The following is a 116,579-nucleotide window of genomic DNA, read 5'->3' on the forward strand; positions in this document are numbered from 1 at the left end:
AACCCTTTATTTGCGTGACGTTTCGGTTTTTTCGCCGTCTTCAGAGGCCTAAATAGAGGATGACAGGATGATGAACTCAACATCAGCGGCAGCATTCAAAATCCGACCAATAATAAGTTGTGTGGGAAGACCAGCGGATCGAATTTCGTGGTTCTTTAATAAAATTTTGAGTCAAATTTTGCCTAAAATACCATCTCATTTGTCGAACACGCACCATTTCCTTGAGCGATTACGCAACGCGAAAGTTGAGGGCAACTGCGTAATAGAGTCCTTTGATGTAACCTCGCTCTACACGAATGTAAAAAACAGTGAGACGCTGCAGGCTCTCTCTGAGATGATAGATTTACATGGTAACAACTTGGAAACATATGGCCTGAGTAAAACTCGCATAATAACACTTATCAAGGAATGCCTAAATTGTAATATCTTCAGGTGGTCAGGAAGTTATTTCGCACAACTGAGAGAACTAGCAATGGGTCAGCGATTAGCACCAGTACTGGCGATCTGTTTCATGAGCAGAATCGAAGAACCAGTGCTTTCGCGTAGACCAATAATGTATTGCAGATATATTGACGACTGTTGCATTATAACATCTACAGAGTTCGAAATGGAGAACTGTTTCCGAATACTCAACCAACAATCGCAAAACATAAGACTCACACGAGAAACCTCAAAAGGATGGCTTCATTACCTGAACACACAAATAAATGCTTCAAATGGCATTATCAGAGTTAAGTGGTATCGCAAAGAAAGATGCAAGAACATCTTATTGCACGCCAAATCTGCACATCCGACTGCAGTAAAACGTGCAGTGATTCGTAATATGTTCAAAACCGCCAGTGAAGTATGCACTGGCAACCAAGAACGACACGAATCACGAAGACTAGCTTTAAAAATCGCATGTGCTAATGGCCATACAGTGCGTCCGCATTGCCAAAGAATCCGCACTGTAAATAGCAATGTTCTACGCAAAAACAAAATTTCTCTTTCCCTTCCTTTTATCTCTGACAGTGTCAGTGCCGCTGTTCAGCGCAGCATTATCCAAGCACAATTACAAGATGACGTGATCTTGGTAAATATCCTAAATACAAACATCAAAAGCCAGCTTGTTAGAAATAGATTATATGATAGATACTGCACCTGTGAAAGATGTGTTATTTGTCCTTACGGAAAAACAGGCGAATGGGCAGAAATGGGGGTAATACATGAGAATGAGTGCTTGATGTGCAATGCAACTTACATTGGGGAGAGCGGTAGGATTGTTGGAGTGAGGATTAATGAACACATGACAGGAAAACGATGAAAAAATTTGATAACACCACTAGGAAAGCACAGACATGAGGCCCACAACGGAAACGATTATGATGTGAAATGCGTTATACTGGCTCTCGAAACAGAAATATCGGAAAGAAAGACGTTGGGGGCGCTTTGGATTCCTACAAGAAACCCTTCAATGAATAGTAGGAATGAAGGCTTGTCAATAACGAATGAGTTCTTGCCACTTGTACTGCTCTGTGACCTGTAACCGCCTGATATTCTGTGTGTCGATCAAATCATCTATATCGTCGCTGATGATCTACACGCAGCAATACTCATTCGCTGGAACACTGAGTGACAAGTGCATGCTACCAGTCGCGCCACATCCGATGGTACAACACGTAAGACTATTTTCAATGTAGATGGGTTTCTGTTTTCACTACTCTGAACGATTATCGAGCACTTGACGCGATAAACGTAGCATTGCTCCAGTCATCCTTTATTTAAGAGTCTGAAGACGGCAAAAAAGCCGAAACGTCAGGCAAATAAAGGGTTCCATCTAAAAACCTCGCAGGCACACTATCACAAAACATACAGAATATGCCGAGGTTCAAGACAAGAGAACATTCGAAACTATTTGTGTAGTATTTTTTGGAATAATATTACTAATAGCGGACGCGTATGGCAGAGCCGGTTGAAGGTCCGCTCTAGCCACACGGTCGATGGTTCAAAACCACTCTAGTGCCAACGAATCCTTTCATCCCTTCTGGATTGATAAATTCGTACCAGACATGGGAGGATAAAAACGTTGACTCGATCATCGGCTGGCCCCCACAAGTCATTATATAGGCCAACATGCGTTGCAAATCCTCAACGATTACGAATTCCAGTAAAACGGGTTGGCGCATCCCGTGTGGATTGATGCGCCAGTGACTTTTCACTAAGGTAAGTCAATGGTTATGTGTAGAGACTGTCGTCAAGGTTACTGTAATTGCTCAATTACGCACTAATTTCATAATCCACCGTTTGCGACGTTCGAGTTGTGCAAACGCGGGGAAAAAATTAGGAAATCCAGAATAATGGAAAGGAATGAAGACCAGGACGGTAGTTGCGCCCGCTTCACAATTCTAGTGTAAAAGCTCGATATCCATATCCACCGACTAACATCTTTCTTCATGAAAAGAGAATCGCCATGAAAGAGGACAACAACCCGGCATTTGTCGTTTTCGTTTCGGTTCCCTAATCCCAATCTTCCCATCCTGTTCTATTTTCTTCTTCTGTGACCTTTTTAGTTTTGCGTTGAAATCTCCAACAACGATTTTGCGTAAATACCTCGCGTTGCGAAACACTTTCTCCAGCTCTTCATAAAATGCGCAAAATTCGGACATATCAGCTGATGTTGGTGAGTAGCAGATCATGATGCTTACGGATTTTTGGCGCAGAGGCCGGAGGCGAGGAGCGGCCAAACGACTTTACAAGATCTCATTAAAATCAACGAGATGGACGACAGATGGGTGGACAACAAAACCAACACAACTTTACATTTCGCGATGAAGCGCAACTTTTTTCAGCGAATGACGAGTGTACTGTCATTAATTTGTGACACGCTGCTCATTCTGCCCTTGGTCCCTTGTGGAGGAGTCACGTGAAATTTCATACGCTCGGGAACTCTGAAAAGGGGATGTAGGTAAGCCTCTAAGGATAATGTTCTCACGATGTAAGAACGAAGTCAAAGGTACAGTCTCCATGGCGAGACGTGCACCTGCCGGGTTGCTGCAGCAATTCAGGATTTGATCGCCTCTCATCGATCGTCATACTTCCGACGTCTGAGACGGCAGGACGCAGTGAATTAAGAGAGTGGTATTGGAAAGCAGATTGGAGACCAACATCTCAGAGTTGATTCTGATTTTTTTTTTACTTTTGTCGTTTGTATTACAGTAATCTACCGAGTTTTCAGACCACAAGCAAATTTATACTTGTGAGGTACTTCTGCACAACACAATGTCACGTAGCACTGTCCTTGATGAGAAATGGTAGAACAAGAAAGTGTGGTCATAAGGCGTATCGTAATAGTAAGGTGACATAGTAAAACGTTTAAACATCGAAAGTAATGAAAATTAACAAAATAAACAACATTAATATAAGAAAAATACTTGGAAAAACAGCTACTTCTGCGGCGAACAACTGCGAAAACCTAATGGTGTGAGTGCGAAAACAGCGAATGCCGTGTACAGGTTGTTATTCGAAACTTAGTAAAGCAGCGTCATAACGAAACATCTATGGTGAAACATACGTCAAAATTTTATATGAAAAAGAAGTTCCTAGCGTAACTCCTCGAAAGAAACATACCGACGTAGACAAAAGGTTCGCTTCTTCTGAATTTCCTCTGTCTCTCGACATACTTTCCATTATTACTAACACCAATTATAGCCTACATTACAACTAAAAAGATGCTTATATAACGCTTTGTAGGCGAACGAAACGAAAACAAAATCGTTGGAGTAGAAATCTTCCGTGCTCATCCACCTACATATGCTCGGAGTATTGGTCGTAATGGGCGGCGAATTCACTGCGTCCTTAATTGAGTCAAAACGAAATGAACCTCGATCCAGTTGTGTGAGCGCCTGCGCTAGAAGCGGTGCGGTGGAGAGTAAGATTGAGAAGAGACGTCTACTAGGACCAATCATCGCTGCAGTTTGTGATGGTCCCACCTCGATCCCAACCGCTAGCCCTACCGCGCCGTTTCGAGTGCAGCCGCTTCGCACGTGACGTTTTGATCCGACTATATCCAAACATTGAAACTAATCTATAAATCTGCGAGTTCTACACAACCTGTTAACAACTAGAAAGGTCAGTCCATAGTAGATCACCTGATCTCTTTGATATCAACCAAAGTATAAAACAATAAGTCAATAGCGAAGTGGTGAATCAGGCATCCTGGGCTGCAAGTTTTTCTTCATCAAGCTTTCTCAGTCTCTGCGCCGCACTTCCTCGCCATTTATATCCCTCCGCTTTCATCAGTTCCGTTACTCGTTCGTCCCACTCGCGTGATAACCGCATATCCTAAGAATCACCCAATGCACAGATCATAACGATAGGCGTAAATGAAACTCACATTCTCGTATTCTCGTTTGAAGGTCCAGAAAGCATCATCTACCGACTTATCCATACTGAGAGCGTACAAATGGACAACAGCAGCCAAGGTCAATCTACAACTCTTTCTTTAATTTTCAAAAATGTGCATAAGTGTGCACAGCGTAAGGACCAATTTTAAATCTATACATTTGAAAGGACACTCATAGGAGTGGCCACAGTAAGGTCCTAAAATTTGTAGAGGATTAGAAAATGTTAGGAATGCATTGCATCGTGAAGTACATTCGCTTCTTAATCTTTATCTTCAGTGATGAAATAAAAGGTATTGCAACATGTCAATCATGATAGTTTTCGATAACAAACGACCAAAAAATTAAATGTGCAAATTTGGTAGATGAGTGGTTTGAGTGAATCATTCAAATCTGCTACATACTTCTGATGAGGTTAAGCCAAGTCGCAGTTACATTCCAATCACCGCGAGGCGGACATCAACACGTCGTCGCAGCTAAGCCCGTTCTAAGTCTTTTTGTCTTTACTCCCAATGAACAAATGCAGCACCGAATGAAGACATTGACTCAAACTTCGTTGTGACAGATTTTGTTCCAACAAGAAGTGAGGCAAAATTCTGTTTCTTCATCCTTCTAGCATCACCCACCCGTCAATTGGAAACGTCTTTTATTTTATTTTATCTCAAATTTTCACCTCCAAGCAACAGTCTCGTCTGTCGTTCTCCAGTAACTCAAATTCATGAAAATCGGCTTTTTCAATTTTGAAGTAGCTATTTGTTTGAAACAATAGTTCAAAATCAAAAAGCATAGAATGGTGGAAGACTATCACAATCGAGAATACAACAAAGGCTTACCCTGACGTGACTCCCAATCCAACTGCCTTCAGTGAACCAATGACACCAAGTGGAAACGTAAAAACACCACCAACTAATGCTGTAAAAATAAATCTTCTAGTCAAGAGATTTCGAATTCTAGTTCTACCTTCGTGTAGTGCGACGGCGAGCGCACCTGAAAAAGCTGGCAGATACCAGGACGAAAACTTTTGTCGATACGCAGCCATATGTGTTGAGAAAATCCTTAATATTGAGAAGATAAATGACAAACAAAACGAATAGTCTGAACTGCTGAATAAGAAACGTACACTATGGAACCTGCAATGAATGCTGCTTTAGCACCCATAGTGAATCCACTTTTTGCAAAGCGTATGATAGCATAGTCCATTCTGCGTTTCTGGAACAACATATTTAAAAAAAACAGAAAAAGACGAAGTTCGAAACGATTTTATATGTCTAAACAGAAACAATTCTTTAGATACCTACAAATGCATCGCTGGGACTAAGATACTTTCTCCCCACGTTACTTCTCTCATAAGTTTCGTGAGCTTGAGCATATGTAGATGCTCCGCCGAGGAAAAATCCTGTTAAAAATGCCATTCGAGCAATCTGCAACAACAACTTCATTCCACAAATCAATGAAACACACAGTAAATGAAAAATACTTACTCGCTGAGTGCAATCATGTTCCATGCTCGGCTGCTCATATAAAATTCGTATCCTGCCCCATCCAGACAACTCCTGAACTAATTCTGCCTGGTGAGCCCCTTGAAGCGCTGTCGAATTCGAGGAGCTCGTAGCAACCTGAACTGGTATGATCTACAAAGCAATTTGTCGATTAAAAAAGCATAGAAACCTGAGTGACCGCCGTGGCAGCATTATCGGGTGCTGCACTGGATTGTACTGAGTCCGTAGAAGACTGGCTATTCCCGTCGCTTTTCGGAGCCCAGTATGACCACTTCCACCATGAAAGACCAGCCGGTTGCACCACCGTACCTGTAGTCATTACACAGGAGCCCTAAACTAGTAGCTCCCACAGGCGGTACCTAGAACGAAAGAACAGGGAATCTTATGAGCAGAAAACCACCAAATATAAAAAAATAAAGAAATAAATGTCGGGTCAAGCAAAGGTCAACGGTTTGGACAAATAGCTCCAAACGTAAGAAAAAAGTTTATGGTTATGCATCATGTTCACCAATCTTTTAAAAAGGAAACAACATCAGCCTCAAAACAAGCACTCAAAATTGTCTGGGACAACCTCAACAAGTAACCAATTAGTTCGAAAAAATTTACGAAAATAATTAGAAAAAACAAATGAGATCTTTCAAAAGTGGTTTCAGTTTTCGCACCATTGGAGCTTAGCTGTAGCAACAGTGGTCCGAAAAAAAAGAAGCTAGAAAACCACAAAACGAAACAATTATTATTATTATACAAAATATAAAAGTTCGAAAAAAGGAGAAATCCTTTCAATGAGAAGATTGTTTGCTGGTGAACTTGTTAAACACTAGAAATTGTGGCTCTCATTTCTTTAGGTTCGTTATTATTTCTTGCAGCTTCTTTAGGTTCTTCCTCTTTGTCCGTTTCACTTCGTCCAGTCATTGCAGGTAGCAAAGAAATACCTGTAAAATACGAAATTTTACTTTGAAAAGTACCTTACAAATATCTTCATCGGAACTAACCACCGAAAATTCTTGCAAATGTTTCCAAGCAATCAGCGAGTGGTAAAAGGTAGGTGACAGGGCGTTGCGAATATTCTTCTGCAAATCAGAAGATATATATATATATAATAATCGAAAACAAATAGCATTTTATCTGTTATTTTACTTCTATTTATCTCAACGACTAAGGAAAATTTGAAAAAAAAAAACTAAAATTAGCCGGATATTGAACAAAATGTACTTCTCATTCACTATTTTAAAGAGCAAAAATGCACTAGTACACAAACCAAGCATATCTCTAACCTCGTTGAACAAAGCCAAACAGAAATAGTATGACCGGCAAAAGAGGTGAATAGAAAGAAAATCTGTACATCGCTTTGTTCGGTACACGATACCCTTAGACCAACGTTCGGATAATTCAAAACACTAGCAGCTGATATAAGTCAACCCAAATTTTTTTTTGCAGATCAGAAACCAAACTGGTCATAAATAACAATGTTACACGTCAAGAAGCGAGTTTATTCGAGTCTGGTTTTTTCAAGGAAAGTCGGATTCCGGAAGAAACCAAAAGAATAGTGTACACATCGAGCTCCTCTATTTTGATCAGCGGTGATTTTTCCATTTCTCCTCTTTGTTTTTCGTCCCCTACCTGTACGATCTAAGCAGCACTGATCTAAAACCTCGAAAAAGTCACTTCTGACCGTTTAATTTTTTCACTATCAAATGATGAGAACTGCGCATCCGAACTATCAAAAAATTCCTTGATGTCCCGTATACATGAACGCGAAATCCGGAATTGCCCAACATTGACGTCCAGAGTCAAGAATCAAGTTTTTCAGTTCTCCGGAAAAGGGAAATGGTGCAGGACCGGCGTACCGAGTAGACTCCATGCGGATGCTCTCATATTCTGACCACAAAGACCTTTATATTCTTTCTTTTTGCAACCATTTATTGTATCCCTAAACACCTTTGATCTGCACAAAAGTTACTTCTGACAATCTCAGATCACTGGCGCTTTTGGAAGAAGACCGAAGCTGTTTTCTCTGGACTGTCAATAAAAAAAGCTTTTGGTGTATGCAAAAAGAAGGAAATATGGGAATTATAACAGCTCTAGCCGTTAGAATGTGCTCATTTTTGTTTCACTTACTTTGGAATGGTGATGACAACTTCATGTCCTCAAAATCCTCCTCCACCTTTTTCACACATCCAGCACCTACCAAAACGTTGACCTAAAAAAGCATACGAAAATGTGTTGTTGAGTGAGAAAAACTTCAATCAATAGAACGCCAACGAATAAGAAGTACCAAATCATGAACGGCTACTGACTGCACGGCAAACTCAAGGCGGGTGCAGACTTCTTTCAATGTAATCGCCGGCGAAGATATAATAGTCATCAAAACGCTTTCGCTCATCCACCGTACGGTTGCTGGGCATAGTTCTCCTATAAAATTGAAACTGAAACCTTCTTTAATCGTTAAGTCTCACTATCGCTGAACCTCGGTATTACGAATGCTTCGATGAGTTCGCCTTCTGTTGCAAATGCAGTTTTATAAAATCTGAATGCAAAGAAAGCGAGCTTGCCAAAAAATCAGCCTAACAGAGCTTATATGAACATTCTGTTCGGGTATAAACAAAGAAGGAAAATATTATAAGCTTCTAGAAATAGACTGGACATTAACATGTTATTATACAACCTGTAGGCATTGTCCAAGGGCGTGGACAGACTAATTTTCCAGCAACTTTCACACACCAAGCAGACGCATACTCCGCAGCTATCCACCGATATGTATCTACTCCTACGGGAATTATCTGTAATTGCATCATCATTTGTATAAGAACAAGAAGAAAACAAAGTCGAAGAAAAAATACCTGGCAAGCATTACACAACCCGGTTAAAGCTTCTTTAATGGATTCAGACGTCAGATCAGTGGAACACTGTAAGAGTTTTAGTTGCTAAACGCGACTATGATCTCGCGACAAAAACGTTAGTTTGTTTTTTTTTAACCCTTTCTTAAAATGTGATTGTGGTGCAATACTAATGCGAATGTTTTTTATGCTTGTTTCTTTTTATGCTGTGAAAACGCAAATTGCCGTAGAACTATACCACAACGGGTTCAATCTGTGATTGTGTTTGTATATGTCATGTCTGTCTACGTATGGTAGAATAAAAACAACATGGAGCACGGTGTATTTGCGTAAGCGGCTGCGCTCAAAGCGGGGCGGTGGAGAGTAGCGGTTGGATTCGAGGTGGGAACATCGAAAACAGCAGTGAAGAATGGTGCTAGCAAGGGTTCTCCCTCAACTCCAACCGGTTTCTCTACCGCTTCGAGCGCAACCGCTAACATAACTGCATCGTGCTCTACGTCGTTTTGACCCTTTTACATCTCAGTATAGGGAATCCCTATAAAAAAATAATGTTAAACGCGTCGACGGGGAGATTGCAGAAAGCCAGAAAGACTAAGTACCTTGATATCCTCCAAAGTAGCACCAAAGGCTCCAGCTGAAGAGATGGGCTTATATACAGATCTCAGATTCATTCTTTCCGAGACTGCCGTATCCAACAACCACTCCTCGAAAGGCGCAGGAGGGTGCTTCTCAGCCGGTTGAGACCTATAAAGTTACACCTATATAGTTACCTATAAAGTAGAACCTTCTGCCAACACTTTTCATTTCTTGATGTATTTCTAAGTTTAAAAAAAAAAGACTACGAACTAGTCTCCAATTTCAAAAGATCTGTTGTACGTATCTAAAAATAATACATGGAACCCAAGTACGTGCCTGTTGGTCCCACATAGCTGCAGTGAGGGCATCTATGAGCCTAATTTGTTGGTGTGATAAACAAAAAAGGTTTACATACGGAAGGAAACAGAACACCAAACACAGAGCACAAACCCAGAGAGCTCTCGTTAAAAGAAAAACTCTAACCAGTCAATTGTCGCCAATAAGGACTGCCATGTAGGGAGAGTGGGTAGGTCAGGCCCGCATCCAGCATATACGTGAATTTGCTCCAGGTGCAGGTCTGCATTTTCCAGATATCGTATCTGCTTGATAGACTGTGCGCCTTGGTCAAGGACAGCTTGATCGAACATAGAGAAAACATCATCGTCCACTAACAATTCGAGATAGCTCTGCAAGGAAATTTCGCAAGTTAAAAAGAAATCTAATTTTGAATTTTATTTCGAATTTTTTATGTACTATATATAATTTTTTATTCTAAATTCAATACAAATACAAATGAAATATGGAGGGTCAAACGTTCCAAAGTAAAAACCGTGATTCTCGTTATATGAATAGACTGTGATCGATACGCTTCCCACCTATTACCAAAGCCAGCAAGATGTAGTTGATTATGTGAGTTTTGAAACAAAAAATCCCTCCCCCTTGTCGAAGGAAACAATGAATGAGCGGCAAAAATCCCGCCCTTTAGAGCTATCCTCTTCTATAAAATGGACATAAAACTCAAATGATAAGTAGCTACCTACCCTCAGTAATTGTCTACTATAAAAACTAAGAGATCACAAATCTCGCCTTGTTACAGAAAGATGAAGAAGCGGCGACAAGTGCACCGGCGAGGTCTCCTTGCAGCTCCTCGTTTCCTTCTACGCTGTCATCCAAAGCATTGAATACAGACATAGTTTGCTCAACAATATCCGGGTGGAATCGATGTGAAAAGAAATGACGGAAGCTGAAATTCAAGCGTAAGTCGTGGAAGCACATTCGGGTCCTACAATTTTGACCATCACTGCAATTTTATGTTAGGTGCCTCACTTTGATTCAGCTCAACATGTGAGTGAAATTGCAGGTTTTTCCTCAGTGAAGTGAAGTTTTACTGCTTCCCTTAGCAACATAACCTTCATACTTCAAATTGTCCGCACTTGCAAATGCAAACAAATCAGAGGTATAGTCGGGTCGAAACGACATGAAGTTCAGCGCAGTTGCGTACGCAGGTGCGCTCGAGGTGGTGCCGAGGAGCGTAGCAGTTTGGATCGAGGAGGGACCCTTGCTAATACTACCCATCGCTGCAGTTTGCGATGATCCCACCTCGATCATACCCGCTAGCTTCACTGCGAAAGATTATAAGAAGCCGTCGTGTGACGAACCAATGCATTAGGTGATTGCAGAAAATCGTCTCTGATTTAAAAATAGAAGTTAATAGGCCGGGTTTTATATAATACAACTTTAAGAATCAACTGTTAGCAACTGCAGAAAGGAACTGTGGTCACAGTTCCTTTTCCCGAATGCTCTCCAAAGATTATCAAGCTTTTGGCATCCATTTCTGAAGAATAGGTTAGTTTTCCTTGATCAACACCGTTAGGGTAAGAATTTCAATCCTAACAGCCTCGCTATTATAAATCTTGCATAGCCAAGCTACTACGCAAAAACTGAAAGAAGTAAAAATCTGAAGACACAATAATTGGAAAATATAATGAATGCTGCCGAAGTCCGCATTGCAACTCCAGCAGTTTTCCCAACGTGCCTTGACTTTGCTTTCTTTTCAGTTTATTGGTTCCTGTTTTCCTTAGGTAATCAAGCTGAGGTTGATGCTTTGTAACAAAGTCATTTTTTCCAATATTTTCCAGATGAGAGAAAAAAAGACTACTGCGCATTAAGCACTCTTCCTTTCTGTCTCTCCTGTCGTTCTCAATCTCTTCAACCTCTTCCTCACTGAACTTTTTGATACCTTGTTGTGAAAATGGAGACGCAACGGAAAATGCATTAATTAATTGAAAAAACCCATAAATTACTTCTCAAGTCAACATCATATTTTAAAAAAATTGCACTAACACATTTCTAGGAGGCGGTTTTGAGACAATGCTAAGCACAAGCGGCATATTAACTCGGACAAAGGAAAAAATATTTATCATCTCCACACGTGCCCCTGTGGTGCATGAAAAGCCAAAGAAAAAAATCATAATCGCATAGGCCACAAGCCCTCAAACACGCACGCTGTTTTAAGGAGTATTTCAGAACTACAATATGAGTTCAGAAATTAAGAAGAGGGGAACGGGACTCACTAATATGACAATATAGCTTGATTCTTTGTAATTACCATCAGCTGTGGATCCAAAGCTCTAGATCTCGAAACCAGTCCGTCAGATCGTAAGACCTAAAACATAGACTTTTAGACGACTTTCTTGAAGAATTTAAAAAAAAAAAAACTATTAAGATATCTTTGATATAAATATGAAAACGATGAGTATGGCGGAATCCATAAAAGTTTTGATGGACGGTACGAAACAGCCCTACACCCAACCAGGCTTTTCATCCCTCAGGGGTCAATGAATAATATGTTCACAGATGATTCGTTCAACGATGTCTTTCTGCTCTCTACTCTTGAATTTCAAGAGAAACGATGCAGAAGGATGGAAGAACCCTCTGAAAAACCCTAGGTAGCACTTCCAACCATACTACAATGCTGCATTTTTGACCGCTTCGAAATGAAGTGTAGAAGTTACAGAAAAACATCAAATAATAATTACCATATCAGGTTACCTGAAGGGCGTTTGAAATAACAGCAGCAGATATTTGGTCCAGTATTGACTCGGAGAATGCGCCGTCAGTGGAGTGGATGAGAATGGACTACAAGGATTCAGATTTGATAAAATTAACTGTGCGCATTAAGTGACCATTCCGTCCTGGAAATGAGCTCTAAATTCTTGCCGGCTATACAAAGAAGTGAGAGTCTTAGTGATTTGTTAATGACCTGTGATAGATGAAAAAATGTAGTTACTGCAACTAAGACCTACCTTTACATAATTCTATTCTTAGAAGAAATAAGGCAACCACATTCGCAATTTCATCGACTGAATGACAAAAGAATCATATAAACAGGTGATTTTGCATTACGAAAACGCCACTAATGATCTGATGGCAGATTAGATGAAAGCTGGGCGCTTTGAAACCTCAAACCTAAACCTCAAATCGGTCTTTTACTGAAGCCCAGCCTTACGGCTCACCGTTGTTCTATTGTTGAAGTAGCGCTGAAAGCTGCGATCAGCATTGCTGTTGCGGTACAAAATCACTCAAGCGTTAGAAGCGCCCAGCAAAAAAACATAACCATAGTACGGGGCAATGCACAGTACTATTAATTAAGTTAGAAAACTGCATGATACATTAAATCCAACTACTAGTTAAGTCAAAAATGCACTGCTAGTTAAATGAAATCGTGGAAATTTCATTCCAACTTCTATTTGGCTGATGTACAATATAAATCAGGTACAGAGACATTGCTACCATAGAGAAAATTTGCTTACCAACAAAATATTTACTGCGACGCAGTGATGAATATGATCAAGCGATGTAGGAGTTTGTGATCGTAACGGAATTGGACTTGCAATGGACTGTTCGGACGAAATCACCATCTGAACATAGAATTATTTATTTTTACTCATGCATGTGTTACGTTATGGAACTCATTTGATATTCTTTTGTCATGGGATTTTTTATTATCCCCTTTTTATCTCTACCAAACACACTAGTGATGAGTGAACAGCACTGTGTCTACGCTGTAGCTATGACCGCGTATTTGTTAGCGAACCTAGTAGTGTCTTCGCCTCAAATCGTTTTAGGTTCAGAGCTTTGCGCTAAGGGAAGATCTGGTCTTGGATCTCTGCTATTGGGTACTGTTTATTCACTAATTCTTGAATATATCACCCACTGGTTAGATAGACCGTCTTTCGTTTTTTTTTATTGAAGAAAAACGTACAGAGCTAGCAAGATGTAGTATTTACCCCTTTCCGATACGACGCCTAAGTAAGACGTGTTGAATCAACTATGACTGAAATTCGCAGAAATGGTAAGAGAGCCCTCACTGTCTCATATTTCGAATACGCATTCAACTGATACGGTCGGCGTAAAACGTGTTATAACGTGACGATGCGACGCGTAATAGGTGAAAATGTCCATTGAGTTCTAGAATGCTGAAAACTGGGACTTCATTTCCTTTTTTTACTTTTTACAGTTTCTCGTTATTTTTTGCATAATTCTTATGTCCTAGAGGCGTGTTAGGAGCAAAACAAACCATAAAACTAATGCAAAAATATTTTCTTAAGACTGTGCAAGCTTATTCATGTAATCGTATACGAAAAGAAGTGAAGAACTACGAAAAGCAGAAAGAAAAGATTTAAAGGGAAATTTTTGCATACTGTAGAGGGATCTCCATGCACGCTGTCATTGAGGATGCATTGCGTTGTCGTGTTACAACACATTTTGTGTCGAATTCAACTATGTCCGCTTCATAAAAAGCGAAAGCAGGGAGAAAATCATAAGTTGTAGGGAAATTAATATTTTACCACCATACTAGATGACAGTAAAAGCGTTGTTGCACTTAATGAAAAAAGCTCAAACTGTATAAATAACGGTCACGTATTAGCGCATACACCACTACCTATGAGCAGATATGGTTCTTATAGTTCTTGTCGAAAAGAGGTCATTAAATCAGACCACTCACCGCTTTCACGTGGACTCGTAAATTACAAAGATCACGAAACATAGGAATTTCCACAAAACGTTGACATATCAACGCTTTTATGCAGAAATACTTACACGACTAGATTTTAGGAATGCTTCAAATTGTTTGTTCGAGGTGGCTGCTACTGGCAAAGCTTGGTGTTCACTGAAATAACAACAAAAAAAATACAAGCTGTATAAAGACACACGATAATACGAATAAACCTACATAAACAGAAGACGATTAGCTACGTCAAAAGCATTTCTAAAGAAGGTAGTTTTTGATTCAGATGTTGACAAAGGTTCTGATGCCATTTGGAATCGTAAATCCCTCATCTCCTGGAAATAACAACGTTTGGAGCTATGAGAACAAAACATTATCTAGAATACTCTATGGAACGTATAAGCTTTTCCCAATTTTTGTGAACCAATCAAAACATGCTTATTCGTAATCATCCCAATCGGGTATGACTTCGTCATGATCTGCATCGATCTAACTTCACCAGAAGTAACTAGTTGTCACACGCACGAGATAATGCAATAGCAAGGCTCTGCTACGGTGTTGAAAAAAAAAACACTCGTTTGTTTTTGGTTAGGTGGAAGCAAACAAAACAAATGCTGGATTACGCCTACGTCATGTCCGGCCTATATACAGGAAGAAAATGATTACTGAAAGGAAAACGAAAAACCTGGAATGTGGAAAGATTCCTCACGATCCTCTGCAAATAAGCCAACTGCGAAGGGCGAACCATTTCACGAACGCCAGCTGCCATAAGAGACTGAAGCAATCAAGAAATGAAATATAACATAAAGAAACGTGAAGGCAGTAAACCAAATGAACACAGCCTTTTTCTCACTTACCTGGACAGTTTTACTACGAGATTCAGGTATGTATTCATGCATTATATCCCTAACCACAGCAGGATCAAGCCAGAATCGGTATACTGGGTTCAGGAAGAATCCGACTGCTCGAATCATAATAAGCTAAATTTTAGACATATATTAATATACATTAATCATGTTTGACATATATGAAAACAGTTACAGTTGAAGATTACATAGTACATGGTAAAGTATTACCATATCCCTCTCCCGAGAATTAAATCGACTCCGAAGATGAAGGCGATTCTGTTCACTGATGATGTCAACGCTGTCCAAAGGTCGCTTCTTTTTAGCCCCCTAGGTCGAATATATTGAAACAACGGGAAAGGATGTTTCACTGCAAAATTTTATGTTACCTGTTTCTTCACCGGTGGTCTCTTTTTTATCGGATCAATTGACAGTGTGCCGCGAGTAGCCGTGTATAGACTTTCTGGTACACCAGCCTTCAAAAATTGAAACTTATCGCCAACAAAAATAGAGTCAAGTTTCAATTAGGTATAATCATTATGTCGAGAAGGACCAACATTCTCAGGTTCTTTTTCTTGTGTGGTATTTGAAAGGGGTTGACAGAGTTTGCGAACAGATGACAGATACAGTTATAGAAATTGATTAGTGCAACGCTCAGATCAGCGAACTAGATCTGTCCTGATCACTCAAAAAAAAAATTCTTGCAGGTCTCGCATATTCTGTCATCACCGATGTAATCACCACATTTGAGAACTCTATGAACGAGTCCTCACCAGCCCAATATCGATTTTGTTCTTTCTAGGTAACTGTGCGCTGTTGGTATCCTTATGCAAGGAAAAAAAAAAGAGAAAAAGAGCAATTTACATTCTTGAGTTTCTTCGACTTCGTAAGTTCCATCTCACTGGGCATCAGGCTTTTCATGTAACTATTCCAGTCTTTTTTCAAATTTGCAACCCTGAAATGAAAGCAGTAAGTCACAAACATGTTTCCTTTACAGCAATGAAGTAAAAATTCGTGCCTCGACTCGACGACTTTTCGGATTTTATCTGACTGTCTCCGGAACCGCGCAATGAACCAGCACACATAAGAATTTTGCCTCGGATCTACATCCCAGTGGCGTTTCAAATGGCTAAAAGCAGAAATATGAGGAAAAAGAGAATAGAGTAATATGGTGGAAAATTCTTGCTTTCACAACTAGTAAATGAAAAATTAAAGTTTTTACAAAACGTACATGTAAAGAGCGGAGTCAAATCCTGCGCACCCTTCATGTGGTCTTAACGGAATCAGTTCATCAATCTCTTCTGCTGGATCTACAGTGACAAGAGCCTAAGACATAAACTGTTAATAAAAGGGTATCAAAATGCTCGTACTTGTCATTTTGCACAGGAGGAAATGTAGTGTATTCTGAAAAACGCACTTTCTCAAATTGTCCCACGCTGTACTTCTTGTGACGTGCTTGACTGATTTCTTCAGAATTCACGTCATTACGAAATGAAAGAGGGGTCGACTGAACGATCGCACGAAGGTGATGCCAGTAGAGGACTACGTCATCCTAAAAAACGGACTGCTAAACTCAACTCGAGCGTTATAACTTGTGATTTGTCCGATATTTATCTGATATATCCAAAGAGGGAAACACGGTGTCCATCAATCGATTTGGAAAATCAGACATAAGAAAATAGCCTCAACAATGCCCTTTCGGGTTCACTGTATGATTATTTTTCTGGGTGTTGCCATGAATTAAAAGAAATGAGAATCAATAATTAGAATCAAAAGAAATTTGAGAGACTTCAGTCCTAATTTCTTACATAACAAGAATGATGCGAAAATCTCAATCTGACGCTAACTCCTTGAGCACAATAATTAGTGTACGGTAGCGCGCAGGGAATCTGGACGGTTACATTTCTCTCAGTACCATGATAAAATAAAACACGTTTGTGCTTTCTTTTAGTTTTCTATCTCGTCGTCAGCAGATTTTCTAATAATGAAATCAGTTATCATCTCTTCCAAGATTTTTTTTACCCATAGAAAAACTAAAAAGTGATAATAAACTTACAACAGAGTCGAACTCGTAATTGTACTTGTCGTAGTTAGAGATAGGCAAGGTAACAGAAGCGTACCCTCTGCCGCTTGTACTCGTATCGTACAATACACCCCTAAAATTTCAACACTTGCTTTATAGGTATTTTGCAGTGATGTATATATACTACATTATCCAAGCCACATGTTTCATTTTTCTTATAGCTACACTAAACAGTTCATGTGGTATTTCTGTGAAGAAAAAAAAACTATCTGGAAAAATCGCCAGGCAAGAATGTAAAGAGTTCACCATTCCACATATACAGAAAATTAACCATTTGCTGTAATTTGACACTAAATATACCCTAACTAAGACTATTGAACGGTTACTTTTTGCTGACATAGAACACAGAAGCACGAGCAGTTGAGAAGCACTTTGGGTCCGGGTTAGGGGCTATGGCCATCAAGCCCAACGCACAAAGCGTGAGTAAAACGTGCTCAACTTGACGGACAAGTTTCTGGTCCTGAAATTCACACAGCATCACAGGTTCTCAAATTTAAAAAGTATTCTAAAAAGAAAAACACCTTCATGATAGGTATCCGTATAGCATTGGGAAGGCATCCAACAGGGATATGTCGTTTGATGGGATCGGTGAGATATGACAACATCAGGTCTTTCTGACAAGAAATACTCATGTTAACAAAGAAATACAGAGTGTGATGAAAATACGCCTAATTTGCAGAAAAATACATGAAGTAACTGTGCTAGTACATCACGAAATGTGAACTTCTACAACATATAGTAGTGATCTGTTTTTCGTGGGGGATTTAATTCTAGGAATAAGTCGTGTGGTTTAACGCTTAAATAGGTATTTTTCTGAGTGTATTTTATATAAAACACGACGGAACAAAATGCATAGAAAACAGATTTGAAAAACTCACATCAACTTTCCTACTGATATGGGCTATTAACACTAATGCTGACAGAGGAAGAGAAATGAGGAGATCCTGCAGCATGAACCATCCCCTGAATTAGAAATATTTGAAGGGGAAATGATCTCTACAGAACCTACCTTGCAGTATCGTTAAAACTTGGCAAAGGAGGCAGAAAACGCAGTGGTGATTCCTCGTCCACGAAAACAGTTAACTCATCCACAGAACGAACTGGTAATGAGTAGAAGTTCTCGCCTGGTGGAAATCTGAAACAATGTTACATTTTGCAGCAAATAGTAGAACAGTAAAGGCTGCACGGTGAGGAAAGTAAGTCGAGTTGGGACCATAGTGAAGAATGGTGCTAGCAGAGGTCCTCCTTCGATCCTAACCGTTACGCTCTACTGCACCGCGTCAAACGCAGCCGCTTACGCAATTGCACCAAACTTCATGTCGTTTTGGCACAACTATATTTTATGCAAACGTGGCTCATGCTCATTTCTTTGTGAAACCACTATTGTGCATCCTTGCTTTAAACTAAAATACTTGGATCTTGCATTTCCAGCTTGACTTTTCAGGAAAAAAGTAATGAGTTCCAAAAGTTGGAGTGACAAGGGCAATCACGTTAAAAACTGTCCCTACTAAAGGTAACGCTAGTAGAAAATTTCGAGACCTCTCCACTAGAAGGAACGTTTCACAGGTATCAAACTTAAAGTGAAACTTATAGCTCTCTTCGAAATCATCAGTAGCACCCACAGCTATTAGTCCGCACCTCTGTGGAAATGGTATCAACAGGTCCCACAAAATTGTCTAAGAGCTTTCACGAAATGAAGGTATGTGTCGAGCTATAGCAATAGCATCTTTTGCTAATCTGTTGGTAAGGATAAAGTTTCTGACGTTAACCAATCCGCTGGCACATCGGCTAGCCGCTTGGGATACGCCACCATGTTCACTTCAGTCCAGAATCGTTTGAGATTCTCGGACGTGTAAATGGCCTATACAGCGACTTGCGGTGGCTAGCCGATGTGTTAAGTCAGTTCTTTATCCTCCCAGACAAGTCTGGTACCAATTTATCGAGTCCGGAGAGATGAAAAACTTGGTGAGCCCTAGGGCGGATTTGAACCTCCGATCAATCGCGCAGGAAGCGGAACCTCTAACCGCTACACTACATCCGACTGTTGGTGGCCTCATTAAAGGCATCACGGAATTGACGATGTTGGGATTTCTCATGGACAATACAGAGTTAGAGTGTAGAGCGCATCTGTGAACCGTTTTTCCGGACGATACACTGAACATGACCACGGTCACATTTTAAATCTACCTTGAACTCCATATTGTCCATGAGAGACCCCAACACCGTCATGTTCGTGATATGTTGCTATTAGAGACAGCAATCGCGGAAACATAGAATCCTTCTTTTCGTGAAGGAATTCTCTCCAACACTTATTGTAGTAGTAAATCATCCTTTTGAGGATATTTTTGCGGATGTCGAGCGGTCGATGTCTAGTAGTGCGCTCCAATGTTGTCTTTAGTTCCATAAAACTTCTTCAAAGATATCTCGGGGAAGAAAAGACTTACAAATCGAAGGATGTCGGTTTCACACCATCTTTGTGACCGTGTACCATGGAAAAAGCAATTTCATGCAGAACGAAGCAACGAATAGCTTTTGTTTGATATCCATATTCAGCAGAAGACTCAGAGTTTGCCCGCCCCGTGGACGGCTCCTCTGAATAAAAAAAAACATCACAGGAAAACATGTACCAACCAAGCAAGAAAAAAAGGAAACGTATGAAGAAGATTCAACAAGCAACCTATCACATCAAGAATATCAGAAAATAACCCAAGTTTAATTTATTCATTCTTCGAGAGTTCGCGGGAGTGGAGTCTAATGGACAGAAGGAAGGGCAAGCTAGCGCTACAATCTAGCCCGCACCTTTCTGATTCTGACTGCTGAGGTGAGAAAAAAACATGTCTACAGTACTAATCGCATTAGAATAATCAGAATTCTAGCTCTGTTCAAACCACTTTCTCGATTCCGAAAGAGCTTTTTAAATGGTCTTTCTGCATATGCCAATCTTTCTGATGAGTTATGAGACTTCCTGCCCATATTTATTTCACGATTCCAAACAAAGAGCCTACAAAGCCCGTTTGAGCTAGGTTCTTTCCTTCCTATTGTTGGTACTGTATCAGAGGTGAAACAATGTAGTCTCCCGGCGGAGGTTAAAGTTTCGGAATGCCATCGTTTCTATGCTATCACCCAGCTAATAACACCTGATTTTCCAACACATAGCAATGCTCTAAACAACGACCATGCGCTTATTCGAGTATATTTGGTTGAAATCAGTTTAAAAAAAATAGCGCGAGACAGTTATGATTCCAACCATAACTAACCTGGCAGGGAAGCCCGTATAAGTTCAACAAGTTCCATCGAGCTCTGGAAAACACAACACGTCATTTCTTAAGCAATCATTCTCTAATTGACAAAAAAAACTTTTAAAATCAGTGGCGTTTCAAATCTAAAATCTTGGGAAACGTACTTCCAAGGTGAGTTCGTGTGTTTTCGGCAGTGATTCCCTATCCCCATCACCAATTAGATCTTCTCCATCAGAGAAAAAAGAGTCATCATTAATGTTGTTCTCCTTGGCTTCCGTCCTATCGGATACAACACGAACTTCAGCTCTTTTCGAGGATAGTACCGTCGAACGAGATGTCAAAAAGAGCAGGATTAGGAATGTGTTATATGGTACCCCTAACAATAACAAAATACCTGCAGACGAAGTAAATTATATCGCAAATGCAGGGTAAGGCCGTTGCCGTAATCACTGTTGATTTCCGTTAATGGGTCCACAGAGGATGAATTCTTCTCCAACTCCAGTTCAGCTCTTTTTTTAATGGAAAATCTCAAACAAAGTTATAATTTTGCATGTTTACTAACAGTTTAACAGTAATTTAAACAAATACTAATTTAAATTTAATCTTAACTAGTAATAATTTCCCAATTTATGTGAACAACATACAGAAAACCTTGGTTTTATAACCAAGAAATTACGCATAAGATCGTTGGAAGATTGGAATGCAAATACTGACCTTAACTGACCATGAGGGAACACACGTCCTTCTGCGTGGTACTCGTCAATGGTTGCTTGCACAGCTCGCAACACTTCCGGATCGTCTGCAGAGCAAATGCCACTATGACACACAATTTGTACCTGAATCGCCACTTATCCAGATAGGTGGGAAATTGTGTTAAATATTAATAAAACACTAAACATTTTTTAATGTTTTTAGTTTATGATTAAAACTCGTAGTCGACTGTGGACATCACTTAATCGTAGAGAATGACTGAAATTACATTATCGTTGAAGGGTAGCCCAGGATAATAAACCCTCTTATGATTTCCTTGGATTCCGATAACTTCAACTTGAACTGAGTTGGAACAAATCTGGCAATCATCAGATCTCAGATCCTATCTTCAAAAAAGGAGAAAGAACGGCTTCAAACCACTAAAATTTTTGCCGGAAAGCATAATAAATAATTTTAAAAAAGTATAATAGAAGTGTGACTGAAGGATCCCCACATGCTTCTTGAAGTAAGTTATAAGGTGTTCTCAATCTTATGAATGTTGCAACAATTGAGCGCTTCTGACCATAAATGACCACTGTCGAGCAATAAAATTCCGTGTAATTAGCAGAAACTTTTTTCCCCTCCCTAGAATGTTCCGCTGGCTGTTAAGCCCCATTATTCTTTGTTTTTGTTGTTTAAAAAGCGTGTAATTAGATTTGAACCTAAGTACATAATTTACCCCATTCTTTTGTAGCCCGCATCATATAGTAAGGCCTTCAACAAACAGTTGTTACCAGAAAGAAAAGAAAAACCTGTACCTTGTTTTCAACACTTTCGGCTACTACCAGTGTATCAAAAATGCGTATGAGATGAACTCCTTCGAGTGCCTTGAGACATTTCACAAGTGATTTCTTATCGATCTGTAACAGAGTGGCAAATCTTAATGTTCATTTAAACAACAACAACAAAGCCTACAAAGAATACTGAATCGCATTTCGACATTTATCGTCGCCCCTAGCCTTGCTACATTTTGATGATTTTGGTGGATTGTATGAGGATTGATACCTTGTGAATGATTCTGCAAAGTTGCAATCCTCAGAAATGCCCAGTCTAGCCTTACCGTAAAATCGTATCCGTTAGACGCCTCCTTCTCACTGATGTATCTCGAGATCTTATGAAAAGTAACTACAACTCGTTTGTTTGCAATGAGCTCCAAAATATCGTTGAGACGACGTAATGTTACGTCAGACATGCGTAGAGTGCCTAAATGTAGAATGTAAAGCTTAGGATGTTCAGAACGTTTTCAGAACTTTGATTTGAACATAGCATATCAGATAAAGATAGACTTACTAAGATTGCAATTAGGAAATTTCACAACCTGCCCAAGTTTGAATGGACAAGGAACTCCGGATAATCTTTCGAAATCTTCAAACAGCTTCCTGAACTGCTCCGGCTGACTTTCCGCCTTCCAGAAATACCTCGAAAAGTATGGTTAGAACATCTGTTATGAGACAAAAAATGCAATTAAAAGCATACACTCACTTGATGCACCTGACCTTTCCCTCCATTTTTTGAAACTGTCCGACATGATCCGGGTGTTCATTACAAACGGTTAAGATGTAAGAAGATACTCGACGGTTGCCAGCTTTTGTAGATGTGTCCATGCCCATTTTCTTCCCAATCTAAAAACTACTTTTTTGAGGAATCAACTAGTGTAAATTAAAGGCATCACCCCACGAATCTGAGTTGGCACGGATTTCGGGTGGAGCATTCGTATACGGGATAGTAGATTATGGGTGTGATTCCGTCCGTTTCTTCCTAATTGCCGTAAAAAACGACAATGAAGATGCGGCGCGTACACAAGGCTGGCGCGCTCCAATCGAACTCCTTGTAGAAAATAGTGCGCTGGAACGCTCGAAGCTGTATCTTCCGTGCCGTTTTCTATGGCAATTAGAAAGAAATAAAGGAATCACCCTTCTCTCAATAATCTACGATCCCGCATACGAATACTCCACCGGAAATCCGTGATAATCTCGCTCTTGCTTCACATTTACAACCGACAAGCGGTAGTAATTACACCAAGATTCAAGAAGGTCGAACTTTTACGTTTCTGAGTCTCAACCAAAAAGTCAAACGAGAGAGACAACCTCAGCAGCAAATTAATTGTCTGTTCACTACCAGACGCAACACATGCGCCCGCGCTAACTGAATGACATGTTGTTAGGTGCCTCGGAGAAGAATTCGATCGACGAGACCGTCTCCCGCGCCCTTTTCGAAGAGTTTAGGAGGAGATGACCTTGTTCGCATTCCTACCCGTAAGCTACACCTATAACATCATTCATTCGTGGAGACATCCAAACATTTCATGGTATACTGCCTTTAATTAAAGTGATAGGGGTGGGTGTACAGATTGTGAGAATTGCGATGTGCATGTAGAGGATCGATTTAGGCATGAAAAACTTTAGAAAAGGACAAAAACGTTGAAACAGACAAAAAAGGAACATGGAAAAAGCCAAAAAGTGGCATAGAAAAGCTTTTGAAAGGTGAAGGAAGTAATTTTTAACGATGGGAAGAACAACAGTGAAGGGTGCAAGGTTTTTAATACCCTACAGTTCTTTCTTCTGAAGAAAAACGGGAATGAATAAATTGTTCTCTCAACCCACGCTAATTGGTCGCCCGGTTGGTGATTCTTGATTTGAGGTAGGAACATCAATTATTGAGCGCGAAGAAAACCGGTGGTGGTATTTGCGAACATTTTTTTCCTTTTCCACACACAGCCGGAACCCCAGCTTCAGTGACCTTATCTCATCTAGATTAAATGAAAAACAAAAAACAAGAGGTGTTGAATATGCCCCGTAAAAAAACAACATCGAAAAAGCGCCGTCCATTTGAAACTCCATTTTAATGACTTGAAAAACAAAAAAATCAACCAAACCAAAAAAAAAATAAACACTATCTTATAGAATGGGAAATTCCTATCGAAAATATATAGTATTTTAAAAATACTTTCTATTTTTACGCACATTTACCATTAAAAAAAGTCCATGACTTCTTTAACTTAATATTTTTGCAGCATAACGTCCTTATACTATGACTTCAATATTTTTCATTAGTATTTCGAAGATTATGAAGTGTTTCAGTTTCCCGGATTTTTAAAAGAACTCCAACACAAAGTGGTCTTCTAACTATATGATTACTACAAAAAAAGCGATATGATCTCTCCATTGAAAAAATGAAAACAGGGCGGAGATTAACAAGAACATAAGAAGGAGCAATGAAAAATTTTTAACAACGGTTCAAAAAAATTGTGAAAATTGTAAAAAAAGAAATTTGAGTGTAAGAAAGTAGTTGTCAAATTTAAAAGAAACAAAGAGTGTTGCTTGATGAAGAACATACCTCTGCACGTCCCAAGCCTTCGGTACCACAATCACGCACTGCACCCAATGTTATATCAGCAGGGAGACGATATAAAAACAACGGATTCCATATCTCGGGATTGTACGACAGATATGGTGTGCCTTAACAATTTCTTTTCTGACATTTCTTCCCTACTTTGAGCCTGTTCTGCACTACAGTGAGAGTATTACAAAATACTTCTTTTTTTATAACCAGACGTCCCGAATTTTGCTTGAGAAGTTCATTTGACTCACACAAAAGAGGAATAAGGCAGAAAACAGATATGATATTTACGGTTTATTACTTACTTTAGTACAATTACCTGGTACTTTTTTCTACTTATTATCTTTGTTTATTTAAGACACCTCCTCTTCCTCCCGAATAAAAATTCCCTTGGATTTTCGATCTCATCATACTCCAGTTTTTGTATTATAAAATACCTTTGGAGCAAGTAGAAATGGCTCTAGCAGTAGTCACAACAAAATAATCAATAAAAGACGAAAGATTTACCTCCTGTAGAACAAAAATTTGTAGTTACCACAGGTGCAACATCAAGCAAGTCCAGCAATGGTGACAGCTTGTTGCGAGTCTTACTCTTCGATTTTGGCTTATCCATAATAGTTCTCTCCTGTAATAAAAAAGTGTAGGAAAAAAAACAATCGAAATTTCTAAAATAGTCACGTGAATCAAGCGCTATATTACCACAACAGATGGAAGATAGGTGGACTTTGAAGTCCCTAATCCTAGACCTTGAGGCTCCTTACAAGCTTCGACTTCATCAGAACTGTCACTCATGTCAGCATCAGAAGCAGTACCTTCACTGAGTCCCGGATCCACAAAGTCCTGTAAGAATTACGCCGTCCAACAATGCTCAGATTTTGAGAGAAATAAAAAATTAAGCAACATCATCTGAATCTAGCTTTTCTGGAGAAGCCTCGTCAGCCACTACGTCATCAGCATCTTCGCCTGCAAAGACACATAGTAATGAAACATTTTCACGAGGTTTCTACCATTTTTTATAGATCGGCAAATAAGGACTAACCCTGGTCAGCTTTTCTTTTCCTTGATTCCTGCGAATTTTGAGCGAGAGATGCACAAATACTATCTACAGATCTCCCTGTCATCCCTGTAATACAATCTAGAAAAAAGTAGTGACAGAAACACTAAAGAACTACGGACGCAACTGATGCAATTACATATGATTACCATAACATATATTATGTATTATGATTTCAAATATAACAGAAACTGTCGAATATCCACGAGACAAATCCCAAACGTTTTCCGGCGGCTGCGTAGTGGTACGAAACTTTAGGTGGATTTGGACAACTTATGCAGTCAAGAGTGCCGTTGGGCGCAAGGTCAAGGGTGGTGATGGGACACGAACCCTCACTCCCCCCTGACGAATGACGAGAAAGAAAAACGAGGCGAAAAAAATTAACATTATGTCCCGACAATTTCATAATGGGACCGTTCAGGTTCGACTCCATGCTGAGTCAAATTTTTGCAAAATAAGTAGAAATGTGAAACTTCACGCGGTGCACTAGAGTTCACGCCTAATGCTCACATAGTCAGCAGACTTCGGTAGTACTGTAGGGCCTTTGTACTGTACTGCATTCGTTGATTAACTAGTTACTCGCTGAAAAAGTTTTTGTACTAAGGATTGCGCGCAAGAAGGGAGAACCCCTTTCCTGCGTTCACGATTTCTCGCGTGCAAATGCATTTGGTTTGCTTTGAGGTGCGCTCCAGATGCCTACGTAAGTCGTCGTTAAGACTTTTTACGTTGTATGGTTCTAGCAGGCTTAATGTTCCTATGGGTTTAGTTTCGGTTTGCTAGACGAGGACTACAAAAGCGATGAAAATGCGTACATAGGCCACAAGGATCTATTTCTGAAACGATTTGCTTTTCCAACTATCAAACCATTGGATAAGGTGGTGTGAGTATAATGCACTATTCTGAATGTCTGCTAGAGTTTACGTCGTGGAAGGCACGATGAGAACCTCTATTATCTAAGAAAATCGAGTTTACCGTTATCGCAGTGGAGTATTCTTTTGGGTTCCTTTTTACCGAAAGTGGACTCACAATTTAGGGAATAACTTATTTCAGTTTAACGTTGGTCAGCAATAAAATATGTCCAGCCTTAGAGTGTTGGTTCATTTTATTCTGTTGACCCAAGCACAGAACGTCAAGAAAACCCGTAATCCTGGAGGTAAGAAATTATCATGAACAAGTTTGGATGCAGTAATCGGAATGGCTCAAATTGGCGTTGCGATCCAAAACATATGCCATATTTGTGATCAAGCATTTCAAAGGGACGTCAAAGCTCAAAGTTTGAGGAAATCACCTATTTTATTGCAATTATAGTCTGGTATTTCAATGCTGCTGTGGTCCTGCATGCTGAAACTCGTATCGTTTTAATTGCTTTTTCGATCATAACTGCCCAGATTGTGAGCTTCGAAGGGTGTTTTTAAAAAAAATCCTTTGGAGAGTTTGCCATTTACAAAGACAAGGTGCCATTTCGGTTTGTATTTCTTGTTCCTTTTGGTGGAATCCAGTCGAGTCTACTACTGTTTTTAAATACATCCAGCGGCTTCTTTTATCTCAGAGGTTGATAGTAAGTGTAGCCATCAAACTAATACGCACTTTGAAAACCCTCCTTTAAAGACCTAAATGCGGAGAAGGATGGAAAAAAAATCACCAACATTTGACGCTGACGGCGGGGCTTATTATCCCTATGTATATGTATACGATATATGTATGAGTACGAAGGTTATAGTTTTGATTATCCTTCACGTCTTTGGTTCCACTTTCTTCTTTTTATTTCGAATTTTTGCTCGAAGTGGAAGTCACAGTTTGGTTTCTTGGTTGCTTGATAGCACGTTTTAAAAATTTCCGGGTAATCGGAGTTTTTTTTTTTTATAAATCACTGTTTTCCCTAATTTTAAGGTCAACAGCCGTTCATTCGACATTGTCAAGACTGCTACGTGAAAAGCATTCACCTCTGGGAAGAAAGGAGCTAGGAGGTTCAGAAATTCATTCAACCGCCACTTATAATATATCAAATTCCTTTTCACCACTCAAGGCAAGCGTTGTTACATTATAACCAGTTGATTTCCCCGAATTTTATAGCAAGTTTAGACTCCGGAAATTAAATGCAAAGAAGAAGGCTGCTCAGCAGAAACGATTGCCGACTACTATATCCAGAAAGCAAAGGATCGCTTCGATAAAAAACCTGTGGAAAAGACTGTACTCTTGCCACCTACTGGGTTATTACGGTATGATCTATTTCTTCTTTTTTAATCTAAAACTTGTATTGCAAAAAGTAAGTGTTGATTAATCAGATCCATTAGGTCAAAACCAATAACATAATATTGACTCCTCGTGTTCATCTAAGATAGCGATTGGGAGGAAATTTTAAAGTTATACCGCTTTAATTCTTTATTCTAACAACTCGACAAGAAGTTGCTTTCATTTTTTTTTTCAAATTCGTGAACGTTTTCGAGTTGCTGGTTCTGTCGTCACCCTTAAATTTTTCTACCGCAAAGTAAGCGTTTAATTTTATTTATTGATTCCTCGGGCTTTCTACTTCTATGCGACCATCAGTGTTACGATTGCAGTTTATACAGTGATAATGGTTTCATTCTGTTGCTTGTGAGTGCTACCCATACATATTGGCGTGGATATTTAGAAGATTTTATCACCCTCAGTAAGGCCCATTAAATAGGGTTTATTATAATCCGAACAGCGAGCTACGTCCCCACTCTCATGCATTCATAGGGAGATCCTAACATCGTCAGTTCCATGTTATGCGCTGCCTTAAGTTCTAAGCAACCTTGAGTTCTGAAATTCTAACAGTTGTAAAATAACATCACGCAACCGTGACACTTCATAATGGGGTCAAAACGACATAAAGCTCGATGCAGTTACATAAGGGGCTGTGCTCGAAGCGGTGCGGAGCATAATGCATGTGGCGGAACCCTTGCTAGCACCACTCGTCGCTGCAGTTCGCGGTGGTGCGACGGATCGATTATAATCGTTGTCTCCACCGTGCCGCTTCGAGCGCAGCCGCTTACGCAACTGCACCGATCTTCATGTCGTTGTAACCCTACTATACAAATATCGCCGACCAAAGGAAAATCTGAAAGCTCGGGTTAGGCTGAGACTTTTGTTTATCCTCATCCAAAACTACCAACGATTCACTTTTCTGAAGTTTTTTTTTTAGAGGGAGAGGAACTTTTTCATACGTAGAGTGAAAAGTTTGTATTGGAACTCTATTCTAATTTTGATACTCCCGGAATCAATACCTGAGGTATCTCATCACAGTGTTTTATGTTATTTCATGGTTCATTGTTGAGTGAGACAGTCATTCCTTTGATGCGTTTTCTTCTCACTTTCTGAGATTGATGAGTGATGAGTGATTTGCTCCACACAGTTTGCTGCAATATAAATGACTCAAGTAGAGTTTCTGTTTGTGTTCTTTATGTACTGCCAAAAGTTAGCACAGTTGCATCCAAGGTTCACCAGAATCAGATTCTTTTGTACTGTGCGAGAGTACTGAATGAAAATCGTTTAAGGAAGTGCTCAAATGCTGCAACGAATGATCGCAACCAAATTGAAAATAACGGCAAAAGAATTTACGGTGATGCTGTGTTCAGTGGAAATGCGGATTCTTCGTGTGAAAGATACCTAAGTGTAAGTTCTATTTACTTGAGTATCTACTTCTTGCGAGTGATAAAATGATCCCAAGAATAAAAAAAAAGAGTTTGTGCGTGGCTAAAATAGTATTCATATGATGGCTGCCAGTTGGAGATGAAGAATGCAAGTGATGCATTCTTCTGCTTCTTATATTATCAGCATTTCCATTCTTCTGTGTATTCTATTTTATTGAAGCTTATGGGTATTCATTTTAATCAGAAGAGACGTGGGATTCCACATAAGACTATATTGCTTCAAATTAACTCATATGACTGGCACTCCATCGAAATTCTTTAATTTCGGCCGTTGAGAAAAGCTGTGCATGTAGACAGTCTCACCTTAGGCTCTCACCCGCTTAATTTTAGTTTAAATTGCTTCCTTTTTTTGTAATTGCTTCTGTGGATTTCATTTGTGAGAGGGTTCACATTGGTATACAGAACTTGCCAAAGGGATTAGAGTTCCCGTTCCCGTACTTGTTATTCAGATTTTTTATTACTTTCTCTGAATTCATTCACGAAGAATTCTGGAGCACAGGGCCATCTGTTCCATTCTTAGTTGATAATGTTTTTTTAATGCTCATCGGTCGTTTCCGAATTTTGAAGGATTAGGAATCTGGTCTGTACATGTAACGCATCATTTTGAATCTTGCATTTTGAACAGTTCGGTGTCAAATAATATCCCGACTAATCAGACTTTTTGGTCGCTCTAACGAGAAATAGGCGCGGGAAAGAAAACATAACCAGAATGTATATCCTAATTGCTTGTGTTGCTCCTTCAAACCCTAGTGGTGGTCCCTAGCTATCTGTACATAAGTCGGTACCACAAGAAGGATATTCACACTAATTTCTACACAGTTCCAAACATTTTGAACAGTTCAGCATCATATAAAAGTGTGACCATTACTGAGACTCGACGAGGAGTTTTGAGTTTTTTTTTACATTTGATCAACTCATTTTCTGCGTTCTAGGTGGATTCTTTGCTTCTAGTAAGGAATTGCAGTGTTGAGAGGGATATGGATATTATAGCTAAGGTGCTAGCTATGTTGTAAAGAGACGTTCGTGATAGTGTTCTTAAAGTTTTGGAAGGCTTATGAGCTGCACACTGCTTTTTGTACGATGGAAAATAGATGAGGTGCGGGCGATTCCTTGACGGATTGCCTCTGAAACTCTGGAGTTAAACTGAGGTCTTTTTGCTTTTCATTTGAAATTTTCAGTAAAATAGTCATCGCATATTCAAATCTACATACAACTAATTTTTCCTTTAAAAAAATAGGCCATAGGTTTTGCTCCTTCCAGTCCCTGTTCTGGATGCGATGTTTTAGATTATTATTGTTACATCAGGTGCAATTTCAGAGAGCGTTCTGAAGCGGATACAAATATATGTGAACAGCTATAAATTAGAAGATTTTTGTTCGCCTCATTCTCATTCTTTCAGTCTTATTGTTAGCCAAGCAAATGATTGCCTCTTGATTGGATTGTTCTTTACTTCATGAATATTTAGGCTCCTTCCTCTGCGACATATTCATCGCCTTCGAAATCACTAGAGAATTGCTATGTTGCTGAAATGAGGCTTGCTGAAGCTTGTGAGAAGGCCAAGAAGCATATGGAGGAGGATAAAGATCAGGTGATCTTTCTGTTTTTATCTATGTTGCAAGTCTTGAAGAAGACATATTTTCACTTCTAGTCGGCGTCGAATGTGTCCAACTTGTTAGATGCGATGCACTCTCTTTCTCTGCTCTCGGTCGTGGCAGCGCAGAGGTAAGGAGTGTGCGTAACAAATTCCTTTACTCTGCTCTGCCATGATCGTAAGTGTATCGCAGTCATCCGGTTGGACACATTTATTGTCACGTGTTGAAAGTTGAACAGAAAGTCTTGCACCAAAATACCAGTGTTTTTCATTCAATTACTAATTTTATTTATAATCATCATAATCTATAATATAATAATCATCACTACCTATGGTCTCCCATCTGGTGTTTGAGAATCTTTGTTTAAAATTGGAGGAGTGCGAGCATAGGTGGGATAGGAAGGAGCTAGACCCTCCTCAGATGAAGGGGATCTAGCTAATGGGGTGCAGGTCAAGTGGTGGGGTCCCTTCTCCAACCGCCCAAAAAGAAGGGATCCCTTCGCCAGCCGTCCAACGGTGAAGAGGCTCTCTTCGCCAACCATTCAGAAGTGAAGGGGGTCGGAGCACCGGCTCCGGTGACTGACGATGGTTTTCCCTCGCAGGTAGTGCTTCATGGACCGAAATAGGTGGTAGTCAGACGGTGCGAGACAGGCAAAATAGGGAGGAAGGGGAAACGCCTACCAGCCGAGTTCCACTAATGCATGCTTTCGGATTATCATAGGGTAAGGAGACTTTAACGTCTTCGGCATTCTTTTCTTAAAGGATTGGTAAATTCCGGAGTTGGGTGTGGATAAGACCTATGATTGTAGTGCCGAAAGGAAATACAATCAGAGCTCTATCTATATTGAACCTCAGAAATTCGTCTTAAGCGCGGTGCATTTTGAAGGCGCATATATCCAGCAACAAAGCGATTGAACCAGGGGTTGACACTGCTCAAGGGATAGGATGGGGTCCTGGAATGTGTCGTTGATTTTGGGGAGCCGTCAAGCTCGTGTTGCCGCCTTTGCCCACCGCTCGTAGAATGTTATAGCTTGCAGGTGTCCTTCGTCTATAGCTCTGCTTCTAAGAACTTCAAGTTTTCTTTCAAAGTTTCTGTTGCAAGAGTTTCTGCTCAACTTATTATGTAATTTTTTATATGTAACATTATATATATGCCATTTCATCTGTCATATATATGCTATTCCATATGCAGAAACCTCTACGAGTTCTCACAAAACGTACGATCATTGAAAAAGTCACTGTTGAATCAAAGAAGACTGCATCAGAATCAGGGATCATAGCAGTTGCTCAGTTCTTCTCTAGTTTATTCACTGGAGCGGAAGTACTCGGGTAAGTGCGTTTCTTAACCAAAAAGTGTTGAAAAGGCTACACAAAAAGGCCGGACGAAGCATTCGTGGAGTGTGCACTCGACCGCAAATTTCTTTTGCGTACGGTCAACTGCACAGAAATAATTAAGTCAGTAAGATCGACGTGACCGAACTACCAGTCAGTACATGCTCGCGAGGAGCAGCTGTAATATGTAATTACTTCCAAAACGTTCATGTGCTAAGTTTGACATAATTGTGGAATATCCTTACGCAGGTTCAAAGTAAAAATAGATAAGTGTTTTTATAGTTGTCAATGTAGGCGTTAAGTCCATTTCGATTAACAGGTATGGAGAAAAACCTCTGCAGTTACCAGCTGGAGATCCAGTTCGCTATGCTTATATGGTCGCGATTGAATCCTACATGGTGTGAATTTTCATTTGCAACATACTTTTCCATTCTTCACCATTAACACAAATTGTTCTATCTTGCAGAGTCTCGTAGAACGCGATCCTCCTCTTGTTCACGTCATAAGTCTCATACTTATTCGAATCTGTGAGGGTGTCTCGGATTTCGAATCGGTCCTATTGGGAAAGATCATGCGGTCATCACAATTATTAACTTTGAACGAAGAAAAATGGTACATTTCTTATCTTTTGTCTATTCGTTGGCGATTTCATAGAGAATCAATCTTTTTTCAAGTTTTCAACTGAGCTTTTCATTCTAGAGTTTAATTTTTCCTTCTAAAAGTCTGTTTTAGCACTGCATTCACTAAACAGGTAGCGGCTACAGAAGATATGAGGTTCTCTCTCATCCCTGAAACAAGTGCAATCAAGTTATTCATAAATCTTCACGTTGTAGGTAAGGTGGTTCAGATTGTGATGCTATTTTTGTTCCTTACCTCTTTCTTTCTTCCTTCCTTATTGACGGTAGTGTACGATCCTTTAAAGTTTCAAATGTTAATCCGGCTGATAATCATGCACCTGTTACTTGCTTAATGTCAAGTATATGAAGAAAAACGTATGTTAATATCCTTTCAAATTCAGTTACTAGAGAAATAAGAATTATTTTCAAACAAAGTCGAATATTCGGTCCAAATGGCACGTAATAGTGCTCAAATATAGCCGAAGATAAATCCCTGCGTTTTTCAACAGGATTAAAAAATTAGCGCTGGTTCGCGTGTGAGTCGATATGATATAACATATAATTATTATATAATATATAATTATTACCCAGATCTTTCTTTTCCCGGGTGTTTCTTGAACTATATGAAAATTCTGGTGATATCATTTCTAGTTTTTATTGAGAAACGAATGTTCACCCTTAAAAAATTGTATACTAACGTAATGAAATTCCAAGAGACGACTAACATGTTTTTGGATATTGGGTTATTCTATCATTTAATGTAGGGATCTTGACCGGAACCAATCACTACAGGCAATTTTAACGGGTGGTTAGTAAATAATTCAACCACATGATCTCATCTTCTTAACTTTTGACTAATATAAGAATGCTGAAAATATGTGAATTGATTATTCAGGATTGTCCTCTGAAGGTGTTGCTCACTTCACCGAGAAAGGTCTGTGGAACGTCATATCATTTTTAATTAGTGGGGAACTCCGGACATTTGCCACTTCTGCTATCTTACTGGAGCTCATAGAGGTGGATGAGTCGTTTATCAGTACAACCTTCTATTAGCGATTAAATTTGTTTTCAGATTGGAAACGCTCATCTGATGCGTCTGTATCCTCAAAGGTGGCGCGATGCTTTTAATAAAATCGCATCCACTTTGATCCCACGTTTACAGGACGATATTAATAAGAACGATATCAGAAGAAATGCAGGAGAAGACGTTATAGTGTCTAATTTACGGCATGCAGTGTTGGGGTATTCAGCAGCTGCTGTTTCCGCCAAATAATAACGTACTCACTCTATTCACTTTAAAGCATCTCGGATGTTCTCACTGTACTTTTTCAAATATCATGAAATATATGAATTATGTTAATACTTATCAAGCAGTGAAACAATAAACAACATTCTACTGCAAGAATTGGAGTTGAATGTGCTCAATGTACTGTGAAACACTCAACACGAACAGCAGTACGTTTCTTTGAAGCATATCTGAGGGTTATAGTTACATCGACTGGTTTCTCTGCTGCTGACCTATAATTCTGGAACTGTTTACGTATAAACTAACAGCTACAGGGTTGAAGACAACTACTAGTAGGTCTAACAAAAACAATGCCATCTGCGCTACGGTCAAAAACTTGCTTACTGTACTCGTACTGCGATCAAGAGTGCTCAATCGTCCATGTATATCACTTTTACCAACATCCGTGGGAAGTCTCGGAGGAAATGATTTCATATTCGAAGTGGCAGACCAATTTTTATCAGAATGCAATACTGTTCACGTACGCTGTAATAAAAAATAAATAAAAAAAGACAAAATAAAAAGATATGCCAAAAAATCAAACTTCTGTTTAGAGATTTAAAGAAAAATTGTAGATTGTAGACTTCGAGAGCAAGCACGTACGTTAATAAATCTGAAGTTTTCATTCCAATTTGAATTAAGATCAAATCACATTGCTGAACCACAAACATAACAATTTGCAGGCAGAGCACGGTAGCACAATTTAAGCACTTTTTTTTTAAATGAGAACCATGGCAGCTACGAATCCAGCAACACACTCGCAGTCGGTACTGGATGTACAGCCGTCGTAAGATGTGTTGTGCCCTGGTGACGTAACACGTCCTCAATGAAGACTCGCCTTTACGGCTTACTGTACTAAGGTTCCGCGGGCCGCTTTTCTTGCTTTTAATAGTATTTCATTTTTTTTTCGCATAATGGTGCATGAATAGAATTACATCTAGTCATAGCAAAATTATCCACAATTAATCTTTTTTCGTTTGTTCTGCTCCTAAGCTGTCTCCAAGATCTTTGTTTGTAGATTCAGTTAACGTGCCATTTTTTTTGTGAAATTGTGCGTGAATAGCGTTTGTTGTAATCATAGCAGTTGTTGAATCCCAAATTCATACCAAATAGTCTCTGAGGAGAGCAGAGAATTGTATTGTATTGTCTGCTATTACCATTGTGAAAAACGCCAAGTGTGCACAATTACACGAAAAAGAAAAACGACAAAAAATGAGTTCCTACGAAGTAAAAAATTTTATAGGCACTCGAAGAGCAAAACGAGCGACAAAGGTAATGGATTAGGACGTGACTAAGCCTATTGAGTCCATGTGCTATTGCAGAAAAAGAAAAATTAGTAAAGAAGCAAACGTGGTCCCAAGAGCTTTTAGCGTTCTATGGAGAGCGTTCAGTGCACGCATACACCGAAAACGCATTGCATCAAAGCGACACGTTTTACGCCGATTGCACCAGACCTGCTTCCAAGTGATGTTTGTTCCGAGCACTGCGGACACTTTTTTCTTAATGCTGTATGAGCTTGTGTATTGCAAAGTGAGATCAATTATTCATTTGACCAAACTGTGGAGAAATACCCGAATAAATAATATGCAATATGCACAAGTAACAAGATTCAGGTACTTACAGAAGATGTATGGGAATAACAGAAAAAGGAGAATGAGAGTAAGTTGATGGAAGGAAATGCAACACTGTAGTGCTGCCTATCGTTATCATCAACCAGTGATCAAAAGGATTGTTTTCAGTGTGAGGTAGTTCCACGATTGTTTGACAGCAAATCCACCAAATGCACTATCAGTTTCTAAAATACATAGCACTCTGCCGATAAAATTAAATGAAAATTACATGCTTGAAAAATGTAGACCTCAATTTGTGCACAATGAAATTTTGAAACAGTAGTGGTGGACAGTAGAAGTGTGATAACTCACTTGCGGATCTTTTTCTGCGATAATACGCACAGGAACAATTTCATCTTGCCTATCTTCGAAACCTTTAGGTAACGGTTCTTTATAAGTCACCAAAACAACAGGCTCAGTGTACTGAAAAGCTAGATTTAGACAAACATAAAAACCAAACACTAAAGTAACCTTTGTCGAGAACCCTTTGTACTCGTCAACGATGCAACCGTTATTGTATCCAAGTTCAGAATCAGGTGGAATTGGTCGCAGCTTTGGCTTTCGAGGACGCTGAAGAAAAAGAAAAATAGTCTAACAGTTGGCAAATATGATATAGAGCGCAGGCAAGTAGTAACTAGTTCCACCTCAAACAAATGAAGCCGATCACACTCATAAGCGCTATGTGAAGCTAAACGGGGAACAAACTCAAGATGTTACAAGCGACAATCACCGCAAGGCGTAGAGGGCGGCGGTGGCAAATCTTCCGCAACCTGCAATTACGCGGAGCGGCAAGTCAGCGGCTACCAGCCGATTTTCGCGGCACCCACTAACGTGTAATTGCAACTCTTACAAATGGGCTACATCTTCTTGTTTTCTTTAGCACTTCTCTTAGAAACTCAATTCCACTGTTTTTATGTGTAATAATTCATGAAAAGGTGGTCCCTTCAAGGTCAGTTTCTCATTTGCTTTGCTCCTATGGTGTCTCTGAGATTTTCGTTTGTAGAGATCCAATTTCTGGATCATTTTTTGTGATCGTGTGATTTTTGATTAACGTGTGTTATAAGTGAAATCATAGTACAATCCCAAAACTCGCCTTAGAAGAAGGCTAACTATGCACAATTACACAAAAAGATCGTAAGAAATCTATTCCCTCTAAACTGAAGTCTTCGAGGAAATACTGAAATTAAGAGAAACTAGGGAACTGGAAAAATGGTTTCTTGGGTACTACGACTACGAAAGTTGGAATTCGCTCGCAGTCACACAAAAAATGCACTGAAGTTCCCTTGCAAACTACGGTCTTAAAAGCGATTTAAGAGCATAACAAACGACAAATTAGCAGAAAAGGACTTGACTAAAACTATGCTATCCTATTCATGCACTATTAGAGGAAAAATTTTGGGGTATATATGGTTCCGGTTAACGACACGCAAAGTTCATAGACTTCTGCTCAATCCTCGAGGAATTAGAGCGTAAAAAATGCTAAAAAATGCTTTTTTTCTAGCTATTTTAACGAGACGGCAAAAGGCTAACCACTTCCTTTTGATTTTGATGCGATCATTAGTTGTCGCTTATAAAGATCGTCAGAAAAACTTAACGATTGCTTATTAAACACAAGGTAAGAGAGATTTTAAACTCAACCTCACTTTTGTAGGGAACACGAGTGAACCTTTCTCCGTCGTCTGTTCGGTTGAATTTCGTGAGCTCTTCTTTTTCGTTGTGTTACCGATGGATGAGATTGCCAGAGTGGAACCGTTTTCGACAGTATTCAGATTTCTTCCCAAGTTATTTGATATCTTGAATCAATGGATCAGAAAACTTTTTTTAAAGAAATCTTTCAGACACAGCAAGATCGTTGGAAGCACCGATACGAGGGAGAGCGTGAAGTATATAAGTTTAAATACACATATGCTAATGGATCCCACGTGTTTGAAGATGCGAATAGAACGTAGAGAAGAGAGAGAATGAAAAAAAAACGCTTACTCGAATCCGAAAATTGAAAACATGCGAAATAAAATCCATAGATATCATGGAAACTTGTAGAACAACCATATAGGAAAAAGAATGAATGATTTTCGCCAAAAGAAGACAGCTATTACTTCCACCGCTCTTAGCTCGCCTTTATTTCCACCTTCTAAGATATAATACAACATCTGCTTGAAAATTCAGATTTACTTCATGAACTGAAGAATACTGTAGCATATAGCTTTGCTCTCCGCACAAATATCCGATCATTTTGTACATTTGTTTAATTGAAACATCAAAAAGCATCATAAGTAGAAGAAGGAATCCAATACTGTTCCGATTGCGCCCTCTGGAGCAGAAGTACATATGCAGTCGGTTTCTATTCCGAAGATTGTCTTTGTTCTTTCTCCAGAAAAGCGAGAGAAAAAAGAATAACATCGAAAATGGGTCCTTTCAAGTATAGGGTGGAAACAAATTGCGAAACATGTTGTGATGATGGTGATACTGGGATTTGTTGCAGTGTCTGGAATGGGTCCAACTGGGAACACTTCAACACTAAATCTAAACATCTAATGAACCTACCATCCAGGCCTCATCAACATGACGAGGCTCTTCACAAGTTTTCTATGTAACGCGAGATTTCTATACAGTGGGAAACCGGTAAATTCGTGTTGCAGTTTAAGAGGGATTACTCGCGTGACTTTGGCTTAACTGCCGATTAATCAAGTTATAATCTACTAGATTCTTGCACTATTGATTTAATCAAGGCTGAAGGAACAACAAATGACGGTGTGATGTTCCTAATCAAATCCTCTGGATACTGTTCTCACGTGAACTCATTCTTCTAAGACTATGCACGCGGCTGCTCATCGTTGGTTTGTAGGTGGAAAAGTATTGGATCACAGAGATGTACCGCTCGTTGTTTAGGTTCGGAGTAACTGCCCCATTCACTGGTCATCTCGCCACGTAAATGGACATGCTGCAAAGCTCACTGATAGCTTCGGCAACGTCTTCACCGAATGACAAATTTGAAAAAAAAATCTTCCTTAAACGTCGTGCACATTCATTTGGCACAATTTGATTCGTCTCATAAAGTAAGTGGTGGATGAAGGAGATAATCGGAGTAACCACTGTAAGTGTAGATGCCGGAACTTGGGCGAAAAGAAACCGCCACAGTGCTAAAGTGGTAGATGCCGGAACTATAAGTGGTAGATGCCGGAACTTGGGCGAAAAGAAACCGTCACAGTGCTAAAGTCGCTAAAACAGATTTCGGATTTTTGGTCAGCTAATAGGTTATCGGGATCACGTGTCTACAAAATGATCACTCCACATGTTTTTTTTTAATGAACTACGGATAATCATAGCTGATACAATGTAATACATATCAAAGCGGAAAGATACCTTGACTCGTACGTCTTCCTGGACGCTCGTTTCCGTAGTACTAGGTGGATGTTTTCTTTCACTAGCATTTATGGTTTCGGAGAGGTGGTGCGGCTCAATAGACTTCTCAGGAAGGGAGTGGTCATCCTTATTCACTCTCTCCCAATATTTCTGCACGAGTTCACCGCAGTTCTGCAGAAATTTTCACATTTTGAAACAATAACTCATAGAAGCTCAGTCAAAGTTTACAATCGAACAAAAAGAACGTTAAAACAAATACTCTCCTTTTATAGGAGATAACCAACAGGGAAGTTAAAGAGAGAAGTAAGCTGGGAACAGTTACCTTCAAGTCGGCGTCTGTTAACTCCGTGACTTCACCAGGATATCCAACCCAAGTAACTGTGTACACTGTTTCACCATCCACAAATTCATGAGAGAGAATGTCTTCAACTTCATATTCTTCTGAAGTAAAGGCCATGAAAAGTGAGTGAAAGTTGTAATTTTTTGAAATAACTTTCATGAAAAAAGAACTTCTTGAAAGCGAAACTATTCGTTGTCGGTAGTGCAGCACAAAAGTGTTTTAGAAAAGATAGGTCGCGTACTATTCGTCTGACAAACGAACTGTGGGCACCGCGTTAGAAGAGTGTTTCTCAGTCATTCTGAGGAACTAAAAAAATTGCTAAGCAACATTCCTTTACAAGCTATTAAATCGTGTTACTTCTAGACAAGAATTCGCGGAACTCGGCTGGCAAATGGATCCTCTTCTTTTCTAACCGATCTGTGTCATTTAACATCATCTTTTTCGCTCATGACGCAATTTCTGCGAAAGAAAGTCTTCGCCAACTAAGACAATTTCCTGGATTTCTCTTGAAACGATGTATTTTCTAAAATTCTAGGCGAAAGAATCGAAGAGTCTAACAGAAGGTAGAAAATAATCGATAGTGGTGATGGTTACACTATAGACCGGCCACGACTATGAATAAAGTTACCAACTAACCGTTTTGGAGCAAAACGTTTTGCTCAACGTAATAAATATAGTTGTATTCTACATATGGGATGTTTTCACTATGGATGTCAATCTCATATAACTTACGTTCGCGGTTCTTCCTCTTTGGACAGGCACTTTTCATATTCTCTGTTGCTTTTACCAAGGATGCACGTTTCGATTTGCGTTTAGGAGCTGTTTTTTTAAACTCCATCTCAACTTCTAAATACACAACAATATATAAAGAATCATAGGTTCTTTGTATATGACATATCGCCGGATTAGAGCAGAGAAAGATGTAGCAGAGGGAGGCTGTCAAATTCTGCCAACATGTACATATTACCCAATCAATGTGGACATCGTAATATTGGTATAGTCGGGTCAAAACGACATGAAGCTCGGTGCAGTTGCGTAAGCGACTGCGCTCGAAGCGGTGTGATTGAGATCGAGGAAAGACCTTTGCCAGCACCACTCAACGATGCAGCTCGCGATAGTCCCATGTCGATGTGAGTCGCTGGATTCACCGCGTCGCTTAGAACGTAGCCGTTCACGCAACTGCACCGAATTTCATGTGGTTTTGACCCGAATATATCACGTACAGTCATAGTCACAGTAGTACACTTCAGTGTTCAACAATTTCAAGTTCACATGCACTCGACAGTGAATGTTCTTCGCAACTTTCACTAGGTTCATTGCCCTGAATAAATGAGAAGTACTCGAACACCCTCACATGAATACAGGTGACAGCCATATATAACAACAGTAGCGGTCAGAACCGAGAGGGACCCCTCGTAGCCGCACCAATCACTGAAGTTCGCGATGGTCCCGCCTCGATTCCAACCGTTGTCTCCAACGCGCCGCTTGAGCCGCCTAGAGCGCACCCGCTTACGAAATTGCAACGGCCTTCATGTCGTTCTCACCCCACTATGCACAGCATTCATGACATCACTCTAGTCTGGACGCACAACTTGACATAGTATTATATTATTATTACATATTACCGTACGTACGCGTTCTCGAAAAGTCTTTTGAGTCTTCTCGTTTCACAGACTTCATCCGTTACTGAATACACGACCTCTACCCTAAGACCTGGCAACGGACTGCACTCGACAGAAGCAGGCCTTAATGTATTCAAATTGAGCAGAAATTTTCATTTAGTCATCGGATCTGCCGTTATTATCTACGATGAAATAAAACGAAGAAGACCACAGAATCCCTTTATTGTTTCAGAGCAATGCTACAATTTGGAAAAAAAGAAATGGAGCATAGTTGGGATAAAACTCTGAGGTAGAAGTAATGGTTGGAAGCAAAGTTCCTAAAATTCCATTATTCGTCGCGAGGTCGCGATGAATTTCGCATGATGACGCATTTTGCTGAACATCTGCGCGATGAACGCACCTGCAAAAACGAAGTAGAACAAGTTCTAAAAGAGAAATATAATGAATGAAACAAACCTGCACCAGATTCACTTCCAGGCAAGGTCTCATTCACCACATTTCTTCTTATTCATCCACTTTTTTTTATTAATTTCATTTGTTATAATAGACTAGACTTTCGAAAAGGAAACTCTTCCGCACGATCCATACTGCCGAGTATCTGAGAAAGAATTCTTAACCGTTCAGTAACTCATGCCTCATATTAGACAATCCTATGGACCATCTCCTTAAAGTTCATTCGTACTCGAAAGAAGGAATAAAACGAGAGATGTGAGAAAGAGGAATCCGGAATTTTAATAATAATTCGGTGATATACGATAATAGCAATCTGGATAGTGGTAATTAAATGTAAATGATAAGTACCAAAAACAAACAAATAAATATGTATGATGCTCCGCTTTCGAAAGTGGCTCTGAAAAGGGATGTCGGGCATGAAACATCACAAAACAACTGGATGTACAGCAACATCATGATGTACAGCAAAGACGAAGTGGTAAAAGAATGAATAAAACAGCGCTAACCTGCAGGGCGCAGAAATCCAGAAGAAACTGAAACGAATATGAAAAACTGTAGAGTAATTTAAGGACCACCCCAATAGTCCCAAAAATCAAAAAAATCTTTTTCCCGCTTCAACGTAAAATGCAGTGTTGTTCCGTAATGTACACTAAGCAAATCAAGCTTTACGCCCAAGTGTGGATTACGGTAGGTGGTGGTCGCTGTGATGCTCATTGGGTGGGTGGCATCGGGTTGAGAGCTGTGCTTACGGCAACTTCCATGTTGCCGATATAGTACGCTCTCAGGTGATCAGTTAAAGGTGTAGACGCGACATTCGTGTGCCTTTTAAGGCCATAGCAATCCTTGTGTTGAAGGGTAAGAGGGAAGGGAAGGTGTAAACTATGAACTACGGAGGCTCGACTCCGTAAAGGCGTTCACCTTCATCTCAGAGCGCAACACTAATTTTAGACAAAAGGACAAGAGTACGGGAAAAATCTTATGATTGCTGCGGGGAAGTGGTGTTATAGTGAGCGGCATTTGTCGTATTTACAGCATTTGTACTAGCCAGTCATGAACAGATCCGACTGTGTGCGCATCATGACGTTTGCCAGTTTTATAAACTGCTGCTTAGATAGTAATAAATTGTTAGACTACTTAAGTAATCAGCCTCACTGAGTCCATGCGTCTAAAGAGACGCGGAGATAGGAAATTGTGGACGTGAAGTAGGATGGTTCGCTATAAATAAGTCTCGAACTCAGCGAAAACAATAAGTGGTCCAGTGAATAGAGTTTTGTCAAAACAGAGGTTAAGAGTATACAAATTCGCCGTTATCTCCGGTGCATACTAAAGAGCAACAAAGTCCCCAGGCGGACCGCCTTTTCGAAATATGATCCGTCAAGGAGGGTACAACATGATAGCAGAAACATTTTAGGTCATTATGTTTCGAGATCGAAACACACTTGAAGAGCAGGGACATCTGTCCCTGAGTTCCGGTTATAGATAACGAGTATGAGCATAGCCTCGCTCAATTCCCTCTAACGGTACTGAAAGATGGCGTGGATCTGCCTAAGTTCCTACGAAGTACATTAGAACGCGCTATTCTTGTGTCACGCCCCATAGACGCGATAGTCGGAGCCGGTGCTCCGATCAATCTACGACCCCGTTACAGGGATTACTCGCCTGAAACCCGTACCACCCCAGATTCGTGAGGTGATGCTTTTAAAGGTTGCATTAAAAGTACCTCAAAGTAGTGGAAGAAACGGATAATTGAATGGTGCCATTGAAATTTTAAAAAAAAAATAAAAATTGAAACTAGTCCTTAATTATTTTAACGTCTTACATTATCTATATTTCAGTAGAATTTGTTTTCATCTTCTACAAGTGTCATGTTTTATTTCAGAGTAGAACTACACAAATACTGTAAAATCGAACAAATATACAGCAAAGCAAAATGGTTACATAAACCCTAGCGACTAAAGAATGCGATTGTATTAATCCTTAATTATTTTAACGTCTTACATATTTCAGTTAGTAGATCGCCGATTCCATATACAATTCTTGAAACCCACTATAGTTTTATATTTGAAATATGAAGATTGGGACGGGCATAGATTTATTTGTGTTCAACTTAAATTTGATCTTTTAAGAGTATCTTAGAATAATGATGCAGAATTTACGGACTTGACAAAAAAAAATTCCCTAGGATCATTTAAATTTTCGACCAATTAAAATTCTTTGAGAGGATATGATTTGCTCTGATGAATTCACAGTGGCTATCGTCGTCTTCTTCCACCTCTAACTTCTAGATCTTGTTGTTTCCTTTTTCCTGATATTTCTGGATCTGGTCGTCGAGAGGTAGCAGCCTTAAAGAAGATTATAAATAAGCGTGTTGATTTATTTATATAAATTTACGTTAAGAACTGTGGTTTTTATTAGAGTGGAAGGATACAATGCTTACAATACTACTGTGGTATCAAAACGATGTGAAACCTGATATAACTCCGCAGGCATGAGGTGCTACCTGCGACGGTTACAATCAAACTGCAGAGATAAATAATAGTTCTACCGCTGCACTCCGTACGCAACCGCCTACGCAACTAACTAAGTCAACCTTCGGGTCATTTGGACTCGATTATAGTTGCATATGTGGGCGATTCTCTTACTTTTTGAATTTATAAAAAGTAGAAGGAATCATTCTTCAATTAGAAAAGAAACGATGAAATTAGTGAAAAAGTCTGCGATTAATCGCAAAGAAGGTTCGTTACTGCCAATGCAAACGGGTTAGCGCATCCCTTTTGTGCTCATATAATAACGAAAATAAAAGTGCTGGTAAAATTACAAAAATAGTGTCACCAGCGCAAGAGACCTTCGAAACTCCTCCGAAACTATAGCTATACTTACAAAACACTGAATTAGCGGCATAGCTGTGTTGTGTTTCATTTTAATTTTGTCATAAATTTGAATATTTGGTCACTTCACCTTTTTTGAGTCTGATCCTCTGCGAGATGATCCACCTACAGGTTTTAACGGAAGTGCCTGAAAATCAGGAACTACTTTCTGCTTCATCAATTCTCTTCAATTAACAGATAAACTTAAATGAAAAATTCATGGGAGGAACTTGAAGTTGAGGGAAGACATAAAGACACTAAGACATAGTACATTACACCTAACAACTCCTCGCTCTGGGTCTTTGCTGATGCAAGTAAAAACACCATAGCAGGATCCAAGTATAAAAAGGTGCGAGCAGTACAACCAGGTCACACAGCTGATTAGTGGCAAGACTCCACTTGTACACAAAGGGAATTCGAAATTGGAACTAGTGGGATTTGGCATTGCTCTAGCCTACCGCTTAGCAACCACAATAACAAAAGTTGTAAAATGTATGTTTACAGAAGAAAATGAATGGATGAAACCTCCACCCAAAATTCCCATCCTTGTCTGTAGTCATACGGATTGGATTATAAAATTGCGGCAGTTTTTGACAACTAATGCTCTGAAAGACAATTTTTGTCGTAACCTAAGGTATAATAGTTCTGCAGGCGTTGAAACAGGTGGTTTAATGGCAACCAATTTGTGGGGTCAGGAATCAATGGAATTTGGTTTTGAAATCTAGAAAGTCGGAGTTTTGATAGCCGAAGAACACCCGGAATTTGGAACCGCAGGTACGGGGGACTAATTCCGAAAAAAAAGTTGACAAGAATGAATCTTAGATGTATGACAGGGGTATCTCCATTTCCCAAACTTAAATAAAACACTGTGCAACAAAATATTCCTTAAAAGAGGCGAAAAAAATTAAATGGAACTTCCGTACTCTTATAGTGTAGGTATGCTAGAGCACTGAGCCAGCAACTATCGGTGGAGTTACATTTCTAGTTGGACTCACCTACTTGTGCGGCCTACAACTATAATACTAGGTTTCAAGACACTGTGGATTATAACCCGAACAACTCTCAAAATATTGTGGCACATTCTGACGACGATTTGTAAATTAGTCAGTGAAAGGAGGAGCACATGTCGAGCCAATCTTTATAGTGCCAAGCGTGGAAACGAAGAACTCCTCAAAAGAAGGAAATTCTAAAAATCTGTTTATCTAAGTGTTCAGTCAAACTTCTACCGTACCTCAGTAATGCTGTAAAACTTGCGTAGTGAAGAGGCAGCGCATCAGCTGCCCTCACTTGTACTGTTGCTGTGGTAGAACACCACCTGGCCGCAGTACAGTCAGTCAGGTTGTTGGATTTCACTCAGTTTACTGTGGTCAGTTAGTGTCTATTCTCCTCGCCATTCAGGGAAAATTTTGGATTTTTTTTAGAAAAAAATATACAGTGGTAGAGCTGCGTCAAAGCGACCTGAAGCTAGTGCCACTGCGGTTATCGAGTTCTGAGATTACCTCCGTAGTTCGTATGGAGCTAGCGATGATTTCACGTCGATCGCAGCCCCATGTTAACTACTGCACTAGGCTTCAGATCGTTTTGATCTGACTTTGTAATCTCCGGTATCTTCATTCTATGTGATATCAGCACCCGTATTGGAGCCATCGCGTCAGAATTTGCATTAACATCATGCAAGGAGTATTTCGTGATACGATGAGTACCAGCACTCACTGTCACTGTCACTGACATCCTGTGAGCCTCGGTTTTTCCTCAGAATCTTACGTTTTGGAGAGGATTTATCAGCATGTATTGGGAAGGACCTGTTATAAGTTTAAAAAAAGCATTGGCCATAAAAATGTATACTTACGGGTTTAGCTGCCACTTTTCTTTCTTTAGGTAAGATCTTGGTTGTCTTTGCAATCACTACAGGTTGTACATTAGCAACAGCAGGCGGCTGGGGTTCGACAGCATTAGGTTTTCTTGCTGGAGCTGCTGGTGACGGCTTTTTAATGATTTGATCGGGTGTACTGCAAAGCTTTAATATTCGAAGGCAATGACACCACTGGAAATATATAATGCCACTATCAAAACCAGCGTACAACAGAATTGTTGGGATCTTTTCACGGAAAAATAGTGTAAAAAGGGTGTGGATAACGAGTGCGAGTGCGATCGCGCTCATTTTCCTCTGTTGTTCTGAAAAACGGCTTGAGGAACGGCTTGGTCGATCGGATTTTCCTATGGAGTACCTAAAATCGTGTCATGTATGCGAACACAAGAATGCGTGATATGTTGTTGGGTTATACGAACGTAGGCATACGTGACACGTGACCGCTCACCAGGAGATGCGGCGCGAACGCTTGCGCCGGCATAGATGGCACGTTGTTGAGTGCCTCGTTGGAAAATTCGACCAAGACGGTTTTTCACGCCGTTTTTAAGGACATTTAGAGGCAATTATTAGGTTGGTCCGAAAGTGTTGCACCAACATTAACTTTACGATCAAGAATTTTAGAGCCCTTGAATTTAAATTTTTGCTAAGTGAATTTAGTGGAATGTTCTAGAAGCTTACACCAGAGGGGTATATAAGGACGCGCATTTCACTTTCATTCAACAATGATTTCAATTAACCTAAGTCAGATTCGAACCATCGTGTAATACGAAATCCTGCAAGGCCACAACGCAGTCGACGCCACTGCTCCTATCTGTGCTGCGCTCAGAAGAATAGTAGTATCCCGCCTGGCTGTCACTCGTTTGTTCCAACAGTTCAAATCAGGGGATGTTTGATTGCTCGAAGATCAAGCTCGTTCTGATCGCCCGACTGATTTGAATGGTGAAGCTTTGCCCCAACGAATTGTCTGCCCCGCATATGACGACAAGAGTGAGTGTGTATCAGTCTTTGCTTCTGCGCTCATACTGTATTTTCTCTGCGAAATCATCACAGAAGGTGAGAGTTGGGTGATGTGCGTTAATCATGCTCGGCAGAGAAATTGCCACCGGCGTACCAGACCACCTCAAAAAGAGTCGGAAGGAGAATTGCACAGAAAGAAGATTTTCCTGTGTTGTTCGTGGAACTCCAAGGGAATGTTGTGCTTTGAACAGCTCCCATCTAAGTACACCGTGACTGCTCAAACCCCATGTTCTCAACTATTGAAATTGGAAGACGCAGTTCGCCTGAAGTGTAAGAAAATAGGCCAAAGTTGTCCACACTCAATATTCCAGGATGCCGTTTTGTTTAGGCATGGATCGAACGTTTTCATTCTACCTTACGTGGGAGAAATTTGCCAGGAAATTGCCAAGCCTGATTGGGAATTCTACTGCACCCTGCCTATTCTCCCAACTCGGCTCCGTCTGACCGCTATTTGTTTCTGCAGCTGAAGATACATCTACGAGAGGAAAAAATTCGAAAAAATTTGATCAGATATAGCTGGAAAATGAGATTTTGCGCCTCTTCGCTTGCAGCTGCCTGAGACTTCTGGAATCGATAATCTAGCGGGGCGTTGGACACATGTAATGGATCATGATGGTCATTATTTTGTTGCTTGATACTCTATGACTAATAAAGTTACAATTATTTAGAGAAAGGTGTGGAATTTGGGGCAATACTTCCAGACCAATCTAACAATTGTGATTGCCGCTATACTACTGATCTACATTTCTAAAATTATCTTTCCGTGGAGAGGTTATTTTCCATGGTATACTGTCTTTGTAGGTAGTGCTGTCTAGCGGTAACAGTATAAGGCTAAGCTGAAGTTAACTAACCTGTGTTTTTGAAAACGCTTGAGGATCCAAGCGACATCCTTCATTCTAGGTCGATTGTTAGCCTGGGCAGCCCAGCATGCAGTGACAATAACACGGATTTCATCTGGGAGATCATCGGAAAGAGGTGGACGAAATTTAGGGTCAGATATCTGAAGTGGATTCTTTTGGTGGAAAACATAGGAAGCTAGTGACGGAAAAAAAATCGTAGATTGCAAATAAACTTCATCATCGGTAGATTCATATGTAAAGGGACACTAACACGAGCTCGAACAGTTTTGTTATCGTACTCTTCAAAAGGCATTTTAGCGTTGTTGAAAATCTCCCAAACAAGAATACCATATGAATATACGTCGCATTCACGAGTGTAGATATGCGTTGCAACCACCTCAGGAGCTTGCCTGAACAGACGGCGCCGACATTACATTCACGAATAACTCGTGAAGCAACCATGCACCAAAGGAAATCGTAAAAACCTGACATATTCATTCTAACCATTTTGTTGGGATTCGTTCGTTCGGTTGTATCTTATATGAGTCCGCCTGCTTTGAAAGCCCAAAATCCGATATTTTCACTATGTTTTTTTGAGTATCAATTAAACAGTTCCTGCATGCTAAATCCCTGAAAGATGCAGTTATAGTTAATTATCCTTATTCAAGAATGGAAAGGTTCAAAAACACCAAGCAGAACGAGCACCGTTGTACGCGTTCCGGTCCACTCATCAACCTTTTCATTTGTTTTACCTGAACAGGCCTGCGAGGAGACCTCATTAAAGGCATCATTCCACGAATCTGAGGTGGTACGGATATTAGGTGGTGGATTCGTATATGGATCGTAGATTATGGAGAGGAGGGTGATTGCGTCCATTTCTTCCTAATTGCCGTAAAAAATGGCCCGGAAGATACGGTTTCAGGCTTTCCGGCGCACTATTTTCTACAAGGAGTTCGATTGGAGCGCGCCAGCCCTGTGCGGCGCCGCATCTTCCGGGCCATTTTTTACGGCAGTTAGGAAGATATGGACGGAATCACCTCCCTCCCCATAGTCTCCCATATTCGAATACTCCACCTGAAATCTGCACCACCTCAGATTCGTGGGGCGATGCCTTTAATCTTCGACCGCTCGCTCACAAAAGCGGCACGGTGTAGCTGGATTTCGTAGGAAAGAATGGCGTCCTCCATACATTTTTTTACGATTAGGGACAGAGCAGGGTTAGGCTCGTTTTCATAATCTACCATGAAACCTATGTTTTTCCTGGGGTTTCCGTACCTCGTCAAATTTATGGGACGCTGCCTTTAAGGATACTACAGCAGGAACGTTAACATGGGCGGAACTAACAATTACTATCTGAAGACCATTGGTGGTTTCACTCGAACGGAGAAGATGAGTGGAGAAAGCGAGAATTCCCTTTCGAGCGCAACCGTTTATGTAACTGCACTTCGCTTCACCTCGTTTTGACCCATAACATATATTTATATTATTTTTACATATATTTTATAACATAAACTAACATAAAATAACATAAACTCATCCCAGATTCGCTTCTCCTTCTCCTCACTGTCTTTTACTCACAAAATATCCAGTTTATCCTCGCGGAGAATTACAGTTTGCACTTTTTTAAATGCATATTCGCAATAAAGTGCCTTGAGTTGAATTTTTGGAAGCAAAAATACTTTCAGACTTACCTATGCATGCAGCGTTTGCTATGCAAGTAGTACAGCCCGAGAGCAACATCAAACGAATAGGAGCACTTGTCTGGAATTCCAACCTGAAATAGTCTAGAGGTTTGATTGAATGGGTCAAATTAGGGAGATTTAAGAAGAAATTTTATTACCGTGTTTTTCTTTAAGTGATGATCAAGGCCACCTCCATTTACCATTTCCATAACAATCATTACATTATCGTTTTCCATTACCATACCATAAAACCCGACGACGTTACTTCAAAAAAAAAGTATGTTTCGAAATTATCGTATGATGCACGTTTTCTTCAGCTTCTTCTTTTCTTTTAGAATATTCTTGGGGCCTCGTAAACAAGTTCAATTTACTCAGCAATGCAGAAAGAGGCTACTCAAGGCCAGATGTACCGAGAGGGTCCCAACATTTTTACAGTTATGCACCGACACCAATACGTAAGTACGTGGACTTCTTAGATATACGGAGCAACGCTGGAAGAAACTGCCTTTCACTTTCGTCGTGCTCAGGCCTCCAAATAGGCCCATAGTTGAGGATATTCCTAGCCCAAGGAAAAAAGTGAGTTGCAAAATTGCAGGAAATTATTTGACAACTACTAGCATCGCTCGGATTAGACTTATCTGATTATTTTTTTCTTTTTTTTTCCGAAAAAGATCTTTTTTTTTATAAGTTTTACTTTGGTTTATTTCACTAAGAGACAAAATAGAAATGAGAAAGTCGGTCCCGTCTGGATCCTATTGACCTCTACGCGTGTACTTTTAGGTGGAAATGAATCGAGTGAAGATTTCAGGCGTTACCCTTCATTAAAAACATCATTCGGAAAAATAATCTTACACGTGTTGATATTGTCGCATAAGCCGTGCTTCCTTATACATTTCTTGCATGTACTTTTTATTATCTTCTTTTATTTTTGTCTGAACAATTTTTTTTATATCTGTAAGATTCTTAGTAAATAGAACAAATAGCATCACTTACCACTTTTATGGCAGCTTCGACCGTTTTAGTTGATGACTGCCGGAGTGTGCCTTTCCATACCTCACCGAATGCTCCTTCACCTAACTTTGTCTTCAAATTAATCTTATCCTTAGAGAGTTCCCAAGGTTGTTTCGGTATTGGTTTCAGCAGCACTCCTTGGTCTTGTAGACTTATTTTTTCTTGATAGTGCTTTCTAGAAAATTCAGTACATAATAACTTGTAGGCAATATAGAGTTACCTGATACTTACTGGACAATTCCTGCTACTGTGGTTGCCTTGTTAACGCCATCTATGGTGAACATCCTCACTTTCCCCATCTGTACAAGGTGAATTGGATAGTCCTTCATTTGCGACTCAAGTCGAACTGTTAAGCATGGCTAAAAAAGTTGTCCGCACTCAATATTCCAGGATACCGTTTTATTTAGGCGTAGATCGAACGTTTTCACTCTAACAGTCAGATTTTCTTACATGTTTTTGAAAGTAAAGAGGAGTAAAAAGTCAAAAATTGTGAAGAAAAGAACTTCATTCCACATTTCAGTCTAAGTTACAAGGACAAAAACTTTAGATCGGGCATGTTTTCTTTACGTATTCGGTGTTAAAACTCATTTTTAGCTTTAATACAAAAGCGGTGAATATAGAATATATAGCGACCACATTCTGATAGGATTGAGAAACCATGACTGCTTTTACTTAAACTCTACTCGAAATGGAGGAACAAACCATTGGTCCTCTTCCTCCTTCCGGTTCCAGTTGGCGAATAAGAAAATCCCCTTTATTTGCAACAAGAGCAGCGATATCCTCTATAGGAAGTGCACCGTGATACCAAACTTCATTTTCAAGTTCCTGAATGTGTTTACACTTTTATTGCTCTTCTGTTGCAACATTTTCTTCTTCAACAAGAAGAAACACAAATATGTTGTGGTGTTCAAATATAAAAACTAAAAGATGCTGATTTCTCAAATGCTTAGTTGGGACTATTATGTTTAAGAGAGATATCAGAAAGCAGATGGTAAGAGGTCCCAGTGCGGGTGTACGAGATACAAAGCTGACAGCACATCCCAGCTTCTACTGCTACTGTACGGCTACTACTGTACTGCATCACTTGAATATTATAGGATCGGTGGATGCTTGAGATCGGAGAAGCAGTTTGCAATGCTTTTAAAACGAGACCCTGTTCGAGGTGAACTTCACAATTTCAGCTATGGATGTCAACAACGAGGATTCTGCCACTGAACTTTTGTCCTACTTTAGCTTCCACTTCGAGCAATGGATTATGCTTTAGGGGTGGTGGAGCGTATGCGTGTATAGGAAACTATAGGAAACATGCGACCTATAACTACCTAAGTTTTAAAGCTCTTGATAGAAAACTATGCTCTCGAACCCCTTATTGTATTCAGCACAAGTGCGACCACCAGGAATCACCGATGGGACACATATAACCTTCTTCAACAGCAAGGAATTGTTTAAGGAATACGATATTTATAGTAGAAAAAAATATGTTTACAATCTAATCACGTACAGCAATTATGCCCTCTGCAGCTTCGTCAACAAGGCTTGCCATAACTTGATCCACATTTTCTCTCTCGACTTCCTGAAATTAAACCTAAAATATTGCGATAGTTTACCAACAGAGATGCAGTCCATTAGTTAGCTACAAAAACAGACAATTCTTGCTAGGATGAATTTCTGTTATTATCGTCTACAGGGGTGGCGAAGTGTATCATCATGTAGGCAGCCAGGATTATCGGAGAAAATCCATTACACGAACAATCAATGTTCATTAAATATACTAAAAAGAAGAGGAAAAAAAAGAAAAAAAATGAAGTTTTTCGTAAGTTTGCGTGCCAGATTCTTCTAAATTCGTTTTTATTCTAAACAAAATTTGCTTGACTTAATAGACGATTTGTTAGACCTACGGTCTTAGCGGCTATGTGGATCCTAGAGTATTTCAGTCATAATTGGCAGTCTCGCCACCAGCCCACTCCTGTTCAAAACGGCTCCCTTTCTTCAAACTGGACATATTCTCTACGTTCTCCCTCCTGAAATATAAAAAAAACTTCTACTCACATCAATTTGTTTATTCAAAGCAAGAAGAGGTTGTTCAGGTTGAGGTGACTGCTGATCTGGAGCTTTTGGTACCAGAACTTTGTTGCTTTCTGTTGTAGCGTCGCGAGCCTGAAAGGTGTTGGATTTTGCTTTTAGAAGACATTTAATAAGACCGTTAATAAAATCTTTCTGACCTGATCCTTCGCTTTTGTAGGCCCAATCCAGCTACTCTTCTGTAAATGAAATGTTAGTTGCATCATCAAACGGCTTAAAAAATGAGAATGAAATACAGAAAAATTTCTAGCACTGTAATGAACCATTGTACAGTTTTGCTTAGCGAACTTAAATGCTATCTATAATAATTCCTCAATAGATTCTCCTTTACCATATATCTTCTAAATGCTTTTCGCTCTTTATTTTCGAAATGGGAATAATGAAAACTATATCGGAGAGGCGAAATCCTTCACTTTTGGACGGCGAAAGTTGGCGAAAGGACCCCTTTCACTTGAGCTGCACCCCATGAGCTGAACACCCTTCACCTGAGGAGGGTCCGACTTCTCCCTATCGCCGCTATACTAACAGTTCTGAATGAATGAAGTGTTTAATGTTGAGTGAAGTAAGGAGGGGGATCCGAAGCGAACGCCAGATACTTTGTCCTTTTATGCCTTGGTTTACCCGGGAGCTACAGCGAGTATGCCACATTTCCCGCCAGCCACATATGATTGTCAAAAGCTGGAAAAACTCTTTTAATCCTCCTAGAAATGCAGAGTGTAGTTTGACAGAGCAGCAGAAGGCACGTCTAGAGACTTCCGAAAATTAAGGAGAACATTAAGTTATAAGAACAGATATCCCGAGAAGTTATTGAATGTTTTGCTTTCAAAATCTTCAGTCGATTCGCGGAATTAACAGTTTTAATCGCAGTTTTTATTGTAGAGCGAGCACTTTAACCTTACATTTCAATTATAGTCGGGTCAAACTGACATGAAGCCCGTAACGGCGCGCTGGAGGCAGCAGTTGGAAGCGAGGTGGGGACATCGCAAGCTGCAGCGATGTGTGGTGCCAGTGAAGGGTTCCAGTACGTTCCTAACCGCTGCGTTCCACCGCGCGTCGCCTCGAGAGAAGCCGCGTACGCAATTGCACCATGCTTCATGTTGTTTTGACCTTGTTATATTTAACAGAACTAACATCTCGTAACACACAAATAAGATCGTACGCTAGGTTAGCAGTTACTGAGATCAACCAATAGCAATAAGAAACTAGAGATAGAAATAACTAAAATAATAAGTAATAGATAATAAAATAAAATAAAATAATAATAAATAGAAACTACAGTTGCTGGCGTTAATGCTTCAATTTATGGAGCAGAGCGTCGAGTGCAGATAGTGATTTCTGCATTACCCTTATGCATTTTCTACCCCAAACGTTGAAAGATTGGTGGATGTGTTTTCCCTCTTGTTATCTGTTACTTATTGTACATTACCTCGTCTGCACCAGGTCCTTTCGTCGACGCTGACAGTTCTTTTTGAATAATATCTTTGCCCGATTGTTCTAAATTAACTTTTGCTGGTAAACCAGGTTCAGCAGGTTGATCTTCGTCCTTTAATATTTGTTTTTCCTTCGCACGTTTGGATGAAGACAAGTCATCCGCCATCGCCCTTGTAGTTTACTGAAAATTAACTGTTGGGTTAGCCAGAATAAAGATCGATAACGATCTTGGTTTTGGTCAAAAAAAATAGTATATGATTGAACGATTGAGTTCGTTCTGAGTCATTTGGTGCCTCACTCACGTAAGTGACTTCAAATATTGGTATTATGGATGAAACAAGTATTGTTATACAAGCAGAAGTGAGATTCAGGCCTACAGAATTGCCCGAGGAGATTTGCAAAATGAGAAACAATCCAGCCAAGTAATGTTTTTCACTTTCAATGTTTATTTATAATTACTTAGTCGCAGTGATGGATAATCATATACGTAGCCAAGTCTGTGATATAACAAAGTTGCTTCCACATACTCACTTTATGTCGCCTTCATGGATTTATGCTTAACAGAAAGTTGCTAGCGTATTTTTTTAGAGAGATAAATCCCTGTGAATTTCTTCCTATTCGTTTTAGGAATAGGTTTTTTTTTATAGGAAAAGGGAGGGTTCTTTCCAGACCTAAAGGCAGCATATCACGAATCTGGGGTGGTACGGATTTCAGGTGGAGTATCCGTATACGGGATCGTAGATTATGGAGAGGCGAGTGATTCCGTCCATTTCTTCCTAATTGCCGTAAAAAAACAGCCCGGAAGGTGCGGTCCATGCACAAGGCTGGCGCGCTCCAATCGAACTCCTTGTAGAGAATAGTGCGCCAGAACGCCCGAAGCCATATCTTCCGTGCTGTTTTTAGCGCAATTAGGAGGGGAAAAAAATTGAAAAAAACATACAAAAATGTAAAATATATAAAAATATATAAAGATATAAAGATAGAAATGGACGGAATCACCCCCCCCCCCTCTCTCCATAGTCCATTATCCCGTATACGAATACTCCACCTCAAATCCGTACCACCTCAGATTCGTAGAGTGGTGCCTTTAATCCTCGAAGGCTCGCTGGTTGACGGGGCACATGCGCAGGGGCTGGGGTTTCCAATGCCGCCGTAAAAAAACAGAGGCTTCCCGTCCGTTTTTTACAGGAACCACGGAGAGATGAGCGGAATCACCTGGTTTTCTCCAATCTACGACCATGTATAGAAGCTTTCCATGGGAAATACATAACGCGTCTGATTCGTGGTATGCCCCTTTAAGATTTTCGAAGACAGCTGCACTGCAGACTGCTACCAGTGAAGAATGAAACAAATATCAAATGTTTACATATTATGACACTGATTTGCTTGATACCATCCTATATTTAGGACATATCGTCGTGTTCATAATTTATTAGTTCGGCTTACTTTCTGGTGGAATGGACACAAACGAGAAGGAGGACAACCTTCGCAATCAAGAGCTTATGTGGGACAGTCACAGTGACGAAGATTTCGGAGACTTACTCGATTTCATTATGAAGAACATGTTGTCAGAAAATAGTGTTCACCAACTAATGGAATATAACTACGAAGGAAACAATTTGGATGAAGATTTTGAGCATAACAATGGACGAATATTAAAGGAAGCAGATTTTTTACACGAAGAACTTAATAGAAGTCTCCTTAAAAAAATCCAAGCATATATCGACCTTCAACCAGGATTTCCATGTGTTAACACAAGAGACAATAACAAAACGCTATCGGAAATTGTTCGACGCCAAATTATACTGGATGAGATTCGAACAAAGTTAAATGAGAATACATTGAAAATCTACGCACGAAGACATAATAGGAATTCTAAACTCAGGCGACAGTTCGGCTACTCGTTCCTTATACCAGTGAAAATAGGCTTGGAAATGCATCCATCCTATTTTGCACTTATCGAAAAAATGAATCCGGATTTGTTTAATAAAATCCATGACGGTGAATTGGATCAGATTCCATCGCCACCGGATGATATACAGTAGGTTTTTACTAGTATTATTTTCTGTATTTAGTGCGCCGGGAGAGGCGAAGAAATCTCAGCAAAAGCTCAAAATGTAAAAGTTTGTGATTTTCGAACTTTTTTGAGTTCCTCCTTATAGGTATCTAAGTCGGCTTGGGCAATACATTGATATCTTTGAGCGAGTACTTTTGTCGGATCCTGTCGAATACAACAGAGAAGAAGTAAGTTCCTTCACAGCATCTTATTACGAACGTTAAAGCTTCTTACTTAACTGTATCGAATCGGTCAGTTAGGTAGCATATAAAGCCATACCTTTTTCGACTCTTCTTTCCCTCAGCGTCCAGTTTCCTTGTATCTGTCGTGTCTGTGTTTATTTCTGTGCATCATACTCTAGAAATGCTTTATAAGATTTGTATCAAAGTATCCAGCCGTTAGTCATTCCGCTCGGGAGCCGCCACCGCGTTCACTTCAATTCAGAATCGTTTGAGGTTTACGAACGTGTAACTGGCCTATACAATGACTTGCGGGGGCCAGCCGTTGGGTCAAGTCAGTGTTTTTATCCTCCCAGACAAGTCTGGTACCAATTTATCGACCCCGGAGGGACGAAAATCTTCGTGAGCACTAGGGCGGATTCGAACCTTCGATCGATCGTGTAGACAGTGGAACCTCTAACCGACTCCGCTACACCCGCCCTAGAAATGATTTATACAAAAGAAATTCACCTCCATCTTTATACTTCCCTCTAAAGACGGATCCTATTAATAAAGGCGCGCCGTCGCTACACGATTACGCAGTACCCGAACAGCTTCCTATATAACAACATAATTTTACTATCTATAAGAAGACGAACTTTAGAAAAAAAGTGTGTTAGTTGAAAAGGTGAGACCCGGCTATGTTACCCGCTACGAAACCCATTTTCGTTTTAGGCGATACCTTCGCAGAGATTAAACGTCCTTAAATTATACCGCCTATAACGTTGGAATTTACGTAGCGTAAGCTCTTTTACTGATGTTGCTTACAATTTCAGGCTTACATTCTTCAGATGGAATACGATAGGGTATACGACTTATTATTCTCAAGGAGTGTGAGCGTTACAATTCTTGGTGACGGTCAACATACGTAACTTTCTGTACAGATCTCTAAACTGTCTTTAATTGTAAGTTTTTTTTTTTGAAAAAAAAACTCCAATCTTGATAGTGTAAAAGGTGTTTGAGTGAAGGTTCTCGCTGTTTCTACTAAATTCACAGCGAGGTAATTTCTATCAAAAGCTGTGCTACACCGAAACTTTGCAAGCAGCGGTTTTTTTTTTAATTTTAAGGATGGATATGCCACAGATATTCAAGAAACTTTATTGAGGCTAACGTTTTGGCGTTGTCGCCTTCGTCAGAGTCTGAAAAGTCAGATTATTTGTAATATATCCTCTCAAATCCCTCATCCAGAACAAGTCATCATTCCCTAGGATGCCACATCCAAAATCCACATCAAAAGAGTCCAAATCGTTGTGCTTACCTAAGTAACCGCATTGCTGTGACATAAGAAAAAATCCGCGTGGAAAAATCGCTCCACTAATACTAATTAGGATGCGAACCGCATATGACCCGTAGATCGAATCCCGCAAAGGTCTTGATACAGAGCCAGCACGTTGGTCACGGCTCTTCCTTTCTATTCATTTTTGGACATTTAGCGTTTATCCAAAACACGTCCAAAGTTTTGCGAGCCATAATTTCGTACGATAGGATCGTGGCAGCTATGCAGAAAAGAGCATTTTCATGACATTTTGTGCGATGAGTTCCGAGAGGCCTCGCAGAGAATACTTCATCCTTACGATTCGACCGCTATATCCGCAGCGGAACCTGAACAATCGTTTTACCTAGCTCATCTTGCACTTATGCCATCTTCAAATGCTCATGGCATGACCATGAGCGACATGGTTCTAGATACTGGCTTACTACAACTTATATTGTTTAGCCGATAAAAATAGATAAAGATAATATAGTAAACATAGTGATATGTTGTATAGCTAATATAAAAATAGCTAATAATCGCAAAATCGAAATCTTCGAATGATGCTTTCAAATCGCAGCGGTGTCAAATGAATAGTAAAAAAGCCAAGCTTGAATAGACCAGAAAATTTTCTTCTTTTCTTTCAATTCTTCAGAAAACAGTGAGAGTAACATTAGTAACAAGAATAATTTTAATTCTCTAAGAGAAATGTTCCTCTAGAAGAAAGGTATAGACCTACCGGACACCTCTTGGGTTCAGTATTGTAACTGGGTGGATTTGATTTTCTTTTCGTTTTTTTTTGCGAAAACGAGAAACAAATCGAATTAATGCAAAATTGAAATAGGCAGTTACAATGTACTGAGGTTGACGGATTCTGTAGGGCTTCCTCAAAATTATTTGGGAGTTAGAACTGCTGTAGAAACGATTTATTGAAGAATTAAAGGGGAAATTTAATGAAATCTTACGCGCTGTTCTTATCCTTGTGCTCTATGAGCCAAACTTCTGTCCGTTTTTAATGGTAAACCTAGAATTAATACAGTAATATACGATTATTTCAGCACAACTAACAACGAAACGGAAACGCTGAAATGAAACTATTGGATTATCTACTCATGAAACGCTTTGGTAATTTGTGTACACATCTGTTTACCTAATAAAATAATGCTTCGAGTTCTTGTCTTTTTGAGTATGAGTAATTTTTAGCACTGTTTGTAATGAATTACCTTTCTGGTTGAAACAAGCCTCAAAGCGTCGATACCTGTAACGTTTTTGCGGTTACCGAATCTTGTATTGTGGGAAACTTATGGGCTCCGAAACACTTAGGAAAAGTGAACCTGATAAGATTCAAAGTGTGGTTGAAGAAAAGAAAAACAAGTACAGTACCAATGAGTGTATCATACCGTACTAAGTGTTAAAACTGGAAACTAAAACTCAAAAATCAAAGCTGAATATCGAATCATAACAGCGCAAAGTGTGCAAAATTATAATCTGGGACAATTCCCACCATCGCACAGCCGTACATATCCGAAGCTTCTTTGTCCCTCTAGGTATAATGAACCACGATGTTTTTGTTCGGAAAAGGTTCCCTAGTGTATTTGCACGTGTAGGTGCACGTGCATTCGTAGTTCAATGCATTGTTTTATCCAAATTGTTGTTAAAGGCATCACCCCGCGAATCTGGAGTGGTACGGATTTCCGGTTAAGTACTCGTATACGGGGTCGTAGATTATGGGGAGGAAGGTGATTCCGTTCATTTCTTCCTAATTCCCGTAGAAAACGGTCCGGAAGATACGGCTTCGAGTGTTACGGCGCACTATTTTCTACAAGGTGTTTGGTTAGAGCGCGCCAACCTTGTGCGGCGCCGCATCTTCCGAGCCGTTTTTTTACGGCAATTAGGAAGGAATGGGCGAGATCACACCCCTCTTCATAGTCTACTATCCCATATACGAATACTCTACCTCAAATTCGTACCTCAGATTCGTGGGGTGATGCCTTTAACAGTAGCTTGTCCATTTGCGGAATTTGTTTCTTAAACAGCTCTTTCCATATTTGGCTGCTCTCTTTCGGACCATAAAATACCTCATCAGGACTCAGAAATAGAGGTTGAAGTGACGATTTTGAAATAATAAAAGAAATAATTAGAGAGAAGATTAGTGCACCGCTTCCAAAAACCAGCCCCATATCGAAGCGTTTGGGGTTTTGCCCTGCGGCGCAGGCAGCTAAAGCCTTTTGTGTGGCACTTGGTGGCTTGCTGCTACTTTAACAGTTTCATAGCATGAGGAAAAGCGTCAGCCGATATGTTGTTATCAACTACAGAAGCTGTCTGAATAATTCGTGTAGGCTGATCAGGTGTTTGAGAGTCGACTAGTCAACTTTTACATTTCCAAACTATGATCAACTTTAAGGAGGTCATTTTGTTAGTAAAAAACTACACCTTGACCTGACTTGTAACGATTATAGATACGCATATACTGACATAGAGCACCGTGCGGTTGCGTAAGCGCCGCGCTCGAAGGGGCGCAATGGAGACAGCGGTTGGAATCGGGGTGGGACCATCGCGAAATGTAGCGAAGAATGGTGCTAGCAAGTGTCCTCACTCAATTCTAACAGCTACGGTCCACCGCACCGCTCTGACCGCAGCCGCTTACGCAACCGCACTGTGCTTCATGTCGTTTTGACCCTACTATAAATATGAATAAAGAGCGGGTGTGGCACAGTCTGTAAGAAATTTCGCTGTGACCGCGCGATCGACTGAATGATTCGAATCCACCCTAGTGCTCACCAAGCCCCTAAACCTTCCGGGATCGACAAGTCGGTACCAGATTTATATGGGAGAGTGAAAACACTGAATTGACACATCGGCTGGCCTCCTCAAGCCATTGGATAGGCCAGTTAGACGTTCGTGAACCTCAAACGATTCAGAATTGAAGTGAACGTGGTGGCACATCCCAAGCGTCTTGATTACCGCCAGGAACTCTATCCATTATCCTTCAAGACAGGTGCAAATGATGCTTTCTTTGTTTGTGATTTTGACTGATGACGTCATCACTTTTCCTTCGCGACATTTTAAAAAATACAAAGTGAACTCGATTCAGGATTGAAAGGTCAACAGGTGTTACCCTGTTTGTTTCCCATTACCTTTTTTCAGTGACTTGTTATCTGGTTTATGATGTCAATGAAATACTTAAAAGGCTCATAAATGTTCCCTGTGACAGGTGGGGGCTGTTTGGCGGAGCCTCATCAAAATCTCCATAATTTGGAGAATGTATTAGCTGCTAATAAAAAACTACGATATCTTTTTTCCTGCTAGCGCCGGCGGAAGAAGCGTGTTACATTCGACTAGGACAATGAAGGTCAATATGTGGTGCTACGTACAAGAACACTCAATGATAGGCTGGGAGCAGCATCTCATCAACTTACTTTTAACAGAGGATACGTTTTCCTCCAATAAATCGACGTAGACAGCAGGTAGGTACACAGGATGTATTTCGAAAAAACGCAGGTTCAACCTTGCGTGGATGTCGTGTGTGGCAAACCTGGCAAACTCAACTTGTCGATAAGTTAAAGGCATCACTGCAGGAATCTGAGGTGGTACGGATTTCAAGTGGAGTATTCGTATACGGGATTCGTAGATTATGGAGAGAAGGGTGATTCCGTCCATTTCTTCCCAATTGTCGACGGCCCGGAAGGTTCCGGCTTCGAGCGTTCTGGCGCGCTATTTTCTGCAATGAGGGCGATTGGAGCGCGCCAGCCTTATGTACGCGTCGCATCTTCCGGGATGTTTTTTTACGGCAATTAGGAAGAAATGGACGGAATTGCCCATCTCTCCATAATCTATGGCCCTGTATATATATGTATGTATGTATGTATGTATCTACGGCCCGGCCCGGAAACTCCACCTGAAATCTGTACCACCTCAAATTCGTGGGGTGATGCCTTTAAGTGTGCGTTAAGGTAAGTTATTGCAACTGCTATAGCCATGAAGCGTCTTTTTAAACGTTTCATATACTTATTGTGCATTCCCCTCAATTGTATTTCATGGTGTCGACATGTGATTAACCCCAACGGGTCCCGGAGTGGAACGGCGCCGCCTCTCCACTCCGGAAAGATTCCAGCTGTCGTCTTACTCCGTGACGTCCTTGCGCCTGTTTCACTTCCTCCCATTATGGCACTGACACTGTTGCAAGAACCGTCCTTCTCACCTCGTTTTTCTGCGTTCTGGCGCTGATGCATCCGTTTAAGGGCGTTGTAACTAGTATGATTGTATTCTAGCGTCACCGCAGCATCAACTTGGCCACGTGAACGGCAACAGATTATATCTCTTTTTTTTCTGAGCCAGAAACGTCAACCTGGCACCGTAGGTCCGGTTAAAAAGCTCTCTGATGTGCTGGATCTGGCAAGGTGAGACCCGTCCCCTGATATATGCGCTAAATTATAGCAATCGTCGGCTTTAGCTCCATTTCTGAATAGCACTGCGATCAACTTCAGCGTCAGCAATGTGGAACCAGAATATGGAACAGTAGCAGCTGAAAATGATTGAGATAAAGTCGGACAAGCAGATCACTTTATGCGAGTTTTCACGCCTTTTCCTGGAACTACGGCGGCTGCAACCATAAGTCTTTAAGGAGACACTTTAAAGGCGTCAGCCCACAAATGTGAGGTGGTGCCGATTTTAGGTGGAGTATTCTTATAAGGGATAGTAGATTATGGAGAGGAGGGTGATTCCGCCCATTTCTTCGTAATTGCCGTAAAAAAAACGGCTCGGAAGATGCGGCGCCGCACAAGGCTGGCGCACTCCAGTCGAACTCCTCGTAGAAAAAAGTGCGCCAGAACGCCCGAAGCCGTTTTTTACGGCAATCAGGAAGAAATGGAACGAATCACCCCTCTCTATAATCTGCTATCCCGTATACGAATCCTCCACCTGAATTCCGTACCACCTCAGATTCGTGGAGTGATGCCTTTAAGACAGTCAACACCAGGAATATCATAACAACAAATGGAATTAAAGACGTGTCAAATTCGAATTGAAATAAATTGCGCACCGTCAAGTTTATCTGATGTTATTTTTCGATAAATTTCATTTCATTCCATGGGTTTCTCATTCTTGACTGCATTCTCACCTGGAAGAACTATTCTTGTATTCTTAAGATTCTTAAGAATTGTATTCTTAAGAACATATCGCTTAAAGAAAACATTAGACTTTCACCAATAAAAGTTTTGTATTTTCTGCATAGGATGCAGACATAAAATTTAATGGAGCAAAAATGAAGAAATAAGAACGAAGTAGCACAAAAGAAATTTTTATCGTAGCAGATTGGAGACGTGGGCTTCGTGCAAAGATAAACCACGCTGGCGGAGAATTTTCCGAATTTGATTACCTTTCCCTAGACCGGATTTCTGGATTTTTTTCCGTGCCTCATCTAAAAAATCATGCAGAGTTATTTTAACAACAAGCTAGGATCCTAAAGAGAACATCAATCAAAGGCGACTTCATCTGTGATCTTTTAAGGTAGTTTGTGCTATAACAATTACTGTAGCAAGACTATTTTAGCTGGAAAATAATAAAGCAGATAAGAAGTGCCTGCTATCACAACAGCACATCGAACGATCACAACTTTACTGGCAAAAAACGTTGAAAAAAAAAAACGGAAACTCGAAAATTATGGGATTTAGAAAGCCCAACCGACGACTGTGCTGTTCTGGTATCCATGCTCCATCTTCTCTTTTTTTCTCACGGTCTGTTGGAATTATCAAGTGCATAATTCTCGGCTGGAATTTATATGCGGGTGCTTTTCTTTGTAAGTCACTGCTCTGTTTTGGTTGAACAGATTCATGTTCGAGTTTTTTTTGCGGATAATTTTGTTTGTGTTTACAAGTTTGATATTTACCGGAATTCTATTGCCCTCGCACATCTACAATTTGCGGATTGTTTTCCTTTTTGTATTTCGCGGTCTTTTTTTATAACAAAAAGGTAGCAAGTAATAGTAGTCTCATAGCTTTCGATCGATAAGTGTGTCTCGACACATGAGGAAAGACTTCCACGTTTTATTGGGAGGAAAGAAAAGATCGAGATGCTAAGAAAGAAACAAATGGTTTTAAAAGTATTTGGCACGAAATTGAAGAAGAGAGAATGGCGAAGAAAGTTCACTTTGATGTAAAATGAAGCATCAAGAACACTTCAACGACATGTGAAGGTGCTCATTCAGAATCGGAACCGAATTCGATCCAAACCTCTAAGGATCAAAGGATGCAAGGGTGCGGATAAATGTGGCTTTATTCGTGAACAACTAGAGTTGGTAAAAACGACCCGAAGCTCGGTGCAGTTACGTGAGCGGCCGCGGCCGAAGAGACGCGATGGAACTAGATGTTGGGATCGAAGTGGGATTATAGCTAGCTCCACTTGGAGCGCAGCGTTGCGCGGAGCCAACGAGGGTCTCCCCGGGCCCCCTCGATCACAACCGCTACCACCCCGCTTACCAATTGCGCCGAGCTTCATGTCGTTTTTACGCAGCTAAATCGAAGTTTGTCTATAATTGTCGGTATTGTCCACTCTCCATAAGTATTGGAAAGGAATTTTCGTACTTTCAGGCGATATTATATTGTTTGTGTAAATTCTATCCGTTCGCAGGGGTTTCCTGTTTGTGACAACATGATTTATGTAGTTTATTGCACTTTCCAGGGCGAGTGTAGCGCAGTCGGGAAGAGGTTCCGCTGTCTGCACGATGATCGATCGGAGGTTCGTATCCGGGCTGCTGCTCACGAAGCTCTTCATCCTTCAGGGGTCGATAGATTGGTACCAGACTTGTCTGAGACGATAAAAACACTGACTTAACACATCGGGTAGCTCCCGAAAGGTGTTGTACAGGGCAGTTACACGTTTGTAAACCTCAAACGATTCTGAATTGAAGTGAACGTGGTAGCGAACTTCAAGCGGATTGACTCACACCAGACACGTTATCCTTTATTCTTTCTCCCAATTTCCAGGTGAGTGTAACGCACTGGTAAGAGATTCTGCAGTGTCTGTGCTTTCGATGGCTCAGCATCGCCCAGGGCTATCTGTAGTAGTCCTAAGCTATTAATCCCAAGCATTATGTCTGTGATTGAAGTTCCCTACTGCACTTGTAGTGCTTTTGAAGCGGGTTGCTGTGTCCACATTTTCGTCTTCATCGATGTGCAAGTCATATTCGAAGGGAGACTCTCCAAGAATGCTGATCATGTAGACCTCTTTCTTCCTTCTTTTCTTGCGGTCATCCATCTTGTCTTGGCTGAATCGTAGCTCAGCTCTCAAAAAAGTGGGTCAAAGTGATCAAAGTCAAACGATGTCAGCAGTAGCGGAAACATCGTTCACATACTATATACTTTTCGGGTGATAATTATGTGTATTATTGTACGCTGTCCTGTTGCGTGCTGAACAAGTAGGCTAGGATCAGCTCCTAAAAGTGCTTGAGAAGAGCCTTCTCAATCTGAGTCTCAAAGTGAGAAACACTTTCGAGGTGTCTGTTGAGTGGTTCTCATTCAACACGTCACATTCAATAAAAATGAACGGATAGAAGGGACAATGGGAGAGGAGAAATGGGCTTTTTTTGTGATACCAAGATAGACAAGATAGGAAATTAAACATTGCAAAGAATGTACTTTTTATGTGTACGGTTTTTTCTCTTTACGTGCCAACTATCTTGATGAGTTACTTCACAGTTTAGAAAGGAAAGAATAAACTTGCTCTATTTATTTGCACTCCATTCGTTGGCCACCTGGAGGTAGCAGGAAAGGAATTCTGAAAAATCAACAGAATAAAGTGCGGAAGGAAGCGACAGTAAAAAAAAACTGCGTTGATGTACGGTAGTTGTTATGCTAAGTGAATGCCCATTCAAAGTGTTTTTTTTTTATTAAAAAATATATTGGTCCAATACTTTTTCTAATTCCAATGCATCTTTGCAATGGCGACTCAGTAAATTGTCTGATCAACGGAACATTCTCGAGACAGTTCGACCAATCATATCGATAACATCTTACAGAAAGCATGAACGGTAATATTCACAATCCTTCGCAATATTCGCGAGCAGTAATCCAAAAATCCTTACGTCGTTGAATAAAAGTTTGTTTTACTTCACTTGCAGCACTGTTCTCAAATCTGGAACTCCTACGCAAAGAAATACATAGCTAAGATTGAGAATGTCAGAAAAACATTCACCGACTAGTTTTTTTTAGAATTGTATGTGTGTACCAAAACATTCCAAAAACATAACATCATACATATTACAACAGTCCATTAAAGGTATTAAACTTGAAACCTTTGCTGTGTGGAAGTGATTTAGGCTCAGTACTTTCCTTCTTTTTATTTCGAAATGAAACTAAACTGGTGCCCAGTATACCAGTTCTAGTATGGGAAGGTGTTTATTACATAACAGAGACCTTTGCAGAAATTACCCTTGTCTTTCTTAAACGTTCTTCGTTTGTTTTAAATTGATTTTCTTGAGTTGTAACCAAGAATGGTGTTGATCGTCTTCGTTCTTCGTTCGTACTGCTAAATAGCTTCATCTCCTTCCCTTACATGTGGTTATTGCCAAAAACAGCACGATTTTCAAACACAGCAGAGAGAAGTTGATCTAGTTCAACTTTTTAAACTTAAAATTCCCTGAATTTCTCTTTCTCATTTCAGCCCTTCCCAATGGACAAGTCATCTTCCTAGTCCTCCTCAGAAAACACGCAATGTTCGTATAGCAATCCTAAGTTCGATCGCCTATCCTCCAACTGTAGATCTTCTGAGCTTTTCCTCCGGATTCGTCTTGATATTTACCTGTTTCGACTTTCGCTGTTGTCTTTGTTTCATTTATGTCGCTAGCAGCGTTATTGTTTTTATTTTTAACTATACGTTTAACCACACTATCCGCTCTCTACTTTATTAGCAAGGATCAGACTGGTGCGATATTTCCTATAGACTTACATTTAAAAATTTGGTTTAGCACTGTTGGCATTTCCCTGTTACTTCTTTCTCAGAAAAAAATTTTTATTTTCTTCTGACAAAGAAGTAGCAGGGAAAGCCAACAGTACAGAAGTAGAAAAATTTCTTTCTTATAATATTAGTGCTTCCATTTCTACACACCTGTTAAGCGGAGTGAGTCAGTATATCCACTTGCTGAACTACCGATGCTGTACCGAAAACTTCCATTAAGTGGACATCTTGCTGGCTGATGCGAACAGATGCCACTAATTTCTATAGCCTTTCTACACTTCAAAGGCATCACCCCACGAACCTGAGGTGGTGCAGATTTCAGGTGGAGTAGTCGTATACGGGACCAGTCGAACCTCGTACAAAATGGTGCGCCAGAACGCCTGAAGCCGTATCTTCCGGGCCGTTTTTTACGACAATTAGGAAGAAATGGACGGAATCATCCCCCCCCCCTCCATAGTCTCCCATCCCGTTTACGAATACTCCACCTGAAATCCGTACCACCTCAGATTCGTGGAGTGATGCCTTTAACAATTCCTTGGGTCTCAATACCTACCTTGTAGAGTTCTGATACTTTTGAGTTCTAAATCCTTGTCGCCGAATCGTACACAGGACTAATCTCTGCTCATCCTATTCTTTGTATTTTCTGTATTTATTTGAATTCCTCCTTAACACATCCTTTTGATTAAGCATGATAAATAAACAAATAAATGAATAAATAAATAAAAAAAACAAAGACTGTCTACATTATGAGAATGAAAAGGATGTGCTCAGGACTACATACACCCAGTTCACAACACAATACTGCAGTGGTGACGCTAACATATTTCGGGCCTCTTACAAATGATATACTGGGTGAGGAAACCTTAGAATATATTTAACCTAAGGTATACAGCACGGTAGTCCTTCTGTTTAAAGGCAGCGTATCACGGAACTGACATAGCTGGGAAAATTGTAGGAAAATATAGAGCTTAGTGTGTAGATTACGAATGTGAGCCTTACTCATTTCTCCCTTACTGTACTGAAAAACGGCGTGAGAATGCCATTTGTTCCTACGAGAGAGGTGGCAACGTTTCACCCTTGCGCATACACCACATCCACAAGCGGGTGGTCGAAAATCAATGGAGTCTCCTCACCAGGTTATTCAATTAAAGGAATATCTGTATACGGTGTCGCAGATTATGGAGACGGGGGTAGTTCCGTTCATCTCTCCCTGCATCACTGCAAACAGCCGCCTCCAGAATGCTGTTTTGTACGACGCCATCTATTTCAACGCTCCACCTCTTGCGATGCCTTCGGCCTGCGATTCGTTGAAAATCAATTCGGACTGCGCCGACGGGCAGTAAGGGACGCTACGCGTGCAAGGGTGGCGCACTGCAATAGAAAACTTCGTACAAAACAGCATTCAGGGGTCGGTGGCTTGCAGTGATTTAGGGAGAGATGACCGAAACCACCCCGGTCTCCATAATCTACGACCCCGTATACGGATACTCCACCTGATATCCGTACCACTCCAGATTCGTGGTATGCTGCCTTTAAACCAAAGAAAAGAGTGCTGAGGTAACCACGTCTTGTACAAAGGTGGCACGCTCTAAGGTACCAACCCGTAGGAGATAAAGCGGTCAGCCACCCAGTTGTTCAGGTGACCGTAGCATGTACAAGAGGCACGTTCTAACGTATCACTTAGTAGCAAACGTTGTTTTTCAGCGCGATTAGGGGGGAAATAGACGGAGTCGCGCTCATACTCGTAATCTACACCCCAAAGTCTATATCCTCCTATGTGTTTCCCAACTACGTCAACTTCGTGATGCGGTGCCTTCAAGAATTATAGTACTCTTATTTTTCGGAAACAATTCTTCAGAACAAGATAACATATGGGAGGAAAAGACAGAGATTATTAAACACTTGAATTTTTGATGTGATTTTTTATGAGTAAATGATAAATGTTGACGTAATCAAAGAATGGTTCCTTAACACGCACGCGTTAAGAATTTGAACGCGTTATCAGCTACTTTTCGGCGGAAGAAGCGTGTTACATTCGACTAGGACAATGAAGGTCAATATGTGGTGCTACGTACAACAACACTTAATGATAGGCTAGGAGCAGCATCTTATCAACCTACTCTGGACAGAGGATATGTTTTCCTCTGCTAAATCGACGTAGACAAACTCAATTCGTCGATAACTTGAAGGCATCACTCCACGAATCTGAGGTGGTACGGATTTCCGGTGGAGTATTCGTATACGGGATCGTAGATTGTGGAGAGAAGGATGATTTCGTCCATTTCTTCCTAATTGCCGTAAAAAAGTGCCCGGAAGATGCGGCTTCGAGCGTTCCGGAGCGCTATTTTCTAGAACGAGTTCGACTGAACCGCGCCAGTCTTGTGTACGCGCCGCATCTTCTGGGCTGTTTTTTACGGCAATTAGGAAGAAGTGGATGGAATCACCCCCGTCTCCGTAATCTTCTATGCCGTATACGAATACTCCACCTGAAATCTGTACCACCTCAGATTCGTGGGGTGATGCCTTTAAATATGTGAATCAAGCAACTTTATTAGGACAAAAAGTATACCATAACAAGTATAGAGGCTAAAGTTAGGAGAAGTGGATCGTTTTGGCTTTTCCTAGATTATCCACTTTTAGATTAACCTCCCCTGAAGCTCCTCGGAAGGGAATTGACGCTCATTGGTGTCGTAGCCTTCGTCAGAGACTGGAAAGGCAAAAGACTCGTAACGTATCTTCTCAAATGCTTTATCCAGGAGAACTAACCATACCAAATGAGATCACATTAAAAACCCTATCCTTGGAATGTTAATCCCTACTTTATGTCCATCCGTTATCCGCCTCTGAAGAATCGTTTGTGACGAGAAAGAGCAAGAAAATAATAAGAGAATAAGAGTATTTTAATCCTTAAGCTAAAGACAGAAGGTCAATTTAAATATTGTCGAAAAAAGAAGAGAATTTCGCTTCGAGATGAAAACTTTGTTTTGAGGTTTTAAGGTGTTCCAGGTGACTCTAGCGGTAGTCTTGCTTGTACGTGTGGTGGAGTCAAAACAACATAGTGCACGATGCAGTTGCGTAAGCGGCTGCGCTCGAAGCGGCGCAGTGGGGCGTGGCGGTTAGGATCGAGTGAGGACCCGTGCTAGCACGATCCATCGCTGCAAATGGTTCGCAATGGTCCCATCTGTCTCCGAACCGTCACCTCCGCTGCGTCGCTCCGAACGCGGCCGCCTGCGTAACGTAACGACGTGCAGTTCGAATGTTCTTTTGTCTTGAAATCTCGGCATATTCGGTCTGTGTTTTGTTACAGTGTGCCTGCGAGGTTTTTAGAGGGAACCTTTATTTGCCTGACGTTTCGGCTTTTTCGCCGTCTTCAGAGGCATGTTGCTCCGCCGGATGTGGTGCGGCTGATTGCACGTACTTGTCACTCAGTGTACCACCACAAGTGCGTGCAACCAGCCGCGCCACATCCTGTGGAGCAACACGGCTGTTGAGACGGTGAAAAAGCCGAAACGTCAGGCAAATAAAGGTTCCATCTAAAAACCTCGCAGGCACACTATAACATAATGACGTGCTTCATATCGTTTTGATCCGACTATGGTATATAAAGGATAAAGAAGGTCACTGACGCATCAATCCACTTGGGACGCGCCGACGCGTTTTACTGCAATACGTAATCGTAGAGGTTTTGGAACGCGTGTCGGCTATTCAATGACTTGCAGGTCTCACCCGGTAACCAAGTCAGTGTTTTTATCCCTCCCAGACAGGTCTGGTACCAATCTATCGACCGCGAATGGATGAAAGGCTTAGTTGGCACCAGAGGGGGTTCGAACCATCGATCGTGTGGCTACAACGGAACTCTAACCGGCTGCCCCACACCCGCCCCGACCATAGCATATAGAGCAACAAATATTCACCGCCATTGTAGTAGCGAAATGTAGCACGCGTGTTTTGCTGAAAAATAGCTGATAACTCGTTAAAAGTACCATTACGTGTGTTTTAAGCGAATATTTTTTGATTACTTCGTTCTTTGTCGTACGTCTATCACAATTTTATGTGTTTCTTATCTTGAGAACAAAAGCTGGATCGTTCACTCAGACACCTCGTTTTTTGGGGACTCGTATTTTCTTTAGTTTTTCTTTCAAATAATTTGATTTGTACGATAGTGAAATAGTCTTCTGTGGGTCGAATTAAATTTGTAATAGGTGGCAATGTTTAGTAACAGACAAAATGACTACAACTTACAGTTTTACAATGTTAAATCTTGTAACTTCGATTTTCTTGGATTGGGATTTCTTTTTTTGACGCCCCTATTCATTCTCAAGATAGCAAAATGCGAAGCAGATTCACACATTTAGGATTATGCTTGGCAATTGACGGTATCGTCAAAATGCAAAATATGATTTTAAAAAAATTAAGAAAAGAACAAAATATGATTTTCTGTAAAAAAAAGGAAAAGAACGCTCACTGAAATTAGAGGGCTGATTCAATTTTCTTTCTTTTACTCAATTACTTATTCAATCATTCCTTAGAATTATTCATGTAGATGAAAGTAGCTAGCGGATCCTTTTTGAAGCGAAATCAACAGAGCCAGCTTAACTTTCAACGGAATATTTGTTTTTCATCAAGCTTTTGAACGTTTCAAGAAAGTAATTGAGCTTTGTTCAGCAGTAACACTGATTCAGAGGAGGTGATTTAAAATTGAGTTGGCTAGAGTGACGATGGTCTTACAGCCATCACTTTATTGTGCACAGTTTCAATCACAATTCCTGATTATTCCGACAACACAAATTTGCAGGAAGTTTTTCAGAATATTCTTGCAAATATTGTGTTGGCTGACTTTGACTGCACTATACCAGTTCTAGATTCGTCTCTTCAATTCTTTCTTACGTGGCTTCCATTTTATTAATATGTTATCCAGACACAGCGGCTGATGTAGCGCAGGCGGCAGGAGGTTCGGATGTGACTGCACGATCGAACCATGGTTCCGTACCGTCCTGGTGTCAACAAGGCTTTTTTTCTCTGCAGAGTCGAGGAATTGCTGTCGGACTTAATGGAACCTGAGGAGGTGCGGATTTCAGGTATCGGTATGCGGGGTCGTAGATTATGGAGGCGGGGGTAGTTCCGCTCATCTCTCCCTGCATCACTGCAAACACCCGCCTCCAGAATCCGTTTTACATTATTACGACATTATTATTACATTATTACGACATTATTATTACGACGCCATCTATTGCAACGCTCCGCCCCTTGCGCCGCCTCCACCCTGCGATTCGTCGAAAATCAATTCGGACTGCTCCGATAGGCAGGAAGGGACGCTACGCGTGCAAGGATGGCGCGCTGCAACAGAAGGCATCGTAGAAAACAGCATTCGGGAGCCGGCTACTTGCAGTGATTCCGGGAGAGATGAGCGGAACCACCCAGATCTCCAAAATCTACGACCCCGTATACGGATACTCCACCTGAAATCCGTACCTCCCCAGATTCGTGACATGCTGCCTTTAACTGGGAGGTTAAAAACATAACACATTGGCTGAGCTGCTCAAGTCATAAAACTTTACACACTTTTGGAAATCTTAAATGTTTTTGAATTCAAGTCGAATGCGTAGGTGGATCCTCATAGAGGTTAATTAAAACTATGCACCTTATCATTTATTTATAGTCATGGAAAAAGGATTCGAAATAAAACAGCCTAAGCGATCAGTATAGGAGTTACGTGATAGGTTCCGTTACCCAGATCTCGCGACTTTAACTCAGAGGTTCTCTCGCTCTTGAACCTTGGTATGCTCCTCTGTATGTTTTGGGTAATACTCGCAAGATTTTTAGATGGAATCTTTATTTGTGAGTTTTTTTGCCTTTTTCATCATTAATGTTCTTCAGAGGCCTAAATAGGAGTTGATTCGAACGATCATTTGTACCGTACTCTAATGCCACAAGTGCCACGTGCGCTTCGGTTTGTGTTTCGCTAATCGTTCAAAGTAGTGTGAACGGAAAGTACACTAACTGGAATTATTCCTAACTACGTAAAGTACGTACTACGTAAAGTTCAACGCTAGCCGTTGGTAATACGTAGATGTCACTGCCAAGGGCACCAACGACTGATCTTTGCTGTGTAATATAATATTATATACATAGAATTACAATTACATTAGAGAATAGAGTATTAGAATAAGTGGAATGTCATATAATATAATATTACATAATAATGATAATAACATAGTAACGTAATAAAATATTATATACAAAATAATAAAGTCAGGATAAAGTCACTGGCGTATCAATCCACTTGGGATGCAGCATCGCGTTTTACTGGAATTCGTAATCGTTGAGGTTTTGAAACGTATGTTGGCCTATACAATGGGGGCTAACCGATATGTCAAATCAGTGTTTTTACCCTCCCAGACGAGTCTGGCACCAATTCATCGACCCCGGAGTGATGAAATGCTTGGTGAGCGCTACGGCGGATTCGAACCTCCGATCGATCGTGCAGGCAGCGGAACCTCTAACCGCTACACTACACTCGCCCCATTGTATTTTATATATATATATATATAAATAGAATCACTAGAGACGATAAAATATCTGATCTACACTGTATCAGGCGGTCACAATTTGCAGAGAGAGAAAAGTGGCAAGAAATCATTTCATACCAAAAAGCAATCAGTTCTATTGTTCATTGATTGGTTTGTTCCAAGAATCCAGAATGTCTACAATGTTTTCGCTGCCGATACTTCTGGTATCGTTAGGCCGTATAATAAAATTCCCATCATAATCGTTTCTGTTCGTTGTTTGTCTCATAGCTGTACCTTCCAAATTGTATTATCGAGTTTCAACGGAATTTTCCTGTCATGTGCTCAGCTCCTGCCTCGGATTCTGGAATTCTTATCTGTTTTCCCTATGTAAGTTCCAATAGTTGCGAAGGGGAATTAAGCACTCAATCTCTATATCTCTTTATCACTTCTTTTCCTCTTATATCACTATCAGTATGTAAGCAATCGCCGTTTTTTCCCCAAGGATAAATGGAACTTCTTTCATAGGCTTAGTAGTTTGACGTTTGATAATATGTTTCGAAGAAGTTGACATTTTTCTTTTTTTCGAATTGGGGAATCCACAAGGAGGAAGTACGTCATCTTGGAAGTCATCATCCTGAAACAATGTAACAACGAACAAAGGGATCGACACTGTCAGAAATAATAGAAGTTGAATAGTAGTTGAAAACGTTTCTTTTCATTCTTTTCACATTTTTGTTTCTTTTTTTATGGCACATTGTTGTTAACAGTGCGGGTTCTCTGGTAAGGAGGGACGCATTGTATTATATTACCAACGCTGTGTGGACGGTGCTCACAATTTCGGCCATTTTTGAATTTATTCGTTCAAAACTTTGTTTTTCCGAACGTGTTCTTCACGATTATCACTGGCTCGGCAGCACTATGTATCTATATATGAATATGTTTATTTATTTATTGATATGTAGCAATGTTGCACAAAAGAAAAGAAGGAGGAAAGAAAACACATTCATCTGAAAATCATAGCAACAATATTATTTTAGACTAATCTGTTCTAGCGTTTAGGTTATTTATTCTTTCACCTAAAAAAATGCACCTTATAAATTTCATTTAACATTTAGTGTAAATTCTAAGTTTAAATTCTAAATTTTTTAAAGCGAAATAGCGTCGAGCCAATCATTTAAAAAAAAAAGAAAATTTAGAAGAAAAAAAATTGTCTAGTAGAAGAAAAAAAGAAATTTTTTCCTATCATACACTTAATTACTTAATCAATATCCATCGGAATTCGAGTTCAGCGACTTCAAACTTATCTACTCCTGGGTACAAATCCAGTACTAACTGAAGAAGACGATGGATTTTAGTATAGTACTGTAAAAACTGATGTTCTCCTCACGAGCGCCTCCATTACGACCTGAAAGTCAACAAAAATCTCTTTACTACCCGTCTGTATTTCTCTCTTCGCATCAAATGGGTTGATACGTAGGTACCCGTCAACAACAGTGGGACCCTTGGACAAAGCTGCACATTCTTTGTTCCCCGTGAGATCCACAACGACAACGGAGCGCGCTTTTTGCATAACGTCGTGGCTTCTCGGACACCTACTGAATTGAGCGTTCTTCGTACATTTTATTAAATCTACGGAATTTTTATGACCCACAATTGATACATTAGACGTTATTCGCCGTTGGGATTTTATGCTACCATAAAAAATCATCAATCAACGCCAAAATTATATCGAACCATTTCGCCGCTCTTATCTACTGCTGCCGTGTACACGTATAAGAAGCAGGGCGGGAAAAATGCACACGAACATAGGAAGTAACTCGACTTCTCTGCTTATCGCATTGCAACTGTCTCCTCCTATCAGAGTGTTGAATCAGATATGCTCGACGCGATTCTTTCATACTTCGTAGTTGTTGGCGGACGACACCAACCACGTAGAGAGGACAACTGGGCAACGACCAACACCAACACAGTCTCCACATGTGTGATTAACACAACCAGTTTTGATAGTTTTCGCACGATTGGTAACTTGATCGCGGGGGGGGCGAAACCTCTGATAGCCGTGTCTCTTTCACTGTGCTACCGTTTCCTTCCTAGAAAAAAAAAGTTCATCATAAAAAAGCTGGTCATATATTCCCGCTGTCTCCTTAGAATTTTCCATAAGCATTTTTTTTCCAAAAATATCAATGTTGTCAACTTGCTTCCTTTATGTTATGTTCTTATACGGAAACGGCTTTTGAAGGTCGGACCAACCTTCAGCAGATTCTCTGATCAGCCTTCGTTTGCAACAATTTCTGTTTTCCAATGTTTTTTTTTCCAATTTTCCAACTTGCAACTTCTATTTTCTTTTCTAAATTCAAATTCGACTCGAAATTGTTTTGACAAGCGACATGAATAATATGAGAAAATGATGACGCTGAAAGAAAAAAAATTTGTCACTGAAATTCTATATCCGCTTAATTTCCTGTGAAGTAAGTACATATCTTATTTAACTCCATAGCAGAGCTGATAAATAGTTTTTATCATGTTTTTTACCCGGCTGCCACATACTACCACTGTTAATCACAGATGGTTGTTATCTGTTGAGAGAAATTTGGAAATTTTTGAAGAATCACATTTTGAAGAAAGTTGGTAGAGGTAGTTGAGTTGTAAATTTAAATTTAATTCGTGGACGTTGTTGGAAATTTTAGTTTTCAAACGAGAAAATTCGATTTAATTGAATTAATTAATTTAACTAATTATTAATTTTAATTAGCATTTAATTCGTTCCTTTTGTTTAAGGCTTGCCAAAACTGAGGAATTTTTTTAGTTTTCTGTTTTAGTATGTTTTTGTTTGTGTTTTTCATACGAGCGTTCAACGAGCATTTTTCTCTATTTTATTATGTTTGTTTGTGTTTTCATGTATTTTCATTCGGCGAACATTTCTCGTCATATCACGTTTTAAAACTTGTTCTTTTTTTTCGCAGTTACATAATTTCATATGAGTTCCCGTGCTTTTCTCATTTTCTTTTGTGGCCTACTTAAAAGAAGAAAAATAAAATTAAATTAAAAGAACTATTCCATATTTCGTAGTGAGTCAATCGCAATCATTTCCATAAATTCAACCTACCGACGTGCGTTTTTTTGTTTCAGGATTCAATCATTCCCGTTCACAAGTACAGTACATCACCATGGTTCAAGTGAATGTGGTTAGTAACATTTTGATGATTCAGTGGGATTTATTTCAATGAGAGAAACGTGTGTACGTGGGAGGATGAAATCGAACGGCTTAAAGGCATCACCCCACGAATCTGGAGTGGTACGGATTTCCGGTGGAGTATTCGCACACGGAATCGTAGATTCTTGAGAGAAGGGTGATTCCGTCCACTTCTTCCTAATTGCCGTAGAAAACGGCCCGGAAGATACGGCTTCGAGCGTTCCGGCGCACTATTTTCTGCAAGGAGTTCGATTGGAGCGCACCAACCCTGTGCGGCGCCGCATCTTCCGGGCCGTTTTTTTACGGGAATTAGAAAGAAATGGACGGAATCACACCCCTCTCCATAATCTACTATCCCGTGTACAAATACTCCACCTGAAATCCGCACCACCTCAGATTCGTGGGGTGATGCCTTTAAAACCGCAGTGTATTACATATTATATTTAGTAAATTGCGTTAAATTTTTATTAAAACTTGCAGTTTATCCCTTTTTGTTAATATTAACTTGGATTTAGGTCTCAATGGAAAGTAGTGGCATTGAAAGGCCAGAAAGTGCGCCAAAAATTGGCTGGTTCGTCTACATGCTCTCTTTTTCCGCTGTTATAGGCAAGTTATTCGTAATTTGTGTTGTATGAAGTAAAATATGTAGTAGTATTATAGTAATGAGAGCTAGCAATAAAAAAATCATGAGAAACATATTTGTGCAAGATTTTTTGAAAAATATTAGCGTTGGACAACTTCAACCTATCAATTTTAATGAGATGAAACTTTTTTTTCTCTCCACTAAAAATCTAACACTAAAAAAATAAAAAATCACTTAAATCCGCTAATAAAATAAAATCTCCATTTAAAATTTCTTCTGATGCCAAGAGATGAAAAAACGAAAGGAATTTAGAAAAAAAAGATGAAATGTTTGTGTAGATTGTAATATATTTTAGTGGATTCTTTTCCGAATTCGCCCGAGTACCTCCGCGTTTGAAATGAAAAGTTCTCTGAAGTAGTTATTCAATGCTCGATTACTTTCTGCAAAACTGTTTCCCATCACTGTATGAGCTGTAATATTGTGATTTCTGTTTAGAAAGTTAGTGATGTGAAGAGAGCATTGTCCACATACGAATGACATCATTTAAAATAGTCCTGTAGTTGTTTTAAAAAAGATTCTATACATATAATGGCGCCTGCTAAGGAAATTGATACCTACCTAAAGGATTTATGGATTTTGACAGCGTTGTTAAGAGCTCAAAAATAATAACAATAAATAATACTATAATAAACACTAATATTATAGTACTATTTTTGTAGTATTTGAAAAAGGAAATTCTATGGGAGTGAATGTAGAAACGTACACAGAACAAAAAGATTCCCAGAAAAGAGTTTTCTTTTTTTTCTTGAAAAAAGGAAACTCCTTTCTGGAATTTTTCTAAAGGTAATCACCTAAAAAAACGAGAAACACGTATGACACTGTGTCTCCTTGGGAAAAAGCCGTATTTCCCCTTTTCACTTAAAGGTAGAATACCACGAAACTGACGATGTTGGGCAAATATAGAGTTAGGAGTATAGATTACGATAATGGGAGCGATTCCGCTCAATTCCCTCCAAATCGCCTTGAAAAGCGGCATGGGAACGGGCTCTAGTTCCTACGAGGTTCGTTGGAACGTGCCACCGTTGTAAACCCCGCGGTCCCTTCAGTAGTTTAGTCACTGGTTTAACTCGAATAGGCTACTATGGAGACCCCATTGATTCTAGAACGCTCGCTCGTGGTAGTAGGGTGGGCGCACAAGTGCGGTGTGTTCTCATGCGCCTCGTAGGATCAAACGAACTGTTTCCACGCCGTTTTTCTGGGCAATTAAGGAAAATTGAGCGAAACCAACTCATACTCGTAATCTACACTCCGAACTCAATATTTGCCTACAGAGACACCAACGTTGTCAGATTCGTGATACGCTGGTTTTAAGCAAGTGATTCCCAGTCCTCTCACATTCATCTGCTATGATATGTTTTCTCTGATAAAACTGCAAGTCACAGGCGTCTCTGCTACATCACTGCCCCAGATTGGCTGATTTTTCTTCGCGTCGCTTTAATTCATTAAGTTGATAAATAGAAATTCCGAAATTATCGACTTTGTGACAGTTTATACGATTTATAGAATGACACGAAGAGAAATTGCTGATTTTTCTGGCGAAAGTGGGAGCTCGTTGACAGTTTTGAAGTCATTTGAAAAAAAAAGATTGGTGTTTGCAATCATCTTTTGAACGTTCATTGTGACATAAGAAAACCAGACACAGATATCAGTTGTCAACTAATGAACAAAAATTCACGTGGCAATTCGATCCGCTTATCGTTCACATAACCAGTAATCCCTCCATTAATCCTCCATAAAACAGTCGTCGCTGGAAAAAAAAACGTAAACTACATAAAATAATATAAGGTAACGTGTAAAGTTACTACGGAAAAATTTGGTTAATTCAATTATTCTTTCAATTCAATTAATTATTGAAAATGTCCCAGAAAGCTAACTGAAACCGTTTTTCATTCATATACCACATATTGGGGCGGGCGTAGTGTAGCGGTTAGAGGTTCCGCTTCCTGCACGGTCGATCGAAGGTTCGAATCCGTCCTAGTGCTCACTAAGCCTTTCATACCTCCGGGGTCGATAAATTGGTACCAGACTTGTCTGGGAGGATAAAAACACTGATTTGACACATCGGCTAGCCACCGCAGGTCATTGTACAGGCCAGATATACGTTCGTAAACCTCAAACGATTCTGAATTGAAGTGAATGTGGGGGCGCATCCCAAGCGGATTGATCAACGCCAGAAACTTTATCCGTTATCCTTTTATCTCAGCGCAGGGACCGGCGTTAACGCAGTCCTCTGGAGGTCCCACTGCGATCGCACGATCGACCCACGGTTCGAAATCGCCCGACGCCGACCAACCCATTCATCCCTAAGGAGTCAATCAGTTGGTACCAGAATTGTCTGAGTGGAGGAATACACTGACGTGACACGACGGCCGGTTCTGCGTTAAATTCATTCACGTTGTCGCATCCAAAGTGGATTGATTAGCGTCAAATACTGTGTCCTTTATCCTTCATTTATATTCTGACATATTCGGCAACCATACAGTAACCTGAATGAAGCCGCAGTCCTCCTTTTTTACCTGTAGAACTCTCTGGCCGGATTTAAACGCTTTGCAAACGCACTGTCAACCTATCTGCATTGAACGGCTCTACAGACCATCTCTTTTGTACTGCTGGACATAAGAGAACATTAAATTTATTTTAATTTCTCCAAGAAATCCATGAATCTAATACTAATCAATCGAATATTTTAGGCGGATTCCTGTTTGGATATGATACTGGGATTGTCTCAGCTGCCATGATGTACGTACCACAGAATAATGATCTCAAGCCAGTGAACTCCATTTGGCATGAAATTATAGTCAGCATCACTCCCGGTAACTGTTTTCAATTTAAAAACAAGGAATGTACTTTTGAAACTACTGTACTGTTACTGATAATGAGTAGAAAATCTCGGAAACAGGAAAGATTTGGATTTAACCCATCGGAATGAAATGCGACGTTAAAAGTGATTAAATAAGATCGCCATCGCGACGCGTTCAGCCGCACTGACGCGACACATCCGTGGCGGAAAAGGGCACTTTGATTAGCTTATCGGGCACCAGAACTCCTCAATTGATCGTAGAGTACAGCAGACCCGCAGGGCATCACTTGCACTACGTCGTTAGCTCAGGTGGATGGGTTTGATTGTGTACTACTTTTTGAGCAGGGACCAAGATTGTTATTGATCTTTATTCTGGCTAACGTTTCGGCGTCGTCGCCTTCTTCAGAGCCTGGAGAAGACTAAGAAACGTGTAATCTACTCTCTCTCAAACCCCTCGTCATCCCACAAGATATGACTTAGCAAACAGATTATTCAAAGGCAACATTAGAAAAGCAGACCACCACCTTGCGCTCACTTTAATAGCCACAAAATCGGTTCAGCTGTGGCTGCAAGAAATGTTCAGTGATCTACTTGTGTTTCTGTCTTATTTGACTAAACATTAACACTTTTCCCTAAGTAAATCACTTGATAAATCTAAGACTACAATATTGCGAATTTTCAAAATTTCTTATCAGAAAGAAATCAGAACGAAACATTATAAAATTTAGATTTTTCCCTATTGATCCATCAAACAAACTCGGATATTTTTTCGTCTCTTAACTTTCTAAAGCGGCGTATAATGATACTCAGATTGTTGGGAAACTGGTAGGGAAATATAGAGTTTGGAGCGTAGATTACGACTTAGGCCCGCTTAATTGTCTTATGCGTCTTGAAAAACGGCGTGAGAAACTGCGTTTATACTACGAAAGACGTAAAAAGGCACTACTTTTATGCACGCGCTGCGTCCAGTAGCGAGCGGTCGATGATCAATGAGATCTACCAACCAGTTTTTTCAAATTAAAACCAATGAATATGTTGAAGGAGGAGTGAAATGTGTGCATGCGGACGTGTTCTGACGTGCCTCGTATGGAAAAAACCAGTTCTAACGTGTCTCGTAGGAACAAAAGCAGTTCCCACGCTATTTTTCAGGACTATTGGTTGAATTCGTTCATACATTCACTCTCTGATAATCTAATCACGAACTCTATTATATTCCCACATTTTTTTTTGCCCCAACAGCTGCAGAAGTTTCGTGATGCGCTGCTTTTAACGTGAACCTATGCTGTGAGCCTGTGAGTACAGAATAAGGTGAAGCACTTCTGCAAGGGAAAGTCATTTCTTGAAGTCGTTTAGCCTTGAGGCACAAAAATTGTGGAATAATCATAAATTGTCATTGGTTGCAAAAAGTTGCTCCAATAACAAAAAGAGAGACATGGTTCCAGAAACCACTCGAAAGTCATTAGCTTGACTCTTGAAACTCTAGGGCTTTTAATAAAACCTAGCGCTTCAAAAACGTTTTTTTTTTCTTAGCAGACTTAACACGTGAGTGGATTTCACCGTCGTTTAAACGTTGGTGGGGAAAATGATGTGGTTTGATTTGCTTCAAATCACGAGTGGTCACAAATTACCAGAGAAGAGAGTCAAAAAATTGGCTTCTTGAATAATTCTTGACATTCTTCGTTTCCTCTTCTTATTTCTCAAAATCTTGCCAATCTTTTTCATTAACACATTGACGAACGAGCACTATTTTGGCGTATTCGGCGCCTATCGACTTTTACAAGCTATATTTGAGCAATGAAATAATAATAATTAGAAGCAATTAAAATAAACAACGAAGCAATTGAGCACGAAAGCCTTTAAAAAATAGAAAATCACGGAAAATAACCGCTGAGTGTGCCGAAACGTGTGCCGCAAAAACGTGTGCCGCACTGTCGCCACAGAATTGGAACGTCTTTTTTCCGATGTCCTAGATTTCCTGTTTTTGATTTACTTTTTCTTTGATCTAACAATAGTCAGTAACCTTCAAAACCCTCTCCATTCAGTTTATTGAGAAGGAAACTATAGAACCCCTTCTCAATTGAGGTCTCTTAGTTTATTTTAACAGAAGTGATTGGGAGTTAAAGGAGGTTTCCATATTTAGTAAAGTGAGTTGCTCGTATCCGACCTTTCTGTGATCTGCTGTCTCGTTTTAGCTCAGCAAAATTTTCATTCGCTTATTTTTTTTTGAAAATAATAATGTGTAAAAGTCATTATTAATAAAAAATATCTTTGTCTCTAGAGAAATACTCGCTTTACAATACTATTGCACTTTAGGATTTGCTGCTGTTGGAGCTCTACTGTCCGCTCCTGGTTCAGATTATTTTGGTCGTAAGAAGGTTATTGTCGTTGCCACTATTGTCTTTACCGTAGGAGCGGTTATATGTGGAATAGCATGGACAAAAATAGTCCTTGTTATAGGTCGAGTACTACTTGGCATCGCTATAGGTGAGTTATCACCCTCATTTTTTTCTTTATAATGTTTTTTTTTTGCCAGAGCTTCACACTCGTAAAATATTAGTTTGGTCCAAAAGTGACTGCCGCTGAGTATTAGCTCTTATTTATCAGAAACAAGCAATGTTAACGGCATTATTCTTTCAAATGTTTTGTTTGGAAATTTGTTGGCTATTTATTTCAACTATTTATCATTTATTTAATAATACATATCTGGTGTACTGTGTAGGGAATCGCTGGAGCCCTTCCATTGTACAATAACTGCTACAGAGGGAACGTTTCTACGTACATAAGGGCACTTTCGTTCCTATCACTTGTCCTCGTCATTTTCATCACTCTCCTATTCTATCACTCATCCTCAATTTTCACGGATGGGTAACCTTTGAATTCCTTGGTTAGAGTGCTGGAGTTCCTTAGTGATTTCTGTTCCCTCAACGGGGACGAAAATTTTATTTTTTTTTCTCGAAGATTTCACAGTAGCTTTGACCAACGGACATCTCCCCTGATTTTGGTTCGTTAAGGGCGAAATTTGCTCCTCATTTTGTCTGCAAAGAGTTCTTCCATCTTCATAATTTGGATCGAGCCTTTGGCGACATTTCGTCCTGTAGAGCGTTTAGATTTCTGAACTTTTCGTGATTTTCACTTCTCGATTACCAAATGGAAGAAAAAATTCTTGGCTAACACAGGAATTCAATTTTCAGCCAGGCTCAAAATCCAAGTGCATATTTTAACAGGTTTTGCGTCAATGATTGTGCCGGTCTATGTCGGAGAGGCATCACCATCGAACATTCGTGGTCGACTTGTGACCGGCTTCCAACTGATGATAACCATTGGTCTAGTCATGGCTAACGTTGTAGGAGGAGCTTTGAGCTATGTTAATCCTGAAAACTGGGGATGGAGGTACACAAAGTTTTTTTTTATTCGATTAAAATAAAATTAACCCTGAAACGTGATTACATTGTTCAGGATAATGTTCGCATTTGCTGCCATTCCTGCTGTCATCCAATTTATCTGCTTCTTGTTTTTGCCCGAGAGCCCAAGATGGTTGTATGAACACGGTTTGAAGGATGAAGCAGAAGAGGTATGTTGACTCGAGTTCAAATTTTGAAGTAGTTACTTGTGGTTGGAGGTGACAATGAGGGTGAAATGATGTCTCAGTGAATCTTTGGTGGTGTAGAAGTATGATGACTGATGATATGATATGGTATGATGACTCCAGTTCAAATTTTAACCTAGTTAGTAGTTGGGGGTGACGAAAATGTGATGGTGTGGTGTGAAATAATGTTTCAATGAATCTTTGATGACGTAGAAGTGCCAGAGGCGAAAACTAAAAAAATGGAATAGCTTGTTTTACATTGCGTTATATGAAGCTATCGGGTGAAGGGATAACTCGTTTCCACTTTTTTTTTACTTAAGAGACTTAAAAGCTATATACCACAAACCTGATGGAATCCGCGGGAAAAGCTAGATATGGGTTCCGAGGCGATTCCGAGGAGGTTCCGCTCATCTTTGCTTGATCGTCGTAAAAAACAGTCATCTATACGTTGGCACGTTTTTTTTACGACGATTAAGAAGAGCTGAGCGATATCACCTCCGAATCTGCCATCTACAATTCCATCTCTACCCTTTCCCGAGGATTTTCTCATCACGTCAGATCCGTGATATACCGCTTTAAACTTGACCACTTTGGTCATCACGACCCCAGATGTTCTTCTACTTGATAAAATTTTGTCAAAAATATTTTTTTTGCTGCAAGTTTCAACCTTCAATCAATACCAATTCGTATGGCTGAGTCAAAATAGTCTGGGGCTCGGGGAAAATACGTAGGCGGATGCGTCCGAATTGGCGTTGAAGCTAGCAATTGCAATTGAGACCACACGCTTACTCATCTCTGCAGTCCAACTGCAGCAGATTAGGGTCCCACCTCGATCATAGTCCGCGATGCGTCGAGCGCAGCCACCTACGCAATTGCACAGGGCTTCAGGTTGTTCTGACCTAAATATAGGTGGTAGAGATCCTTGTTTGCTGTTTTCCTAAACGTGAACAACCTATGTACAATTCTGTAAGATTTGGTCATATCAAGTAAGGTACTACGATTTATAAAGACACAATATTATTATTTACCATTTTATTATTTATTTATTTATTCTAGTGCTCGAATGGAAAAACTAAAAGAACAGACACAACGATAAATCAATCCTGTTTCTAAGACTTTTGGGGTTAACTGCCGTTAGATCTTGAAAGAACTTCTCACCAAAAGGGTTTAGCAGCGTCCTTACAGGATCAGGAAGGAAATCTCATTCACTCAAAATAATTGTATTCATACTCCTATGCAAAAAGCAAAAATTACTTCGGTTTTGTGAAAAAAAGAGCTTTTTTTGAAGCTTTACCTAAGATTTACTTACCTAACGTACTACATTTATTTTTTAAAAGCTGCTCTTCCATTCAATGCATTCTTTATTCGTTCTTAGGTACTGATGAAGATATACAACGGTAACGAAGAGTGGGTTAAGTATGAATTGGCTGAAATCAGTTATGGTCATAAAATGGAGCTTATGGCGAAGGAAGAAATCGGCGGTAAGCTTCTCCTAATTAAATATAGGTTTTAAATTTTTTTCTAAAATCTAGTTTTTAAAAGAAAAAGAAAGAAAGAAGGAATTTGCTCTCTCATCAAATATATATTATGAGAAGTAACTTTTCTGAAACCAGTAAAGAAAAATCTCTGAGAAACGAGCAAACAGTTTTTGAGACTTTTTTTCACGCACTCTCTTTAAAGGCAGCGTATCATGAAATTGACGTAGTGCAGAAACTTTGTGAAAATATCGAGTTTGGGGTGTTGATTACGCAGATGAACGGGACCCTCTCAATTTCCTTGGATCATCCAGAAAAACGACGTGTGGACGGAGTTTGTTCCTAAGGGGTGCGTTGGAACGTGCCCTCCCCCCTCTCTCTCTTTCCCCCACTCTCTCTCCCCGCTTTAGAGGTCTCAGTCCCCTCAGCACCCTATCGATTTCATTTGAATACGCTGCTGAGGAGACCTTATTGATCGCCCGTGGATAGATGCGGTGCGTGCACAATTGTGGCGTGTTTTGACGTAACCTCGTAGGAACAAACGCAGTTTTCTCACGTCGTTAGCCGTCCTTAGAAGTGTGGATCCCATTGAAATTCGAAACTTCTCGGTATTATTGATGTATATTGTGTAAGGAAAACACGCCTTAAGAGTCTAGTACATGCTGCAAAAAAGTTAGCGACAAAACTCAAAGGAGTTGAAAGAAACGTTTTTTAGATTGCTATAAAAGGATTCAGGATCCATCCAGTTCAGTTCTTAATGCTGATTTTCGTCGGTCTAGCGCGGCGTAGTTGACGATGTTGAAGTCCTTGTGGAAACCTATAGAGTTCGGGGTGTAGATTAGGAGTGTGAGAGTAGTCCCGCTTAATTCCCTTAATCGTCCTGAAAAACGGCGTGGAAAACGGCATTTCCTTCTACGAGGTACGAGAAAACACACCGCCCTTGTGCGCGCGACGCATTTATGAGCGAGCAGTTTGAGGTCGATGAAATCTCTTCACCAGTCTATCGAAGTAAAGCCAGTATACTAAACTATAGTAAATGAATGGACTGCTGAGAGGACCGGAGCGTGTACAAAGGTGCGCGTTCTAACGTGCCCCGTAGGGAATAAAACGGTTCCCACGCCGTTCTTTAGGATAACCAGGGGGAATTGAGTGCAGCCAAGATGGTTTCCGTGATCTTGAAGCTGACCTCTACGGTTTCCCTATGGGTTCCGTACCATGTCAATTTCATGATACGCTGCTTTTAAGCACATGGATGCTTTGCATTGCATTCCTTGCATGACTCTGAAAGAACCAAGAAGAAAAATTGTGTTCAATTGTTACAGCAGAGAATGGATCCGTTATGTTGCGGATATTGCGTACGCCTCACGTTCGGAAAGCATTACTCATAGGTGGCATACTTCAAGCGTTCCAACAATTGTCCGGAATAAATACTGTCATGTAGGTTTAAATAGCCATATCTAAAGTGTGTCAACGAATAGCGGATTTGAAGAAAAAACCCTAAAGAGCAAAAATTTTCCAGGTACTACACTGCAAATATTATTCGTTCTGCAGGAGTCACCAATACCCATAATACTATATGGATCTCCGTGGGGACATCAGGTAAAAAAAAACCTCAAATGGACGTGAATTCCTAATTGGTCCCTAAGTCAATTATGTGTTGAAAATTTTCAACGTTTATTATAGCAATCAATTTTATTGGGACATTCATTCCGATGGCGTTAGTGGAACGAATGGGACGTCGGGTACTTCTTATGTCCTCGATCTGTTGTGTAATTCTATCTCTTCTCGCCATGGGTACCTCATTTATTCTCATCAACAAGGTAAATCCTTGCTTACGTTTCGTGAAGTATTGTGAACTAAATCATCATCTTATCAAGAGAAAAAACAGTTTAAAAAACAGAACTCACAGTTACAGTAAATACCTATGAGCCTTGAACGGTTATGTTTTTTTTTTTGCACATTTTTTCGATTTCGGATTTTTTCGGATTTCCGGCTATGCCGAACACTGCCGAGCGCAAAACCTTCCGCCTGAAACAAACGCCGTTGGTCACACTTTTGCGTTTTATTCATCCACTCATACTTATAATATTATATTATTATACTATTATATTTATTACTTATTATACTTATTTATACTTCTAATGATGAGGAAAAGTGCACAGTGGAGTTGATCACCTTCTGTGATTATACTCCTATGCCCTTCACATCAATTTAGAATTTGTTTGAGGTCTATTTCCTTAAAATCCTATATAATAAAATTCTATGCAGTATTAGAATGACTTGGAGGGGCTAATCGACTTATCAGAACTGTGCTTTTATCCTCTCAGACAAGTCTGGTATCAATTTATCAACCCGGAAAGGCTTGGTTGGCCTAAGGGCAGTTTCGAACCTTCGCTCGATTTTGCAGTCACGGCGGGACCTCTTACCGACTACCGCTACATCCGTCCTACTTCTAGTGATAATGGAGCAAATTATGAATGAATGAATGAATGAATGAACGAATGAATCATGAATCTGATGTGTCATGGATTTCTTATGGAAATCTTCTGTACGGGGTCGTAGATTGCGGAAGACCACGCGGCTTCGCTCATCTTTCCGTGATCGTCGTAAAAAACGGCATGGGAATCGCTTTAGTTCCTACGAAGTACATTAAATGCGGATCTCTGTACACGTTCCGTTCCCCTCAACAGTCTCTTCATTAGACTAAAGGCCCACCCACCGAATCTGGCGTTGTGCGAGTTTCAGGTGAGTTATCCCTATACGGGGTTGTAGATTAAGGGGAGGTGGGTGGCTCCGTCCATTTTTTTTCCTAATTGCCGTAAAAAACGGCTCGGGAGATGCGGCACGTGCACAAGGCTGGCGCGCTCCAATAAAACACGTTCTAAAAATAGTGCCGGAACGCTCGGAGCCGCATCTTCCGGGCCGTTTTTTACGGCGATTAGAAAGAAATGGACGGAATCACTCTCCTTTCCATAATCTACTACCCCGTATAGGCATAACCCACCAGAAACCCGCACCGCCCCAGGTGGTCGTGGGATGATGCTTTTAAGTTTAATAGACTGGTGAGGAGATCTCATTACCCTCAAAGGCTCGATCGTTGATGCGCGCGCAAGGGTGGTGCGTTGCAGCGCAAGCCATCGTAAAAAACGGCAGCTTCCTGGACTTTTTTCACAGCTGCTACGGAGAGAAAGCGAGACCACCTGGTGTTCCGCAATCTACCACCCTGCATAGAAGCTTTCCGTGGGAAAATTGTGATATTCTGCTTTTGATTAAATCAATAAAATAAATTAAAATAGTGGTTTTTAATTCTAAGTTTAATAAATAGAAGAAGCGTAAATAATTGAATTTTTCTCTACCGAATTTCACGCCTAAAGGATTCGGAATGACTCGAAAAAACCATATTATTTGATGATACAACTAACTAACTTTTTTCGGTTACCAACTCTGAAACAGAACACATTTTTTCGATTTCTTCATGTTGCATTTAGAAGGAGTAGACGAAGTCTGATACGATCATCGTATCAAACTTCACTTGCCTCTTCTGAGTGAAGTGAAGGAGTTTCCTTCAGTTCACTAAGAAAAGGCAGGAATTCTTGCAGTTTTCTTGCTGCAAAACCTGAGCGAAGTCAGTTACATTTTCAGTCTTTTATATTTTTCAAGATATTTTCACTATCATTTACATTTTATTACTATATCTATTTCAATTTTTGTTTATTTACTATGTTTTATTAATTTCATGGCATTTTTGCAATATTTTTTATTTGAATTTTTTTTATTGTATGGATAGATAGTTCCGTGACAGAATTTGACATGATAGTAGCGTCCTTCTGCGGCGTTTCAGTACGATGTTACAGAAAAAGTGAGAAGTCATGTGTCATTTATTTACAAAATTATTAACTACTAAAAAAATTTCCTACAGTGTTACAAAAAAGTGAGAACCCATGTGTCGTTTATCATTTGATTTACAAAAATTTCTTTTCATAGGAGCACAAAAATGTTAACATGCTATTCTCCTCTTTTAATCCAACCAGCTTTGGCTACGACACTTGAAACTTTTTGTTCTCTTCATTTTTCTGGATAAAAATTAACAATATTAGACCTACCAGCGCAGTGTGAAACAAGGATCCTCTCCGATGTAGTATTCTTTCAGGATTCTGCACTAGCGCTTCATGATCAAAGCTTTGTCAATAAGTCAAATCCAGATCACCAACAATTGACTTGTGAAAAATACAGGTAAATCAGTGATTAGTTTGACTGAAACTTACACTCCGTTTTTTTCCCCTGGAAATTTGAAAACCAAAAAAAAAAAACGGGGATGTTGAGGGAACTGCAGAGAGACTGTCTCACTGTGCAGAACCCACAGTGGTCCTGTTCAGGATTGGTCAGGACAAGTTGCTTTCACGAAAAATGATGGTGTTATGCTCGGGAACCTCTCGTAGACCCCATGCTTAGGTCCTGCTAGGAAATTCGGGTATCTGTTGCTCGGCTCCCAGCAAGTTGGTCACATACGTACTCCTACTGTGAGAAACATGCTAATTCTCACTTTATACTTCTAACCTATTGTGGATCGAGAACTACGGTATTCTATTGAAATTTTAGAAGGTTTTTAAGCCTCCCCCATCCATAATTTCGCTGTGACCTGCATATTTGGCGCTAAATTCTGAATGATAACAACAATAAAGCGGCAGAAAATAGAAATAGTTGGCACGACTTCCAGCTCTTACTTTTTTTCTCGCTCCCGGGGGAGCAATCGTGATTCGGTTCGTGATGATCCTTAGATTAGTCGCGACATGGGTCTTCAGATTAAAACAGCACGAACACTACCACAACCACACGTGCCGCATGGGCAATAATCGCACAATCTCAAACCTGCGTAATTAAATTTTATTATGGAGTAAAAAGGATAAAAGGATAAAGTCACTGGTGTATCAATCCAGTTAGGATCCAACGCGTTTTACAGGAATTCGTAATCGTTGAGGTTTTGGAACGCGTGTAACTGGCCTGTATAATGACTTGCGGTGGCTAGTCGATATGTCAAGTCAGTGCTTTTATTCTCCCAGACAAGTCTGGCACCAATTTATCGACCCCGGAGGGATGAAAGGCTTGGCTTGCACTAGGGTGGTATCGAACCATCGACCGTGTGGCTACAACTGACCTCTAACCGACCGCTTCACACCCGCCTCGTTATGGAGGACAAAAAGATACATGAAATATACACGTATAAGTATAGTACGACGGACATCATGAGAGAGGAAGAGGGAGCGTTGGAAGGAAGCGAGACAAATCACAGTAACCAGTAAAAGAAGCTATAGTTGGGTCAGAACGACATGAAACACGGTACAGTTACGTAAGCGGCTGCGCTCGAAGCGCTATGGTGAAGCTAACGGTTGGAATCAAGGTGGGACCGTCGCGAACTGCAGCGATGAACGATCCTAGCAAAGGTCCTGCCTCAATCCTAACCGCCACGCACCACCGCACTGCTTCGAGCGCAGCCGCTTACGTAATTACATCGAGCTTTTCTGACCCAACTATAAATAAGTACGAGACGTCGATTAAAGCGAAGTGTTCGGGAGCAGGGGATAATAATAGGGTATACAAATGAGCACGTCAGGAATTTATATATTCATTTGAGGCGGAGATAAGATATAAAGTATTTGCAGTAACGGTGACTGTTTTCAAAATTTTTAGATTTCTCAAAGAAGATGTGCTAAAGAAGAAGATGTGCAGTTGCGGCCATTACGCAAACGCAAGCGCAAATGAGATCATAGTTGGGTCAAAACGACATGAAACACGGACAGTTGCGTAAGCGGATGCGCTAGCGAAGCGGTACGGTAGAGCGCAGCGCTTGCGATTGTGTAAGGACCCTCGCTACCGTCACCCATCTCTACAGTTCGCCGCAATGATCCCACCTCGATTCCAGCCGCTGTCTCCACTGCACCGCTTCGAGCGCATTCGCTTACGCAAGTGTGCATTCTTCATGTCGTTTTGACTCAACCATAATTTAATAACGAAGGAAATTCAGTATACAATCTAATGAAAAAAATTGTGACTGCTTACAAGCAGTGGACAAAATTTATTTTTATAAAAATAATGGACAAATTAATAACAAACTATTTTTCAGCAACTGTGACTTCTGCATAACCAATGAGGACTGCGGTTTTTGTGCTACAAATGAACGAACAGGTGAGCATTTCAGGTTGTACATATCAGAATTTCAAAAAAAGTTGTTTATTTTTCACATTTTTCTTATGTTGACGTGTTTAGAAAGGGTTGGAGTAATACTGTACTGTATACTGTAGTAATGCTGTAGAGTGTGGAAGAAATTTCGTTTAATTTGGAATTAAAAATAGTAGTGATTAATAGAATTTTTTGCAGTTCACAGAAGAGCGCGAAACTCATTCTGTAGCCTCTTTTTTGCAGTTCCTTTTCCAGTTATAGCAATGAATTTCCACTTTTCTGATGCGATTTTCCTGTGAAATGTGAATTGCAATTAAATTTTTCTGCTGTGGTATTTCCGGTGAATTTCGCACCTTTCTATTGTGTGAAAATACGGCACAAACAATTCAGACTTTTTCTGATTTTTATTTCGGGCATTCCACAGAATTTTTAATTTCTGGGTTTTGGTTTTTTTTTTTTGGACTTTTCATTTTTTTTTGCACTGAAAAGCCACAATATCCGCTTTGCCGATCACAGTCAATATACACAACTTTAAGGATATTGCCTCCGAAGAAAATCGCATTCTACATCCGATCCAGTGTCGGGTGCTGGTCCTTGCAGTTCGCTCGAATCAATGGGTGAGTCCTGAAAATTCACTTTTATCTGGTTCATGTGTATAATAGACCGTGTTATTTACAAATTTTTTGTTTTTATTTTTAGGCACAATTTATCACTGGGATGAGAACTCGTGTAAGACAAAGTTCACCGTTCTTCCCATTATTATAATGGTTCTCTATCTTTTCTCATTCGCAAGCGGTGAGTAAGCGAATTCCGTGGGAGAAATCCTGGAAAAAAATCGTGAACCATGAAGAAAATCCTTACAGGATACGCTCCTCTGCCATGGGTGGTGAACGCCGAGTTTTATCCGTTATGGGCAAGAAGTACATGTGTATCGATCGCTACGGCCATCAATTGGACCTTCAATCTGATCATCTCCATCACATATCTTTCACTTGGCCAAGCGATAACAAAATTTGGTAATTTTTGCATTTGATTGAAAATTTTTCCTATAGATCATCAATATTATTCAATAATTTTATATTATAATTCTTCTATATTACGATTCTATTATAATTCAATAATTCTATATTGTTCAATAATTTTATTATTCAATATTATATAATATTATAAAAGAGAAAAAAGATAACTACACTAAAGAAGCGGTGAAATCAGCGAAGCAAGCGCCGTTGGGACCTTTATCACCATCAGTGCACTCCAATTGTTTGTGACCTTATCACTTGGAGAGAACGAGACTATCTTGATCAGTTCAGCGATAAGTTCTCAAGTAATTACGATGGAAGTGATTTTTGATGCAGAACTGCGTAGCGCATGTTCAACGAAGCACGTCATGAGGCCGCACACTTGTAGTTCTGTCGCACCGGGAAACTTTGTACGGTCGCCTGTTCACTCTTGTAATGTCAGGCGTGATTAAAATTAGACTTTTAAAAAAATAAAATAAAAAATATAACGAAACCTAAAAAATTTCTAATTAAATTGCAATCTCAGTCGTAATTATACACTTGGATTGGTGTCTTGTTGTTTAGAGCACATGCATATGGGGAAGGTATCGGCAGACTTTCCCTTCAATGATCTTTGGTTCCATCCCCTGTTGTTAAGACTGAACCGATGAACTGCCGTTAGGAACTGTTTAAGGAGAGCAAACTCGGCAGCTCCGTTTGGGTTACGGAAATAAAGGAAAAAAGGCAAAAGGATAAAGTTTCTGACGTATGCCAATTCGCTTAGGATGCGCAACCACGTTCACTTCGATTCAGAATCGTTTGAGGTTTACGAACGTGTAACTGGCCTATACAATGACTTGCGGAGCCAGCCGATGGGTCAAGTCAGTGTTTTTGTCCTCCCAGACAAGCCTGGTACCAACTTATCGAGCCCGATGAAAGACTTGGTGAGCACCGGGGTAGATTCGAACCATCGATCGGTCGTGCAGACAGCGGAACCTCTTACCAACTGCGCTACCCTCGCCCTTATGGAAATACAATCGAACAATTTGAAGACTCATAATTAATTTTTAGAATCACTTTTTCGAGTGAAATGACGTCAGTTCCGCTTAGTCCAACTGCATACTGAATGAACGCAATGAAAATGAATGAAGAGCGCAACAAGAGCTAACAAACGACGCGAACAAATTCTGCATTTGCATTCTGCATGGATTCCCACGTTTTCTCGTAACGAGCCGTGTAAAGGAATCCTAGCGTTAGTTGCCAGCGGCTTCGTGTCAATGTGCGTACGTTGGTTCAACGTCGGGAAAAACTGTGTCGAAACAGTGTTGAGACGAGCAACTTTTGTGAACCGGTTTCAAAATCAGTGTTGAAATATTTGAACTAGCATAAATCAACATCATTTCAATAAAAAAAATCGTTGTGATAACCAGAGAGGGAGCGAGATAATCAGAACATTGGAGGAATTTTTTGAGGCTAGCAGAAAACTCAGCAGGCACCGCAAAAGGTGTGGGATGTGCTGTGTAACAGAAGGTTATCCAGAATATGCGTAGTAAGAAATCGTTTATATTGCCCATGCTCTTCTTAAAATGGTTAACGAGTACAAAAAGTCCCATAATTTTATATTTTTAATCCTTAAAACATTCTCCTCAAAATTCACATCATTACTAGTATTAAAGCCAAGAAATTTATATAAATTCAAAAATATATAAATATGCAAAATATATATTCAAAAATAAAATATAAATCTAAAAATATATAAATATGCAAAATATATATCCAAAAATAAAATATAAATCCGAAAATACATAAATATGCAAAATATATCCAAAAATAAAATAGAAATCCAGAAATATATAAATATGCAAAATTTGTATCCAAAAATAAAACACATTTATTTTCAGGTACATTCTTCTTGTACGCTGGACTGACAGTGCTCGCTCTAATATTTGTTTACTTCTTCGTGCCCGAAACTCGAGGCTACTCAATCGATGAAGTGGAAATGCTTTTCATGACAAAGGAAGAAAGACAGCGGGCTCTTCTAAAAAAAGAAAAGCCTGCTAATACTCTTCAAAAACCGTACATTTCAACTATTCATATATCAGATTCATCATGACAATTGAAATGTCATAAATATACATGTAAATGACATGACATGTAAATAGGATAAATATTTATAAAGATTATTTTTAAAGGTGTTATATTCAAGAGAAGAAATGAGCTGCATATTTTTTTTTGTGGCAGCACTGGGAAATTAATTACAAGCATGAGGTGACTCCTATGTACCGCTGTAAATATGGATTTGAATCCAACTACTAATATCACTCAAAACAAAAGTTATTCTAGTATTTCTAGTGGACTTCATACTCTGACATAGTAGCACATTGTAATTTTTCTATTTTACCAGTTTGATTCTATTCCATCGATCTTATACTTTTTATTTATTTACTTTTCATTTTTTCATTTTTTTATTTACTTCTCGTAGTATTTTTTTTAAAATTTTATCTATTTAAAACATAGTCGTTCAGTTCCAATTTTTCGATTTGAAATGACTAACGAACACATTTATGAGCATAGAAATTAAGCAACACATTCCTGACCATGAAATGTACAAGCACTCTAAACATTTAGGGTAATTTCTGGATCTCAGCGTTATTTCAAGGAAAGTACAACACATGAAAGCATGTTAGAAAATTTGTCGCAATATTTTTGCGGTTTGAATAATTCTGGTGTAAATAAAGTTACTAACAAAAAAAATCAAGCAAAACTCCTGGCTTCTTCCCTTCTTTATCCCTCATCTCCTTAAAAACTGCTGCATCGAGATATTTTCAAGTTATGTCAGTCGAATTCAAAAAAAAGCATTCATCTCGTTTCATATTACAATATTTTTATTTCATAATATTTTGAAGCGCTATGCTCATGGGTGGGGGAAATACAAAAAAGTGACTCTCAAGGTGATCCTTTTCTTAACAGCTAACTTTCGTTGACCTTTTGGTGAAAGAACAGTTTGCCTCAGGCAGGATCAGATCAAAATTACTAATTATTGCACCGTAGCTGGTTTGAGCTGACTATGACACCTATCGTGATCTTTTTTTTCTCAAACCTACATCTACATTGTTTTTTATTTTCCCGCAGCGATCCGTGTCAGTTCGATTCGGTGAACAGTGAGGTATCAAAATGTAGAGTGCTGTCCTAAGCGTCCTAAGCATTACACTTCTGTTAACGTCACCGCTCAACATCGTTGAGTTTGGCGCCGGTCGCAGTTAAAGTCATCACCCCACGAATTTGAGGTGGTACGGATTTCAGGTGGAGTATTCGTAGACGGGATCGTAGATTATGGGGAGAAGTCTGATTCCGTCCATTTTTTCCTAATTGCCGTAAAAAACGGCCCGGACGATACGGCTTCGAGCGTTCCGGCGCGCTATTGTCTACAAGGGGTTCGATTGGAGCGCGCCAACCCTGTGCGGCGCCGCATCTTCCGAACCGTTTTTTAAGGCAGTTAGGAAGAGATGGATGGAATCACTCCCTCTCCATGATCTACTATGCCGTATACGAATACTCCACCTGAAATCCGTACCACCTCAGATTCGTGGGGTGATGCCTTTAATAACAAATGAGTCACACGTTGTAAATAATGTAGTAATTTTGTGAGTGTCCCGGTTAGTGAACAATCGTGCTTCTTTTTCAATTTGGGACCTTTTAAACTGTAAATTTTTCGACTGTGTTTTTTTAAGAGTATCGTCTCTAACCTAAGAGCTTTGATTCAGGTTTTATTTAAAGCATAAAGGTTCTCATGGATAAATCAGCGAAGTACAATGCTATCAACCAGCAAAAAATCCCTGAAAAAAAAACCCTGGAAGTGGACTGAATGCAACAGTTCAAGGTTCCTTCCATTTAAAGGCAGTGTCATGGTTTTGACGTAGTGTGGAAACCACAGCGAAAACCTAGAACTGCAGATTGCAGAAACTAGCGTGGCTTCGCTTATTTTTTCCTAATCGTCGTTAAAAAGGACGGCATGGAAGACAAGTGACGAGGTTAACACCGCAACGCGACACCCTTTTGCACGCGCTGCGTCTACGGGCAAGCGGTCGAGGATCAATGAGGTTTCCTCACCGACCTACTCAAGTAAAACCAATGATTAAGCCGGTGAGGGGACCGAAGCACACATAAGAGTATGCGTTCTCACCTAAATCGTAGGAAATGGAAAATTTTCACGCAGTTTTTCTTCACGACGATAATATGAAGATGGGCGGATCCACGCTCGTTTCCGTAATTTATAATCCGAATTCAACGTTTTTCTTGGGATTTCCGTACTGCGTGAATTTTGTGATATCTTACTTTTCAAGAAGACTAATAGGCCAATGCCTTTCTTGTGGAAGTTAGTCGGCGTCAACGATGAGGCTCTGTGGCATGATCGCCCGAACATATCACATTTGATCATTTCTTCCTAGAAAGGAGATCAAGGAAAGATTTCAAATATGTATGCGTGAGAGTGAGCACACGGTATTATAGAAGAAACACGGATATAATGAATAAAAGTAAATATATATAAGAGAAATAAGGAAATATCTCCAAATATATCAAATATTCATTGATATATATATATATATATATATATATATAATATCATTCCAAATTGAGACTAATTTCAACTGATTCCGTGGAAAATTCCTGGATTTTCTCATTGATATCTACAGTAGCACAGTAGTCAGACAATTAATTCATCTCATACAGAAATATTATTTAGTTTTATCTCTATATCTGCCACACATGTGAAATAGAAAATCTTTATTTGCGTATATGCGTATTATCCGTGTTCAAGACTTCGCTACCGTAAGAACTGGATTTTCAGTTAATGATTTCGAAGCGTATCGCAAAAAAACTCTGTTCACAATCAACCAGAAATCACAGGATAGAGAAGAGGAACGGAGGTCGATAGTGGCGCAACGTGGTGGCGAGAAACAATTTGATCTGAGCAGAACATATTCCAGAATCGATAGAATTCCTACAAGACCTCGTGGATTTGATACTCGAAATATGTTGATATCTGGGAAGAGGAAAACTTGGAACTAAACTGCACTGTTAATAACTCAGTAATACAACTATTTGCATGTGAAAATAACAAAAAATATTAGTTACATTTTTTAAAAGTTTTTTTTAATCAATGAATCTACAAATTACAATTTACATAATCAATTGTTTTCGCATATAAATTAATTTGTATCAAAATATTAACAACATTTTAAAGTGTCACAAAGGTAGATGCGGCAGCTGAGCGACCTTCGGATACTACCAGATCATTTCAGGATTGTCATTGACCGCCCGTCGAATCGACTCGAACGAATGTTACAATGGTTTTATCACCGAATTTATCCGCTATTTTTATATGTTAAGAGATATCACAGCTTGGCTAGCTAATTTTACATACGAGAACATGTTTTTCTTTTTTTTTCTAGCCAAAGGCAATCGGATTTATGAAACGCTCACTTCGGAGATCAAATCCATCTATCCATAACACCAGTAGTCCTTTGTTCAAGTGAAAAAAATCGATATGAGCTGTGTCCACAACGAGACGTCACCACATATCTCATTGTTTGTTGTTTATTGTTTGTATGTTGTTTCATGCCTCGTATCAGAGTTTATTATTATTTTCTCATGTTAGGATTTTTATCCACAGAGATGCAATCCCGTGGGACTACTGAAAGGGACAATCAATCGGTGGCCAGCAGTATTGAGTTCCATGTAAGCACATTCATTTAGCTTTAAAAATAGATATAAATAGGTTTAGAGGTGTTCCGGTTTCGCAGGGCTCATTTTCAATTTTTTCTAAACATAAATAGAGTGATTAAATTGCAATAATTAATGTAATAGTGTAATAGTAGGTTTTGAAAATAGATATAAATAGGTTTAGAGGTGTTTCCGATCTTGCAGGACTCATTTTTTATTTTTTTAAAACATAAATGAAGTGATTAAATTACAATAATTAATGTAATAGTGTAATAATTAATTTTTGATTGATTGATTGATTATAATTATCTCGGACTGTTCCCTAGTTTCATAGAAATATTTCCGTTAACATACCTGTTCAACTATTTCAATTTTGCGGCGGCTTCAAAGAAAAAAGATATTAGGTGTTATTAGAAAGGCAAAAAAATCACTTTGGTGCTATAAATCCAGATTTGAACGGATTTCATGGGCATCGAGTTGTGTGCACATTCTTCTAGCAATTTGAAGAGAGCTTTTCTTTAAGGACAACATCGCTAAAAATGCATTTTCCACTAGTTTATTGTGGTTTTGCTTAAAGTTGAGTTGAGTGGATTGATCCTAGTCTTTTCCGTTTTTTTTTCGATGTGGGTTCCTTGTTGTTCAGCTGTGGCTGTGCATTCTACTAGGTAGGATGGTACATCCAAATGACTGAAAAATGAGGAAAGTTCCTGATTCGTTGATGTGATAAATAAGATATTCAGAATATAAAAATTAATATAGTGCAATAATTAATTAATTATAATTATTTCTGACTGTTCTCATTCCATAGAAATGTTTCGTGTGAGTGAATGAGGAGTAAGGTTCCCTTAATGACTGAAGATAGCGTGACTGTTATAGCTAATAGGTTGATGAGAAAGTCAAGGGTTTCTCTTTTTGAAAACTCCAGAACTTTCGATTCTTTGATCGATACCCATGATGCATAAGTGGTAATTCCGTAGTTCAACTTCCATAGTGTCTTGTGATTCGATAAATCAGAAATCGTCCTCTATGCTAAAAAAAGAGACATATACATAAATAAGCACACAAAGACAGACAATGTTGATAAGACATATTGAGGGATTAAGGGAGTTTTGAGGGTGTAGAGCGCGCAGTCGGTAAGAGGTCCGCTGTGACTGGACCATCGATCGATGGTTCGAATCCGCCCTAGTGCTCACCAAGCCTTTCATTCCTCCGTGGTCGATAAATTGGTACCAGACTTGTCTGTGAGGATAAAAACATTGAGTTGACCATCGGGTGGTCCCCGCAACCCATTGGATAAACCTGTTACACGTTCGTAAACCTCAAACGATTCTGAATTGAAGTGAACGTGGGGGCGCATCCAAAGCGGATTGACAGAGACTTTCAAGGAAGTTTAACCCTATAACATGTTGGATCGATTGACTGTAATTCTGCTTTAGGATGCTATTATCGATGAAAACTTCGCCGATGGTGGAAAAGCAAGGATAGAAAAGCAAATTTTCGAGGTATATTTGGGCTTGTTCGACGTAACTGCAGTATTTACCTATAACCTGTATGGTTAATAGTAGTAATAAGTTGTAATAAGTAAGTAATGTCGATACCGTGCTGTTTTTTTCAGTCGCAGAACAAAACTGGACTATTTCAAAGATGGATTCACTATTTTACGGATAGAGCTTTACTTAAGCGTTTGGTAAGTTTGAGAAAAGTTTTCTCAGGGAAAAAGGCTGATTTCTTCAGCACAAAATAAAATTCTATCATTCCAGGAAACCTACGAAGATTCCGAGCTGAAAACATTTATTGCACAAAAATTATTCAAAGTCGACGGAATTCTATGTGATGAGCAGACACGACTAGAGCTTATACAAAGTATGGTAGCACATTCTGGATTCTTTGAACTGGATGAGGCGGATCTCGTGAGAAAATACGGGTACGAAAAAAAAAACGCCTATTCAATTACATCCACGTTAGATGTGTTAGGATTATGATTTTATTCCAGAGAGGAAATGACCGGTTGGTTGAAGGATCGTCTCGTGCCGTCTATCAGTGAATGTAGCAGTGTACTGTACAAGGCCGCATCGCATTTTAATAGGCTGAAAAGCGTGGGTTTTTTTAGACAAGTTTATAATTATAATATTTACATTATTATTATTTACATTACATTATTTATTAGCATTATTTATTTTTTCACAAGTTTATAATTACAATATAAATTGTTATGCTAGTAAGTATATTATTGTTATATTATAATTATTAATCGCATTATTAATATCACTATTACGTGTACAATTTATTTGTTATTTTTAATGTAGAGAAAATTCCATGCAATTATTTTGCATTAATTATTGACTTCTGAGATAAAACGTCAAAACATGGAGAGAAGAAAACAGTCGTTTTTTTCTGGAGAAATTTATGTACTCTGATTTTTGATTTTCGTCGTGGAAATATGAAATAAAAATAAATAAACATTTCATGTAATGATTATAAAATAAACGAATAATATATAGATATATACAAATAGGAAAATAATATATATGTTATAAACACAAATGATGTATAAATAAAAATAGGAAATGGGTAATATGTATAACTTCTGCACTTAGTTATTCTAGTTGGATCCTCTTCACAACTGGTTCCGTCAACCAGAGGAGATTTCCACACAAATAGCTGCACGTATCTCTAGATTTGCAGAACAGATGACAAATAGAGTAAAATGGTCGTTACTTATTGAACCGGGGAACTTTAACTGCCATGTAATGGTAAGTCTAAGCTTATGTTGAGGTTCTAAGCCTAGTAGGTCATTTTTCGATCCAGCATTGCCTTGAGAAATTCTCTGTTTTCGTTCAGAATAGTTTAAATTGAGCGCGATTTCAGCAATTCACAGCGGAATTCAATCGTTTGGAATCTTTCTTTACCGCCAATGAGCTCACACGAGAAGAAGCAGCTCAAAGCGCTTTTAATGCTAACTACCTCACGAAGGCAAGGAGCAAATGTGAGTTCAAGCTTCGCTCTTCTTGTTTCCCCAATCACAAATAGAACTGGCATATGGGACGATAAACGTCGATGACGTCACTCTTGGCAGTATGGGTCCTACAGACCCTTTTCTATGTCCGCATATTACAACTTTATTGTATTTCTTTGGGAATTAACAATACAAGAATTTTCGAAACTCTAACATCATCTGAGTTTTCTGAAAGGTTCACATCCAAAAGGTTTACCAGACCGGGATATTTGGAGTTATGAAGGGTGGAAGATCGGAAGGATAAAATATCCGAAACTTCAAGCATTTCAAGCATTAGCGTTTTTTTCAGTGTACGAGTTTAAGAAAAAAAATGCCAATACTTATGCATCAATCTTGTACTTATACTTTTAACTGATGTTACAAATGAATTGAGAAATAAAATCTATTCCTTCACAGTGTCCCAAGATCTACAGATCAACCCAATAGTTGGAATTTTTGTCAACAACGACTGTTTTTTTCTAGAGCTAGTTCAATTTTCTTCTCAATACTAATACACTTCAGTTATTTATTGCGGAAGTTAACCAAAAATATCCGCAGGCTTTTTCTAATCTCTTTTTTTCCCTACATATTATGGCTTTTCTTAATTTTAACCATTTCATTTATAATTTTGAGTAATTCCCTGTTGCGATTTGACACGCGTTCGGCTTCTTGACAACACGTCTGCTCAAACAAATCGTGTCGACGTGATCGGAGAGATTTTCTCGGAAGAACATACCACAGAGAAAACACCAGAATTGTCAAGGAAATAGTATGATGTTTTAATTCTGGTATAAATTGTAGCGATTTTCCAGAGTCTATCTGTTTAGCGGTACTCCTGATTTCATACATGCGAACTATGTACGTGGTGGACCACTGTTGAACACGTTTATATGTACTCAAGCTCCTCTTAAGAACACTCAAGCTGACTTCTGGAAAATGGTGAGTGAAAGATTTTCTCCTGATGACATTTTCGTGAGCGGAAGATAATGAGATGATTTCGATGAGGATAACTGTCAACGGATTTTTTCCATATTCTTGTGGTAATCTTTTGGGTCTATATATTTGTTTTTTTAAACCTGAACCAGTATGAGAGACCTGAAATAATTTGATTGGAAGGAGATTATTGTCAATTTTGACAACTTCTAGCACAAAGACACTTCACTTCAGACTTCAGAATAGCTCGCTCGCTGCAATCCAAGCATTTTTTTCTGACTAGCATTCCCTCTACCTGAGTTTTTCTTAAAGACACCATATCACGAAATTGGAGTCTGTGTGGGAGAATATATACAAGAGTATTACGAGTATTAGCGTGGCCACGCTCAATTTCCTGAAGAACGGATAAATTGGCATTTCATTGTCTTTATATGATAACGCAAAATGGTTTTCGAGCTTGGAGCCTGAGCTAATGATCAAATGCACTTATTAACAGAAGAAAGATTAAAGGCATCACCTCACGAAGCTGAGGTGGTGCAGATTTCAGGTGGAGTATTCCTATAAGGGATAGCAGATTATGGAGAGGGGGTGATCCATTTCCTAACGCCGTAAAAGAAGAGGGCCCTCCAGTCGAACTCCTTGTAGGAAGTAGTGCGCCAGAACGCCTGAAGCCGTATCTTCCGGGCCATTTTTTACGGCAATCAGGAAGAAATGGACGGAATCACCCCCTCTCCATAGTCTCCCATCCCGTATACGAATACTCCACCTGAAATCTGTACCATCTCAGATTCGTGGAGTGATGCCTTTAAGTAAAATTTCCCACGGAATCGGAAAGGATTTTCTAACTATCTCAGTGCACAAAGTTTCTATAGAATCTCGCATAGATTTAGTATTCCTCTGATTTCCGAACGAAAAGACATCTTCATGTGTAATTCAACTGCTTGATGTACTTGATCACAATGAAAAGTTTCTCAATTTCGTATTAAAGGCATCACCCAACTAATCTGAGGTAGTACGCATTTCAGGTGGAGTATTCGTATACGGCATAGTAGATTGTGAAGAAGGGGGTGACTCCGTCCATTTCTCCCTAATCGCCGTAAAAAACGTCCCGGAAGATGCGGCGCGTGCTGGCGCGCTCCGACCGAACTCGTTGTAGAAAATAGCGCACCGAAACGTTCGAAGTCGTATCTTCTTGGCTGTTTTTTACGACAATTAGGAAGAAATGGAGGGAATCACCCTTTTCTCCCTAATCTACGATCCCGTATACGAATACTCCACCTGAAATCCGTACCACCACAGATTCGTGGGGTGATGCCTTTAAATTGTGATTTGCTTTGCCCACGTTCGACTGTCCTTGAATCGTGGCATGTTGAATACGTAGCTTTTGATTAATTTGCTTGGTCTGTAGCCAAGATATTGGTATTGATTTTCTTTTATTAAAAAAGCTAACGTTTCAGCGTTATCGCCTTTGTCGAAGCCTGGAAGAATCAAAGCTATCACTGATTTATCCTCCCAAACCACTCATCACCCTATAGAAAGCATTCAAACGATAGATAAACTCAAACGACAACACATCGGCTAGTGCTTTCCTTATTTGCTGAAGTTGCTCATTTGGTAACTTAATCGACAACCATGTATCACAACTACGAGCCTCGAGGGTTTTTTTTTATAGGGACGTCCCGTAGATCAAAACCCACACAAAGATTGAAATTGAGCTAATTCGTTTGGAATGGGAATACACTCATCCTTTCTGTTCATTTTTGGACTTGTGACAGTTATCCAAAATGCACTGGTGCTGACCAAGCTTTTCATCCCTCCGGGGTCGATAAATTGGTACCAGACTCGTCTGGGAGAATAAAAACACTGACGTGACACATCGGGTAGCTCACGAAAGGTGTTGTCTAGGCCAGTTACACGTTCGTAAATCTCAAACGATTCTGAATAGAAGTGAACGTGGTGGCGCATCCCAAGTGGATTGACTAACGCCAGACACTTTATCCTTTATCCTTTATCCAAAATGCCTCTAGTGTTCTGCGCACTAAGATATGATTATAGTATTACTCGAAGGATCGTAACTTAGTATCGTAACTTCTATCTCAATTTCGGGGTTTTGATGGCTTATTCTACGGTGTGCTCCGACTGAAGTAAAGAGTTTTAATCGCGTTCCACATCTACACTTTTTACCCAATGTGCTTGAAATTATACTGCATATTTTTGTATTTAGGAATATACATTCGTACACAACTAATTCCTTCTCAATAGCTTAGTCCTTTTCTTTGTTCTTTTTTGGTGTGTTTGCAATGCTTTACAACATGTGTTTTTATTGCTTTTAGGCCAGAAGCACAATTGGCTGTTACGGAATTAAGGGGTTAGTGGGATTGACGTTCAAATTACCGAATACGTAAAAGAAAAGAAAAAAATGTCAAGTAGCAAAACTTTAGTAGCTTGGAGTCACGCAAAGTTGTTAGGAAGCTGTGCCATCGAATTCGCTCTATTTCAGGTATACCAGGAGAAGTCGAGGCTAATAATCATGCTGTGCAGCGCCGTTGACAGGCAGACGTTAGGACCTCTGGATCGTTCGCCTTCGCCTCATTGTTTGTATTACTGGCCACGGTAATGTCAACCGAATTTCTGGGGGTTTGGATCAATTCCTATTTGTATTGCTGTCTTTTATCAGTAGCAGTGTTGTTAACACTAGATTGAATCAGGCATCTTTCGTAGCCGTAATACTAAGAAAATCTTGCTTTTTTTCTTCAGCCGTTTCTTCTGCTTCTGGGACAACCCCTAAGAGACTTCAGTTCGTAGTAATTAGATTTCTGTCCCACTTTTTGTGTAATTATGCTGGTCAAAACTACATGGAGCACGGACAGCTGCGAGAGCAGCGAACCGCTGCGGTGGAGACAGCGGTTGGAATCGAGGTGGGACCATGGCCAACTGCAGAGATGAGTGGCAGTATCGAGGGTCCTTACACGATCTCAACCGCTACGGTCAGTGCGTCGCTTCGAGCGCAGCCGCTTATGCAACTGTACGTGCTTCACGTCGTTTTGACCCAACTCTAGGTACCCTTCCTTTAAGACGGACTTTGGGGTTTTAGTACTACCACGATTACAACAAGCGCCAATCATCCACAGTTACACAGAAAATAAGACGGAAAGTGAATCCCTACAAACTAAGAGCTAAGGGCACCTTTGTCCCTGCTAACTAAGAACTAGGGGCACTAAAAACTAGGCAAAAATGAAAACCTGTGAAGTGCAAAGAGAGGAGAGATGCGGCGAACTCTCCGCGTATCGCCGTTGTCATCTGTATTGCCTTATTTTTTGGTTTGTACCCTCTTGGATTAGTTCCCTATTAGATTATTAGATAAGGGAAGAAATAATTGGCGCCAATCAATCCCTTTGGGATGCGACAACTCGTCCAGGTTCAATTCAGAATCTTCTAAGGTTAGTGAACGCTCATGGGACCTAAAATGTAACTTGCCTGAAGGGGAGAAGGAAGGAGGGGTCAACTGATAGCTCGAACCAGCGCTTCTATCCTCCAAGACAAGTCTGAGAGTCGGGACTTAAATTTTTGAATGTGCGTTAAAGGCGTTGCTACTTGACGGATATGTTTGTTTAATTTTTTTCAAATCACGAGATAAATACTTCTAATTATTTGGATTCAGATCTGTGGGAGAATCTCAGCAGTATGGATCTTTAATCGTGCGGAACATTCGCGTTGATGGGACTGTGGATCCTCTTTTCACCGTTACTTATTTGGTAAAACTTTTTTTTTAGTATATAAAGGAGATTTCTATAATAGATGAGGTGTCTAGGAACTACAACCAATCGATAGCAATGACAGATCCGATGTGCTTACGGTGGAGCATTGGCAATGGGATTGGCAGCACATGTGTGACGTACATTGGCCTTTTCGAGTGCTGAGAAAGTTCGTACAAATACCTCATCGTATAATTACTGTTCCATTCAAAAAAAACATTTAAAAACGCTCGTACGTTTCTCTTCAGCGTAAGAAGAAGAATTTAGATTCAAAAATTAAAATTCAAAGAAGATTAAAAAGAATTCAGAGCACGCCTCCAGAAGACTCCAACGATTGTGCAATGCTTAGATGGTTGTGGTCGTAGTGGAACTCTTGTAGCAATTGAAACAGTGCTAATGCAGTTTCTGCGAGGTAAATTCATATATTTGTTATTTTATTGTTATTTTTACTTTGTTTTGCGTTGTAATATTATTTATTTTTTTCGTTTTTACTTCAAGGATATTTCGATCTATTCCGCAATGTAACATGATAAGCAGATAACAGTGATTGTTACTGTAGTACTGTAGACTGTAATATAAAGTATCGCTTGCTACTTTTTCAATTATTTGTTCTTTGTTTCATGATAGCGACTACTTATCATTTGTGCGTATGTAAATCACTTAATCGGAATTTCCTGGATTTCTGGGATTTTCTTTTCGTAATTATCAGTGTGTGACGTACAACCGGGTTCCGTGACTGTTCCCCTTTTTTTCAGATCATTTTAGGATTGGAGTGTTAGTAATTTATCAGCGATTAGACATGTGACTGGAGAACGATTCAATTTTATTTGAAGGATCTCCTTTGGATGACGACACTGTTTTTCTTTCCACTGTTTTTGTTCGTCTTCAACGTCGTTTCGCTGTGTCTTCTGCCCTTCATTACCTCTTCATTTATCGCACCGTTTTACATTGGGTGAGTCCATGTAGTGCATGTGAATTGACATGAAGTTATGACCATGATTAATTTTGATCTTCCTGTCAACTTACCAAAAAAATCAGGATGTGCGTAAATTGTAGCAGTTACATCTAATAATCAAGGAACGGAAACCGCGAAGGAGAAAATGGACCGTCCGCAAGATTGTGCGTTAATGAAAGTTTGAATTTTGTTACATTTTTCATCGGGTACATAAGGATAAGTGGATATGACGTGACAATCCATTAATTCATCACCCCATCGATTAAAGGGACAACGATTCAGTTCGGGAAATTTTGAGTAACGATTGAAGAGCAGAATGTGATAAGGTCAATTTCTGTTATCGTTTAAATCAGATGTTGTGAGTATGGATGTTCGATGCGTACGCGTGCTAAGTTATATCCTGGAGGATCAAGAGGGCTTACATATGAAATGGCACTGCTTTCAATTATCTGCGAAACACCACAAATCATTTTTATCCGCAAGAAAATGTGAAAGAATGTGCCAGCGCAATGCGTCATCAACTCATCAAAGAACTCTTTTTTTTGGGGGGCAAAAGGTCGTCTCAGAAAAGCAGTCCATTTATTTTATCCGCTGCGACCTACAATATCAGGTAGTTCGGAAGTTCTTTGACAACAAACGACAGCGTGGATGGATTTGTCGTTACACTCTATTTGTTTCAAATATATTGTATAAAACTCTTTGATTTGAAGCTCTACACTTTATCTAGAGACTTTTCAGTTCTTTTGTGCCTAAGCTTAGTTTATAGTTCTGATTGGCGCCACCACATCAGTACTGAGTGTTTCTGGATGTGCCGTTATAACCGTCATACAAAATTGTCAAGTCAGTTGAAGGCATCACTCCACGAATCTGAGGTGGTGCAGATTTCAGGTGGAGAATTCTTATAAGGGATAGTAGATTACGGAGAGGAGGGTGATTCCGTCTATTTCTTCCTAATTGCCGTAAAAAAAAACGGCCCGGAAGATTCGGCGCCGCACAAGGCTGGCGCGCTCCAGTCGAACTCTCTGCAGAAAATAGTGTGCCAGAACGCCAGGCCGTGTTTTACGGCAATTAGGAAGAAATGGACAGAACCACCCTCCTCTCCATAATCTACTGTCCCTTATAAGAATACTCCACCTGAAATCCGAACCACCTCAGATTCGTGGAGTGATGCTTTTCATGTGGTCTAAATGTTGTCGAAATTGAATGTACGCATTCATTCGGTTATCCATAAATATTCTAGCGGAATTCTACACCTTGTATTTATTTTTCAAAGTAAGATAAATAAATCTTGTTTTGTGGAAATAAAAAAAATGCGTTAGGCATACGTAGTGAATCATGATGGTGATTACTTTGTTGATTGATATCTATGAACAATAAAGTTACAATTTTTTGAAATCTGATGACTTTCGGACCAGCCTTACAGTATCTTATCTTCTAGGATTGCTTAGTAGCTAAAAGATCTTTTGCATTTCAGATTGCCCCTTACGTAACGTCAATCTATCAACGTTTTGCCCTCGGTCTTTCTTATCCAGGAGTTGGATTCATAGCAAAATATGAGTCAATGGTCAAGAATCTTTCGAAGATCACTCCCGCCTACTAAAGTCCTACGTCTCTCGTCGCATTTGTACACCACTTGATATTTTTTTACTAGAGTTTTCTCTTAATTTCTATTTCACTCAGAATAAAAAAAAATAAGAGCTAATAAATAAGAGCTAATAAAAACATTTTCTTATTGGTTTACACAAAAAAGAACAATTTCTTCGATATTCGCCTTATATGCTACCGATTTGAGTAAAAAGTTAAAAAGTATTGCCTACAGTCTTTCATGTCAATTCGTAAGCCCATATTACCTCAAAATTGTGATTCAACCGTGCCGCTTATACGGAAATTCTACTGTATTTACATTACTACATAAGAAAATGACTGAACTTTACTGATTAGGTGTTGAAGGATTCTCCTCGAGCTTCTCAAGATCTTGCTCCGACCTAAATGTCTGAGTGTTTAAGAAAGGCTCAAAAACACCGTCTTTCTGGGGTTTTTCAAATTTCATGAGGAGCCTGACTTAACACGAGGTGTACTTGAAGAATTAAAGACATCAACCCACGAATCTGGGGTGATACGGATTTTCGGTGGAGTATTCGCATACAGGATCGTAGAATATTGAGAGAATGGTGATTCCGTTCATTTGCTCCTAATTGCCGTAAAAAACGGCCCGGAAGATACGGCTTCGAGCGTTCCGGTGCGTTATTTTCTGCAACGAGTTCGATTGGAGCGCACCACTATTGTGCACGCGCGCATCTTCCGGGCCTTTTTCTGCGGCAATTAGGAAGAAATGGACGGAACCACCCCCTCTCCATAATCTACGATCCCGTATACGAATACTCCACCTGAAATCCGTACCACCTCGGATTCGTGGGCTGATGCCTTTAAAGTGCATAGCACAATTTTAAATTTCAAATTTCAAATTTAATTTTTTAAATTTTAAATCATTTGAGAAATGTAAATCACAGGACATTAGGAATGGTAAAGTTGAGTAGATGGAGTTGAGTGCTGTAGATGAAATTGAGTCGAAATTGATATTCATGCAAAACGGAGAAGAAATCATTCGATTTTCGGAGTTTCTTTTCAATTTTCTTTATTTTTTTTGCAGTTGACGGCAGCTAAAGTGTTCTCAAAGAAACTGAAAGTTATTTGAAAGATTTTTTCGGAGGCAAAGAAACCAGTTTATTTGGGCGATTTTATGTGTCCTTTCCAAAACGAAGACCAAGCAGTGAGCATCGTTGCTTGGTTTTCGTTCATAACTAGTCTGAACATTGGAAAGAAAAAAAAAGAAGAAAAAAAGAGGAGAAGTGAAGAGGCGTTTCCCGGAAATTTTTGCCATGGAATTAAATTTATTCCTTCTTTAACAATGCTTTTTCTGTTTTTTTTAGAACTTTTTTAGAACTTCAAGGACCAGCAGGAAATTTTACACTTTTCTTTCTAAATCCATCAGTACTACATTTGGAGAATATTTTTTACAGCTATGTTACTTCGACATTGCTACATTTTGAATGCGTTATCCCTTTATATACTTTTATCAGTTTTTCTCTCGTTTTTTCTCCAACAAGCACGATGAGAAGGAAGAGTTGTTCAAATTTAAAAAATTGGGGCACGCAAAAAAAAGAATAAGCGATTTTGTGACCTACAAAAAAATTTTAATGTCTTCTAATTCATATTTTGCGAGATTATATTGTGGCTGTAATCTATCAAAGGCCATGATATGTGTACGATATGACCTATTCAAAGACAAGACGTTTTGTTCACTGAATATTTTTTCTTTGTAAAATTCCCAGAGTCTGCCTACAATGGACACATTTGCCAACGAAAAAAAGAGAAAAACATTTGTGCTTTTGATTTTCAGGACCAGCAAAGCTCCATTTAATATTCGATCAAATGAGAGTTGCACTTAAGCAGAGCTGTTTTTACTGTGCTTATGCACAAAATCACACCAGCTGGATAATCTTCTAATACTAAGCTTCCTATTCTCACGTGATATCGTTACTTGCGTAAATGATTTTCTTATAAAAAGCAACATTGTTTTGTTCTTAGGAAATATGCACTAAATGATGCTAGTGGGATAGTTTCAGTAAAGTTGTGAATGTGAGGAAAGATACTTGGATATTTCAGTAGTGTAGCGGTCCATTTGGCTGAAAACTTTCTGTACATGGAATCCAAGATGATGGCTACAACAAAGCCAGTCAAACTGAGCAATACAAAATGCCAGGAGACCAAGAGATCGAGGTTTAATCTGGGGGGTTTCCGATCTTCACTCTTATATATCCATTAGTTATCAGTGTCGACGACTTGCGTTTGCCACGCCCATCGTTATTGCTATGGTACCGCCATGAGCAATATTGAAAACATAGCCTCGTGAGACCAATAATCCTTGCATCATCCTTGTAAATGAAATCATCTTCTCCTATCATTGAAGCGCAACGAACGACAACACTACTACATTCTTGTGAATTTGCTAACGGTAAGCGGAAGTCCTCAGGGAACTTTCTCCTCTCCGAGAGTGACGGGACCCGCACCTTGTGAAGGTTTCGTAACGTCGAATAATGAATTCTTTACAGGGTTACATGTTCTAACATGTACTTGCTTGTTTGGGAGAGATCAGACAAGAACGTTACATGTATACATCAGTCTTCAGGCACCGACCATTGGATGGCGTGGAAAAGAACCCTGATGTATACCTGTAGTGTTCTTGTCTGATCTCTCCCAAACAAGTAAGAACATGTTAGAACATGTGAGCCTGCAAGCAAGTCATTATTGGGGTTGCGGAACTCTCGCACGATGCGAATTCTATACGCTTGTCCTCTCATTGTCCTGCCCTTTGCGAGGTATAGTCGGGCCAAAACGAGGTGAAGCTTGGTGTAGGTAAAAGAGCTGCGCTCGAAGCGATGCGAAGGAGCGTAGCGGTTTGTATTGAGAAGAAACCCTTGCTAGCCGCGCTGATCGCTGCAGTTCGTGATGGTCCCACCTTGGCCGGAACCGCTAACGCCACCGCGCCGCTCTGAGCGTAGTCGCTTACGTAACCGTACCAAGTTCCATGCAGTTTTAACCTGAACATATCACCTCATAGAGTAAATGTTTTTGCTGTCATGTATCCGCATCTTATTTTGCTTTTCTGATTCTAGCTATTCAGAATGATGGTTTCATAACTGTGAAGGATTGAATGCCGATGCAATTCAGTGTAATATGTTCCGGTGTCTGTGAAATCTCATCCTCTAATTTGCTTAGCAGCTGATTTGCCTATTTTTGTAGTCCTCGCACATTTAATCACCCCATTGCCGCACAATGGCCTTTAATTGCGGCTGCGTCCAGTCTATCACACCTGTTCTTTGGTTAGCAGTGATCTTCGTTCTATTTCTCGTCGAGGTATTAGCAAGAATGACATCAATGAGGTTCATAATCTTTCGTCTTATCAAAATCTTCTCTTTCGCTGAAAAATGTACGCTTTTAGTAGTAAGTATAATATTCAGGAGTAGCAATAAGATATGGTGTCCACTTTAGGTATCTTTGCTTCTGAATCCCTTTACTCTTTTTTCCTTCTGAGCTTCTTTTCTTTATTTTTTGCTCAAATATTTTACTTAACGCTGCATATGAAAGTCTTAGTTCTTGTCTCCCACTTCGGCGGTTCACAAGAGTGTACAGAACATCTCTTTTAAACAACACTTTATGTTACTTACCAGTCTGCACTTTCGGCCAAAGCCAGAATTAAAGATTGTTGTGGTGCTCGCTTCGCTCTCCTTTACCGTTCTGAGAAATTAAAAGTAGGGGGATTTTCTGTGAAATTAGAATTGTTTTTCTTTTCAACAACGCTTTCTTCGTTTTTTTTTTGTATAAATTTACGAAAGATTTAATAGTTTTCTTTCTAAACACCTCAATTCTACATTTGGAAGACATTAAAACCTGATCCTTGAACATATATTCCTTCGTTACGACCACAATTTGAACACTGTTCAAAGCATGGATTTTCCTCTTTTTCCCCCAACAATTAGCACGGAGTCATCTGTTGAAATGAACTGCACGTCATCATCGTACTGATAAAGATAAGGTTCCACGAAAGATCATGTAAATTGTCAGCTACTATTTAGGAAACCGTTTGCATGCGTGTTTCCAATCTTTGAAGAAAATCTGTTACCAAACTGAGGCAAACGTGCAGGGAAATAGATGTGTGGGGTAGTCCATAAAGGTGAAACATAACAAACACAAAACACAAACAGATACAGTTGTTTCGGCTATGAAATGGTTCACAACGTCTCATTTACTTATATGGAGTCATTGCGCGATACTACTGTATTGCGGCACACAAATTCGCAGGTGTGGGACCCAACCGGGCCCATTTCACAGGTTCCTAGCGCCAGAGCACCAATTCGACGCCGTAGGACCCGTCTCAGCCCATTTTACCGCTTTGCGGCGCAAACCGACCCTGTTGGACCCTTTCAATGCTTTGTAGAATTTCGTGACACATATATATATATATATATATATATATATATATATATATATATATATAATATATATATATATATATATATATATATATATATATATATATATATATATATATATATACATACACACACACACACACTAAGCGCGCTATTATATAGCATGATGTTCTAAAACTTTGTCTTTTATTCTATGTACTCCCCGCTTAGTTGTAGTACCCTTTAGATGGCAATTTTTAGTACTTTTTTGCTGTTGTGATGTGAAGTGTGAGGCACAACTTTATGCCAATATTCCTCCTTTGTTCAAATACCCAATATAATATACATACTTACAAGTGCGTTGACAGATTCGCATTTTGCAATGAAAGAGTAGCTCTCGCTGTCGATTGCTGGTGGCCTTGATATACGGTAGAATGAGCTTAAGAATCAGGTCGGTGACTTGGACTGCTTTGTTGATCCAACTAGCACACAGCGCTAGAAATGTCTAGAACAGATCTACAAAAAAAAACTTAAAATGTCAATAACTCGCAAGTGCGTGGTTCCTGACTGCAGTCGTTGAAGCTCTGTAGACTCGTATGGAAAGTAAAGTAGCGGTTATGTAAAACATAGAATACGGTAGATCCCAGTACTCCTATACTCGCAGAAATCTTGTTGCAACAAAATTGTATCTTATTCGGGGACTTTGAACTGAAATGTTCGGTCGAAACATATTTACAATATTTTATTTTCGTTCTTCTCATTTTATTATTCTATTTTTTATCCTCTTACGTTTGGATTTTTATCCTAATAGTTTTGAGAAGCTCTAATGTAGGTTTTGTGTGTATTTCTTTCTTAGGTTTAAATGTAAGTTGACTTCCTCTTTATATTATTTATCATTACTTTGAGCGTCTGATTTTCTAACTTCTTGTGGTTCTCGCTCCTCTCCCTTTAACAAATATAAGGGTGTTCGGAAAGTATTTGCCGAAATACGACAAAATTTCAAAATAACACAACTTTTTAACAACATCTTATTATTCGACGAAATAATCTCCATCAACATCGACAACCTTCTGCCAATGTCTCACAAGATCACGGATTCCTTTGGCGTAGAACTCCTTCGACATAGAGACGAAGAAAGCCCGAACATCATTTTCGAGGTGGACACGATCGTAGCGTTTCTCTTCCAGGTGATGCTAAAGCGATCGGAAAAGGTGGTAGCCGCTCGGGGCCAGGTCCGGGCTGTACGGTGACTGCGGTAAAACTTCCCATCCGAGCCCCAGAATTTTCTGGGAAGTGCTCTTCGCGATGTGAGGGCGCGCGTTATCGTGCAGAAGGCGAACGTTGTCGAGCTTCGGGTGCTCCTTGCGGATCTTGTCGGCCAGTCTTTGCAGTTGAGCGCAGTAAACCTCGGCAGTAACTGTCGTGTTGTCCGGCAGCAGTTCGAAACTAAATAAACTCCCCAGACGCCCAGCAGGACCTTCTTCTCATGGATTTCACCTTTCACGAAAGGGTCCGGCATTTCATCGCCGCGTCGCCTTCATCGCCAGCGCACCACGCACGTTTGTGGGTGTGATTGACGTAGAGGACCCATTTTTCATCTGCAGTGACAATGGTGTCCAGCCATTTTTCATCCCCAGTGACAATGGCGTCGAATCTGCGGCTTTTGGAGAGCAGCTGAGTGCAGATGTCCAAGCGTCTTTGGCGGTTGCGGTCGCTCAATGCATGTGGGAGCCACTGACCGAGCTTTTTCACCATTCCGAGAGATCGCAGTCCACTGCTCACGGTGAACAGCGAACAACCAAGACTGGCAGAAAAATACCGAACACCTTCATATGGATGCTGCTCCGCCAGATTCTTCAGTTCGTCGAACGATATTGTAGTCGGTCGACCAGAGCGAGGCTCATCTTCGAGTTTTTTGTTTCCGGCTTTGAAGCGCTGGAACCAGGTGCGCACAGACCGCTCGGAAGGGGCTTCAGTGCCAAATAGTTGACTTAGGTTTCGATGGGCTTCAGAGCGGGGTGGTCAGATTCGAACTCATAAAGGAGTACGTGTCGAATATGGGTGGAACGTCCGGCCATTATAGGGTGAAATAGGCAAGGAAGAGGGACCCAGATGTGTTATGTGTATACAAGCGGTAGTGTCCTTATATAATGTGTTTAAAACGGGAACTTCCAGCAAATCTCAAAAAATCTCCGCTACTGCGAAATTTTCGGCAGATACTTTCCGAACATTCTAGTAAAAAAAAAAATAAAAGTAAAAATCTAAGGTAACATGAGTTTCTATGACTTTCTGTCTAATCAATATCCTTTTTGTTACCAACAGTACTTCATCTCTTTCTCCAAGGTATTAGAGCTGAAGATTGTTTTTTCCTCATTTCAATAAAATTGTGACTTCTACATCGTAAACAAATTTACGGACATGACTTTGCTTCCATACCCTATTGATATCAGTGAATTTAGAGGTGTTATTCAAAGTTATTATTGTTATTGTTATTAGACAATGCTCTGATTTTCGTTTCAAGAGGTAAACAATAGAATGGTGTTCTAAGAGAAAAAAAGAGGGGATAGACATCATTATACTGATAAAGATAATCGTCTATCATCCGATTTCGTAAACAGCTAATAGCTAGCTACTGTCTAAGCAGCTGTGTACATGTGTCTAAGTCCTCTAGACAAGATATGAACAACACGGTGACGATAAAGTACACGGAAATAGACATACAAAATATAAGTTATTAGTAAAGGCCACCCATTACAATCACTGCCATCATAAAATTATGTTTAATGCGTCATTGTTGTATTTTACAGATTTGTTTTGGAATTATTGCAATACTCACACCACAGATCACCTTTTTTTGCGCCGACGCACTAATCCGACTCCATGGGGACAGCTTTACTTCATCTTTTACTGCTTCCTTGCATCAGAGCACAAATCTTGGCATTAGTTCCGTTTCTGAAGAAATGCACGTCTGCTGGAGTCGAATCCGCCTCACTGCTGCCCTTACATAACAGCGACGAACGCTTTTTCGAAATGCTCAGACTTGAAGGAGTGATTCTTTGTCTCCTTTTGTTTTCTGTTTTGCAAGCTGCAAGATGAGTTCTGGAACACACAAGGACACTCATAAGGCGTATGAAGTGCACGGAGTTGATCAATGACTTGATCCCCCCCAAACAAATGTGCTTCCACATTTGTGACCCTGAAGGGATAAAGTGTTTGGTTGACACTGGGGCAATTTCGAACCGTCGATCAATCGTGCTGTCGCAACGGAACCTCTTACTAACTGCGCTAAATCCGCCCTGTCCCCATCGTGTTTGCAAAAAAATGTCCCACCGCTTTCTTTAAATTCTGACGATGCTACAGAATTCCGAATACATAATGAACTCACAAGAAATGATTCGTTGCAAAAGATTGTCTGATCAGTTGAATTTATTTAACATTTGACTTGTTGAATCTAATAATGTAAACAATAAAAAAAATTGAAGTGAAAAATTAAATTAAGAAAAATTGAAATTGAAGTGCGGATTCCAGGTGGAGCATCTTTATACAGGATAATAGATTATGGAGAGGGGGCTGATTCCGTCCATATCTTCCTAATTGCCGTAAAAAATGGCGCGGAAGATGCGGCACCGCACAAGGCTGGCGCGCTCTAATCGAACTCGTTGTAGAAAATAGCGCTACGAACGCTCGAAGCCGTATCTTCCGGGCCGTTTTTTACGCCAATTAAGAAGAAATGGACGGAATCACCTTTCTCTCCATTATCCACTATCCCGTGAACGAATACTCCACCCAAAATCCGTACCACCTCAGATTCGTGGAGTGATGCCTTAAGTTTTATTGAACTGTAAAGGAGACGATGAAAACCTAGGGTTTTTTTTTTGGATTTTTTTCTTGGCTTCTGAAAGTTTATACAATCATTTCTAACAAAAACGTTTCGGAATCTTGTGAGACTAAATTCTAAGACGCTTTTTTTTAAACTATATCTGCTATTAATTAACAATACTCATTTCTCGCAAGTCTTCCCATAGCTAGGTAGATGCTTAGACTTTGAACATGTTTTATATGTGAATTTGAGAAATTTTATATAATTC

The 116,579-nt window shown here is 39.8% G+C and overlaps 10 protein-coding genes across 14 annotated transcripts; 4 read left to right on the forward strand and 6 right to left on the reverse strand.

Moving 5' to 3' along the window:
- Nucleotides 1–2,824: 2,824 nt before the first annotated feature.
- RB195_000419 (uncharacterized protein) lies at nt 2,825–3,313 on the reverse strand (the record flags this gene model as incomplete). Its single annotated transcript, XM_064196755.1, has 2 exons — nt 2,825–2,927; nt 3,204–3,313. The coding sequence occupies 2 exons, from the start codon at nt 3,311–3,313 to the stop codon at nt 2,825–2,827; spliced, it is 213 nt and encodes a 70-aa protein (XP_064052636.1).
- Nucleotides 3,314–4,185: 872 nt separating this feature from the next.
- Nucleotides 4,186–6,197, reverse strand: RB195_000420 (uncharacterized protein; the record flags this gene model as incomplete). 2 transcript variants are annotated; one of them, XM_064196756.1, is made up of 8 exons in its annotated part: nt 4,186–4,320; nt 4,373–4,466; nt 5,213–5,291; nt 5,367–5,434; nt 5,500–5,588; nt 5,678–5,800; nt 5,861–5,995; nt 6,048–6,197. In XM_064196756.1, 8 exons carry the CDS (start codon nt 6,195–6,197, stop codon nt 4,186–4,188), a joined length of 873 nt encoding a protein of 290 aa, XP_064052637.1. The 2 variants fall into 2 exon arrangements, with proteins under 2 accessions (XP_064052637.1, XP_064052638.1); XM_064196757.1 differs by having other exon boundaries at nt 5,213–5,285; nt 5,340–5,434.
- Nucleotides 6,198–6,688: 491 nt separating this feature from the next.
- Nucleotides 6,689–25,679, reverse strand: RB195_000421 (uncharacterized protein; the record flags this gene model as incomplete). Of its 2 annotated transcripts, XM_064196759.1 has the most annotated exons (41): nt 6,689–6,810; nt 6,871–6,948; nt 7,997–8,078; nt 8,154–8,290; nt 8,544–8,658; nt 8,719–8,784; nt 9,315–9,459; nt 9,775–9,977; nt 10,378–10,534; nt 11,865–11,956; nt 12,343–12,429; nt 13,104–13,211; nt 14,395–14,464; nt 14,528–14,637; nt 14,988–15,077; nt 15,160–15,282; nt 15,379–15,477; nt 15,537–15,623; nt 16,012–16,102; nt 16,166–16,276; nt 16,379–16,473; nt 16,565–16,699; nt 17,204–17,303; nt 17,557–17,690; nt 17,752–17,844; nt 18,109–18,193; nt 18,240–18,365; nt 19,675–19,822; nt 20,488–20,530; nt 20,634–20,845; nt 20,920–20,996; nt 21,184–21,305; nt 21,978–22,079; nt 22,280–22,422; nt 22,510–22,637; nt 22,702–22,841; nt 24,556–24,677; nt 25,066–25,183; nt 25,258–25,398; nt 25,460–25,521; nt 25,598–25,679. In XM_064196759.1, 41 exons carry the CDS (start codon nt 25,677–25,679, stop codon nt 6,689–6,691), a joined length of 4,581 nt encoding a protein of 1,526 aa, XP_064052640.1. The 2 variants fall into 2 exon arrangements, with proteins under 2 accessions (XP_064052640.1, XP_064052639.1); XM_064196758.1 differs by lacking the exons at nt 10,378–10,534; nt 12,343–12,429; nt 16,166–16,276; nt 20,920–20,996 and having other exon boundaries at nt 11,900–11,956; nt 21,194–21,305.
- Nucleotides 25,680–26,304: 625 nt separating this feature from the next.
- RB195_000422 (uncharacterized protein) lies at nt 26,305–34,099 on the forward strand (the record flags this gene model as incomplete). The annotated part of the gene is made up of 12 exons (XM_064196760.1): nt 26,305–26,312; nt 26,379–26,492; nt 27,503–27,638; nt 27,695–27,831; nt 29,131–29,248; nt 30,752–30,874; nt 32,070–32,206; nt 32,529–32,607; nt 32,676–32,821; nt 32,942–33,042; nt 33,722–33,843; nt 33,899–34,099. 12 exons carry the CDS (start codon nt 26,305–26,307, stop codon nt 34,097–34,099), a joined length of 1,422 nt encoding a protein of 473 aa, XP_064052641.1.
- A 1,747-nt stretch (nt 34,100–35,846) lies between these two features.
- RB195_000423 (uncharacterized protein) lies at nt 35,847–41,104 on the reverse strand (the record flags this gene model as incomplete). Of its 2 annotated transcripts, none has more annotated exons than XM_064196762.1 (8): nt 35,847–35,906; nt 36,034–36,144; nt 36,193–36,291; nt 37,365–37,514; nt 39,085–39,255; nt 39,407–39,525; nt 40,157–40,270; nt 41,059–41,104. In XM_064196762.1, the coding sequence occupies 8 exons, from the start codon at nt 41,102–41,104 to the stop codon at nt 35,847–35,849; spliced, it is 870 nt and encodes a 289-aa protein (XP_064052642.1). The 2 variants fall into 2 exon arrangements, with proteins under 2 accessions (XP_064052642.1, XP_064052643.1); XM_064196761.1 differs by having other exon boundaries at nt 41,050–41,104.
- A 480-nt stretch (nt 41,105–41,584) lies between these two features.
- RB195_000424 (uncharacterized protein) lies at nt 41,585–54,464 on the reverse strand (the record flags this gene model as incomplete). The annotated part of the gene is made up of 18 exons (XM_064196763.1): nt 41,585–41,644; nt 42,006–42,032; nt 43,779–43,841; nt 44,458–44,514; nt 46,216–46,375; nt 48,105–48,253; nt 48,364–48,502; nt 48,597–48,722; nt 49,784–49,866; nt 49,933–50,038; nt 50,627–50,706; nt 50,768–50,960; nt 51,017–51,144; nt 51,488–51,610; nt 52,287–52,358; nt 52,835–52,942; nt 53,008–53,046; nt 54,294–54,464. 18 exons carry the CDS (start codon nt 54,462–54,464, stop codon nt 41,585–41,587), a joined length of 1,884 nt encoding a protein of 627 aa, XP_064052644.1.
- Nucleotides 54,465–55,755: 1,291 nt separating this feature from the next.
- On the forward strand, nt 55,756–58,891 carry RB195_000425 (uncharacterized protein; the record flags this gene model as incomplete). 2 transcript variants are annotated; one of them, XM_064196765.1, is made up of 5 exons in its annotated part: nt 55,756–56,339; nt 56,461–56,542; nt 57,349–57,405; nt 57,457–57,477; nt 58,883–58,891. In XM_064196765.1, 5 exons carry the CDS (start codon nt 55,756–55,758, stop codon nt 58,889–58,891), a joined length of 753 nt encoding a protein of 250 aa, XP_064052645.1. The 2 variants fall into 2 exon arrangements, with proteins under 2 accessions (XP_064052645.1, XP_064052646.1); XM_064196764.1 differs by lacking the exons at nt 57,457–57,477; nt 58,883–58,891 and having other exon boundaries at nt 57,349–57,444.
- Nucleotides 58,892–75,161: 16,270 nt separating this feature from the next.
- On the forward strand, nt 75,162–94,270 carry RB195_000426 (uncharacterized protein; the record flags this gene model as incomplete). Its single annotated transcript, XM_064196766.1, has 17 exons — nt 75,162–75,306; nt 76,415–76,470; nt 76,994–77,084; nt 79,812–79,934; nt 82,235–82,405; nt 83,146–83,311; nt 83,378–83,492; nt 84,883–84,988; nt 86,305–86,419; nt 86,502–86,581; nt 86,666–86,802; nt 89,133–89,215; nt 91,104–91,165; nt 91,696–91,776; nt 91,859–91,954; nt 92,023–92,175; nt 94,059–94,270. 17 exons carry the CDS (start codon nt 75,162–75,164, stop codon nt 94,268–94,270), a joined length of 1,992 nt encoding a protein of 663 aa, XP_064052647.1.
- Nucleotides 94,271–97,833: 3,563 nt separating this feature from the next.
- Nucleotides 97,834–108,119, forward strand: RB195_000427 (uncharacterized protein; the record flags this gene model as incomplete). The annotated part of the gene is made up of 15 exons (XM_064196767.1): nt 97,834–97,896; nt 99,318–99,383; nt 99,497–99,568; nt 99,642–99,805; nt 99,875–99,977; nt 100,488–100,634; nt 100,750–100,867; nt 101,510–101,645; nt 101,704–101,815; nt 104,310–104,422; nt 105,471–105,564; nt 105,621–105,733; nt 105,873–105,976; nt 106,398–106,516; nt 107,994–108,119. The coding sequence occupies 15 exons, from the start codon at nt 97,834–97,836 to the stop codon at nt 108,117–108,119; spliced, it is 1,650 nt and encodes a 549-aa protein (XP_064052648.1).
- A 5,403-nt stretch (nt 108,120–113,522) lies between these two features.
- On the reverse strand, nt 113,523–114,246 carry RB195_000428 (uncharacterized protein; the record flags this gene model as incomplete). Its single annotated transcript, XM_064196768.1, has 3 exons — nt 113,523–113,684; nt 113,754–113,937; nt 114,044–114,246. 3 exons carry the CDS (start codon nt 114,244–114,246, stop codon nt 113,523–113,525), a joined length of 549 nt encoding a protein of 182 aa, XP_064052649.1.
- Between the last annotated feature and the right edge of the window lie 2,333 nt (nt 114,247–116,579).

The sequence above is a fragment of the Necator americanus genome, chromosome IV, assembly GCF_031761385.1.
Source record: "Necator americanus strain Aroian chromosome IV, whole genome shotgun sequence".
Classification (NCBI taxonomy): domain Eukaryota; kingdom Metazoa; phylum Nematoda; class Chromadorea; order Rhabditida; family Ancylostomatidae; genus Necator; species Necator americanus.